This window comes from Sparus aurata, chromosome 1, assembly GCF_900880675.1.
Source record: "Sparus aurata chromosome 1, fSpaAur1.1, whole genome shotgun sequence".
In the NCBI taxonomy this organism is placed as follows: Eukaryota; Metazoa; Chordata; class Actinopteri; order Spariformes; family Sparidae; genus Sparus; species Sparus aurata.
Window position 1 is genome coordinate 22,199,377 of NC_044187.1, and position 121,896 is coordinate 22,321,272.

The following is a 121,896-nucleotide window of genomic DNA, read 5'->3' on the forward strand; positions in this document are numbered from 1 at the left end:
ACACAAGACCCACAGAACTTAGGAACATTGCATCATACAAACTAGTGGTTACTGAGGAATCAACCATGCTGTCTTAATCAAGATTACAGTGATTTTATCATCTTTTGTCTGTTTCCCTCTCTTGAATGTTGTAATGGTGACGTTTTATAAGGGTTCAAATTAGGCGTGATGATGACTAAATGCATAAATCAATGCAGGATGCATCAAGAAATCCTGTTTCTCACCATTAACAAATGATGATGTTACTTTCACTGTATTTGTTCACAGTTGATATAATATATCATCAGAAGGAATGTTAATTCATATTAGTTGATATGCGTCCAAGTTACATACAAGTTTATTTAGCTAGCTGTATTTTTGTATTTACAGCATGTCTAATGTGTAAATGTTTTTTTTTCTTTTCTGTCAACCGCTTTGAGAAAAAAATAAATAGCTCCATATTTTTATGAGAACAGATTTCAGAGAGGCTGAGCAAATACATGGGCCTGAAATAAAGTTTATGCAACTGTAACATATCGATTCACGTATAAAGAAACAGAACTCATGATGAACAAATCACATAAAGTCCAGGTGACTTGATCCGCTTTTAATGGTGAGCAGCAAAAATTCACCATACACTCATGCATTAAGTCAGTATGAATAATCATGAATTAGTTAATCGTCACTTAAGTATATGATTTGAACCATTAATAAGGGTTCCTCTTCTCTTTTTATGTTTTTGTATGCCATCAACCTCCCGGAGAATGCAGATGTAAATGAGCCTGTGTGGCTAAATCTGGCACATTAACATGATGCACAGTAGTCTTCGTGTTTATTACCACGCACTGTACCTTTTTAGATTAAATAAATGTAAATAAATACACTTATATATAATCAGCGGTACACATGATAGTAATGAATATAAATGTCAGAGCCACAGCATGCTGATAAAAACCTGTGTGTGTTTTGTGTCAAAGTAAGACATGACAATAATATTTTGTGTTCCGTCTTGATTGTCGAATAACTCCTTGACCTTAACATTGTGTTCGCTCAAAGTGAAACTACAATTTTGTGGTCTGGCCTCAGCAGTCACTGCACACTTTGGCGCAATTGAGCCTCCACTAATGTGAAATGAATAGGAGCCGAGAGCGACTGCAGCGTGTCTTTAATTTTGGCCAAATCTTTTCCACACATAGAAACAAACTTCTGATTTGAATTAAGGCTGCTTAACCATAGCCTTTTCCTGAACTGTGTCACATATAACAGTTGGCCCTGTAATTTATTTTTCTTTTCAGTAATAGAATTGGCAGAAATGGTGCTTTGGTCATTTCTTTGTCTCTATTTAAGACGGTGGTATGTAAAACCAACCATCACATCATTTCTAAGTAGAAATTGTTGTTTTTAGAAAATAAAAAAACTTCGCCAAGACTCACTGAAGACAGACTAATTGTGCTCTACATGCTCTCATACACACTCCACGTCCGTTCAATCCTACGGACAGGGCTTCTAGTGGCCTCTAGTGGTTTGTACATGATGTTACTATGATGTTCATCAACAGATTCACTGGACCGCAGCTGTGTCCCAAATCCATTCCTGGACCAACGAGGCGAAAATGAGAAATGATAAGATTGTGGAATCATTTGCTTAATATATCAGAAAACAGGGGCATTAAGAAGGTTTTTCTTCGGGGTATACCACACATTTCTCCATGGGGCTTCAGAGCTTCGTGCTGTTTGAGGAAGCTAAATTACAATATTTAACTTGTGTAGTAACATTTTTTTTCACAAGTAGAAGAAAGTTACTCGCTAGATTTGCCAAAAGATTAAAGGTTAAATTCAAAGTGTTTAACATATATTTAAATAAATTATGACACTGAATCTTTTATTATAACACACTTGTCAAGGAGTCAAAGGTCTTTATTGGACAATTAAAGGTGCACTATGTAGTATTGGGAAGAAATTTTAATCAAAAGAGAAAGATCTCTATTGACTGATTTTTCATGTCTGAATAAACAAACTGACTTTAAGGGATAGCACAGTTTCATTATGTTTTACTTTGTGTATATTTGGGGGACCCTGCCACCTTTCTAGCTTCATACAGTGTCCTGGGGAACTTATCTTCCTCTGAGAGCAGTTAGGGAAAAATATTATTTCTGAGTTTGTATTATCACCTTGTTAATATCGTAAATATTAAAATTCTGAGTTTGAATTTCTTCTCTAAAATCATATAGTTCCCCTTTAAGATAAAAAATACTTAATCTGGTTTAAATCATCCAGGGGAATGAATCACTACTCTATGTTGTCCTTATTATGATGAACTAAGATTATCTACATTAAATGAAATGTCTGTTCAAAATCCAGGCATGTTTTGGCGCACTGACGATGGCAGAATGGGATTATTGTTTAGTCTTAATGCCAATAAATTGGATGCTTTTGTTCCTAAAGCTTGTGAAAAATTATCAGGAAGTTCATTTGTTTAGTAGTATTTGTAATTGATGTTCTTACTCTGGTTTCTCTTCTGTTTTCTTAATAAACAACAGGGTCTTGAGTGCCTGTTTGTGCTGGGAATAATATTTGTGTGTGACACAATAATAAAACTACAGAATTCCGCACAGTACATACTAATGGTCATGCACATCGTTCTGAACCATTTTATACTCACAGGAAATAATACGTGTGGTGGTGGATGTGAATCAATCGCAACTTTGGAAAGAACCAACCAATTAAATGTCACAAAGAGACATCAAAATGTTTTCCAAGATCTTTCTGGAGCTGCTTCACAACCGTGCTCCCCCATTTTCCTTTGTGCATTGTATTATTGATGAATGGTGCCCATCAGCAGCACACTCCAGCACACTTTAGTTTGCACGCTCTGGTTCGAGTATACTTTATTTTGCCAATTTTTCAGAGTAACGCGCCACATAGTAAGAAAGTGTATGAAGAATTGATAGGGTGATTGTTTTATAATAAAAGTTTTGCAGGACAACACATTTTTCAAATATGCCCTGAGACGCTCACCAGTCAAATAGTTTGTTATTTACTGTGTAATTAATGTGCACACAAGTACATGCACTTAGATACCAAACATCTACTAATACAATCTGCCCCAAAAAACAGTTAACTTCATAAAACACAAGTTAAACAACATGATATAATGAGCAAAAACATGTGAAAATTGAGTTTTGACACCTAAATCAAGTCAGAAACAAAGTTTTTTCTCTTTAAAGCAACTACAAGGAACTTTGTTGATTTAAGAGCCCCTATGGACAAATGTGGTGGTGAGTTCACTGTCATAACCACAAAATACAATGTCAAAATCAAAACGATCTAAAGAAAAACCTGGAGGAGCAGGAGGACTTTTTTTTGGTTCTTTTTTATACTAGCTAACTTACAACTTACTGTAACTTTGCCCGGGATAATGTCAACACAGGATCCTCCAGTCCAGTCTGCTGAGAAAAACTAAATAGAAATAGGTAATCTTCTCCCTGATGGTCTTGTTTGCTTATGTGGAGGCATCAGTATTAAATTGAGACTGTTTATAACATGTTAAAAACTATCTGAAGCAACTTTAATGATGACTCTAAATCTGCTTGTCACTGTGTATAGCTAATGGAAAGGTACCTGGACGTGGACCATAACAGAGATCTTCAGAGAGAGCTTCACATACTGAGTGCTCTGTTTGTCTTTAATGAGCCTGTTCGCTTGTAGTTCAGGTGATTTAGGTTTATAAAAAAACATCAACAGATTTAGATCCCCCAAAAATGGTACTCAAAGCAAAAACTGGAACTGTCGTAACAGACTTTTAGAAAACTATTACTTCAGGCAGGATCATGCAGGAGTTTCTGTAACATTAAGGAAAAAAATGAAATGCACCTTCATTAGAATTTAAGTAAACAGTTGTATAATTTGGAGGATTCCCCCCCGAGTTGTCCGTTCTCGCTCTGTCAAAGCGTTGTGTGACCTTTTCCGAGCTAGGAGGAATGTGGATCATCTTGGTCTTTGCCAAAGTTTGCCTCGGTCCACAAAAAGCTAAGAAAACACAGCATTATTAAAATAAATGAGGCCAAAATGAACTTATGGATGATGATTATCCTGAAAAAAAAAAAATGTAGGTTAAATGTCAGCGTTTCCTAAAATGAGACAAATTCTGCTTTGTGGTTGAAATATAATCAGGCCAATAAGAGGAAAGGATTGTGAAGGCTTTGGAAAATAAGCCTCTGACAAGTTCTGCAATTGCAGTGGATATGCGCAGTGCTAATCTCTGTGCAGCTTTGCTTCACCCAGCACTGTAAAACACCCCACAGAGCTCAGGTCATATAATTCTCCCCCCTGCAAAAAAAAAAAAAAAAAAAAAAAAAATCCCTCCCTGGGACCCAGAACATGAGTTTAATAGTTATTCTTATTAGCTCGTACAACTGCTGGGAGCCTGCGAAATAAAATAGCTGTTTTTCTGTTGATCTGTTTACGCTCGCCTGAGGAACTTTACAACCGAAAGAGCCAAGACTCCAGAGCAAAAAAAAAAAAAAAAACCCTTTCTCTCTCTCCCTCACAGCCAAAGTGGACTTATTATGTTACTGATGGCAGAATTCCCAGTGTGGAATTAGGACTTTGAGCTCCGATAACGTTCCTGAATCCCAGCACGGAGCTGCTTTTACTGGTGGTGGTCACACACTGCTTTCTGTCTTGCCCTGAGCCAAACCAGCCGAGGAATTAGTCATTAATAGGGGGACAACTTCAGGCTGCTACTGTTTCCCAGACTGATGAAGAAAGAATATAATTGTAGAATGACCTTTGTGATGGTGTGTGTGTGTGTGGGAGGGGGTTCAGAAATGTTCCCCTCTGTTATTGAGTGTATGTGACTATTTCTTTTTTAATTATTCACCATATCTTTGCTCCATTTGAGCGTTTCGGCTCCTGTCTGTCTGCTCACCTGTCTCACACGGTCTCTATACCAGCTTTAGCCGTCAGTATCCTCTCGCCCGTCTATTTAAAGCCTCTTCGTACCTCTTGTTCCTCGCCATTAGCGGCGTAGCCTCTGTGCCCCAGTGTTGCCATGGTAAAACAATAGAGTGCAAATCTTCCAATCTCCTTAATGTTCACTAATCTAATGAGTGCGGCGGGGATATAAAGCAGATTGCTGAGCATTACGTTTTACCATTAGAGACACAGCCACCAGCTATTTCAGCACTTCTGGGCTGTTTTTCCTCGAAAGCCCCCCCCTCCCCGTCCAAAAAAAAATCTGATTTTACCATTATTTCTCCAGTATGATCCTATCGGCCTGCTGCGTCTTGGGTAGATTATGATTTGGCATGACGAAGAGTGTGGTTACTGCTGAGTGTGGGAGAAAGTGAGTGGGAGTATGTGTGACCATACGTGTGTGTGTGTGTGTGTGTGTGTGTGTGTGTGTGTGCGTGTGTGTGCGTGTGTGTGTTAGACAGAAATGGCATAATAAGAAGCCAAGTTAATAAAGGGAAACAATTAGGACATAAAAGATTGACATGGCCCACAGATTTTAATGCTCATGTCTTCACACACACTCATATAGACACACTCATTATCACGGTCTCATTGCTTCCCTCAGGCTCTCCTGACAGGTGTGGCTCCCACACACAGATAAACATTCGCAAACACACACACACTCTCAGGCGCACACACCAGACCAGGCCCTACAGGGCATTTTCCCTATCCTGGGACTGCACAATGGGCACTTTGTACACCCCCCCCAAACTCCCCACCCCAGCCCTTACCATCAACCCCCCACCGGTTTCCAGCACATCCCTTTTTAAATGGGAGATTATGCAAATGAGCTCACACCACCGCGGCACCCCACATATAAGTGATGTGCATTCAGTGAAATCTATAGTCTGTCTACAGGAGCATGTATGGGAGTCAGCACATGAATGTTCCAACGCACTGAGAGACGGATGTGGCCTAAATAAACAGTCGACGGTGTCCCAGGTGTTTGAGCCGCACTAGAATATTCTCTGTCAGTCACACGCTGCAGAGCTTTATTGCTGCTTTTCATGTTCTGCTTTTTTTTTTTCTTTTTTTTTTAACTCAAATATGTTTTTGCAAATTTCTGCTTACACCACTAAATATATTCCTTCAGCTCGCAGGCGGATCTCTAGACTCACGGCTGAGAAAATAAAAGACGTTTCTCTGATCTGCAGCAGCTGTGAATGGACCGGCTTACAATATGGTGCCTGGAACACATTAATTGAACAAGTTGTCAGAAATGTGTGTCGTATCAAAAGGATGATTAATTCAAGTGGCAGAAAAAGTATTCAGATCTGTTGCTGAAGTGAAGGTAGAAATATATAAAAAGAAAATAAAGTATAAAAAGTTAAAGTTGATTATGATCGACATATTAGTACTTCTGTTTGAGTTAGACCTTTACTACTTCCCTACTACTAGTGATGAATCATATTCTGTAAACTGATTATGTTTGGTGTGTAATATATGAATATAAAAAGTTAGAACTGTAGCTATCAGTAGAAAGTACATTATTTCTCTATGAATCACAGTAGAGTAGAAGTATAAAGTAACATAAAATAGAGCAACTTAAGTACTTCAGTAAATGCATATTTTTCACCACTTTTGTTTCAGATCCACCACTTAGACAATACCACAGAGTAACATAACTATAGTGTACGTAAATATCCTGTATTTAAGATTAACTAGTTCATTAGTTATTTAGTTGGTTAAGTAAACATAAAAAGTAGGAACTATGGCTGTCAAAGAAATGTACTGGAGTAGAAGGTTATTACATTTTGTAGAAGTTTAAAGACAAATAAAAGGGAAAACCTCAAAACTGTACCTAAGTAGAGTGCTTTAGTAAATGTACAGATTTTAAACCACTGTAAAGTATTCATATCCTTTACTTGAGCAATACTATAATAAAAAAGGAGGAGGTATATGTAAAAGTCCTATATATTTGTACACACACAGCAAATATATTACAGAATGTAATGTACTTAAAGTGTAAAAAGTCAAAGTACTACTGTATGCATAACAACGGCTCCTGTCAGTGTTATATGTCTACATAGTACATGAGTGGATTATAATAAGTGATGCAATAATGCGTTACCCACATTTCATTTTGAAGCCTATTGAGGTAAAACTAATCAACCGCAATGAATCATATCTTATAAACTGATCACATGTTTTATATGGAATATTTTGATATAAAACATATCAACCATAGCTGTCAGACAAATGTGATGGAGTAGAATGTAAACTCTTTAATTGCAGTGGAGTGTAAGTATAAACACTCTTTACTTGACCCTTTACATAAGCAATACTACCCAGTAAGTACATAAACGTCCTGTTTTTCTGTAGTTAAGTACAATCAAAAAACATATTTTAACAGTAAAATGTCCTTAAAGTCTAAAGAGTGTAAGTGTTAGTCTTGGAAAAATAGCTACTGTGAGTGTTTTATTACTATACTATTGAATAAGTATCATTAATCTGTTAATATTTAAATGCTACAGAGTGTTTTATTTGGTAATAGTACACTAAATGTATACGTAAACTTGTTTGAACTGTACACAACAGGCTCTGGGTTGATTTTGAAACCAGTGTGTAAGTGGTTATGTGTTCTTCAACCAAATACAAATACTTTTTGAACCTTTTGGAACCAGTGTCTAAAAAACCTTTAGATAGAGAAAACTTTAACAAATCAGATAAGATCTACGGATGTAACTGAGGTACCAGGGACATAAAGTGAGATAATACCATTGAATATTAATATTAGCATCAAGAAATCAAGTTGGAGGTACAGCTGAAAATGAGGTACCCTGAACATAATGAAATTACTTTAAAAATGACACAACACATTGGTTTTACGGTAACTGGCAAAAATGTTGGATCAACGTGCTTATTTTTAAAACAGTGTAATGTGAAGTTAATGTTTGGTTGGACGAACAATAATCAAGTAAGACAAAGAGGGAAACTGGCAGTTGGCCTCTTTCTGATAATGTCGGAATTCAATGGACTTTTTCTCTCAGTTGTGTGAGACCGAACCAGTTTACTACTTCGTATAGTCGTTTAATTTAGTAATGCATGTGTCATAAGCTGATGATTTTATGTGCATTTTAATCTACAAAGTAGGAACTACAGCTGTCAGACCAATGTGGAGTGGAAAGTACATTTTATGAAACAGTGGAGTTAAAGTATAAAGTAGCTTAAAATGGAAAAACTCTTAATTACACTCAAGTACAGTACAGTATTGTAGTAAATGTATTGACACTTTCCGTCTCTAAAGTTAGAAAGAATTAAGAGCCATTACCTAGGTAAATAACACAAAACTATAGTATAAGTAAAAGTTCTGTATTCAAGATTTGATTTATTTAGTCAGTTAAGTAATAAAAACGTAACTACTGGCAGGAATGTGTCCTTAAAGGATACACAGTAAAAAGCACTATACGGAAAAATGGCTCCTATCAGTGTTTTATGTCACTATATTATATGATTGGGTAATAATTAGTGGTGCATTAATGTGTTAGCAGCATTTTATTTTAAAGCTGATTCAGGTATAATTGATTTTTGTTTGTATTCTATTGAGTAGATTAATAATATAAATAAATAATAAAGTATTTCATTATATAAAACCTTCTAAGTAACTACAGCTGTCATATAAAGGTTTGGAGTTGAAGTGTGAAGAAGTAGCTTAAAACACTATGTTAGATACCTCGACAAAGAACTTGGGGAAATGCACATAGTTACATTTCCCTCATGATTTATTCACACCTGTCAATAACACCTTCTATTGGTCACTGTTTCTGCAGGAATTAAAAAAGTTCAGAAAACTGTGCAAACTTGAGAGAAAGAAGTAGTCTAGGGAAGCCAAGCGATCAATTTGGACACGGAGAGGCGAGAAGCCACCCTCTCTCCAAATATCTCTCTCAGGTGAAGCACGGGAGAGACGAGCTGGAAGTTTGTGATTTGAACCCTGAGAGAGAGAGAGAGAGAGAGAGAGAGAGAGAGAGAGAGCGCGCGCGCTGATACTCACTTCCATAGGGTGCCAGTTAAACGAGTGTGCAGACAGAGACACACCAGAGATGAACATGCGCGCGTACACACAAACACACATGGCAGGCTTGTTACATACAGCAGTTAGGTTCGGGGTCAGGCCGGGACACAGGTTACCACAGGGTTAAAGCCTCGTGCACATGAGAAAAACAGCAGAAACAGATTTAAGAGAGAGGTGGATGCCAAGAGTGCCATCTGCTTTAGTTACCCCCCCTCTCCGGTTTCCTCTCTCTCTCTCCTCTCTCCCATCCCTCTCCATCTTTGTTTCCGTGCACATTCCCTCGTTCCCATCTCCCGCTAAAGCCACATACATATTTTGTCAACAGCTAAATATTACCATTCATTATTTGTTTTCCACACTGCTCAGGCACCGATAATAAACTAAGATGGTATAGATACAAGGACGGGTGTGGGGGTGGGGGAGAAGAGGGGTAGGGGGGGGGGGGGGGGGGGGGTAAGATAAGTCCAAATCTGGCAACCGTCTCAAGTGTAATGACACCTCCATCTCTATGGAAAACCATCCCCTTTTGTCTTCACTTGCATGGGAGCTCTTTCTTTTTACTGTTTTGTTCCCAGAAAACCCATGGAACATTTGCCAACATTTTTAAGAGCTGCGAAAAGCAGGATTTTTTTTTTTTTCTGCCGGTTTTTTAAGTCTTCCACCTCGCAGGTGTTTCTTTTTAAGGCGTGCTCGACAATGCCAAGCTCGTCTTGGCTCGTCTTGAATGCCGCGGGCCTCGGGGAGGAGGGGGGGAGAGAGAGAGAGAGAGAGAGAGAGAGAGAGAGAGAGAGAGAGGAAAAAAAACAAGGTTGGTGAAATCTTATTGATTAGCAGTTGTCGCTTCCCTTTCTTTATCTCACTGTGGCTCTCCTTTTCTGCCTCGCTCACTCCACCACTCGCACACTTTTAAAGTTGTGATAGGGGAATAGGGAACCTTTGAAGGACAGGCCAGGAAAAAAAAGAGAGCAAAAGGAATCTTAACTATAACTCAAAACCCTGCGGTCTCTCACAGGAAGTGACTGGACTTGAAGTGTCGCAGAACAAAGCTGCCTCTTTAAGTGAGACTTTTTAAATATTGTATAAAGAGCGTTAATGCATTTGATTGTGCTAGCGTACGAAGCTAATGCGCTCCAACTTGCTCGAGGCCTGAGTGTGGGGCTTTTATTAAACGGTGTCTAATTTCCCTCCTCAGACCTTCAGGCTAAACATTAGCTTCATAGATGCCGTCAGAACTGATTTACGATGCACGCCTACATGTAATACAGAAAATGAAAAAGGAATAATCAATCTTATCCCGTTCTGATGTGCTCATGTTGGTCTGATTAGTATTCTGTGGGTAATTGACACAATTGCAGCCAAAGCTCGGTTCATTAATGGCAAGACAGATTGCTGCTCGTTAGAGCCACCATGTGGTGCAAACACAAACAGCAGCCATCTTGCCGAAAGAAAGTGGAGTTGATAAGTGTGTGTTTAGTCTTAACAAAATGTCATGTAAAAGTAATAACTACAATAAGTAATAATAAAACCGTCTTATTGCCCTTGAGAGGGAAGAAGATGGAGTCAGGTTTATAAATTAGAGGAGGGGGACAGAATAAACAGGTGGACTGCCAGTTAGGATCAGTGATACGCCGGCTGGATGGAAAGAGACACAGGACAAGAGGGAGGGAGGGAAGGAGGGAGGGAGGGAGGACGGGGGGGCTCAGAGAGAGGGATGAAAAGAGGGAGCCGGGAAAGAAGTACCATCTGTTTTTTCGGCACAAGGAAGATAAAAATGTGAGTATAGCGCTCAGAGGCAGAATGTGAGTATAGACTCCGGGTGTGAGAGGACTCTGCGTACAGGGGGGAGGAAACTACAAGGGGCACGGAGAGGTGAGGAAGAGAGGGCACATAAGAGTGAGGCAGACAGATGGAAGACAGGAAGATGAGAGAGGGAGGAAGAGTGAGAGAGAGCGAGGAGGACAGGGGAGCAGAGATTGGGTCTGGCAGCGGTGTGAGCGCACTGGGCACGCTCACATCAGGAGGGGACATGACTCGACATGCCGGCTCAGCCCAGCTGGGTCAACGCTCTGCACTGCCATGTTGTTTTGGCTTCCCTTCTCCAGCGCACACACACGCACACGAACCGACAAACAAATCCAGTTACCCCTCAGCTCGCTCCCTCATTCTCCCTCTCTCCGTCTCATATCTAGACACACACTCACTCACAGGCAAACACACACAAGCTCACACCCAAAATGCCATGGTTTTGGCTAGAGCCGGCTGGGCGGGCGAGGGCCCTGGACTAATGGAAACGCCAAACTCGTTACTCTAACGCTGGGTGACAAGGGCACCTTGGGCTGCAGATGTTCCTGCTGATGACAGATGGAGCCTGGCTCTGCCAGGGGACAGTGGGCCAGGCCTGCGCCAGCTCCATGCCACCTGCACCCCTCCTCTGTACCCCTCCACACAAACTCAAACATGCACACACTCCCTCTCTTTCTCACTTGGCCTATCTCTCTTGAACACTGGCTCACTGCTCCCCCCACCCCCACCCCCACCTCCTATGTGTCTGTCTGTCTGTCTGTCTCTCAATCACTCTACCTTTTCTCCCTCACACACACTGGCATGCTACTCTTCCTCCCCTGCCCGCTGTGAGGATGACTGTTTGTGGACAGATATCTATGACACTGGCAGAATGTGTTGGATAAATTGTGTCTGTATTGGTATTGATCCTGCTAACAGACACAGCGGAAATCCGTTGTTTCATGACTATAATTATAATAAATATAACTGTTTCGGTGTCAAAGTCCGCTGACGAGCGCCATCACAAAATGAGTTTGCAATGTTTGTCGCGCATTCTGTCACTGCTATCTGATGACTGAGTGTAATCCATAGCCGCTTCCACTTTTGAGCAGAAAGTGGATTCCAGATCAGTTAATGCATGATGGAGACTGTGTAATGATACCATTTATCTTCATGGAAGTGGTGACAGGCTTCTGGAGGTGATTTCTCCGTCCTGGCTCAAAGACGCGGTCCACCAGGATAATTTGCTTGATGCTGTTGGTCGCCAGATTACCAAAGTGTGCTCAGCTGTAATTTTGATGATGGCAGTTTTCACAAGGCTTCTGCTTATAACTCATAGTGAAAAACTGAATGTCACCAGTGATGCTTCTCGCTGTGTCGCTATGTGAAGGACAGATGCAGCTTATCCCGCAGAAAAAGGTTTTATTGTTGGTTTTAAGCACATTTAATGTTCTAAAACGGGCCACAAATGGACTTCTCACATTAGCTCCTGGTCAAACGTTGCAGACAAATAAAAAGGAAATGGACACATGAGGAAAACAGAGGGAGGTGAATGCTCGGTTCACATCAGAGTCTCTTTCCTCACAGAGAATGTAATGAGATTCTGGAGAGAAACGTCTGCACGGCCACGCCAACTACAAATCCAGGAACATCGACTGTCAGTCTGGGAATCCAAGTGCTGAAAGAACACCAAGACTCCAGAGATTCATATGTTTGCCGTTTCATAAATTTTGATAAATCTGACCAGGCTCGGGAGCCAAAGTTGTGTCTCCAGCTTGGCCCTGAGTGGTCTTTCCCACTGTTGGAATTTGTGGACTGCGATATTGAAGAACTCTGTGATTAAACAATTTTGACATTGAAATCTTCTGAAGGTATTCTGTGAGTGGAAGACAATAACGTGCATAATCAAATGCATTCATGGGAGCTTGTGAATCTGTCAGCGTAAAAAAAAAAAAACACTTTCACTCGCAGATTCCAGTGTACTGGCAGCTCAGTCGCCAGAATGAAATATTGCAGGTAAAGTTTCTGCAAACAGATTTGTACGTGTCGTATGTACCATATTCACATTCCTACAACCCGTCTCTCATGCATTCACGTCACGCGAAAGACAGCAAGACAACATTTCAACATTCAAAAGCGTGAAACCACTGGACACTTTTGACCAGACGTGGGCCAAATTCAACCAAGTCACCAGAATAAATGAACAGGATGTTTCTAAATGCAGCACTCAACAGCTGTTTATGTTGAAGTATGATTTCTCTCTTGTCACAACGCTGAATTTCCGCTCTGTTAAGGTTTAGGCACATAGAGCACTTGGTTTGGCTTTTAATACATCGCTTGGTTGCCACGATTACAGATGGAGATTGTCCGACTTCTGGTGAAAAATAGGCAGGTTTTTCGCCACATAGAAACCGATGGAAATATCCCCAGATGTCCTTCGAAATATCCAGAGGTGTGACGCAAACTGAGGTCCGCCATTTGGCAGCCTCGTTGGCTGTGACAGCGGCACCCCCCCCCCCCATTCGCTCCACCTCCTGATGTAAAGGGAAGCATCTGATGTGAACGTGATATACTACACTTGTAGCAGACGTCAACCTTGGCTTGGTTTGGCATGTGGTTTGGAGCAACGTTCCGGCCGTGCTTGTGATGAGAGAAGCCCAAACATGATCTTATCCCTACCCTAAGCCGAAAAGGGTCTTTGCACTTCAACCTATCCTGACCATAAGCACGGTGTTATGACATAATATTTAAAACTGAACACGAAGACACGTAAAGTTGCAACATATCCAACTTGCAGAAACTCAAGTTAAACATTTATCCAGCCGATTGGATTTGTTTCGCAGTTGTGGCTGCAGCTTTTTGGAGTCCTTTTCTGTGCTACGTATGATCGCCTTTACTGCGCTGCAACCCCCTCCTCCACATTTTCACCACTCTTGCATCAAGCCTGCGCCCCCACCCCTTCCCTCCCTTCACCCACTTCATCCAAAAACCATGTGTGGCGTGTCATTTCAACTCCCTCCACGCAGAAGAAGGGCCCCTAACAAAACAAAACAATTATCTCTCCCCTCGTTAGGACCTGGCTCGCATCCGCTCTCCCTATTTAACTCCCCTCTTTCTCCTGCCGGACCCGTCCTTCGCTCTCCTCCCTTCCGTGGCTGTCTCTGTGACAATAAGTTGAGCTGAGGGTCTCTTAAGTGCTTCTGGAGTGGAGCATTTAGTTGATTTTAGGCTTCATGTTTCTTTTAAAGGCCTCGGCAGGAGCAGAGGCCGGTTGTGGCATGATAAAGAGGGTGAGGTTCCGCGAGAGAGGAAGATTGAGGGAAGGCAGGAGAGCGAAGTAGCCCAATGGATGGTGGCATGTTGTGGTGCGAGGTGGGCGCTGATGTGTGCTGGTGAAGAGGAAGGGGAATGGATGGGCTGGCAGCAAGTGGGTGAGCAGGTTTCACCGTGCCAGCTCTTAATTACTTTAATTGGAGTCATTAGCTAAGTGAGCATGAGAGACATCACCTGCATGGCATGCAGGACCGCACCTGCCACAGCGACATTGCTATCATCATCATCACACTCCAGCAGAGGGTTTACTGACAGCTCAACACTAATGCTGCCACGGCGAAGCTACAATAAGTACGAGTACAAACACAAACACATACGTTTCATCACGCATGCTTTTGTTGTCTGCAGGTGAGTGGTCGGAGGTGCTTTCTTCAACTACAGAGGAAGTTAGTCAACCGGTTAAAAAAAAACAAAAAAACTTTTAAATATCAAAAGAATCACTGCAGTGAAAACGTGGTGCGTGTATGTGCGTTTAGCTGGTTTGTACGTTGACATAATAAAGAATGCGACATATCAGACTTAGAGAGGATAAATTAAAGAAGCAGACATTGAATCAACATGTGATTGTATTTATTTCTAAGAAAAGCTGCAGTGTTACCTTCAAAGACAAAGACGAAAACTGCTGCTCTTTGCTAGCTATTCTTGGCTATAGCTAGTCGCCGTTAGCTTAGTTCATGGCTAGTTAGCCGTAGAGCCAGCCTCAAGGACTGTAAAGGTTACGTTACGGAGGTGATACAGCAGCTCTGACTAGCATGACTCCAGAGATGACAAGACACTGCAGGTAAGGACGGGAGAGGTGTGCAGCAGTGGGAGTGAAGCTACAGAGACATCCACGGTGGTTAAAAAAATAAATAAAACCCTTAAAAATAAAAAGAACTACTGCAGTGAAAACGTGGTGACTGTATGTGCGTTTAGCTGGACCGTTTTGGTGAATTTAATTCGAATTGTCAGACATTAGCTATGTGACTACCAGTCTGTTGTCTCTTGCCAGTACAAAGTGGTACTTTGAGACAGGAAGTTAGCATGCTAACAAGATATGATATGTACAAATTCTGTTTTAAATTGTATAAAAATTACCAGGTAATTTTCTTGTATATATTTTGTTGAGTTGTGTACTTTATCTCAAATGTTTCCAACTCCACACGCTCACTCAAGGTAATGCTGCGTATCATTTGTTGCTAGTTTGACAGCAAGAACTTTTGTGTTTATCTGCGTTACTCCTGTAGCGTTCATCTGCCCCAGGCAGTCAGTTTATTTTACTGTACACTAGCCGTGAGCTAACGTAAGCGAGCAATGGCACCCTCCTTAGGTGTGTACGTGTCTGTGTGGTTAAATTCAAACTCAAATCTCTCTGTAATTGCAGGTACTCACCGGAGCTTCTGCTTCTTTTCCCTACTCACCTCTGTAATGTTTCTCATGAAGTAAACACCCGAAAACAGATGTCAGCTCAGTGGATCGCTGCTGTGGTCAGGTTGATAAACTGGAGTGAAGATAAATCCACTTTTTAAAACCCAAAGTTTGGGATGGCATAGATTTATTGGTCCAGGTGTGTTTGACAGGATTTTGAGGGATGTCTGTTTGTGGTGCAGCCTGAGTGAGCCAGGTGAGTCCACAACCCTATTTAAGACAGCCTCTCCAATCGTCTTGTAAGATAACCTGACCAAGGTCTACGTACCGTAACGTCGGCTTTTGGTCTTCTGCTACATACCTGTTCATCTTGAGGTGTGCAAAAGCTGCATTCTGTATATCCCAAAGTTTCAAATTAATCTCTGATCTTTCCTCCCATCGGTAAACAGTTCCGGAACAAAGCAGAATCCGAAGTGAATCCAGTTGTTTATTCTTCAGAGGGCCTGGATCTAAGTAGCTGAGATGCAGCAGTCTGCAAAATATTTTGTTTTGTTTTGATCTAGAGCCCCCTAGTGGCAGAAGTTACCCAATGTATGTTTAAATTGAAAGCGTATTAAGCAGATATCATTAAATGGCAAGTATGAACTAGAAGACTGATTAGATTAAGTTGATATACACTAAATTAATAGGTCGTTATCAGGTTTTAGCAAAGCTTGATGATGAGCTGAATGGAATCAGGTGATTTGGAGCAGGGAAAGAAATGCAGAGCAGGGGCCCCTCAGGAAGAGAATTGAAAAATCACTGCTCTAACACATTATAAAAGTGAACGTATGTCAGATCTCCTGATGTTCAACCTCTGGCTCCCTCTTTACCTGACTTACCTCACCTCATTTGTCCTTTAGGAGGATAGCCTGAGGCAGAAAGAGAGAGGAGGATTGCTGTACACATATGGATCTACAGAACTTACATCTGTTGTCAGCAAACATCAAGCAGACACAAAGACAAAGAAGGTGCCCTCACACACACACACACACACACATACCCACATTTACGTATTTCATTCTACACATTAGTTGCGGTACTTTTAGCAGCAGCGGTAGTGGTAATGATAGTAACAGCCACTAAAACCACTGTGGGATTTTATCCAATGACAAACTTTGATGTTCACATCCGCAGGCTACACCTTTCTCTGTCCTCCTCAGCACCCAACAGACAGCCTGGCAGGCGAGCTGGCAGCCGGGCAGAATGGCAGTAGGCTGGCAGGCTTTAGCCTGGGGCACCATCTCCTGCAGAGCCAACTCTGACCAGCTGGTCCAGACTAACACCACAGAGCGAGCATGTACCACCGTATCAGCGGGGAGCTAGATGTTAGCTGTGGTCCAGACACCCTCACACCCAGAGCCTGACACCTACAGCAGTACACCTGCACCGGTGGGATTTAGGTGAGAAGACTCTGTCTGGTCTATGACTTAACAGGTCGTCACATCACATTTCTCCCGGCGTAGCCTGTCACCATCCCGATTTATTTCCAGAGAGCGAATGATGGACCCCTGTCCGCTCTCACTTGCTAATGCCAGATCTAGGAGCCTGATCCTCTGTCCAGTTTGGTCCAGTCTACCATGACGGTTTAGGCTCCAGCAGAGTCCCGAGCGGCTGAGGAAAATCTGGTGGAGCGTCCTCTTCCAGCACTATTCAGCTAGTCAGTTAGCTTCGCACCGTTTTGACTGCTCAGCCATAGCTATAGACACATCGGGACACATTGGAAGTCAGGGATAAGAGCTTCAAAATGATCTAATTTGGGAATATTTGTTTTCAAGCCAATTACCACCACACACGTATACAGTTAATTAACAGTATTTACTGGTCTAGAAAAACATTTTCAAAGTAAAACTTCTAAGCAGATGTGCCAAAACAGGCCCCAAATGCTCCATCAATAATTAATTTCCCCCTTGATACACCTTGATTGACCTGATATTGCTCGAGTCCTCCCCCTCCACCTCCATCACGCACACCTCCCAACCATCTCCACGTCTGACAGTTAAAAGGCCTCCACGCACAGAGAAAGAGCAGGCAGCTCATTGTGTGTTTTAAAGCGCTAACTAGGCCACTTAGCACCCTGTGACGCTGATCTGATCCCTGAGGCGCTGAACTTGGCAGCGGGCCCTCCTCCTTTCGCTCCTTCCTTTCCCTTCGCCATGGGAACCAGGCCATCCTTAATGACGCAGGAGTGCTCCGCCGGATCCCACAATGCAAAGGGGGCTGACATCTGTCTTGCTAAGTGGTGCACTCTCTTGTGCACCTTGTTTGTTCAATCAACAACCCCCCCCCCCCCCCCCCCCCCACCATCACCACCTCCTCCTCCACCACCTCCTCCTCTTCTCCCTCCTCTCCCTTCTCTATGCCCGTTTTCTTTTTTATCTCCCTTTTTATCCGGAATAAAAAAAGACAAAAGATTGCGAGGAAGAAGAGAGGTGCAGAGTTTGGAGGGGCGATAGTGAGATCATGACGCCGCCTTCGCCACCGCCGTCACAGGCACAACAGCACAGTGGGTGGATTATTACCGATAGCAAGTGCAGCATTGTGTAAAGACAGAGATGGATGACGAAACACATGTGCACATTTATTTATGATTCACTCCGTTTTATAGACAGCCTTCTTCGCTGTGAGGGAGTTTCAAAAGCACAATTTGATCACTGTCAGCCTCCCCAGCCTCTCCACTTTCTGCATATCAAGTAAAAAAGCAAGTGCCTGATTAAAAGTGGCCCCTAATTCCTCATAGTTAAGACCTGGGCAAATATTTGTCCCATCAATCTTGGAAAATATAGCCATCAACTCAAGATGTTAATCACATGCTAATGGAATCCGAGGGACTCAATGCACCCCCGTAGCGCAATGAACGCTTTCACTTTTTCAGAAAGCCCACGTGAATGCAAATGGCCATCTAAACAGTCGTTTTGACAGCATGCCAAGGCAACGTAAAGAGCCCCCTTCTTTATGCTCCTCTGGGAATGTATGTTGGGATGTGTGGGATGAGTTCACTTTACCAGGCCCAGGTGCCAGGATATAAATGAATAATAGGTTTTATGGGCCCTAACTGAAAAAAAGAGCACATGCACACATAATCACACATGCCCGCTCACTCAAGTGCATCTGTGGTGAAGGATGTTCAAATTCCCACAACTGCACTGAAAAGAGATTGGGCATGAGAATAGGTGGTTCCTATACATAATTCAGGGGTCCATGCTGAAACAATTATGTTTGCCTACCGCTAAGTACCCACGCTCAATAGCTCGTTTGCTCTCTAGTTGGGTGCTTTCAGATGTAAGTGCTACGTGCTAAAAGTCGGCGGGACATGGCTTTTTAATAAAATATAGTAGCTGACACTTGAATGCGAGAGTGGGTGGTAGAAAAACAACAAATGCTCTTCATGTTTTTACTTGAGCTTTGCATGCAAACTAAATTGCACTTGTAAATCTAACAGTGTTGGCAGAGAAAAACGAAGTAGCGAATGCCAGGCAAAAGGAATGTGGACCAATAAGACGTTTTAATGACAATATTACACGTCACAATATTTCAGTTTAGATTCATCTAAACAGGTTTTTCTTTTTTTTAATGTGAACTCGAGTCCAGTGTGGACATCTCCATCAGAAAATTGCATGACCAAAATATAGGTCATCTTGTCATCAATCAGCGGTGGAAGAAACCACCAGAGTATTGTACTCTGAATAACAAATTCAGACTCATAAGGAAAAAACAGATACACACGGACAACAACATATGTAAATCAAATTACAAGTGTCTAAATAATTATCACACAAATTATGAAACATATTCCATATCCTGGCAGGGATTTGACAGAGAATAAAGGTGTCAATCCAAATGAAATCTTAACCTGCAGCTCTATTTCCTTAAGAGGAGACAATAAAAAACTGTATTGTGCTTTTTTTTGTTAGAACAGCTGTAACACAGTCACAGGTGTGTGGAAGCAGCAGCCTCTGCGCTCTTCTCCTCACGGCTCGTCTCACACTTGCACTCCTCCACCACCATCACTCGCCTGTCCCGGACCTCGGCCCCGCAGCGCAGGGGCACAGTCACTGTGTGAGCTTTTGATGGGGCGCAGCGTGAGCAGGGGGACCGGTGGACCCCCGCAAACTCCCCTTCGGATGGGACGAACAGGGAGCTGCACTGGCCGAAACACAGCTTGTTGTGCACTGTTACCGTGTCGCATCCGTCTGCTGTCACACGCTGTTAGGATGAAAGAGAGGGAGAACAGGCCTCAGCAATATTGTCTTAATTCTACCTCTGAGGGTGTAAAAGAATCATCACTCTGTGTTTATTTAATTCCACACCACCACAGAGCAGGAACGAGCCTTGTGAGTGAACACACGTTGCTCTTATTGCCACTGAAACTGTTCCTTGCTTTGCTTTATTCTTTTTTCAACTGTGTTAACAATTACTCATTTGACAGCCCCGTCTCCAGGATATAATGTTAGCGGTTAACTTTTCTGCAAACAATGGATACGTTCAAGGTCGACATGTGTAGCAACAGGGCATATCACGTTCACATTAAATGTCTATTCTTTCATGACGGGAGGTGGAGGAGAAGGACGTGGAGGTTATTACAGCCACCAAGGCTGCCAAATGGCTGACTGCAGTCACACCAGTCAGTGAAAGTCAGACCATCTTGATCCGTGATCATGCCATCCGAAACAGGTCCTTTAGCCAAACCGTGATGTGATTTGGTTTCTTTTCAAAGTGACAGTTGAACCAAAATATACAATAGGTATTTTTGTTGTTGTTATTGTTGTCTGCCTTCTCTTGAATATAACAGAACTAATTGGCACCTGGCTTGTGGTACTCAAAATGCAAATACAGGCGAAAAAGAGATACGCTTAAGATGTATACTCATCTGCGGTCCATAGGTTATCTTGAGTAAATGGGTCCTGAGTGAGTTTTTCATGTTAATTTTTCTGGCACATGTAGTCAAAATCATTTCCTCTTACCTGAGTGAAAGGTACGGCAGCGCATGTCTGTTTTGTGTCCTTCAGGTTGACCGGCAGGGACATCTTCTCTCCTTTACTCATGGCTCTTTGCCACATCTGCAGGCCTTGCATCTTCTTTAGCTCCATGTCATTGGGGCTTTTGGGGCTCAGGTGGTGCAGCGGACTCATTGGGGTCTTTGGGGCCACAGCCGGACCTGGACGCCCCTGAGACAGGAAAGCAGGGAAGGGCAATCTGGGGCTCAGGGACGAGCCTCTTCTCGGGGTCAGTCCCCTTCTAAAGAACCCAGAGTGGGCCAGGGCACGAGTGTCCAGCTGCACGACCTTAACTATTCCTCGGACGGGTTCATCTGGTCCACCGCCGGATGATTCAAATTCGACCTGTGACCCTTTCACAACGTTGTCAAAAATATTGTGAGGGAATGTAAAAGCGATGGCTGTCCAGGTAGACAAAAGAATAAGGCTGATAGAGAAAGCCATTGTTTCACGTCAAAAGCAATAGGGCTCAAAGCAGAAATGGAAATTATGCAATTAATTTGAAAAAACTGAATAAACAACTAAAAAAAGTTACAGACGAAATTCAATAAACAAATCTTTGTCTTGTCAAATGGTCCAAGGTTCCAAATGGCAACCTTGCTGTCAGTGCTTTGTCAGTGTGATGGAGGGAGTCTTTTATATAGGCTGCTGCCAGTTCTCACCTGTGTTTTAATGCAAAGAAGGTGTCGCAATTCCCACACCAGACCAGACATCACACCAAGCTTAAAACTCCAGGTCGTGGATGGTCGCCAGACTGAGAGGATTTCAGCTTCAAGGTGAGCGTTAAAAAACACGGTCATAAAAAATCTGGGGCTGACTGCAAGGATTATTAGTGGCAAGGAAGTTTAGTTACTGGATCACTTTTATTCAAAGGCAAATGTTCATTTCATGTTGGTAAGGCACAAATTGAAGACTTAATTTTCCTTATAATTAAAGAAAGAAAGGGCATGTTTTCATTCTTCCTCTACTTCTTAAATATTGAGAGGGACCTGTCCTCTTCTAATGTTCATTATTATTATTATTATGAATATTATTATTATTATTATTATTATTGTTTTAAATCTTGAATTAAGTGAAAAGTTAAACAAATGATAAATATATAAATTAAATAAATAAATAAATTAAGAGCTGCCAGAACAGCTTCAATGCTCCTTTGTAGATTCTTCATGTCCCTGCACCGCATGAGGTATGAACAGCATTCTTCCAGAAGGAATTTTTTTTCATTTCAAGTTTTAATTGTTATTCTATTATTACATTTATTTAAACTTGAAGATCAATGAGGACAGGCCCTCATCTACATCAATGCTAGTTTTAAATTACAAATATGTGTGTATAAATACAGTTTATAGAAGAGACATGATACAAAAACAATTCATTAGAACGAGTAGAAACAGAGGCTGAGTAGTTGATGGATTTCATGGATTTATATTCACCAAATGGCAAAATGTTCATTTTTAGGCTGATTGTAATGTGTTCCCAGTTGTTGGGGCATAGAAACTAAAAGCAGATCTTTCAAGTTAAGTGCAAACCTGAGAGACTTTCAGTGACAGCCTGCCACCAGACCAAGTTGGATTAGGTCCAGAGGACAGTGGTGGATGTTACTAATTACAGCTACTCAAATCACTGTGAATTACACCATGTATTTTACTCAGTAACTTGAGAACTGGGTATAATTTGAATTAATATCTAAACCTTTTAGCCAATATGGTTATCTGATCCATATTGGGCTGATGAAAACCCTGACATATGGACAAAAACCACAAAACTCTGCAGCAGGCCCAGGTTTGTGACCACAACCACTGAGCAGAGCAGAGCAGTTGTGAGAAATTTAGACTCAACATTTTTGGAAACGGACGCCTATTTGATTGAACACCTGCTATAACGCATTAAACATCAACAGCTGAAAACTAAATAATACTCTGAGTAGTGTTTGAGAAGAATACGTTACTTTATGTAAGTATTATTTTAATACCAGTGGGTTTTACTTGTAATTGAGTTATATTTCAGTGATGTAACTGAACTAATACTTGAGTTATTATCTAACTAATATAAATTGTCCCACAGACATTCAAATAAATGTAGTTGAGTAAAAATACGTTTTCCTACAAAATGTAGTGGCGTGTGAGTCTGAAGTGGCAGAAAATAAGGCCTCAAGTTAAGTACATGCACTTCAAAATGTGCTATGGTAAGCTAATTAAGTCAATGTACTGCACTTAGTTACATTCAATTAAAAAATAAAGTGGTTGAGATCCTGTGACTGACCAATTCAATACAAATGAATTACGTCCCTTCAAAGCAACCATAAACAAGCAAGTTTAGATTTCTTTCACATCCTGTATACTAGTAATTACAGATAAAATTACATATATTTAAACAGGTGAAATTTGTTTTCAGCACCACAATAAAAAAAAAAGAGTATGCTCAAAATGTACATCAAGTTGCATATGAGTGTCTTAAACTAATAAACATTAAAGCTGATGTAGCAGATAAACGTTCAACTAAACCTAAACTGTTTTGCGTCCCGGTCCACAGCGCCAGGGAGACTCATAGACAGCAGTAAAAGCCTTCTTTATTCAGCAGGTGTTTTTATTACCTTTGGCTGTAAAGCAATGATGAGTTTATGCCCTCTTTGTAAACAAGCCGTCTCCTGTCCATTTATTCCCACAGGCGTCTTCTCAGCCTCTCCCTGGACGCACCATCATTACACCATTAGACCTGAGTGTGCTCTGTCACCCGTGACCTGATCACACACTCACTGTTGAAGGCCGACCTGCTGACAACATTATAATAGAGAGAGTGTTTGACTTTCTCATAGGGGCCTCGGTGTTAAGAGGCACTTTTCAACACGTCTGTTTCCCATCCACCACTTAGCATTATGGTCAGGATAGATGGATGCAAATGACCTGCTGTCTGTGATCTGAACACTTTCTCGTCTGCGTTGACCCGATCTGAACACTGGCGGGTGAGATCTATAGTTCCTAAGCAACTGCAGTATCATCAGTAATGCAGGATGTGTGTGGATGTGTTCAGTGTGAATATTGGATATTATTTCCCTCCAGCTGCAGAATAGATGTTTTCCACAAGAGGGCAGAGTTTACAAAGTATTATCACTCCTGCTGGTTCCATTTTTCTGTCCCTGTTTGAAAGACGCCCTGTTCTCCGTGAACTTTGGATGACATTTGAAAGACTAATAAAACCGTTTTGTTTGAGCCTCTCACGGGCGTTTAACACAGTTTAATGTGGCAGTTTGAAGATGGCCTTCAACGTCGTAATGAGTCCTCTTTTTAGAAAAAGGTTTATTCAGCCATGTCTTTTGTGACAAAACAGACACAGAGGTCCCAAACCATCTTTCCCTCAGTATTATTGACTTTGTTATATATTGACAACCTGCTCCTGCCGCTGATGTAACCAAGAGAATTAAGGTCAATAAGAGGAGATAAAAAGCTTTGTGCCAAGTCTAGAGTGTAAATACAAAACTGTGCCAGAAACTGTTGAACTTGTGAGCAGTGAGAGGTTGAGAAATCTGAAGGAGAAAGGCTCACAAAGGTGGCCAGCTTTAGAAGAAATTAAGAAGACTTATTTGTTTGATTAGATTTGACTTTGTCACTGAATCTGAAGAAACAAATGACATTTTTTTTCATACTTTTTAAACAAAAGATTAGATAAAAGACTTATAAAGACTGGATACTGCAGGTGAAACAGAAGTTTATGCGGTGGGGAAAAAGAGTGACATGACCTGGGGTAACAGCAACAGTGATGCTGAAACAGTGGAAACATATAGGCTACTGGATATAAAGGTTGGCTTTGCAGGATGTTCTCATCCTGGGACACTGCAAACACCCGTGAGATCTCTAAAGCACCTTTGATGATAAAAAACTGATGCCAACTTACAGGTGGAAAAAGGAAGTAATGTTTGTATTTCTCCCCAAGTTTTACACTGAGAAGTCTAGAGTGTATGGCACGATGGCCACAGAGCTCACGCTGATAACAAAAACAGAAACTTCCGCCTCTACTCTGCAGATTGTGCCGCCACTGACGAGGGTCATCAGGTGTCTATGACACAGCATGTGACGGGAGAACCTGCCGCTTCAGCTGCCAGCAGTGAGCACACATTACACTTCACTAACAAGACACACACTCACGCTGATACACTGTAATCTGTATCTTGTTATGTATCAGCGATTAAAGCACTCTGGACCATAAGGCCGGACCATATGGCACACATTCACCTGTCCATTTCGTACATAAGGCAATTTGATGGCTGTTTTTTTTCCCATTACTTATTACTGAGGTCAGCAGGAGGTATCCCACAACACGCAGGATGTTGAAAAAGACAAAAATGTGTCTGTGATTGTGATTGGAAGGCTTTGTGTGAAAAACTGATGGACTTAAAACCACAAATGTTTCAATCAGGACTATAAAAATCATGTGTTCCTTTTCGAAGAGTAACAAAACTAAGAGTCTAGTACCAAGAAGGACTGGCCTCGATCTCATGATAGTGAAAATCTGTACACAGGACTTTATTCTTGACAAGAGTTTCTCCTTTAAATTCCCAGTCACTTTTTTACACCCTTAAACCTGCATTAGCAGATGCAGATTTTGGTCACTGAGGGGTTGTGGATACATGTGGACACATAAAGCTGATGATGCAAACCTGCAAGCAAACAGTTGCTTATTTACCCATGTAAGAGTAAAAGTACAGGGTCACATTAGCTTTCACTCATGTTTCTGGCCACCTCAAGGTGGTGGGTCCTAAATTCAGTCTCTGTCTCTTTAAGGGTGTTTCAAGCCTTTTCCTTGCAAACAGCTGCCTGCTGTGACTAAAACAGCTATGAGAATGATACAATTGCAGCTCAATAAAAAAGTAACTCAATAAAGGCCTGAAAACCATATCAATGAGCTCAAAACACATTAAGGAGCGCCACAGAGCTGAGGGGGATTGCAGATAATTATTTGTGGGCTGTGACCCATTTAATAAACAAGTAGTCATGTGATCCTTGGGATCTAAATACAATGAAGCTTTAATGAATAGTTCATCAGTTTCTTAAAGGTTGACACGTCTATTTCGTCTGGAATACTTGCCAATGTTCTCTCTGCTCAGTATTTTTTAGAAGGTACAACTTCTTTCAGTCAGTCATGCCTAGCCACATGTGGTTTGGAGTTAATTTTGGTTAAAATAATATGCTAGATGGAGTAAAAGTAATTCTAGTCTTGTTGATGCTTGATGTTTCCCATTGGTGCGATAGATATGAGATTGTGGGATCAGATAAAACCAACAACCCTGGTGGAAAATTCGTAACTTCATTGAAATCAACTTTCTCCTGAGGGACCATCTACTCAAAGCCAGACGTTTTAAATATCTTTTTTTTTTTTGGTAATGTTTTGTTTGGCCTAGAATCCATTGTATGTAGATGACATATTTTCCATTATCATATGACATAATTTTGCCTTCAGTCTTTTCTGACACATTAACCAGAATCAACATGTACAAGAGGGAATAAGTCAAGATTGTGATCTTTATTATTTCAATATGATCAAATATACAAAAATAAATTTGTCATATAACTAAAGTGAATGTGAGGGACACAAACATGCAGCTTCTTTCTGCCCGGTGCATCATTACACATGATATGTATCAGCACATACAGAGTCGGCTGATGACAGCCCTTCTTCTTAAAACATAAATAAATCACAGTATAAATCTGTACAAATGCAGTTTTGATGAACACATCAGCTCCGTTGATGACCTCTTCATCTTTGAGGTCATAACAATGCTCTACATGCCATTACACACGAAGAGCACCAAAAGTGTGTGTGCCTGTTCTGAATCAAATAAAAAAAAAACTTTTTACATATGAAAAGTACAATTTCTCCACAAATTACAGTGTTGTCATCTCATCCCAGATGGGGAGTGTTATGCCTTGTTGCCAATGTTCTTGTAGAGAACCATCGAAACGACCATGGCAGCAATCTGTAAAGACGAGAGTTGGTCAGCACGTCATCAGAACACAGTGTAACACAGGCATGTGCAGAGGGGGAGTAAGAGTGCTGCACCTACTCCTTTGCCCCTGATGTCCAAAGTGCCTTTTTGTTGAGGCAGATTTTATTGTGTGTGAGTTTGGCTGAATTGCAGGAAATATTTCTCCAGTTGTTTCGCTAGTTTGGCGAACAGGATAAGAATAAGAATAAGAATTCTAATTTAAAGCCACTTAAGCTAGGTTATAGTCATTATACTTGTATTGTTTTAATGGTTTATCATATTTTCTTGTGTTCTTGTTTTCTTGTAGGACAGGAGATTGATGAAACGAATAATCACATATCAAATAGTTCATTCTTCGTTGGTTCTTTAATTTTTCATGGCAGCTCTAGATCCATGTGCCCCTTTTTAAAGATCATATTGATACCTCGTCTGTGTAGACAAATCATTTAAAGAATTACAATACATCCACAGAGCGCGTAGAAAGGTCCATCTCTTTTCCTAGGAAACCTTATTATGATTGAAACTTGGTAATTGTACAAACTTTTTTGAGGTCCAAAATATTTGTGTCGTTTATGTCTGCGTAAGAACTCTAGCCAAGTGGCCCACTCAAAATGTTTTTTTGCTACAGATTTTGAAAATCATGGAAACTCTCTCCCTTGACTTTTTAAGGTACCAGTTCACCAAAATCTGCAATCCTAAGTGGCCAAACTCATATCACAAGCAATGAAAACAAAAATTGTTTTCAATTTCTACTCCAAGACCTCTCTATGACATATAATATATCAAGTAAGCAGCACTCTTCTTGACTGGTGGCTGCCCAGATAGCAAAATTGTTGTGGCCCTGACCCAGCCGACACCAAATATATTCATCAAGCAGCGTGGAATGATCGCACTTGGTGGCTCCATTCCTGCTCGTGGCAACATGGCCAGTAGTCAGCCTAGAGCGAACCAATTAAACCAGAACTGGCCAAAAAGTGGTTTATTCAGTGCCATCATTCCAGGCGGTATGTGGGCTGGATGAGGGTACCTGGTGCACTTTGCTGTCTGGGCGAGAAAAATGTAAAGCACCTGGGCTGTTTGAAGTGGTTTTCCATACCTCAAGAGCAGTGATTCCAAGAGCCACAGCAGCAACAATCACAGCGTTGTCCTCTATCAGCTGCACTATCCTGTCGATGCAGCCTTCAACCATGAAGGCCTGGAAGAGAAACAGGTTTTAGTTAAGATAAGGAACTGCTCATCAAAATTAAAGATTTATCTTACAAACATGCATGAAGTTCAATTAAAAGTAGCATGGTCTCGTACCGAAGCTCTGTTTTCATTGCAATCACCATCGGCGATTGACTCATTGCAGCACGTATTTGGATAAAATCGGTTGTCCGTGAAAAATTTGGAGTCATCAAAATCTGTGTAGTTCTTGCCGCCACAGCACTTTAACTAGAGGAAAACGAAGAAAAAGAAGTGTTACTCCCAAATCTTAACGAAAACTATGATGAGAGGTTGAACTGTCAATTATGAAAATGAAATCTGTTAAAAGAATACAATCTGGTTATAATTTCTTTCATTATGAACTGACTCTGCAACTCAAAGTGTGCTCAAAGAGCCACTGCTTTCATTGGTTCAAATGATTATGTGTAACTATAGATATCTCTGTAAAATATCATTTAAAAGAGACTACCTTCTCCATGGTGGTGTTCCAGAGAGAGGTCACACCCTCATCCTTCCCGTAGTTGTCTGTGAGGTCCTTTCTAATTCCATCCTCCAGATCCTGAAGAAGCTGATCAGCCTGAGAAGGTGGACAATCATAGGCACTTAATTGTTAATTCTGACCACTGCTGCTGAGTTAATCTAATTTAGTTTTTTAGTTTTTTTCAAGACACCTACCAAACCCTTGAAGACGAGCAGCACCACAGCTCCAGCAACCTCGATGATGAAGATAATCAGGACAATACTGAAGAACTGAATGGGGAGAAAATGATAAATGACACCGTAAAATTCTCGTAAAATCAAGTCTCGCCAACAGTGACGAACAGGTCTGCGCAAATAACATTTAGGCAATCAAACATAACCATGAAATATTTCAGCATCTGCTGCTACCAGAATTCAGATTTCCTATCCATGTAGCCTCAGATATGAAGGTAGTTTTCTTTGCTTTCGAGGTATAATTTTTGAATTGCTTTTATTGATAAATAGGCAGCTTTAAACAGTGTGTAACTTAGAACAGACTTCATACAACAACTACTTTAAAGGTGCAATATATTTTAAAGTTTTAAGCATTCAAAATTAAAAACTGATCAACAGAATATGGGGGGATAACAGTTTAGACATTGGTTGCATATTGGGAATGGCTATGGCAAATATGTCTTGCTGCAGAGAAATCTATTGAAGTTATCATGCTGAACAGCTAGCCCCTAGCCATTTTATACCTACCAATCTGGGCAGTCAGCTAATATGACCGCTAGCTGCATGGTTAACTAAGCATAGCATAGCCAATTCTTACATATTTAATTCCCAAATTAAATGATTAATTTGATTTAATTTCATTTGGGTCAAATACAATCTGAAAGTTTTCAATCTCCAGCTACGAAATACTTGGCATTATTTTAAACATAGGAAAGTCCACATATCTTCCTGTCTTCAGAAAATAAGTAATAATAACATTTTTGTTCCACAAAATTTTCCAGAACTGACATGAAATTGTCTCCTATTAATGAACTCTTTCAGTCGGTTGACCTGAAGCTGACCTATCAAACATGGCTCACCGTCAGCAGCATACACCGACTCTCCCTCATGGCTCCACAGCAGCCAAGGAAGCCGATGACCACCAGCACAGCACCCACTGCGATCAGCAGGTAGCTGATGCTGGCCAGCTGGGATAACTCAGACGGAGCCCCTTCCACGTTATCCAGTATACCCAGCAGAGAGCCACTGTCCACCTTCACCCATATTCCCGTACCCAGGATGGCTGCACCTGCCAACTACATGATGGGTGAGGACAGAGCAGAGAGAGTGAGAATGGACTTAGCATTAAGACTGAATGAAATACTGGTAAAGTCATGAAAAGATACAGTGCAGACAGGTGACATGATGAATAGAGTTACATTTATCATAATCAAGCAATAAAGAGAGAAGTCAGACTGAGCTGTGCCATAAAAGACGCACAATGACGCACTACTGAAGAAATGAGAGCTGCAGATATGAGACGTGAGTTCAGCCTGATAACTACGACCTGATTCCAAAGGGTAAAACATCAATAAAACAGAATGTGCTGCTGTGTTAAAACAGTACACAGAAAGACAATAAAGTTTAATGTTTCATCTCATCAGCTCCCGTGCTTTTCGTTAACACATTCGTATTCTGAATTTGATACCAGCAACATGATTCAAACCATTGGGGACCGGGGTGACGAAAGCCCGGGGAACAGGGAAACACCTGTTGGGAACATTCCCCAGGTAAACAGGTTTATTGGGTTAGGGTGCATTATTGTGCCACATGTTTATTGTGCATGAGGGGGGCAGCCTCACCGGGTTCACCGCCTTCTGAAATGCATGATCAAATACACTCAGCTTTCTTGGCAAGCATGTGACGAAAAGACTGATACCACCCTCATGTCTTTATGGTAGGCCAGCTGCTGGGTATCTTAGCTTAGCCTGCAGGTTATGGTAGGTTGTGTGTCAGACTATTTCTTGGCTGGGAGCTGTGACTTCCTGGAGTTTTATCGGAAACACCATTAATGAGTGATTAGTTTTAAAAACCCTTAAATCTAAAGCCTATGTTCCAAATGTTTTTCCTTTCCAGGTTTAGCTGAGATGAGATAAATAAGAGTTATTCAAAGTCAGTAAATGGCTTGCCCTCTTTGACACATGCTGTTTAGTGTGTTTTCCTGTAGGACCTGGACTATGAGTATGAGCTTGACAGCAGAGACTGAAAATGAGTGGTCATCTTTATTCCAACTTACAAAGATACCGCCATTGAAGATGAACATCATTATTTTGAGGAAGCCGGAGCAACACATCTTGGCTGATTGTTTGTTGTCTGTTACAGAAAAAACAGAAAAACACATTGTTAGTTCATCTGCTAACTAAACGACAGAATAACAACTCACATTTCCCTAATTATCACAGATGCGATTTTGGTTATGTGGACAACTTTGCATTTTACCTCTCATAGGAAAATCAATGACATGAGGATGGCTTACAACACAAACAAGCACCAACACAGGTCGAATGGCATTTGCTTTGGTTATACATTAACCACAGTCACCGGCAGGAAACAGAAGGGGTCTGAATCTCCTCTAAGTAAAAAACAAGTGCTTCAAGCTGACGTAATCCAAGGTTTCGGTTGAAGTGTGGGAAGTTGTTTAATCATAACCACACTTTATTTTTACATTGTGCCTGGCCTGCGAGTTATTTCAAGCATTATCAAGCACACATCTGAATACAAAGGAAGAATATATTCACTTCCCCCTGCTTTGAACTTGTATTCTCTCCATTGTAAAACTGTACAAGATGTTTTATAGTATCATCAATTAAACCTTAAAATTATAACCCCAATCAATATTAGCAGAGTCCAAAGCCATCTTTATCACTGTTAAACGTTAACAACTTAAATTTCCAGTGCCATAAAATGAATGGCAAACAGGATAAAGAAGGACCTATCATCATAATCTGGCTTCAATTAACCAAATGTCACGAGTTCATGATTAATGGGGTCAAGGTGTCTTCTTATCAAACTCCTGGTTATCAAACTGAAAGGGGCCAAGAAGAACCATAAAACACACACACCTTGTCCCAAACATGGCACCACATTGTTTTTCCATCTATGATCTGCGTCAGAGAAGTGAGCTCACTTTTATGGTTATTGAACCGTGTATTTCTTCCTTATTGCAACTTTGACTGGAACTGTCTGTCAGCAGCTGTTCCCTTGTGTTTTAAGAGGCAATAAAACATTTCCATGAAACTGGAAAACACTATGTATATGGTTTGGTGCAAATCATCGGCAGATATTGGCCTGTTACAGTATATCCGTATCATATACATGTGGTTCAATATGTGCGGGTATGAAAAGTATTATTTAGAGAGATGACATTGCAGAGCAGGATGGAGGGATTGTTGCCATACAAGTATTTATACTGTCCGAAGTGTCCATTTAGACACTTTCTACAAGTGTTATAAAAGTACCCAAAAGTCGTACTTGAGTAAAAGTAAAGCTATTGTAAAGAAATACACTCATAATATATGATCACCTGATTAATATTATAAATATTACCTTCTGAATTTCTGAATTTATTTTCAGAAACCACATAGAGCACCTTTAGGTCACAAAAGTAATTTTCTGGCAACAAATGTACTCAAGTATCAAAAGTAGAAGTAAAAGTAAATGATACATATATTTATGTTTTTATGTGCGATATAATGTGTTTGTTTATTTTATCTAATGGCTGATAAAATAAATTCATTGTAAAGTGTGCTACTTCGGCTCTAATGTGACTTATAATCTGCAAAGTGACTAAAGTTATCAAATAAATGTGGAGTAAAAAGTAAAGGTATAAAGGAGCAGAAAAGAGAAATACTTAAGTAAACAAAAACTAGTATGTCAAAACTGCACTTGAGTACAATACTTAGTTACATTCATCACAGCTCTTTTATCAGCATCGGCTCCAAAAGTTGAGTATCGGTCTACATGACCTCAAAGTCACATGCTGTTTTTTTTAAATACATCTAATGGAAGACTTTAGGCTTCAAAACGGGACAAAATGCAAAGTCAGAGAAAAACAGTTTAAGTTCCTACATCAGCTCTGTTCTTGCCAAAGGTTCATGTTTAGCTGGCAGAGTTTTTATTAATCTGAACTGTTAGAGGACTGGGCTAGGCAAGCGTTGGCTCATGAAGTCTGTAGTTGGTTATTATTGTGTTGTCACCCATTAAACAGGACAACAAAATGTCACTTGGAGGTTACAGGGGAATGGACATCAGTTAGCCACCAACAACCTTAATTATCAAATAAAAAGTATGTTTCACTTGTCATCCCTTTGTTAACTTTTCACTTTGGCAAAAGCAAAACAGGTCAAGTCATATGCTCATTCACTACGCTGTGTTTTCAGGTGGTTTTAGAAATGAAAGATTTTTAACTGTTAATCATACAGTTGATTAAAAGTATGAAAGTATGAAGCTCCTACCTGTACTGCAGAGAAGTCTGTCCGTCCGCTGAGGTCTGATCGATCAAGAGTGTCTGCTCGACAAGGCTTGCACATGCCCCTTTATCCTCTCATGGGTTTCACACACACACACACACACACACACATGCACACACAAGTAGTTCATGACATCACACACGTCACCGACCTGCAAGCAACATTTCCTGGTGACCAAAGTCCCATTTTAAAAATAGAGCAGAAACTTTCACAACCACCAACTTTATAACCAAGTCATGGTCCAAATAATATCAATCTTCATCAATGATTCTTTACATTTAACACACAGCTCAATGACTATTTCATAGAAAGCAGCCAATTCAAGGAATTAAATAATTTAATATTGGGAATAAACACACAGTTTATGAAAATTTCGTTTTTTAATGAATGGGAAAACACTGATTACTGATTACTAAAAAGTGTCAACACTGTGTAGAATAATTTCTTATAATTCAAAAGTTGGTTGATACAGAAAAGTAGCATTCATTGATATTCACAAAAACCAACAGACATAATGTATTTATCCACATCTTTTAATCTCAACTTTTAGAGGGACACAATAAACTTGGAAAATGAAATATTGAACAAGCATTAACGATCAAAACAAGAAAAATAAAAAACACACAGGAAGCTATAAATTAAAAGCAAATGAGAATATCCCTCTAAAACAGGACGACGCACACGGATGGATCTGGAATGACACAGCACCATCAAGGTATGTTTGACCTCAACCTTCAGGTATGTTTGACTTTGGACCGAACAGTGAGTGAGTTTTTTCTTCCTCAGCAGGATCACATGGGGGCAGGTTCACAGGATACACAGTGTGCGGTGAGGAGTCACAGTGATGTATTTTCATGCAACACCCACAGGGGGGCAGCATGATGAAAGTAAATCACAGTGATTTCCATTCCATGCCGACCTGATTCAACGCCGTTCATTCACGTCCTCGCCTGCAACAGGTGCTGTGTTCACCCACTAGACTAGACAGAGTAAAGCAGAGGTGTCGGGCAGAAGGCACAGCAGCTCTTTGGCATCTCAGCGTAACAGTCGCATTCAAATTACAATGAGGAGTCGCCACCAAGTCGGGAAAAGATCAAATGAAAAACAAGGGAAGCCAAGCATCCATGATAGTATTGCAGTAACATATGATAAAGTACATTCACAATGAGAGCTTGTTGACTGTGAGTATGAAACCCGCTTTCTATGAATTTCCAGCTATCAGCATGCGCATCCGCCCTGGCTGCTGCGGGGCGTCTCCTTCAGGTCGGTTCCCTTGTTGTTGGCCGATGGACTGGCCTCACCGTTGGGGCTCTCGTTCATCTTCTCACAGATGGCGTCCACCAGCTTGTCAAAAACCTGCTTCACGTTGATGTTGTCTTTGGCACTGGCCTCGAAGAACTGGAAGCCTGGAGAGAGCGGGGAGAGAAAGAAGAGTGAGAGATGATTAATAACTGATGTTTGGTTTGTGTGTTTCTGCTGACTGTGTGATAAAAGTGTGTGTGTGTGTGTGTGTGTGTGTGTGTGTGTGTGTGTGTGCTGACCGAGCTCTGTAGACAGTCGTTGGGCATCTTCAGTGGGGACCTGCCTGTCATCTTCCAGGTCCAGTTTATTGCCAACCAGCGCTACTTGTGCGTTCCCCCACGAGTACGTCTTGATCTGGGTTGCCCTGGGAAACGCCAACACAACATTAATTGTCCTTTTCACTCCATTATATTTATCTCAAAGGTAATGTCGACTCCACCTCAACCGGCTGTGGCAATAAAAATGAGCCATCAATGATAATATTGTTATATAATAAAGTGTTGGAATGGAACTAACAACATTTACATACAGAAGTGCAATCTTGAGGTACTTTTACTTTACTTGTGTATTAGCATTTTCTGATTCTTTCTGTTTCTACTCACACTACATCTCAGAGGAAAATACTTTTGGGTTCTTTCATTTACATGTTAGCAAATGGTCACATGATCAGTATGGTCAGGTTTGTAGTCACATCATTACTTGTAGTACTTTTAAGGGTATTTGATCCTAAACATATCGTACTACTGCACACGTATATTCTTCTTTTAAAGAAAGAGTTTGGATGCAGGACTTTTACTGAGTGGTATTGATACTTTTATTCAAGTAAAAGATACAAGTATTTCTTCCACCACTGTAATATTTAATATTATATATATCATTATATATATTTACTATGATGTATATAAATGCATAACACTGAAAAGGGCCATTATATATATAGCTTTTCATTTGCCGGTATTTATTTCAAATATTACTGCTGTCATTACTGCTGTTGTTCCGTAGGATTTTAATCAGTAGGTCTTTACACTTTGAACACAGGAAATATTTTACAATTAGTGGAGGTCAATTGTCAGATAAGTGTCTCTATATGAACAACTTTTTACTGTGTTTGTGGTTATTTGCAGTTTTTCCTTGCTGTATGCTATTGCTGCAGAAATGGAACAAATTCTGCCAAGTTTAGTTTTGTGTATTTACACAAAGCAAAAGAGCAGCAGGGTGTCTCCAGGTCATAAGACAACCAATAACAACAACATAAAAGGCCAACTCCAAACATGTGTCTTCACCTAATGGATAACAGACACACACGCAGGCTCACAAGGTGGCAGCTTGATGTTACATGTGGGGGTTTACTCACCAGTCCTGTACAGCACAGAATGACTCCTGGCTTGTGATATCATACATCAGCAGGAACCCCATGGCTCCTCTGTAGTACGCTGTGGTGATGGTCCGGTATCGCTCCTGCCCGGCTGTGTCCTGTAAAGAAACGACACACCTGAGAAATTCTGGGTCTTTTTGGGGGACTTTTATTGTCTAAAGCACATCTCAATCTCAAGAGAACAGCATAGTCACAGTTATATTACTTCCCTTCCCGCACATACTGTATAATCCTTATCATTAACTTTAACAACAAACGTATTCCTTTCATTGAAAGATTCCTGAGGGAAGAAAAGAAATGGTTAACCTGCTTCCCGAGGAGGAACGGTGAATCATTAACTCTGTTGTAACAGAAGTTAATCCCTCCCTGCATGTGTTGATTGTTGCCACACCCTGTAAATACACCAGGATGTGCTCCCTGCTCTGCAGCCATGCCTCAAGGGGCAAAATAAAGGTCTGAAGATGTTATTTTTCTTGTTAATGCTCTCTGATTGTGGGAAAACTATTACAGCATTAACAGATTACAGATCTGGTGAGGATAAAAAAAATGAGAGTTTAACTGATGAATCTAAGGTATAAATGTTCACTCTGAAGGTGAGGATTTACAGCTTGCAGAGTCCCACATTATATGTCTGAGCAGTCACACTGTGAGAGTCACAACATGAGGTGTCACCACCGTCTTAAACTTTGGTGCAGGGTTTTATAAAAATGAGCTCATCTCCTTTTAATGGCCCCATGACATCCATTCAGCAGCCATTTTCCCTTCCTTGTGAAAAAGTATGCAACTGTATCATTGTTAGGCAGAGCAGAGAAGCCATGCTATGCTGAATATATTGAGCTAAAAAAAAAAAGAAAAAAAAGAAGATGTATTACTTTCATCTAACAGCAGTGCTGTGGGTGAGTCCGTGCCTTCCACTAACATTCAGTAATAGATCTGTCCTGGGTGTCAGTCTGCGCAGTAAGCACATTCAGCTCCAGCAGCTCAAACACATGCATCTTTCATGAACCCTGCCGTCTGGGGACGATGTTAAACATCAACTGTCATTAACTCCACAGTGTGAGAAATTAGTTTACGCCACATCCATGACAGGCAGCAGCGTGTAAGAGGGCAAACTAGGGGACGGGGTGACGATAAACAGTGTGTGTTACGTAACAACACTTTCAAAAGCACTTTTCACTCGGCTGTGTTTTTAGAGGTAAATGCCGTTAATTACCTCGAGTAAATTACAGCTCTGACATTAAAGAGACTGCAGCGTTTTACACTCCGTTTTGCTGATATATTATGTGTCAACCTGTTTGCTCTCTACAGTGTAATTTTTATTTGTTGTAATGAAAAAGGCTCCCTGAGCTTTCTACTGGAAATTATGAGGAGGCTCTTTAGGCCTCAGTTATGTGAGTGTCACAGCTTTTTATAAACTGATATCTCTGCTGTAGGCTAACTAGACTATTAATCCTACAAAACAGGGCTGCCGAAAGTGGGGCCATGAGGTTCATATTGGCCCACCAGATGCTTCTAGAGAAAAAATATATATAATCAAAATCACAATATGCAAGAATTTTAGTTGGAACGATTAAAAATCTAACTACAAATTATCAACAAAATGTGAAGTATCATGTTGAAGAGGTATCTACTGAAGTTAGCATGCTAACCAGCAAGCCCTGGCCTGGTCTGTCCTGGTGCAAAGCTCCTTTGCTAGTGGTGTGAGCACCTACACGTCCCTGGTGCGCCCAGCTCACAGTCTGGACCTCTAGCTCCATTGCTACCTCAGTTAACTGGCCAATGGTAGCTACTGTTAGCAGCATTTAGCTGCCCCGTTGATCAGTTTGACAGGTGGCAAATTCTTACATACTGCACCTTTAAATAATTATGATAAAACTGTCTGATTATTGCTGTTTATTATCTAAGGAAAAATATGCTTTAGCTATGCAGACTACGGACTGCTAAACGAACTCAACTAGGCAAATGTTTTGTTCCTGTCTTCTTTTGGTCAAGAGGGGGCCAAAACCAAAATTTCTTGAACGGAATGATAAAACAACCCTTGGTGTGTTGAGACTTAAAGGTCAGTACAGCGTGATCCATATCTGGCTTTTCTAATATTGAGAGTCAATGGTGGCCCTTTTATCAGTGCAGGGTTATGTTTCTTTTTAAACACCAGGCACATGAAAAGGTCTGTAAAATGGGTGATGGATTTTGATTACTTTATACATTTGCATCCATCTAATTGATCAATAATAGTTCTTATTTTCTATGACTACATTTGACCATAACATGTCAAATAAAATCATAATTTGTAAGAATGTGAGACAGCAAATTCTGTGCTGACCCGACTAAAACAATTACATCTGGGTTTAAATTTAGAGTGTTTGTGTGTCATAATTATATTTTCATTCCACAAACAGAACAAAGGGGAATTACTTTGAAGCAAAAAATAAGAATAAAATGTGTGTTTTCATCCATATTCAGCTACCCAAATCCTTCCCAACAGTGTCTTTGTGCAGATATACGGGTTAATTCTGACACAACTTGCCCTGAGCTAACGGTTAAACATGCACAGAGGTAGATTAGTCTTGAGATAACAAAAAACTGAGGCTCAAACAAGGTCACTAATTAAATTTTCCTCCAGGCTCTCTGCCATTTGTTATGTCAATTCAAATACAAGGCAAGCGGCACTACATAAAAAGCACTACATAAAAAACTTGATCAAGTAAAACTGCAGACATGAGGTTTTTACACTCAGCACTCAAACTTTTGTGTGCTGAGTTGAATCAGTCAACTGTAACTCAGCCTCTGCACTGAGTAAACATCAGTTTGTATAGTTTCTTATCTGCCAGACTTCCACTCTTTCTTCCTGCTGCAGAGGAGAAACTAGACTGTGTGCATACAAACAGTTTGAAAGCAGGAAGGTGAAGGAAGGTAAAGGATATTTCATGAACTTTTCTTTGTGAGTCATTGTAAGGACACTTTGCACAGTTTCAGTTCCACAGCACAACAGTCCAAGTCGGTAAAATGACAAACACAAAAGTTCCCATAATACCATATAATAATAATAATAATAATAATAATAATAATAATAACATAATTTAAATATTGCTTTAAGATACAATATATTAAGATAGTCACATATTGATTATTTGATATTTGATAACATTCAGCGTGCGTATGAGTTCAGAACCTGTCGGCAATGGACAAGATTTGGTGTCAGAAGCATTCTGGTTTACGTTTGTAAAGTATTGACCATTATATTTGAGTGGGCTTTGGTTACATTCAGCTAAAGTGGGCCAAAGAGCTATCGCAGAACCCAGCAACAAGTGTCTGATGATGCTTTTTTTTTTTTTAGAGATTAGCAGATATATGTTTATAGATATTTGCCAAAATGTTGTCTGGACATCTCAAGTAGCTAATTGGACTGTAAAATATGACTGACGCATAGAAGAGAAACTCTTGGCACGGATATCCATTATCCATACATCCATTGGCTACACTGGCTAGCGAAGTCATGACCTGACCTACTGAGTCTCTGATTGTCTATTACTCGTTGCCTACGTTGGTTGGGTTGGTCAAGTGAAGGCTTTAAGAGTGATAAACCTTCACCATCCTGGGAAGCGAGATATCGTACACCCAAAGCCCGAAATATAGGCTGTTGCTGTTAAATCAGACGATAGCCGATGGGCTCTGAGATCTCACTACTAGTGCTCACTAATTGGTCCTTGGACAGAAAATTGAACACTGTGAATTAAATACATTTCAAAACTAGAGACATCTCTTACCAGCATGTAGAGATTAATACTGTTTATATATCATATTTTCAAATCAGTGTCTCAGTATATTTTCCATACCCAGATCTGAAGTTTGACCCTCTTGTCGTTCCTGTAGATGGTCTTGACTTTGAAGTCGATGCCCACTGTGCTGACGAAGGCTGAAGTGAAGGAGTCGTCTGCGTAGCGGAACAGGAAGGAGGTCTTTCCCACGCTGCTGTTGCCGATGATCAGCAGCTTAAACATGTAGTCAAAGTTTTGGTCGGCGGCATCCTTCTGCTCCTGGCCCGTCCCTGGATCTCTGGCTGATGCCATCTGTCAAGGAGAAGGATGGATGAAATTCGTGACCATACAAGGACTATGCAGACAACTTGTGCTGAAACGATTAATTTATCAATTCAACGCCAAACATTTTTTGTTCCAGATCTGCTGCTTCTCTCTGATATAATTGTAATTTTCTTTTGGTTTTAGACTGTTGGTCGGACACAACTAGAGATTTAAAGATATCAGCTTCGGCTCGGGGAAACTTATCCAAAACCCTTCACTCCAATGTTTTCCATCATTTTATAGACTAAAAGCTTAATCCATCAAACAGCAACACACCAGAATACATATCAACGTCAGAATATTATACATGTATGACATACAGCGCAGTAAACTAACATTCCAGGGAACGATAGTTGAGTCTCATTCCCAGGATGTCAAACACTGGAATATTGGATCACTTGGAAGAGACTGATCTGATCTCACCCAATCTGAATGAATCAGATCGATTCCATGAAATGGATCAGTTCTCTTTGGTTGGAATACATGTGTTCTTGCTGCATTATTCCTCATTAGAGACCAACATTAGGGGACATTTTTGGGAGGGAGAAAAACATGGTGGTAGAAAAACAGAACCACTACAACATTTTTGTTTGTGATCTTAAAAGATTTAAGGATTGTTGAGCGAGTTGTTCAAACAAGTGTTTGAGACGTCGAACAAAGCCAGAATCCAATCGGTCTTGGAATATATTTAACGAACAGAGTGGATGAATTGAATTTCCTCAGTAAAGGTTCTTCTTCCTCTTCTTTTTCTGCTGGTGTAGTTACAGTAGATTCGACACTTCACAGCGGGTAGAACCACTTTGCTGCTGCGGCTCAGTAGGTAGAATGGACATCCTCCAAATGGAGAGTTGGGGGTTCAATCAACCCCAAATTCCATCCGTGTTCTCTGTCGTTCTCCTCTCTTTAAATGTCTTCCCTACATAGTGCACCTTTAAGTTGGAATCTCTAATCAGAATGATTCCAGTCGGATAGAAGACTACCCCTGTAACCCCAGCTACTGGGTTGCAACACGCAACAAGTATGTCAAGTATTTCTTCAGCTGATAAACAGTCTATTTTGGGGAGAACATGCAGCTAAAGACCTGATCTGGAGAGTTGGCATTTGACATGAGCGATGGTTATGATTTGACTCCATCAGGCTTATTTACACACTGTGTGGGCGTTGGATGTAGGAGAGGAGAGCACTGATGTGCTCGACTGTCAAAGTGAGGAATCTCCGCTATTCGAGAATTCAGGTTTGCCCTCACATGCCTGAAAATACATCCAGCTGTTGGAAAATGGAAGTGTTGTTTTAAAAATTGTCCGTCTCCCTCCTTCATCCCTCTCAAGCGCTCTCATCCCCGTGCTGTGAATCACGGCCGAGGCGTGCTCCTTCCGCGGTTTCTCCCTCCATCCCTCACCCACTGCCCTCCCTGGACATCCGTCACGTGGACACGAACTTATGGGATCAGTAGACGCTGAGCGGTGGGCAAGGGGTAATAGATCCTCTGCCCCTCCTTCTGTTTCATTCATCACACATCTGACCATTCGTCGACACACTGACACTCCCATTTAAACACACACACGCGCGCACACACACACACACACACACACACACACACACACACACACACACACCCATTTATCTTCCTCTACTCTCCCTCATATTCATCCATCTATGCATCCCTCCTGTCATCATCCATCCATATCTAACCCTCTCCACACTCTCTCCTTCCTCCATCTCTCTGCATCATGAGGAGGCCGAGCCATCCATTCAAACACACATCCACCCCACCCACCCTCCTCCCCCCCCTTGTCATAGAGCCTGCACTACACTCCTCCCTGATTGCTGTGATCTCTCTGGAGACCGGCTCAGCATTTACCACTTTCAACACCATAAAGTAGGTACTGGCCGGCGGGGTTACTGCTGTTGTATAGCGATATCCACGCATGCGCCTGGACATGAGCGTGGAAAAGAAGTGCAAACTGGTGTGTGGAGGTTTGTAATGCTGGGTGAAAGACAACAGGCCGCCGTGCTACAGGACCGACGGATGTTGACATCTGGTCTGAAGTGTGGCTGAAGTTGATGGAAATGGGGTGTGCACACTCTGGATCATGACACTTGTTGACACTCACAATCAATCATATTATTTGTACATGAACCATCCTGATACTCCGTCAACATTAGAGGGTGTGAGGCGTAAGCTGACACTGTAGTTACAGTTAGGCTAATTTGCCTACCATACGGCGGCTCAACCGCAAACCTGGTGACATTTAAACAAACGCTGCGCCGTGACAGAAAAGAATGCTCCGTGAGTGTCTCTCACCTCGGATGTTGTTTACGAGTCTGTCTCCTCCCTGTTTGTTTGTCTGTCGCTCCTTCCTGCCGTCTTCCACCTCCACCTCAGAGCCGATGGGTGTGCGCTGCTGTCGGGCGCTCCTCTTCAGGCGCTCAGCTCCCGGATCTCCAGACGGTGCATGTGCCTGTCACCGGGACACGCACAGTGTGAGCACGAGACAAGCCAGCCGGAGTGTATACACGGCGCTTCCTGGGAACCCTTTCAGAATAAAAGCAGCCGTTCGAAAAGTAAATGTGAATGCAAATATGTGACATATGGCTTCAGTCCCTATTCTCATCTGTATAGCCTGTGTATATTATAAATGCTGGCAGTACATATATTTACACCGTGCACCTGCCCTGCGCAATACCTGTTAGTATCATATGCAATTTAACGTCCCCTTGCAATTGTGTCTGTATGCACAATTGTATAATATGTATACTATACATATATGTTTTTTATACCTGGTAGATTAAGTTCTATGATTCTCTGTGTATATATCCTTCTACATGTGTCATATCTGCATGTTAAAGGTGAATAGAATGTGTATGTTCTTTATTATTAATAAAGCATAATTCCTTAATTCTGTAACTCTTTCTATTTCCCATGTCTTTGTTGTATTGATTTTCATCTTCTAATAATCTAATTAGGGCTTTATTGTTTGATGAACGTACACGTACCAATTAGAAGTACTGCCAAAACAAATGCACTTCAATAGCCCAAATGGTTAATCAACAATTGGTTTAAGCAAAAGTGATATGATGCTACAAAAACACATTTCGCTCGCGCAATTGACCCACAACACCTTTAATCTGAAAGTTACATCCCCATATTTCCGGTTATATCTGATCCCTCACTGTCCACTTGACGCAGTTTCAACAGTAAACTTCAGACGGCCCTGCTGCTGTGTGTTGAATGGTGCAGGCGTTACGCACCAGTAACGCATCCAAACTCATGACCTCCAAGTTACATTGATCATTTGTACCGTGGATAAAATATAGCAGCTGATTCGTGAAGTCTAACATTTCCATTTAGTACGCTAAACTTCCAAGGAGTAAGCTGCTGAATTATTACAAGTCTTCAGTCTGACAAACCAGTTCTGGCCTTTATCTACAAGCATCAGCCTGACTGTTGAGCAATGCAGGGGAGTCATGCACCCAGGCACACTGAATCATGCCCAGACCAGAATCAAGACTACTTGTGTTCGCATATCTAAAAGGATGGTATTGTGGAGTAAGGAGAATGCTGGTGTGTATTTGTTCTGTAAAGCCTTTTTTGTGATTTTGAGACAGAGTAAATCATGTTGGAGCAAGAGGAAAACTACAGCTGCGGGGCAGTGATGCAACAGACCTGCCAAAACTGCAGTGTGGAAGAGCGGTTTTATTGGTGCTTGGCACAACATCTTCCCTGAGACAGCAGGAGCACACCCTGAACTATACAGTGTTTTTTCCCCTCCCCCAGACAGTGTAAATTAGAATTATACACATGTAAACTGTGGATTGTATATCAAACAAAGACATGAAACTCAGATTCCTCCGTAATCTCTATAATTCTGAAAGTGTATCATGAGTTCATTATCATATGGTATTTTATATAAATTGGTAATAATATAGCATTATTTATATAGATTATATGATGACTATGAGGACAGAGTTTTACATTGATAACTTCACTGGAGAACTGTTATACTGCCTAATGTCAACCTGTGATGTAAACTTAAAAACATTAAAAGATAAGTTTACCCAAAAACGACAATCCTATTCACCCACATGCTAATGGAAAGTCAGGCAAAGTTTCATTGTCCACAAAAACATTTCTGGAGCTTCAAAGCAAAACATTGTGCAGCGTTCTTTTAAACGACTGAGGTAGACAGGGACTTGTTTTAAAATGTAAATAAAAAATAACAATAACAGAAAAAGAGAAAATCTCCCTACAGCTTGTCGAGCTTAATCCAAGTCCACAGATGCTTTGAGATCCCAAATTGATGTGAAAAGCTGTAATTTCACACCCTTGAGGTGCAGTTGAGCTAATGCTTTTAGCCTAGCGACTAAAGTAAAGAAAGGGTGGGAATAGCGCCTTTTCAAATTAATTTGGGATCCCGTCACTTCTGTAGACTCAGGATGAACACTGGAGCCGTTTAATTTACTTATTACTTACAGAAATGTTTTATGGACTAGAAAACGTTACCTGACCTCACATCAGCATGAGAGTGGGTAGATATTGACGGAATTTAAACATTATTTAAGAACGTATTCTTATCTTAAGAACTTAACAGAGGTAGTCCCTTTAGAACTGGAACAAATCTATGTTGTGGATATTTCCCTCATTGCAAGGTTTTGAAGCTCAACTATCTTCTTCTGCCTGTGCAGAATAGTTCAACTAGTTCTACTATTTCTAGTCATTGTTCTTTATAAAACATATGAAAAAAACAAACCAAAAAGGAACTCTCAACTGCAGAATGAGCCTGATACAGTTTCACACAAAACCGTTATTCAATAGGAGACAGGTTTTCTTCCGAGATATATCTGAAATTAAGTGGCATCATCTTGAGCGGTAACTTCCCTATAACGTAAACAAGTCGCTCAAAACTAGAGGTAACATCACAAAAAATAAAAGAAGATAAAATTCCGTAGACACTTTGTGGCCAACCTTACAATCTTAAGCTCTAGCTGTAAAGTGAGCAGGGTTTTGGTCACTTGAGCTGTGGTGTCGTGCCGGATCATTGTGCGCCCACAAGTTGTGGAACTCCTTGATGAAGGGTTTCACCAGGTCTGGCTCCTCAGTTACGAGGATGTTCTCCATGTTCCCCTGCACTGCTGACAGTGTCCAGTTGAGGGAGCCGGTGATAAGAAGGCGTCTGTCCACCACCGCAAACTTGTGATGCATGAACACAGAGCCCACGCTGCGGCGCACACAGATCCCTGCGAAGAGGATAGAAAGGGGAAAGGATGGAGGGTAATTCTTTAATGCCTTGGATATGTGTAGAGATGAACAAATATCAATGAATATTCCTGCTCTTTAGAAGTCTTCTAGAACTTTCGTAATAGACAGTGCTGACATGACCTGAGGAGTTGTACAGGGTAAACAAATTTAAATGCATTTAAACTGCTGCTTTGGCCTCATAGACTATTCAAGCCCACGGCAACAGCGCCTCATCAAAAGCTTACAGCAGTCAGCAAATAACATTTTAAGTCACATGAATGTTCTCATCTTCAACATATCATCACGAGACACTTGTTTATTTCTTGTATCCAGTCTGAGCAAAGGAAATGCTTTGGATAGAAAATCTGCAACACAAAAGTGGAGAAGGAGAAGGTTCACACCCAGAGAAATATACGCAAGGGAATGTCTCATTTGGTCATCTGTAGCTACTCAGGTTCCTACTGTTATTTTCCGCCCCCCCCTTTCTGTAATGTCTTCATGAAGTAAAGTATATCTCACCCTCCAGCTAAAATCGGCTCTCAACATTACAGTGGCTACATAAAACACTCGACAATGGAGGTCAACGCGCAGATCACTGCTGCAGTCAGGTTAACAAACAGGAGTGAAGATAAAACCACTTTTTCATCCCAACATTTAAAAAGTAATCTCTGAGCTCTCCCCCCCATCGATAAATGGGTCCAGATCCGAGCAGACTCCGATGAGGTGTTAATTTTTCTTAGCTGGCCTGCTCTGAGCAGCTCATCAGCAGCTATGCCCCCCCACTCCACCCGGCCCCATGCACACAGCCCTTGGCAAATGTCCTTTGTTTGGTTCCCCCTAGCGGAAGAAGTCACATTATGTATGTTTAACTTAGTACATCCATTATAAATAAAATAATACAAACAAATACAATTTGTGATAGAGAGTTTGATAGAAATACTTGTTCAATCCTTTGCACAGTTTCACCTCAGCTGTGCAGAATGAAACAGATCTAAGACGGAAGCATTACTCTCGGAGATTTGTTATGTAGACTACTAATTAGATCCTGGTATGCAGGTTGTCTCTTTAAAGGTTAAGTGCATTTCACTTTAACAAGTGAAAAACAATTACCAGAAATTAGTTTTTAAGAGTCAATTTTCTGGAGCATTTCTCTTAAAAGTGCCATGTCCCTTTGACCCCCCCCATAATCGCTCCATGACTTTTTGTCTTTTAAAAATATATTCAGCTCAACATGAAGAGGGCACAAACACAATGGATGAGAGTAAATGCAACTGGATGATAAAGATTTGCATCTCAGAGACAAGCAGTCCAGAGGATGCCCCTTCAATAACCTTTCAGGTCCCATATACATCAGTGAATATCCCTCTTATGAGGGAAAACTACCCCATCCAGTGACAGCAGATAAAACCAGAGCACTGTGCTTAGTGCCAGTCATATTCAGCTGTTTGGGTATGAAAGGTTTCTGCAGACAATGACCAAACGTACCAGAGATGGTATGGAAAGAGGGGTTGATTGCCCCTCGCACCAAAGTCATTTCCATGAGGTTTGCAGTCAACATACACACACACTTGGAAACACTTAACCTAATGAAATTCACTGTCTGGTTGCCAATTTCTTACTTACTTAATTCTTACTTAACCATATGCAGCGGCAGTAATTGATTAAATGCGGAGGGCTGAGGGGGAAAGCGAGACAGTGTGAGTCTGACACGTGACACAAAATCTTTGAGAGCTTTGGGAGCCTGATTACTGTGACTGAACCTCCATTCACCCCGACAGTTCCTATCATCTCTCTATTCACCACGCAGGAACCCCTGTGAGACTTACTGACAATGACACTGATAGTCCGGGAACTCAGGGTGAGCACCGTTAGTTGAGTAGTCCCTTCCCGTATTTCAAGTGAAAATTGTCTTTAATAATGATCCCACAGAAGCTGGTGTGACTTTTTTAACAAATAATATCTCTGTAAGTGCTAAATATGTCCCCCTCAGTCTGCATTTGTGTATTTCTGGGGGGCAAAAGGATGCTTTGTCATAGTGACAATTTCAGTCACAGAGTATGAAGACATTTTTTTTCCCTCACCGGCCTTGCGGAGGACCCCTATCTGGGAACCAGTGATGGCGACGTAGTCCTTGTCAACAATGACTCGAACGGTGACGCCCCTTCTGTGCAGCATGCATACAGCCCTGCTCAGGTCCATGTGGGAAAAGGCAAATATACACAGGTCCAGAGAGGAGGAAGCAGACAGGATGTGTCGCAGAAGGCGGGTAAAAGAGGACTCCACACCATGAGCCAACAAGCAGAGGCAGGTACTGGAAAAGCAGAAAACAAGAAAAGAAGAGAAAAGGCTGACTTGTTTAATCATCTGCTGACCTTCTGTAGCGTATACTTAACATTTTTACAATTCATATATTCAGTCTTTCACCCAGGTTGTCCAGAAAGTGAGGACACCCGCTGTCAGATTACAATAGCTCTATTCAGCAACATGCATTTAAGTTAGTTTTACACAGTTTTAAAGCTGGCAGAAATGCAAATATCCCAAGTGCTCTTGTTCATACTTATGTGAAAATGTGTTTTCTGGGTGTAATTTAATTTATTTTTTATTATTATTCAGTAGATAAAAGAATTGTCCTGTGAAGTGAAAAAGGATTTGGATGAGGAATAGTAATCACACTGACTAAATCCACTTAGTGAAAGCATCTTGGGGCTGCGAATATTTGTATTAGTGGCTATTATCACAACACAGTTAACACTGATGCAGAGATAAAATGTACAGTACATTGGTTCATTTAACTCAATACAGAGATTATGTCTCACTTACTCAGATGAACGGGAAGTGAAGATGTGCTCCACACAGGCCGTCTCCGTGGGAAAGAAGAGGACCTCATTGAGGGTTCTTCGAGGCCTGAGGCGACGGACGAGCAAGACAATCAGCTCCACACTTAAAGAGACGGCCACCACGCCCAGACCGACCTCCTTCACCGTCCACATCACTGAAAGTTACTACATAACAAATCAAACATGCAGAATAATACAAACGTATGAATAGATATTGTGAGTTTTTGGTTTTTACTTGATAATGAACATTTTCACACAGGTCTCATACAAAATAAATCTTGATTATACTATGTGTCTTTGAGTGGCTTTATTTCATAGTGTTATGTAATTGTAAATTCACTAGCTTGATGCTGTCACACATATCCAATATTTACCTGTATTAGCATTTTCTAACATTTTACAAAACAACAAACAAAAATTATCAGCAGATGTGTCAGTGAATAAAATACCATTATTTGAAGATCTAATGTCACGTAAAAACAGAACATTTATACACTGCATGAAACCTCAATTAATGTTTTTATAATCATGTCCGACAAGAAGGTTTATAAATTTAGCAGACATAATGTTTTGTCCTTCTCGGAACAATATACATTCACTCAATTTGAATGCCTTTATTGTACTTTTACTCAGTAGGTGCTTTGTTAATTAAGAATATCTCTCATCACGTCTCCATTAAAGATTTTGTTAAAGGTCTCTGAGTCTGGGGTGTATTTTCCGCAGCACTGACTGAGTGATAATTAAACAATTATAGGCATTTTACAGGAGGAAGCAATGTGTCTGTGAGCGTCTCCTTGACAATAAGTTGCTTCTTGTCACTTTGATCATGTAGAAGATGACAAGAGTATAGAGTATACAGACTAGAATATAGTATGGAGTTGAGTATTTATAGTGTATAGTTTCAAGAACATTATAGATCTGAGACGGAACTGACAGGAATGCCATGGACTTATCAAAATACAGCACAGTTAGGTTAATGATATTTTGGAGCCATGGTTCGGACCACAGCTTCTCACTCATTTAGAAGAGAGATCAATAAGTCAGGCAGATTAAGCTAACATATTCAACTCAGAAACCCCTCTGTCCCTGAACTGTCTGTGCTGTTCAGGGGATGGAGAGTTGGGATGCCATGTTAACAAGGAGGATGCGTTTTGGTCATACTGTTAAAAGGAAGGGAGCATTTAGGTAACTTTTCTAACTAAGAGGGATGCATTTTGATCATTTTGTGAACAAGGAAGATGTAATTTGGTCATTTTGTTGACCAGGCAGATGCATTTTCGTCATTTTCTAACCAGGAAGATGCATTTTGGTCATGCATGGCATCTTCTCTGCTTCATCCTCAAATTGCGGACTTAAATTACGTAACGTTAGTAAGTAAAATTTTGAAAAAAGACTTTTTTCTTCCATATTTCTCTTGATTATTGTTGTGCACGACTAACAGACCTTACATTGTGAAAACCTTACACTGATATAGACAGTACACCTAAATCTGATTCCTTTCTTTGGTGGAATTCAGTGTATTCATTGTGTAAGGTTAGCTGCTTTTACTTGTTGACGAGCTATGAAGAATGGTACAAACTAAACTAACGTTAGCTTCGGTGACAATGTTTTGATGGTCAGTTGTAACGTCATCATATCGCATCAACACCTACCACTGATGAAATGTGACAACACCAAACTAACTACCGAGATGTCTAGAGAGTTAACTCTACATTTCCAGCATGTTGGAGGCCATGTAAACACATCAAACATGGAGTATTTTAGGGAACACACCCAACCTGAGCTAGCTTCTGTCGCCACCACGCGGGCTGGTGTCAGACGTTGGTACGTCACTGCCAATCAACTGACACATCAGTGAGCCAATGACTGACCGTCGAGCGCACAAGCTCTCCTCCAATCATTTAACGCGAACAGTTGCCGGTGGCGGGTCTTCAGAAAGCCTTTTCCTCATAACCACAACGTGAATTTTCTACTTCCAAAGGTAAACAAGACTGAACTTTTATAGAATAACTTTATCTAGACATATTTGGTAGACCAGGGACCAGTCGAGGCACAGTGAAAGACGTCTTCTCACCAGCTTTCTATTTAACTCGTCTTTTTATTGTGAAGCGATTTATGTTTTCCTGGGGATCAACAACAAACATGCTAACGGTAGTTAGCCCGCTAACTTTGCCAACAATATGGTGCCACAGCTTCTGACCCCAGTTGTTTTCCAGACCGGTGTTTTCACATGCTTTGTGTTTTGTTCTCCACGTTGAAGCCGCCGTGTTTTTGTCTTCCTCACACAGAGACCTGCTTCGGTTTGTGCACAATGGGTCGCCGCAAGTCCAAAAGAAAGCCCCCTCCGAAGAAGAAGATGACGGGAGATCTGGATTCTCAGTTCACCTGTCCGTTCTGCAACCACGAGAAGTCATGTGACGTTAAAATGTATGTAAAGTTTTTCCAAACGCTCATTCCAAGACGACTTGAAACCAAGTTTGATTTGTTGTTCGTTGAGGTGATTGTTGCCATCTTTTGAATTTGTCAACAGGGAGAGGAGCAGAAATACTGGGATAATATCATGCACCGTCTGCTTGGAGGAGTTCCAGACCCCCATCACTTGTATCCTCACTCAAAATAATAATTACGCAACTGTGCTGTTTGGAAACCCAATTTTATCAACTTTTGGCACGAAAGTTTTTGTCTCGGCCCTGCTCATAGTAGTTGAACAAATCAATCTCAAACGTCCGCTTACTTGGTTTTTCAGGGCCCTTCGACTGGATCCTATTAGGGCCCAATATACTCTGTCAGAAGTGCCTGTCAGTTGGTTGAAAGGTTTCAGAGACTCCCTTCCCCCACAGCTTTCTGATATTGGGTTAATCTGGGATGTGTCTGACCATTTCTTACCAGAAACCGACATTCTCATCACTTCACATTGTGATTGATCAGTTTTGTTGAGGTGAAGAAGGAGTCTGAAATTCTCTAGCTGCATTTCACCCACCAAGCAATGCAGTTAAGTTTGTTACACATTAGGTCACCAGTTTCCATGTGGCTGGTTTTAAATGCCATCAAACAAAATGTGGTGAGACTCAACTCTGACGGAGTATGCCCCGGCCTGCCGTCTTCATCAGCAAAGGGAGTTTGCTCACTTGTAGGGCCCTATGATTTCCGCGATCACGGAATTGCGGACGGAATCGCGGAATTGGCCGATTAAAACGGAATCTACTTTTTAACACGGAATATCGCGGAATTTGACATAATTTCACTGAAATGTTGTTCTCGTGTGGAAGAGGAACTTTTGTCTGGGGAAAACTGCACGGGAGGAACCAAATCTGGGTGGCACAACAAGTCGCCGCCGCTCCCCCTCCCCACAGACTGAGCTCTCCTGTCAAAACAATGCAAGCATGCCGAAGTGGCTGCCCACGGCTCCGTCTTCGTCGGCGAAAAAGCTGAGAAACTTGACATTTACCCCTCAGTACAGAGCCGAGCAGTTCCCGAACGACTTGTGTGTCAGGTGAACTGTTGTTTTGCAAAGAAGCAGACCTGAGAAATCATAATTAAAGGTGTAATGCGTCAGAGTTAGCCACTGTCCGATTCATATTATTTGCATATAATACCAGAGTGACTGTTAACTGCTGGCAACAGTAGCTGCTGTTAGCTAGCTAGCCCCGTTAGCCACAGCCTTCTTAGCTGACTCTGCCTGGGCTAGGAGGCTTTTCTGGATCTGCCTGAGAGCTGACCATGTTTTTATTCAATGAAACCCATAAAAACACAAAATATACTACTGTATGAAGACATGATGAAGTCAAAATATTTTTGATGCACTTTACTGTACTGTACGGTACAGTATTGAGGAAATATGTTTGTCCCCTCAATTAATTTAAGGTAATTTCTATTTAATTTGTGTACATTTGAGTTATTTACATTGAAAACACACTGTTTTTAGTAGTTTAATAAGAGTAAATCAGGATTCACAAAAATTAAAACGGAAAAAACGGAATTCCCAAAAATTAAAACGGAAAAAACGGAATTTGGGAAAAAATAAAACGGAATTTGGGAAAAAATAAAACGGATTTCATAGGGCCCTACACTTGGCAGTAACTCAGTCTGCATCTACACTAACTTATTTTTTTATAAGGTTTTCATGTGAAACAGCCTGCATCTAAACTATTGTCACCAGGACATTTAAAGATCTCTTCCTACAGTGAAACAGCTAAATCTTTTCTCATCATTTTTGCAGTTGGCGAACAACAAAACTGCACATCACACCCAACATCTGGTACAGAATAGCATGGATAAAGTCTGGATGATAGAATTGTTATTTTATGATTGTGACGTCATCAGAAAAAAAATCTTCGTAAATGCAGGCAGTTAACAACAGGGAACGTGGGGTATGTTTGGCTATCTACATTTAAAATGACAGATTTCAGAAAAGGTTAGAGGTGAGAGAACGTTTCTTAACTTTCCTTTCACGCAGCAAAAGCTCAACAGCTCAGCTTTCCCTGTACATACTGAAATAACAGGCTATGTTTATATGTGCAATCTCTGGAGACTGTTCTAAGAAACGTCTTTTTTTAAATTTTTTTGTTCAAATAATTGGCTGTCAGAAAAATAGCAGATATTTCTTGATCTTACTCTGTTAAATGGTGCAGAGATTCATAATGTGATTATGGCTGGAGGATTGTTCTCCCTACAACCATTCTTTCCTGGCAGTCGTTCACATTTTGTTTTCCCTTCTGTATTGATTTCCAATGTTAATATCCCCATGGTCTGCAGGGATATAAACTCTTATTTTAAGGATTTTTTGGGCCTTTCATAGCTTTATTGATGGAACAGTATAGAGAGAGGACAGAAAACATGATGAGTGACGGGGGGGTGACACGCAGCAAAAGGCCTCTGTACATGAGATGTGTGTTCTACCAATTGAGCTACTGGGGCGCCCAACTGATATAAACTCAACAACATTCTTTTTATCCTTAATACATTGCTCTTCAGATCTGTCAGAGCCAGTTGACGTGTACAGCGATTGGATAGATGCCTGTGAAGCAGCCAATCAGTAGCCCTCATGGAGTTGGATGTCTTTCAGGAACAGGATGAGGATGTGTCTGGTGGTGGTCGTGGGCCCAAAATGATCAAGCTGGTCGAGGGACATTTATGAATCTCTTTTGCGCAAAATGGCTCTGAAGTGTTCCTGTTGTCTTCTCCAGTTTCTGTTTAAGCCACGACACTATTTCTGACTGCTGGGATTTATGACATCATTTGTTCTATTTGTTGTAACCTGATTTATCTTAAAACATTGAGTTGTTTTCAATATTTGTTTCCTTTTAAAAAAAAAAAAAAAAAAAAAAAAATCTTTTGGATTGTTCTCAGAGATCCCTAAGATGCAGCTCAGACAAGCTTTTAAACTGTAGCTGTTGAAGATTATGAAATTGCGTTCCTTGATTTTTATTTTGTGTTAAACGGTGAGATATTGTGAGCTGCACACATTTAATTTAAACAGAAGAGGCATCCCGTTTTGGCTTTTTTAATGTGAAATCAATAGAACATAACACTTTTTTAAGTAAACATGAGAGAGTGGTGTGAATGTGTGGCTCTTTATAGAAACAGGTTGAAAGCAGTCATTCTCTCTTACAAACTGAGACTAGCAGCAGGACCTCAATTTCCAGGTTGGCTTTCACAGTCCAGGCATAATGTTACGGGTCTCGTTCACAGTAATTATTACCCACAGCTCTCCTCATCCTCATAAAGAGTTGTGTCACAACATTAGGTCATTCCATAGGAGAGAGGAATGACTGTGTGTAAGCTTAGCTGCTACATTCAAAAGTTTTGAATTGTTCTTAAATCATTCATTTTTTTTCAGTTGATTGTGCATTTATAGCTTACATGTTCCAAGAAATAAACATTTTCAAGAAGTACAAATGATGTTTGTTGTTAAGCACGTCTGTACAGAGAAATGTCATCTAATCCAGAAATCAAGTTATAATATTGGGGGCTATTTTTCTATGCAACAGCCATCAGTGTTAATAGCAACATTATGAATTTGATAAGTGTGATCTTGGAAATAAAGGAGCAATAAGACTTGAAACCAGCAAGTGTTGGTTGGTTTTTCTTTTATTTATTGTGTAATAAATTAAATGTATTTTGATTGCATAAGAATAATAATTCCAGTCAAAGCATTGCACAGTGAGTCAAATATTCACAGACCTGAAAAACCCTCTTTCTTTTAGTGATCAAAATGTGTTTATGCAACCTTGATTTGGTTTAATCAATACAGCAGTCTTGCTTTTATGCATTCGTTTATTGATTAAGGGAGCAGGAAACCAGACAAAATTATCAGATCTGATGTGGCCATATCCTGTACAGCACTGAGCACCATCAGCTGGTGAAAAAAGGAGGGGCAACTTCAGAAGTACCAATTAAGCTTTAGATGAATCGTCAAAGAACCTGAGATTGTGTAAAGATGATTAATAAAGTCAATAAAATCAACTATGCTTTTATAGGTGCCAGTACTGGGATAAAAAACATAAATGACAGCCTTGTGTTGAATATATAACAGATGAAATAGTCAAATTTGAATGAGGTGAAAGAACAGACTCAACTTCCAAATGTGTGGTTTTTATTTGAGTTTGTACTGTTCCACGGTTCCAGTTTTGATTCAGCGTTACACACAGTTGGGTGAGCCATTAAAAACAGGCTTTTTGATTGGACAATGGGACACCCTCAGCTCGTGAATGGAAGGAGAATCCAACCAAAACACATTTTACTTTAATTACAGCACTTAAATCCAAAGGCATCAAAGACGCTGGCGGTTTCAAAGTGAAATATCTGAGTAAAGTAAAAGCTTCTGATCTACTCTCCTGCGGCATCTGTGACCGTGGCACATTTTTAGGAGTCCAGCATCCATTCATCCCCGCAGAGCACGGGATGTAGCAGATCACAAATGAAAGAAGACACAGTGTAGCAAGGCTGTGCACCAGGCAGCGCTGAGTGATAATAGATGAGATGTGGAGTGCCTGCCTGGGCTCTCTCCACCCAGGAAGAGTGTGTCCGTGCATGCGCGCACTGCTCTGCATTGTGTTTGATGATGGACCCCAGCTGGAGAGGTATTGCCGACGCCTTATGAAACATGCTGGAGGATGATTACAATGGAGAGTGATTATCACTTAGTCTCTCATCTGTCTCTGCACGTCCCCTCCCACTCCCTCCCCCTCTCTTCTATTTCTCCTCTCCCATTCAGCACGCGAGGTCAAGTGTCACCCCGTCTCCGTTGTCAAGGCTGCCAATCACCCACACAGTGAGTGCGCGGCAACTGTTGCCAAGGAAACAGAGCGATTCGGGTTGCTAGGCACCTGGAGCTGTGCTCACAATAGTCATTTTGTTGCTTAGAAGCACACACACACACAAATACACACAAAACCACAGAAAGAGCTTTGCCCAATCAACAAGTTTACACAACGTGAAGATTTGAATAACTATAATTACATACTGCGCTAATAAATAAGAGATTTGCTTACGCAGGAGTAAGAAATCATAAAATAGTAAATGATAGGGGTGTAATTCGTCATGGGCACATTTGCGAAACAGATGCTAATATATTGCTGAATTTGCAATGCAATGTTGATTTTCTAATTTATAATACTTAGCAATAATGCTAATGTACCAAAATGTAATTCAGAATGTTTTATTCCAACACCTATGCTACCTGATCAATCAGCTTGCCCCGGCGTCCAAGATTTCTTCAGACCTACAACTCAACTTGATCAATAAAAGACATAAACATCCATCATTGTGACTAAAAATAGTTACCCATAAAATCAATCAATCCCCTTATTTCCCCACTGGCACATGGACCCGGTGAACCTAGCTGCGATGCGTGTGCATCCATATATGTAAGGGGATGTATCCGTGTGCTTGTTTTTATTAGATTCATCAATCCCCGATTTCCCTACTGGCATGTAGATCATGTGAACCCTCATGCAGTTTATGTATGTGTGTGTGTGTCTGTGTGTGAGTCTGTGTGTGCACGCGCCTGAGTATCCGACATGACAGCCAGTCAGCTGAGCCGAATGCTGAAATGTCAGCAACGGGTGCAAGCCTTGACATGTCCTCATGTGTTACTGTCTCCTGTTGCTGCTACAGGCATCAAACTCTCACACATTTTTAGCTTGAGCCGGGGAGTCAAAAATAGGAGTGCAAGAGTAGTCGGTTATGCAGTGGGATGATGGTTATTCACGGTTAAAATGTACCATCCCATGGCATCGCGATTGCACAGGAAGCCCGAACATTTCAGCGCAGGTTTTTCTTTACAAACTTTGTGAGGGAACATGTTTGGCGCAGAGTGTGAAGGGCTGTGAAAGACACTCATCAACTGATAAGATTATGGGCTCACCTGTGTGCACGACTGACTGACAAGGGTATGTAATCAAGAAGGTTTGGAATTAACGTCTGAGTCTGGAGACTTTTGTGTTAAGCTCCCTGAACTAATGCCCGGGGGGTTTAGCTTAGTGGCACGCTGCGAGTCTTCCCCACCAGCACCTCCGCAGGAGAGCCCGAATCTAGCCAGCGAAACAAACTCATTTCCTCCACAGGTGTAAGGAGTGACATGGTTGATAAACCTACGATGATAAAACCTTTTCAGCGGCTGGATTTGATTTTTGGCTGGCCCTGATTGCGTTCTATTTAAAAACCTTTCTGATTGAACAAAATAAGCCCCCTTTTTCCATAAAAAAAAGTCACCTCTGGGTGCTTCATTAAAAAAAAAAAACACCCCCACTTCTTTCTGTCACCTCCTCAGCTTGGCTATACATTGATAAGTGTCTGCCATTGTGCTCGACTGAATAGAGTCTGCCTTTGGTCCCATGTAGATGATAAAGCTTCCACTCGACTACGCGTATTCTCAAGCAATAACATCCACATCTGTATTATCAACCCAAGAATACCCGTGGTCGAGACCGGAGCAAAGAGGCCCACCTCCTCCTTCCCCTCCATCCCTTCCTCTCTCTCCTCTCGGCTCTGGAGCTCTTCCTCCTCGTCCGCTTGCATCCCTTTTTCGGCTACCACACTCTTGAATGAGATTGCAGTGTGGAGGGGAAGGAGGAGAGGTCCGTGTGGAGGCAATTTCTTTAAGAGCTGCACCTACGATGAGAGAGACAATAGAGATCACAATTATCCTTGAATAACAATGCAGCAGCAGGTTACAATACACATTTCACAGTCACATCTTGAGCTCATTGTTAGGCTAATAAGCCGATTGTAAGTTTTACGCACCAGCCGCACACACACAGACGCACATACGGGCAGCCTGCGATGCATCTTTACCTGGGCTGCACCGAGTAAACAGATTGCACTGCCAACAGCTAGTCCCTTTGCTCTCCCAGGTATCAAGCAACCGTTTAGCCGAGCGCTGAGGGAGAGGGCAGGCTCACCAATTATCAAATAGGTGTCAGTGTGTGTTACACCACACTGAGGGGGGAGACTGATTACCAAACAGATGTTCAGCCCTCACCTCCATCCCCTCCTCCTCACCTCATGCCTTCCTTCGTTCCATTTTCCATTCCTTCTATCCCCCCCCCCGAACCATCTATCTCTGTCTGCCCATCTTTGTCTCCTCTCCCCTCTCCTTTAGACTCTCCCCCATCTCCTCCCCCGGTTTGTCCCACAGAGAATAAGGCCGACTCTTCCCTATCCACACTTTCCAATTAGAGAGTCGCTAGTTGTCAATCAATGGTTGAGGAGGAGAGAGAACAAGAGAGAGAGGGGAGTCGTTGGGAAAAGAGGAGGTTGGGGGAAGTGTGTGTGTGTGTGTGTGTGGGGGGCGGGGGGTTTGCATCAGCACCACAGACAGCTCCCACTGGAAAACTCTGGCTAGTTCACAAACATGACTTGACTGTCTTTCTCTTTTCCCACTTCCTCTTAACCTCTCCTCTCTAATTGCCCTGATCCCTCTGTCGTCATTCACATTCTTCCCTGCGTTTACCCTTTCACCCCTCTCCTTCCTGCTTCCCCATCCTCCTTCCTCAGATCAGCATGTTCCTCCATAAAGCATCCTTTCGCCCATCAAAAAGAAAAAGAAAAAGGAAAAAGAAATTGACACTCCCGGAGAGTTCCCATTTGCCACCGACAATCCTCTCACCTCACTCACACCTGTGATAGTCTACATCCAAACCCGCTGTCATTTGCAAAGGGGGGCTGCCAACGAAACGCGCCCGAGCCATCACGTCGAGAAGATCTTGACACTCATCTCCCTCATTACCTATCCTCCTCTAGTCCTCTCTCCTCATCTCATCTCATCTCATCTCCCTCTGTTTCCCTCTCTCTCCTCGTCTCTTCCTCCATCCCAACTGTCCATGTCTGGGGCCGCTGATGATGACAACTCAAGTGGACGTGTCTTCTGTTCTCACCAAGAGCTGTGAAGAGATGTACGTAGGTGTCAGAGATCTGGTGTAAAAATACACCCTGCTGCTGCCCTCTTCACTACACAGGACCGGTCTGTGTCTGCTCGGTGTCACTGGAATGTCTCCGTCTAATTTGAAGACATGCTTTAGTGTAGTTTTTTGCTGTGTGTGTGTTTGTCTGTAAGTGTGTGTGTGTGTGTGTGTGTGTGTGTGTCTGTGTGAGCTATGAGAGAGTCACTCTCACATACAATGGGTGTGCCTCCAGAAAGCACTATTAAAATGTGTTTTCTGTCACCTGTCTGTTTTACATTTGACAGCTTGTTCCCAATAAAAGCCGCGTGCGCTGGATAAAGAACTTTGTGTCATGGCGAAAGACATCTGGTTTGCATTTAAAAGAAAATCCATTTCCTGAATTGACTTGATTGAAAGTGGACTGGCTCCAGCTGGAGGGCCTAATGAAAGCCAATCGGTCTGCGCCTCATATTTACGTCTGACGCACGCAGACCTATCAATCCTTTAATGTACCTGGTGCTTTCAGATAGGATGCAGAGTCACAAGTGGCTGTGCCAGAGGAGCAGGAAGACAAGACAGGCCTGAGATGGAGATGGAGGCTGAGACTGAGTGGACGCCGGGGCTGCTGCTCGCACATTACCGCTTAATTGCTTGGAACTAAAGGCGCTGTTATGAGGATGTTTATGCCTATGCTTGCAACAGCAAATCTTTCCAGTCATTTTTTGGCTACAGCGTGCAGCCCAATAGTCACCACCCAGACAAAAACAATAAATAAATAAACGACCAAGTGATGGCTATTGCAAAAAATTCAGCTTAGAGTGCAGAATGAGTCAAACTTTCAGCAGAGGCACTTTGGTTTTTCTTAATCTTTGCTGGGCCCGAGTACTCACAGGCTCCAGTTGGCCTACTAGCCCAGATAACCAGACAACCAACACACCACTGTAAAATTGCAGATAGCCAGCAGCAGCAGCAGCAGCAGCACCTGTCTTCTACGTGACAGGCTTGGATATTAAGCTTTCTTTGTTTGTAAATACATCCGCTTGCACTCACAAGGAGAACCCAGTTCAGAGGGGCAAGCCTGGATTCAATCTTTAACCCTTCGCAGGGGGAGCGTGAAAGAGAATTTTCCATCTTATTTTATTTTTCTAACCATCTTTTGTCTTTTATCTAACAGGGGGATGACTGACTGACTGACTGACACGCTGCCGCTGCTGCTGCTGCTGGTTAAATATTAAGCTGCGTGCAGGTGCAATTCTCCATCAAGTCGTTTGATAGGAACTTGGGGAGTGATGCTGATGGGACCAACCTGTTCAGTCATCAAATCACAAAGCGTGCCAGCGAGGAATTGAATCGATCGTCGGGCGTTCATCCCCGTGCCGTGCCGTGCCGTGCCGTGCTACAATCCCGAAGCTTTAAATCTACAAGTCTTGTTTTTGTCCACTTCAGAATATGTGCACAGACATCTCCAAATATCAAGACGCACTAAAGTGGTGGAGCAAAAAAAAAAAAAAAAAAAAAAGACAACAAAAAAAACAACAACAAAAAAAAAGAAAGACACCACCGCGCTGTGAACTGTGTGTCCAGCAACAAAAGGAAAAAGAGAAAACGCTTTTCATGGAGGAGACATGAGCGCAGAATATTGAACTTACCGCTGCGTCCATCTGTGTGTCAGCTCCCCTGAAGAAGCAGCTCCATATGCCATACATTGTATCCATGCTGAAGTGTGAGAATAGGCTATACTGTGCAGGGAAACGCCCCCCCCCCTCCTCCTCCTCCTCCTCTTCCTCCACCTCCTCCTCCCCGCTATCCCTTTCTCTCCCGTGCGCTTCTCCTCCGGCTTGTGGGGGAATCACATAACCACTCCTTGTTTTTTCCATTCTCTCCGAGGGAGGGATGGAGGAGCGATGGAGCCTATGCAGCACAACCACCAGCAGCACAACCACCACCACCAGCAGCAGCAGCAGCAGCATCCCATGCAACTCAGCTGCAACCTCTCACCTCTACTCCTCCTCCTCCTCCCCTTCTCCTGCTGCTCACGCTCCCTCTCTCGTCCGTGCCTCCCTCCAGCCCTGGCGCCGAGGAGCGTGCCCCATAGTGCAGCGCGGTTCTCAAGCTGTGGCCAGGGGACCACAGAGGGTCCATGAAATGGCAAAATGAAGTTTGGGGTGGGTGTTGTGAATGCACTTGAAATCAACACATCAACACATGGGGACAGATAGTACATCTGTCTGTACTGAGAAGTTCCATTGGTGGAGATTTTCGAGGGCTGCAGGAGATGCAGCCCCCTTGATATTTAGAATACCTGTATGAATTCCACTCAGTAGAAACTGGAATGTACAGCCTTACTGCATTATATTTCATTATATTTACAGCTGTCATCATGGTGCCTGGATTTTGTGATTTATCTTTTGAGGTTAATTGATGCAGAAAAGACACAAAACATCAGTAAATTAAGCAATAACACAAACCCAGAAATATATATATATATTTGCAAAAACTGATAAAACAAGCTGCTCTCAAAAGAAAATAAGGCCCCCAGACAATGTTGAAACTAGAAAGGTGGCAGGGTCTGCCACATATAAACAAAGTGAAACAGTATGGAATTGTGCTGTCCTTGAAAGCTGCAGTCTGGAGTTCTGAGAAAAAAGTGGACTTAGTCAGAATATTTGAATGAGCACAGCTCCCAGGTCCCTCCTTCTTCCTCTGCTGTGCTGCAGCCCTGCCTTCAAAGCCCCTCCCCACAGAGAAGCCTACCAGCAGGCTTGTAACCACGGAAACAGAGGACGCCAGATAACCAAGACTGCGCATTCAAAATAACAACAGCAAACTACGCCCCGATTGTTCTATTTCTGATCAATACAACTAAATTACAATGTGCCTCATGCAGATCACCGTAGATATCCTGAGTAACAACCACTATTCTTAACATCGTGGTAGACGGAGTGGCCAGCCACCATAGCCTTGTGGTTAAAACATATAATGAAACATAAATCAAGCAGGGGTCCTTACTTGTCCAGCAGAAAAGTCCTTACAAATCCTGCAGCTCCCTCCACCTCTGAAATGACACTTCGATACTTATCCTTGTTTTCTCTCTGGCTCGGTCCAATTCTTTCTTTTCACACTGCTTTTCTTCATCAGTCTTCTTATTTCTTCTCTTTGACATGGGCAATGGTCGGGCATTTCGGTTTGGCTCTGTTGTTGTTGTCTGTTCTCCACCACTATTTACAGTTTGGGCTTGAAAGTATCTGATCAGGTAAGAGCAGGCACTGCGCCTGCTCGGGGGAGGGGCACTGCCCAGTACAGGCTGTGTGAGGGAGGGGGCTGCCATGCATGCACTAGAGTGATTGACACTTCTCAGACACTCCTCTTGGCTCTGATTGGTTGTATTGAGCTGGGAGCGGTGGATTCTTGCAAATCAAATTAGGGCCACTGGGTGGAGCCACAGACGGTGGATTTTTACACAGCTGACCTGTATCTTATTCTATTGTCAGATCATAATGACAATTTTAGCAAATATAACAAAAACATGGTTACAGAATACAGCTTAAAGGCCAGTTTGGAAAATGAAGAGAGTTTGTTTATTTGATGTGTTTAGGCGTAAAACGTCAATCGATGAAGATCTTAAAATCTCCTCCCCAAAACTACATAGTGCACCTTTAATGCTGCTGCAGAGGGTTTCTTTGTGAAGGACTCAGGTTTGCATTTTTTAAACAGCAGTCTAAACTAAAGGATGTGTCTTTATGCATGTTCTCAAGTGCCATTCCTCAGTACCTCTCTCCGCTCCGCTAACAGAGAGCAAAAGTAGCTAATAGTAGTTTAGAAATGGAGTCCACCAACATAAACTAATGACCGGCTTCCAGCACAACACAGAAGTTCCACTGTCAAGCCCTGTCAAACTGAAGCTTACAGGAAAAAGAGCCCCACGACAAAATCTGAGGTGCTGTAGTTTCCTTACATTGTCTGCTTTCGGAGTGTTATGACTTTAGGTATGTTTGTATTCCTCACTCGAGAGTTTATTGCACCCATTCCATGATGTTTTTTATTAGCCTTTTATGACACCAAAACATAAGCTAAGATGTGAAACGTTGTGGTTTATGTTGCATTCATAGCGCCTCCATGCTGTGTTGCGACTCCTGTAATATTCTTAATAACGGGGGTGGAGAAACCTGTAAAATACAACGCAATCCTGTGCAATAGCCATGCAATAAATAACCTAAGCCAGCTGCCCTTTTGAGGCTTATTATAATGGTGTAGAATATTGCTTCAACTCATGCATTTTTAAACTATGCTGTTTACACCATAAAGGTATGTTAGAATCGGACTAAAAAAGCAAACTGCGCTCAATGTTAAGCAAAGCAATATGACAAAACATTATATTGTGGCAACACTGGACACAACAAGAAAAGAATATATATAATATCATACACTCATAAAAGAGGTTCTAAATTAATGCTGCACAAAACAACACACACTACAGAAAGAAAAAAAACAGCTGACTGACTCGATTTTAAGGATTTATTGCTGGGCTGTTGCATTGCGATGCATTTTGCATTTCATACATTTTGATTCAATTAATTAATTAATTAATTAAAATCTCTCTCTGATTTCTATTTTTGTGAATACATTCCGCTATGTTTTTTAAATGCCCCTATTTTCTTGTGTCTTTCTTTTTAAGTGACTTATTTTGACAACATATTTTTGACGTAATTGCTCTTTAAATAAATGTAAAATACAAAGTTAAATATCGTCACCTCCACAAAGGAGGTTACATTCTTGGTGGATCTTGATGTTTAAAAAATATGGCATATTTGGGGATATGAGCGAGAACAATAAGATGCCAATACTTAAAATCCAAAAATATATATATAATGGTTCTATTGGATTCACATGTGTTTTATATAACACTGAGTTTGGCTTAATTGAATTAAAGGGGACTGTTGAGCCTTGGTGAAGGTATTCATACTTCCATTGTAGTCATTCTTTTACAGTTAATTATGTTGTTGTCTTCACTCTTGGATATACTTTCCTGCTTTGTATGTTTTTATTACTATACATAATCCATCAGATGCAGAAATAGAGGAACATGTCAGACAAAGCTGCCACTCTGTCATTAGTTCTGAAACCGTAATAGACTGAAGTGAGTCTCAGCTCGTGTGTCTTGAGTCCTGCTCCCAGCAGGGTCTTAACAGAGGTTTCCACATGGCTTGTGGTGAGTGCTTGTGCGTGTGAGTGTGTGTGTTCCTACTCCTAATCCAGTCTCTGGGGACCTCTGTATCCGGTTGATGGTCTTCCTTAGCAGACGTGCTGGATGGGATTGATGGTAAGGCCCTTTCTAATCCTCTCCTCATCTGGTGGCCTGTAAAGGAGCTGCCCCTTGAAACCCAAAACGTGTGTGTGTGTGTGTGTGTGTATGCATGCATGCCGAATGCTCAGTAATGACCCAAACAAGCTCCACGCAAGAGCTAAATTGACTTTTGTTTTTGCCATAACTTATCTTTAATTCTCATCCATTTCTTCTCTTCCCTCCTCTATTCGCTCTCTTCAATTCGTTCGAGGCATCAGAGACCGAGCCGCAGACAGGCAGCAAACATGTAAATTTGATGTTTGAGAGCCCACAAGGCTGATGCTGTAAGGCACTGGAGCCTTCAAGGCCATAAAAAACCGATAGCATATTTCCTCAAATAAGCAGAGTCTTTCTCTCTCGCTCTCAAACACACGCACACGTGCACGCACACACACGCTCACACAGTGTTAATGGCTTCATAATTGTCAGAGGCAGACCATTGAGCATAATCAGGAGACTGCAGCAAGGCGAAGACCAATATTTGTAATTTACTATGACAGATAGTACATTTTTATTACCCAGGGGCTGCTGGTTTGTTTTTGGATGCGATAAACCACACTCATCCACAGACTTTTTATCTCTCTCTCTCTCTCTCTCTCTCTCTCTCTCTCTCTCTCTCTCTCAGCATACTCACATACTCACCAACACTCACTTTTTTCCTCTGCATTTCTTCTCGTTCTTCTCCCCCCCCCCTCACACACACACACACACACACACACACACACACACACACACACACACACACACACACACACACAGACACAGACACACAGCCCCCAGACAGTGTGTGACCTCGGGGTCAGGAGCATTACGCCAAACAGACAGACACTGAGTCAGGGAGCAAAGTTCAGCCCATCACAGGAAATCACAGGTACACACACTCGAGCAAACCTAGGCATACACACACGGTCGCTCATATATCAATCTCTTATGTATAAATGAAACGTCTCAGAACAGTTTGGTTTTTGGTTTGATTTCGCTTTCTCTCAGGAAACATAAATGCTTTAAAGAGCACACTAACAGTTTAGGACTGTATGACTCACAACAGATGTTGTTTTTTAAAAGATGATCAGAATCGATGCAGCAGAACCAAATATATCATCTTATTCATTGCACACATTCTCCCTCCTGTCAAAACCTGTTGACAGTACATATGATACAACTCGCTCATCAGCGATCTGGTAGAGCTATCATCCTCTAACAGAAATGGGTAGGTCTGGTGGTAATTTATACATAATTTTGCTTTAAGGTCCTTATAATGAGCATCAGTTAGGTTCAGGTTCAGGTTGCCTTAGATGTGTCTGTAGATAGATCTGGATTGCAGTAGATGGATTCAAAGAATTCAAAGTTTATCAGTGCAATGATATTCTCAGTTCACTTCATCTGTATTTAGTGCCGTAATTAATTTACTGACAAATGTAGAAGTATGTACCAGAAACATATAAACAGGAGCAGATGATAATAAAATTGTAAAATCTCTTTCATACACACTCACTTGGATACACTCATACATAAAAACAAGGCTTTCATCTTGACACACATTTTACACCAACACCGACAAACATAATAAAAACCAGTTAAAAGCACTCATGACTCCACTAATCAGGACGTAGCAAAGAATTAACAATAAAAAAATAATGATGAAATAAAAACCCTCTAGAATAAATTCCAAATTCCATTAAAAAAATGAAATAAATAAACGAATAGACATTGCTTCTGAAGCATCTGAATCGTTAGACCTCATGAGCTGCTAGTTAATATTATGTGTTAATAAGACTATATGAGTTGATATCAGAGAACTGCATGCAAGAGTCAATAACAGCATCATAAACACTTCTAGCTATTGTAAGATTGATTATAAGACATTTGTAGGCACTTTGATGAAACATGTTAACAGTTTATCGACACTTAAGAACGTTAATAAAAGCTTCATGAGTTTCTAGTAATTCTTTATAATAGCACAAACAATCTAAATATTAGAATTATTAGAATTAGTGATGGACTGCAGTGGTAGGTTGAAACAAAATTTGCCATATTTGTGCTAATATGACACCAGATTTTCTGTCCAGATAACAAAACCTCATGTTTAAAACCTTGGTTTGAGAAATAAACACATTTAAAAAAATAAATTAAGAAAAAAATGACAATATTAGTTTAAAACATAAAAAACTATTTAAAACTAAAATCTATTATAACAGAGATGTTCATGTACTGGAGAGATACTAAGTGAGGTTTGCATGCTAACTAGCTAGCTCCAGCATCTCCAGTCTGTTAATTGGCTTCCACTATCTACCCTCGGAGGCAATAATCAGATAGTGAATGATACTAACCCTCCCTCAGTGCTCCCCAGGCCTGGCAGAGTCAGCTAACAGGATGGCTAGCTGCACTGCTTACTTAGCAAACTAGCTTACGGCAGCTACAGGTAGCAGCAATTAGCAGTAACTCTGCTGCCCCCTATTTGTTTGGAGTTTGAATTTTGCAGGTAGTCAATTCTTATATATTGCACTCAGATATTCCCATTGCTAACCTTTACCAAGCTTTTTTGTTGCTTTATTAAACTTAATGAGTACTTTGTTATACATTTATTTGAAGTTAACTATAAACCTATAAACAGTTAATTATGCTTTTTTTTAGCCACTGGATCTAAAAGGAGAGCAACACATTATCAAGTAACTTAGTAACAGTTCACTATTTGCAGCTCTCCATTTGGTTTAAGCACTGCACACACATTCAAATGTTCTTCTACATAAAATGAGTATGTACCGTGTGCGTGTGTATGTCATGAACATTATACTGCATCGTGTCACTCCCATTCACTAAAAGTAAGTGATGCTAACGTGGAGGCGACCAAAGCAAAAAACAAATCACTTGTGTCTCACAGGAATGGCTCTGAGTGTTTAAGATATCACATAACTGAGACAAAAACCTTTAGGCACTACAAGTGGGAAGAACGTTTATAATTAAAATCTAATTTCTACACTTTGCTCGAATTCAGGAAAATGCTGAATGAATCACCAAAATGAGTTTCTAACCCGTCTGTGATGGCGTAAATCTACCCTGCCCACTTCAGTGACACGACACATTAGGAAATGTCTTGTTTTCCCAGTGTGGCTTTGAGAGAGAATCATTCACGTCCAAAACATTGATTTAACACTCACCCGCCATTAGAATAACACACGTGAATTATCAAATTGAGTGGTTTTTTCACCCTGGTGCAGAACTTTAAAATGTCAGTGATTCATACTCTAATTGGAGTGGAAGGATGCTTGTGCTGCTCAGTAGTCAGTTTGTAGGATTGGGAATGGGGGAAGCTGGCAATCAGGATGGAGAAACTCTTTGTGTGTGCGTGTGTGTGTGTCAGTGTTAACAAGAGAGACAAACAGGACACACAAATAGGAAGAGAGAGAGAGAGGGAGAGAGAGAGGGAGAGGGAGGGAGAGAAGCAGGTGCATCACTAATGGCTTTTTAAAAAGGTTACAGCGTAGAGCTCTTCTTTTCTAATGGGGCTCCGGCTGTGCTTGAGAAGCAATTTCCGGAAAAGATAATGTTGTCGAGAGAGTGCATAGAGTTCTCTGTTTGTGCGTGCGTGTGTGTGTGTGCTCTTGTCGTTAACAAGACTGACAAAAGCATACTCAAAGAGACACAAGCAGGGGGGCGGGGCGGGATCGGGCCAATTGAGGGAAAAAGCAAAAAGGAAGAGAAAAAGATAAATTGCCCATGTATCTACATTTCAAAGTTATTGTGCCATTACATTACATGTATTAGCTTGATGACTAATGCCTAATGTGGGCCAGCGGAGGTCTCAAGTGAAAAACATTTTAGAAATGCTCTTTTCTATTTTAGCATATTTTTACATTCTTAATGTGCTGCGTTTCATTTCATAAATATTAAACTGGTGAATTTCTAAAGGCTCCTCTCTTGGTTGCCTCTGTCTTTATGATAGCGTGGTTAACACTGCCACCCTGTGTCTGCAGCACACAACCACAGCCTTCTGAACTGAGCTGGTCCCACATTTCACTCTGCTGGTTTTTACAATCTCCCGCCATGTTGAAAGTATTCGTCACGGAATTTACTGCACATGTGCATCCTTCATGATGGACTGAGTCAAAGTGAATTATACATGCTGATATTTTATGTTCACAGTTTGCCACCTTCTTATCTCTCCTGGGTAATGGCCGCTAAGGGGCAGTACTTTCCCATTAGAGTTTCTCAATTCCTGATTCTATTGCACAGTGCTGTAGGACTTTCTGGCATATCACAGTACGAAAGGCACAGGTATAAATATTCACTGAAACTGAATGATGTCTGAATAGTATTTAACAGTTTCAGTTTTAGAGTCCTGGTATCGCTCAAGCCGGATCACTGTCACACTGTCAAGGCTTACTTGGACACTCAAATGTTATTCGTAACGCCTGTGTTTTGTCTAAAAAGTCTGCAGTGGGACAGATTTATTGCCCAAAGTTTGACTGACCAATTGATTTAAGACAGGTGAATAAAATACAAAAAGTCTCTTTGTACTGTAATGTTTGTACAGTAATGTCTCAAATGAACAGCAGTGAACAACAGCAATGATATAATCCTGAAGTGTGCGATGAGTAGTAACGTATCAAGTGAAAAATGTAATTCAGGCAGCGATGTGTGGTAATCGCAATTTATTTTGGTATATAAATACAAAACAGAGACATTTTAACATGAAAATAACATTATTTGGACAGTTATGGTGTTATCTATCTCTTCTGCTTTCTTTTTCTATTTTTACTTAATTTTTCTTTTTTCCTTTTTTTTTACAAAAAATTCAGACTGAAAAGTTTTACTGTAGGTAATCTCAGAGCTATAATGAGCACCTTCTGCTATAACAGGCATTGTTAGGACGCCTTGGCAGGGGTCCTTTGAAGGCCTGCAGTTCCACACAAGCACAAGTGTGTAATTATAGCAGCTACTTTTGACAGTTTAACTTAAGAAAACAGATTGCCAAATTAACAGTTATGCTGCCATACAGTGTGCTCATTATAAACATACACACAAATCCTAGAAGCACACACACACACACACACACACACACACACACACACACACACACACACACACGCTTAATAAACCGTAGCATTGTCTTCTTTATATAACCCATTGTGAACTCTCCCACTTGTATCACCTGCCTGAAGTGTCCTATTGAACTGAGCAGAACCAAAGCAGGTTGTGAGCCAAACACAGCGGCCGTACACTGTTAGATTTCACACATTTCTCCACTGCGCTACATTCCTGCTTCAGACCAGGCGACTGCTCATGTTCTCACAAGACAGCTTCAGATAGATTCACATCGGTCACACAGTTTAAACACAATGATAATGTAGTATACTATACTGTGTAAAGAAACCTATATACTGTACAAAACTATACACAATGCAGAGGTTTTACCTCCGTGTTACACACTGGTCTGTGCCGTTGGTTTTCCAAAGTCAGTGTGTGGAAATGATGGCGATGAAGCATGAAAATCTGGACGTAACTGAACAGGACAGATGGATAAACAGTGGCATCAACAACTGATGCCATACTACACTTATAAAACATTCATTTTGGAAAGCAACGGGCGAGAATAATTTAACATTTAGATACAGTTAAGGAAACAAAAGTGGAATAAATGTGCTGAAGTGGATTAGGGAGAGAGAAAGTCAGACTTTTGTGCAAACCAACACGAACAAAGAACAGGGTAATAGGCTGTAAGTAAAATGATAAAAACTTTCCAAATATTTCACAGCGTGGACGTAACACTTATAAACACACACACACCTGAATAGTAAATACATAAAATCTATTTGGAAAGTTAATGGAAATCTAGTTCAGTTCACCTCAGGGATAAATTCAGTGATGCCCCCAAACAAATGTGGAATCACAAGCACAACTCTAGCATGTATAAATCTCTCTTCTGTCACTTCACACAATGTACAGCAAAAGATCAGACCCACAGTCTCCAACACAAATAAGTTACAACACAGCTGACAGAACACTTCATCTGTGCTATAATTTACAAAAGTGCTTTCCTCTTTGACAGCATCTCTTCAGTTAGTTATGCGGACAGAAAAAAAATATCTGTACCATAATACTTGACGGTACCTGCATTTTGATTACATAAAGGTCTTTGATTTTAATCTTGTCCCTTTTTTCCATTATATTGTCCTGAGTGTTACAAAATGGTCTTCTGAGGACGATACACCAGTGATTAGGATTTTCTTTCGTCATTAAAAAACCCTCAGCTCCGCTGAGTTTTTTTCAAGTCATCACCAGCCAACAGTCTTTAGAGTCACTGAAGGGTGTTTGTGGAAAACAGGACGAGCAAATAGGACACAGTATTGCTTCAACAGCTCTGGCTTTGGCGAGTCTTTCATTGGTTCTTTTACACCTGAAAGAAAAAGGAGGCCATCTTGGAGGACAAACAGGTCAGAGGATGACGGAAGGACGTATATCCATCTCCTTTTGGTCCTTAGCGGATGACAGGTTACAGCCATGCTCGCCATGTGCACATGTTGCTGTTCTGCCTCCTGTGATTGGTGGACCTTCAAACCTGGGTGGACTTGACTCGTCGGAGAGGATGCCGTCCCTCAGGATGGGCGCGGCAGGGCGGGGGGATTTCAGTGGGCAGGTCTAGACTGCGCTGGTGAGGCAACGCCGTGAGGGAAGAAGCACATCGGGAGGGGTGGGGGACGGGATTGGCTGATGGTCATGTGATCTCAGAATACGGTAGCCCTGGAGCCTAACAGGCAGGAAAAGTACAAAAAGATTAGGAGAGGTAGAGAGGAAGTGAAGCAAAGAATGTATAACATTTCCAACATTTAGGACATGAAACATGAAGGGAGTAGAGCAGATAAACTTTACTTGACTGAGACAGTGAGAGAAAAGAATGCAAAATGATGATGTCTAGACTCTAGACAACATATAGTGTGTTCACAGCAGAGAAAAATGACAGCAAGAAGCATCCATTACATCAAGACACAAAGCGACAACAAAAGTGACAACAAAAAGAGGAGTAACAGATACACATTTAAGACCACTAAGAGCCTACAGCCATGCTAGCATGTCTCTGAGGCTGTACGAGGTATGTATGTTGCTAACAACACAGTACCTGACATCACAATGAGGAAGGAAATCGTGTATGTGGTGTTATGTACGTTCCATAGTTAACATTTGGAAACACAGATCGTACGCAGAAAAAGCTACTTGGTTAAGTTGAAGCTAGGTAAGTTACGTACGTAAGTATGTTAACGCTAAACAGAACTACCTACCTACTTGGTCAAAGTACTAGAGCTATGGCTCATGGGAAATGTATTCATTTTGGCTATTTGGGCATAAACCACATTGATATTTTGACTAGATGACAGTGCTTAGGATCGCCAAAGTAACTACTATTCCTCCTGAGGGGGTATGAATGTCTGCATCAAATATCAGGACAATCTACTAAATAGTTGTGACATGTGATAGTAATAACCACACATCAACATCATGGTGGCGCTAGAGGAGAAATGTGGGGATCAGTGGTGAATCAGATCCATCTGCATTGGAGCATGAATTGTCTGATAGTTGGTGAGATATTTAATTTGGACCAAAGTGGTGGACGCATGGCCAATATGTAGGCCTATTTGTCTCACTAAAAGACACCTTTCAGTCAAAAACAAATACGACATGGACACTATCAATGATCTCAGCTATCTATTTATGTTCTTACAGAATGATTTCCCCCTTCCCTTACCTGGAGGCCACTTAACTTTTCGAGTGGACTCTCCACGCGGGGCAGGGTGAGAAGAGGCATCCCCATAGGGGGTTCTTGGCGCTGTGGAGGCGGAGGAGGCGGCGCAGCAATCTGGGTTGGCCGGAAATTGTTGATCACACATGATACCTAATGGAGATCACAGCAAAAAGGTTAAAAGAAGAAAGGAGTAAGAGGGATTTGTTCCAGCACAGGCATGGATGGCTTTCTGGTTCTCAAAATGCTCCGAGTGCCATGGGAACAGATACTGAAGAGGACACTTGTGTGAAGGAGAGAGTTAGAGAGATAAGAGAAAGAGAGAGGAAGAAAGAAATATGGGAGGAGGTCTAACAAGATAGGGGGCACTTTGATCTTAAAGTTAACCCTAACCCTAGAAGTTTCTCCAGAAAATTGATTCAGTCCAAGAGATACCAAGGCTTGAATGTGCCATTGTAAAGATTCAGATCAGCCCATTCACATTCATGAGTGTAAAAATGTCCTCTATCACACAGGCTCTTTTGCCTCAAGCTCACCTTAATCATCAGGCCATCCTCCCACCATCTCTCCTGCACCCACATCACACCAACACTGCTCTCTCTCTTTGAATTCTTCACCGATTCAATCTTTCCCTTTTCCCTTTATCATACCATCCTATCCTACAAAGGCAAAACACGACTAACCCACGTATTTGGTCAAAGTTGAGATAGTTTTGGTGTCTGTTGTGCTATTTAAAAATGATTACATCACCAAAACTACCGCTCTATGGTTTGGACCTCTGTGTAAACTACTCTCAGCATATCAAGCTAAATCCAAAGAGTGAGATAGCCGGGACTGAACTATTTCATGACAGATTTTTCCCTGTGACTGAAAAACAATACATCTAAATAACCAGAATCATCAGTTAGCATTTCTACATGACACAATACAGCAGCTAAATTAAACAGGATGGAGCGAAAAACTAAGCTAAGCTTCTGCTAAAGCTGACTAAAGAGAAGCTGTGAATTATGTTGACTCCAGTGAAATTAATCTGATTCGATTTAAATGTATAAAATTCTAAATGAATGTATTATCAAAGCAGATATTTAATTACTAATAACTATGGATTGTTGATAATCAAAATAAATCTTACTTTCTTAACATACTCGTAAAAACTGACCAGAAAGGTGACAGATCACGTTTTGTGTGTTGATATTCACTTTCCCTGAAGATGATGAAAGGGCAGAGTGCAGTATCCTCTAGACTTTCACGCTTGTCTTTCGACCATTTCCATCTATCCATCCATTCTCCTTCACCCTTTTGTGATCCCTGAATCCATCTCTTCTTCCACCCTCCTCTCCCTCCCCCTATCTCCCTTTCCTCTGTCCTCTCATTCTCACCAGGAAGGCAGCGATGGCCCCTCCGGTGATAAACCCAGCCACGACATCATTCCAGTGGTTTCTGTGTTCGGTAACCCTTATCACCCCCACCAGCACGGCCAGAGACAGCAGCACCAGGCACAGGGTGGGCTTGGTCAGACGAGTCCCTTTGGTCCGGAACACCAGGGTCACGTACATCTGGATGACAGAGAAGTGTCTGACATAAATAAAATAGCATATTATCTGTTCACGGCGAGCTGAACCAGGTGTTGACTCCACAGGTCTACAGTCAGCCAGTTGAGATCATTCAAACGGTGCTACAGCTCGAATGGCTTAATGGGCTGAACAGCTTGAAAAAGCCACAAGAGGCCGCACTCTGCAGCGATTTTAGAGCATCTGGAGGATTTGATGGGGTACAAATAAAAAGCAGCATGAAAGGACTGCCTTGACTGGTTTAATGCTTCCAAAAAAAATAACAGGAACATGGCACTGTAATTAAAAAGAGAACAAACGCTCCAAGATTGTTTTTTTTCCCCTGCAGACTGACTGCTGTGACGCCTCATGTCTCCTATGTTCAGGTCAAAAAGTTGTACTGAACACAGCGCACAGACGACAGCCAACGGTTAACAATCTCGACTCACAGGAAATACCTCTGTGCCGATATACAAACCGCAGCAATGTTTTTAAACCACTCTTACTAATATAGCCACTTCCAATCGAGAATGTGTCTGATGAAAAGTAGCACCTGGCACCAGCGAAGAGGCAGAGGAGAAAAATAGGTAGAAACTGTGTGAATGGGTGAAATCATGGATACAACAGCGACAAGCACAAGGGTTTTTTGACTTTTTTTCTGATGCTTTTCTTCTCATGCACTGATCCGCATACCTGAATCGCCAATCACAGTGATTTCTCTCACCACCAAGCCGCCAAGCATTCTACATACTCAACTAACGAAAAAGCTGCCGACAAGAACGAATGACACAAACATAAACTGATGCCCCGGCGATGCCTTCAGGCTGACTGTTTGCCTGTTGCGTCCGGGCCTTCAGGCTACATAAACTGACCAATCAGAAATTAGCCAGTTGAGACGCGAGAAGTGTTGAGTCAGTAAAAATCACCCAACATGTTTCTTCATTTTGAAATAATGTCCAATAATATTATTATACATTATTCCACTAAAGATCCAGAGAAGATTGTAACATGTTGACAGAAACTTTAGCACTACTTTCTAGTCAGGCAACTTTTGTAAAGGTCTGATAAGTCTGAAGAACTTACAGTAGACTTAGACTGCAAGGTTGTGTGTTGTGCTTTGATCAACACACAACCTGTTTTACCAGCACACCGTCATTACGTCCCACAACTACCCGTGTGTCTCTTTCACAAGGTTCCTTAATAAAGTTCCCTACCACTGTGTAGATGGCTGAATAAAAGCTGAGCGCTGCGTCCTTGGAGGGGAAGGATTTTCGGGCAGACACCACCAGGTATGGGTTTCCTGTGCAGGCTCTGCGCTCTGCGATGTACTGCAGCGGAGACTGGCAGCCCAGAGCTGTGTAGTTTGGCCGGCAGGCGGACAGGAAGTGAGGCGTCTGGTTTCCTGTCACAACTTGACCTGCGTTGGCAAAGATGGTGGTGGTGAAGAGGCCGAAGGAGTAGACACCTGAGGAACAAAAAAAGAGGGACAAACTGAGAGACAGAAAGGGTGTGTGTACGGAAGCTCAGAGTAAGTGAATCAGTGAGACTGGTAGGAGTCAAAAAACAAGCACTTAGATGGGAAGTAAATGGTTGGGCTGACTGGTGCCTGTGTGGGAGGGAAAGGCCAGAGAGACGTAGCCTTTGCTTTTATGCTTCATATCTAAAGTCCATCATTCTAAAAGACTCATAACTTTGATAAACAGAGATGATGAAAAACATCAAAGAACATCAACAGAGCAGGACATGAAGAGAAGGGCAGGCAAAATTAGTCCACAGGAGACCTAAACTAAGGAAGAGGGCTCTTTCCGGCCTTATGACAGAGGAGCACCAGTGTAAGTCTTAATGAGCCTTGGTCCCAGAGTACAATGTCTCTATTTAGTCCATAGACTTTAAAGGAAGTAGCCTCAGGGTCTGAAAAGTCAACGTGAAGTGCCTTAAACCTGTATTCTTTCTAATGTCCAGCAAGGGGCGCCTCTCCAGGTTCCAAGGTAAAGCCCGATTGAATAGAAGGATATAAGCAAACCTGTACTTCTCACTTGATTAATCACCTCAGCAAACAGTTTACTAATAAGTTTATGATCTCTATGGTTTATTCAAAGTCTTGTCAACACTGCCTGATTGGCTGGGGCTACCGCGTGATTCACAAATTGCTAATGAGCTGAGCTTAGTTTTGGGTGTTGCCCCTATTTTTTGAGTTTATGAAAATTCATTGTGACATTGTGATCACCCTATAATGTCTTATTCAGTGTTTGGTCGCACTAAAAGACTCTTAAAAGGGAGTCAGACTAGGGTTGGGCGATTTCATGTCCACAGTAAAAAATCATGATTGACGATGGGTAATTAGTGTTTCTGAATTTGTGGTAGTGTGTCCTCTCAGTGTTGCCGTAAGACAGGAGCTGCTCTTCAACACACCCCTGTAGTCAAAATAATAAACAAGATATAAAAACGTAATGTTGTTGTTGATGACTCTCAGCCACACTAGTCCACAAACCAATGGGTGATGTCATGTCACGGTGACTGCATCCACCTGTTTGATACAGCATGTGATTTAGTGAGAGCCAAAGAAATTGTGATCTTGAGGACTATTACTGACCCAGAAAACGTACGATCCTTCGGAGGAGAGGGTTGAAATAACAGCAGTCAGCGGTCACTATGGTCTTCTCCTGAGCCCCCTCGCTCTTCACAAAGAAACTGGTCACTTCCCCGATCAGAATCTAGGACAGAAAGAGAGACAGATTTTGTTGTTAAGGATTGATCTTCTTCACTGAATATTGTGTCAATAAATATGGTGCACAGAAAAATTATTCATGAGTGTTCCTCCCTCAGCCATGTGACGATTACAGTTCTCCTTGGCCAGCCTGCTTTTTTCTTACTTCCCTCACCATTTGGCTGATTTTATGCTGCTTTACTAAATCCCAACATTAACACATCCCATCCGCTCACTCATTCTCATCAGTGGGAGTTTGTCGACCTCAGTGTCTCATAGATCTTCTTTTTCGCTGCTTCTCTTTTTTTTTTCCTGCGCCTCCATAAAACCATGACTGTACTTTGATTAATAATGTCATGTGGGCTTATAACCTCAAAAGGGAGGATTGGCTTTGGCAGATGACATGAATCAAACACATCTTATACTACTTTTCACGGAATGTTTTGAATATATTAGCAAATATTTTACCCCACCTTTATCACACCTCAATAAAACCTCCATTATCGTTATAGCCTTAATGCATTTTGAACACCCGTTTAAAGAGCACACACCCCGAGCCTCTGGCAGACGTTTGAGAAGCCGTTTTAAGAGTTTAAGTCAAATCAGCAGGACATTGATCTCTTTTGACAGGCGGAATAAATTGACATAACACCAAGTAACACGTCCCTGGACACCATTACACCCTGCATACTGAAGCTGTCTGATCAGGGGACCCCCGCTGACAGAAGCATGGATAGATGTAGGTTACACGCTCATACAATATGCATGGCCCAGAGCCAGCAGTGTGGGACGACACTAATGCTCCAAAGCTCAGTGCGCTCGGTGTGACGGGGGGAAGGCTGAGGTTTACCCTGACGTTATGGACCGAGAGCCACTGATGGAGGGTTTGGTGAGAGTTGAGGAGCTTGTATGTCAACAGAAATTATTTCTTCTTTGGAGTATGACATGACCTGCCAAACTAACCAGCCCTGAAGTAATGTGTGCTGGGCTGACAAGGTTCTCAGGTATTTAGGACGACATATCACGATTTGAAGGCTGTGTGGTTGTTTTTGCTGTTCCCTCGCTCAAGTTCTACAAGGTCCTTTTATAGGCTTATTGGATCATTAACTATGAAAGAACCAAACAAACCGTGTATGAGTGATTTTTTGGGGTTCTTTCCTGAGGATGGATGACATATAGCCTTAAAAGCAAGGAAAGACAGACGAGTCACATGAAGAGGACAGCTTTAAGTTAGGAGGATCGTGTCTAATAAAAATGAAAGAGTATCCACTGCAATAGCTCAGCAAACCTGCCGGAGAGCAATAAAACTCAACTAAAGACAGAAAAATGTGTACAATTTAATGCTACTGCACGTGAGCACAATCATACATTGGCCTCAAATTCTTCAAAAACCACGTGAATACAAGACTCAGCTTCTCTTATATTGGGCCTGCTTGAAGATTCTCCCCACCAGGCACACACACAGGTTTGACTACGCTTCCGTCATTCCTGCAGGGACGTTAGTGTGAAGGGTCAACCATAAATCATTATCCCCAGAGCTGGTGGAGGTTCGCTACCCAGCTGCAGGCACCGTTGCAGAGCTGGTGGGCGCCGAAGATTAGACAGCTGGATTATGTGTAGCACATTTTTACCTCCAGGCTGCTCCGAAATCACATCAACCACTGCCTGTGATGAAAATGACTCCGTGCTCCCACCAATGCTACAAATGAAAGCCTTAGAAATAACCACATGAATCAGGTACTAGGTTGGATATACAGTATGTTAACATTAGGTGGTGTTTATTATGTCAACATCACTTTCTTCAGCCTTTTCTTGGAGGAGAATTCCTAAAAACTAGATATTTCATCCGGGGTGGCACCTTACATCCTGTGTGTGTTGTGTACCTTATATTCGTTGTCATTGGCTCTCATTTGGTGTCAATCCAAACCACAATCTCTCCTTAAACCTACCCAGACAGCATTGTTGCCAAAACCTAACCAAACTTGTCTGATTACTAATAAAAGATTCTTTTAAACATCTCAAAACAATAAATTCACCTCATGTCAACACAACACGCTGTGTACAATGTCTTTGCCCATCTGACTTCCTAGAGGCATCACAGCGGAACATTTCTCATATAACTGTCCAAGGCAGACTATAATTTTCCATGCACATAGGTGTGAGGTCAAAAACACAAATTATTAAAAAGCAATGTGCACTCAGCCTGGAGCTTGCAGTGCTACATCCTGCAAAGCCAATCCCAAAGTTTTTATTAAGACCATGTGCTTGGGTCAGTCTTCTACTGGGCAGGGACTCATACAATTTCACACCTTCACCCTGCCATTGCTTCAGAGCGAGATTTGAGTTTGAGATGTTAATGCAGTATGTGTTGGCCTTGCATGCACTTTACAGTGGGATAATGCTGCGAGAACACTGCCTGCACACAGAAAGTGTATGTACATTTCAGTGCTCTGCTCATGGTCACAATCCATTCAACTGTGAGAGAACTACAAAGGTAGGTTATGAAACTAATGGTTTCATAATGGACTGAACCTGCCAAAGTAAAAAATAAATATATAAATAAATAGCTCAATAAATACATGAATATGCCAAAATTAACATTGAAAATAAATGTATGCATCACTTTTTAAAATTTCTGTATTTACATAATGCCGCAGAAATGGATTAAGAAAAGGAAAAAAAGAAATACAGAAATACAATAAATAGCAATAACTCACAGACGGAAATTAAAGCTAATATCTATTTATGTCACATTTTATTAATCAATTAAAGGCCTACATTTATTTTCAATTCCATTTTTAGTGCATTAAATGGCCTGTACTGAGGCGGTCATTTACTCAGGGAACAAGACCATGACAACATTCAAACATGACGAAATGTTTCTACAACAGAAAACTATGTAGATTCACTTTAACGTAAAGTTGACGTGCGCTCTCTCATCCTGACTCATGTCAAACTCAAGAGTCTTGACTAAACTGTTACTGTCCTCATGTTTTTCTGGGAGACGCTCTGGTGAAGTGAGTGTGGGGGAGAAGAGGAGGAGTGAGTGGAGGAGACGGCAGCCACTGATGACAGTCAGCTCGCAGCCAAAGGGGGCAGAAGGCATAAGACACTTGTAAATGGTGTTGTTGGCGAATAATCACTGTGAAACTGAGATAACAACAGTAAAGAAAAGAGGTTGATTGTAACATAATCAAAACTATCAAAGGATCATTTTGAGCGCCAAACTGGCTTCAACAGCTGTCTTTGCAATGTGGCCAAAACAAGTTTCTTCCTTTTTTTCTTTTTTTAGCAACCCCAAGGCAGTTTCCCACTTTAAATGTGTAGGACTGAGGGAGATGCAGAAATATAATATAATGATATGATATCCAAATCATGTTAGTGTATAATAACCTACATTTAATAAACCATGGTGGTTTTTGTTTCCTAAAAACCTGTGATTTTTACACCTTCAGGAGGTCTGACCTGCTTTTACAGTAGCCCAGAATGGACAAATCAAATGCTGCCTTAAGATAGAGACTTTCTCGTTTATGTTTTTTCTGTTTTTAGCGGCTGTGCAGGTTCTCCTACATGTTTCGAAAGGGAGGACGAGGTGAGGGGTATCCAGTTGACGGCAATCTGCAATCTCACCAAATAATGCAGCTAATTTCTAAAGACTGGACCTTTAAGTGAGTTGCCTTAAAGCAGGAGACGCATGTATTAAAGGAGACATATTATGCTATTTGTATTTTTTCCTTCAGTGTTTTATATTTGTCATTCTGCATGTAAAAGATCTAGAATGCTTAAAAGGTCAAAGTCAGAAACCAACAGAAGCGCCTCTCTGAAAACACTGCCCCTGAAACGACTCGTCAGTAGTCCTGCCTTTAATTCTGTGACTTGGTGACATCATACATCTGCCTAATTTATGCCTGGCAGCTAGTTTGGCACGTAATAACTGATTAAGCAAATCTTCTTTATTCCTGCTTACTCAGGAGAATAGCTGCATCACTGGATGATATAAGAAAACTGATTTTTGAGCATTAAAGCATACAAACCTGTTCTAGCTGTAACGCATAATTAAATTATAACCCTGAAAATGAGCATTATATGTCCCCTTTAAGACAGTTTAAGAGTTGTCACAAGCATTACCTCAAAGTAGAAGACCTCTTTGCACTACAATGTGTGCTAAATGGCTGCAGCACATGCATACGTATGTACATTCACAATGAACAAAACAAAAAGGTAGCGATAGTGAAAAGCAGAATTAAAATGTAATTCTGCGGTCAAATCAATTTGTCCTCATGGCACTGAAGACTGAAGCCATTCTCACAATTAATTAAATGTAACTGCGGAAAGAACTGTAATTTGAGTAAACTGGAATTAAGAGCTTTTTGCCATCTATAATATTATACCAATTATTCTGATATGTTTAAAAATGATCACTAACTAATTAAGGCACATAGAAAGGTATGTTTAGAAGTAAAATCTAGGCATCTTACAACATCAGCTCGTTGAGCTAATCCATCTCCAGCTTATACTTTCCTTTACAGGTTTAGTAACGCTGACTTTCATACTTTTCATGCCATATTTTTGACAGCATGGAGCCCGACTTCCTTCATTATTCCTTAAAGGGGACTTCAAACAAAATCGTAGAGACTGAGGGGAGTGTAGAAACAGAGAGGGAGAGATGTTTGTGATGTGCACATCTGCACATGCTTGTTAATAATATAGAAGCTCCTGGTGTTGGCCCAAACTTGTTGAAACATCCATTTTAGGTTTTGCATTTGAGGTAATGAATTATTCATTTTGATATGACAACAGTGCTGTTTGTAGCTGTACAGCCAGTGTTGTGTCGTGTAAAGCAGCAGCTCCAGATAACACCATTGGACACTGAACGGTCTTGTTTCTTCTTCTCTTGCACGTTCTCTCCCTGTTTCTTTGTAAGATGGAGAATGAAGTCTACGTCCCCATTAAGGAAGCAGTTGCCATGTAATTTCTTTCATCATTCGCTCAATTACTTTAATTTTTTTTACCACTCCCAAGCTAACGTGTTCACTCTGACGTTCGATGGGGAAGGGCTCCCACTGTGTTGCCACAATTCTCCCACAGCCATGTATTCAGGAGCATCTAGAGTCAGTACTAATCCCTTTTCATACTGATCTCACTGAAAGGTTGCTTCCTGCTGCTCCACTGAACATCCACTTTGGTCTCAATAAAAGGTCTGCGATAGAAAGAACTAACAAATGCATTGATAGCAACAGGCTTTGATGTAACCATGGCACTATCCAGCAGCTTCTAACCGAGAAGTCTCTGTACAGTAATCAATGTCCATGCTACGAATACACAAAAGCTACAATCTTGGCCTTTCACTAATGCTAGCACAAAGCTTGGGGAAATTTAACAGATGTTTTCATGGTGGATCTGTGTTTACTTTTCTGTGTTTGGAAATTTAACAGAGAGAATGAAGGCTGGACTGCAAACTTTTATCTTCTGAGCTGTTAAAGTGCCTTTTGTACACCCCTCATAAAAAATTATTTCAAAAACATTTCAAATCTTCTGATGAGAATGTGTCAGTTCTTTACATTTGTTATTGATTCATGACATTGACAATTTCAAACAGTCCCTGAGCCAAAGAACGAGTGAGTGGCAGCAGCAGAGACAGACTGTTGTTCGGCTGCTAACAAAGTAGCACAAAGCACACTGCCCCTGAGCCAAATAACAGACCAAATGGTAGCAACAGACTCACTCAGACGCTAAAGTTAGCACAAAGCACACAACCATTGAGCCAAGTATAGGGTGGTCTTTTCAGACTGAGGTATGTTTGTGACGGCTATTTTGCTTGTGTTTATATGATTGTGGCATTTAACAGAGTTGTTAATTCATGTATTCATGAGACTATACAAAGCGAATTAACTGCAAACACATCTCCCAGCTGGAGAGCAGTTGGTGTCTGTTCATCTTTTTGCTTGGATATTTTCCATCATTAATCATCCTTTATAAATCATCAGTGTGGCTCTCTCTCTACAGCCTGATTTCGGCAGAATTTCTGTCAAACAGCAGCAAGACGTCAAAGCAACTACAGTAACTCCCATCTGACATTCACAATACAGCAACCGCTGATGTCTTTTTCTCGTCATTGTTTTAAAAGTATCAAGAAACACACAAGCACAATACTTGTAAAACAAAAGGAGTGAAAGTACACAAATTGAAAACACATCAGATTTTTCAACTGCACTAGTCTGCCTGTAAAGTGAGGGAGACTTTTCAAGGTTCGGTGGATATTTTTTGAGACGCCAGCATGTAGCTCACAGCAAAATGACACTCCTATCAATGCTGAGGTGTCTGCTGCTACCTCTTTGTGTGTCATCAAGCCCAATCATTCAGGCCTGCCCTTTTTCAGCAGGTCGATCTGAAAGGGCATTTTGAAGCAGCAGTGGCAAAACAGAATGAAGCACTGAATAATTGTAATGCAAGTTTTCTCTGCACTTCTTTGATATCACCGTGAAGGCGTAAACAGCACGGCTCAGAGTGTGGCACCCTCCATTTTTTCTTTCAACTCATCTAAACTCAAGTAATTGATTGAATGTGTCAGCCATTATGGTGGAAACTGGAATTAAATCTTCATCTAACAATAGTGCAGCAGCCTTCAAGTCTGTCAGTCCAAACAAAGGTCTGGCTGCACACATTATCATTTTGCTGTAGGGGAAAAAGAATCTTCTGGTTCATGCGTATTTCTTTTAACCAATCGCAGTTGTCTTGGGTGGTGACAGCTGCATTATCATTTAAAGGGTAACTCCGCCAATTTTACACATTAAAGTGTGTTAACATGTCTTGGAGAGAACTACTGAATATGTGAAAAAGTAGTATAAAGCCTTTTGTGTTCCAGAGGAAGCTGCATGTAAGTGATTGCATGCATTGGCTATGTTGCATTTTGGGTAACGTATGAACCAATTTTTGAAAAGGAAAAAGAATCTGTGGAAAAAAGTCGACATCGCTCGTGCCATTACGAGTTCGACAGTGTTAACAGAGAACAATGCAGACCAGAGGACTGCCTGTCAAAAACCTGGTGCCTACAATACCCAAAATGCAAACTGAGTGACATCATTGGTGGCAGTTAATCAGATTACATGCAGCTTCCTCTGGACCCACAGAAGCCTCTATACTACTTTTTTCACATAAGCAGAAGTACTCCTCAAGAACTATCAACACACTATAATGTCTAAAACTGGTGGAGGTACCGTTTAAATTCATACCATTAGGGCCCAGACACATCAAACCTACAGCAAAGAACTAGTGGTGATGAAGGCTGACTTTTGCGTTACTTCTCTTTACAATCCCTTTAAAGCAGATGGTTCTTCCTAGTTAGGAATATTAAAAAATGCATCCAGTTACAGGATGTTTCAGTTTTTTAACAGAGGCTGAGAATATGTGCGACAAGGTGCTCACAAACAGAGAAATGTGTTTTTACAAACAACTGCTTACAACCTGCAAATCGGATTCAGTGTTAACTTTCAAACTGTAATTTCTTAACCGAGTCTTAGTGGAAGAGAAAGTTTTATACTCCACTGGAAAGATACTGGAGCAAAGCGAAAATCACTTGGCAGCCAATTAGTTTTTGAGCAGATGTTGACTGCGTTCTGGAGGCAATCGCTCTGTTTTTTGAGGCCGCGTTTATTTCATCCTTGAACAGTCAGAGAAATCTCAACTAGTCAGAGGAGGTGGTATGATTAAGATACAGGCAGACCTTTGTTGCGTAAACACCGGCAGAGACAGAGAGATGACGGAGAACAGAAAAAAAGGTAGGAGAAAGTAAGAGAAGATGGCGGAGCAGATGAAAAGATGAAGAATGACTGACACAAACTGTCAGTCATTCTTCTTCTGTCTTCTCCTGCCTCAGAGAGCAGAGATCACGTAACCTTTGTTGAGTGCGTGGCTGTACTGTAGTTTCATCAAGAGGGTTGCAGCTCTGGAGTTTTTCACCTCTGACAACTATATGCGATAAGTTGAAAGGATGCCGGTGGGAACAGAGGTGGCACAGAGACGTAGAGGTGTTTGTGAGAGAGTGATGGGGGAAGCTCTTGAGGTTGAGTGGGTCTTAATTGGTTTTCTATGGTTTTTCTACCTATTGTGACACCATGACAGCCGATTGTAGGGCGCTCTTTATCTTTGTGGGCATGACTCCGAACAATGCTTTTGTGAGTTTGTGGAGTCGTGCTTGACGAAAGCTGACGATCGGGATCCAAAGGAGGGAAAATGTGAAGAAAGAAGTTGATCACATCACATTAGGGCGCTTCAGAAAAAAACATGTATGAGCTCTGACTATACTGACAGGAACGGTGATGGAAGATGTATCTGGAGGCTGATTCCACCACCACAAGAAAATATACATCAAACCACAGTTGACCACAGGAATGTATACAGAGATCCATACTGTCTTAGAAGAGTATAATATACTCACAGCATGTTCTATGATTAATGCCAACAGCAATCAGAACGGGGACAAGTGACGCAGCAGCAAATTCCTGATTGGCGTCACAACATATAAAAAGCAACCTAAGCTCAAGGCGGAGTGTGGAGATCTACGCTACACGCGTATGCATGTATTCATTGCAGATGTGTTCGGGATTCTTCGCTCATCATTAACAGCTCCGAGGTATTGTGAGAAAAAACACTAAATTTAGATACGCGCTTACGCGCAAAGTGTTTCTCAGTGAATCATCTCTGTCGCAGTGTTGAATCCGTTCACGGATGTATGATGTGTGCTTCGGCGGAAGTGCTTTACTCGTACACACCTTCTGAAAATGATGCAACGCAGGCTGAAAGCGGCTCTTCGGTTGTTATTGTGAAAAGGAACACTGAAAACCTTCTTGAGTCTACATAAAGCTTCTGCAAATATCACATGACATTTGTTGACATTGCGAGCCCAGTGCTCTACTTTAAACACACACACACTCGTGTTCGCAGGCAGCCTTCTCACACACCAGCGATGGTAACCATGACAATTTAGCTGCTTCAGCTTCATCATCACCCACACTCTCTCCATCCATCTCTTCTCTCTGTCTCACCCTGCTTTCATTCGCTAATGGCTGGGCAGCTTTCCCAGGTCTTTGTGGAGGAGAAACTAGGCTACCAGAAACATCTTCCTTTTTTTTTTTCCTTTCCTGATTCAAATATAAATCATCCTTTCTGGCCTCCTTCTAACTCTCCCTTTCTCACACAATTCAAATCCTGTTTGTACTCGGCGAGGTTTGAGGTATGACCCCATTCGCCTTCTCCCTGCTTTCCTACTTGCTTTTCATAGCATTTCCCCTCCCCCCACCTGTCCCTGCACTCTTCTTCACTCCACCTCCTCATATTCTCCTTTTCTTCCAATAAATTCTTCGATCCACCAGCCCGTCCTCCCCGCTCAGGAGAAACAGAGGGATCCTGGATCAGTGTGGGAAGGGACCTTGCAGCTAATCTGCCAGCGTTAGAGTGCAGCTGGATTAGGGTTCTCATCTACGGGATAGAGCGTGTCTTACAGGCTATCACAATGGGAGTGTATAGCTGGTCAGGCGCAGGGACATGGGGCTACATGGCCTGCTGTCTTCGTCTCTCAATCCTCTACCCAGTGTGATTGGCAGGGACAGGATAAAGCCATGATTATCCCTTATTATCCCTGCCCTTTTGTCACTGCTGTGTCTCATGGGCACGACTGCTGCAGCGCTGATCTGCCCGTCTGCCTTTCTCTCCGTCTCTCGTTTGCACAGAGGAAGAGCAACACATGGACGGACGGACAGACGGAGACGGACAGTTGGTGACAGTCAATCGCAAAACTAATTATACCATCAAACTTGGCCCTTTTGTTAGGATGGTTAGGATTAGATGAGTATAATAACAGTAAGACACTGATGCAGGCATTCACGAGAGTCCCATTTCCTCACATTTCTCTTACAGTGACTGAGAACAAGGTGCATTTAAAGGGGCAGTTCACCCCAAAATCAAAAGCACATCATTTTCATATTACCTGTCGCGCTCATTATCTTTCTATATTGTTTCAGTGTGAGTTGAGGAGATATCAGTCGTAGAGATGTCTTCCTTCTCTAGAATATAATGGACCTAGATGGTACTCAGTCACTCAAGATAATCCACAGACCTTGTTGTGAGCAGTTTCATGTTCTACTGTTATCACTACTCATGGATAGGAGGCTAGCTAGTCTGGCTCACCGGATGTACACTGTTGGTATAAAGCCGTCACCGGGCACCATTTCAGGCGGCGTTCCCCTCTTCCTTCCACTATCTGGCATTACTGTTTTCAAAATCCCCGTCCCTATGTGACACAAAAAAACCCTCCAACACTAATCGAGTCGTTTAAATCCTTTAACTGTGCCAATGTGACGGCCATGCTGGTGTTAGTGATGTATAGTGAGCGAGACAATGTAGTTCATTGAGCAGTCATGCACAAAATGAAATGGTATTTTGTCATTATGTCGTTATGTTACTGTTGAATGTTACTGGATGTTACTGGATGAAATGCATGAGATACCCTCTGGTTTGTGGTCCATCATGCCCAAACATGTAAACTCTGCAGCAGAGTAAGCATAAATGTGCTAAACTGCAGTGTCAATAACAGTATTTGTACTGACTAACTTTTCACAGCACCGCTAAAATAACTTTTGCCTTTTCTGACGGGGAAATCATCTGATGGATCAAACAATGGATTGTGAATCCACCGCTTGGAACAGAGAACGAAAGGAGAGTTTCTCCCGCTCGGTGGCTCGCCCCAATCCTCTTCTGTCTGTCATCATGACTGCATTATTCATAAAAGATCGTCCAGAGGCTTAACAGTATGCAAACGCCCGAACAATTTGCATATGAGCATTGGGGCTGATGTTTGTGTAAGAAGTCTGTGCATATGTGTGGGTGCTCTTTCCTGGCATGTGTGATAAAATACAAGAACGATGACAATTGCAATCGACTCGAAAATGCCAGGAGAAAAGGATGACTGCGCGAATGATCAAAACGATGATCTATGAACACACTTACTTCAGCTTAATTTAAAGTGCACTATGTGTGAGTGTATGTGTGTCTACGTGCGTTGGTGTGCGATGTCGCCTGTCAAAGATGACAACTCTGATTACAATGACAATAGGAGGTAAATATAGAATAGAGAAAGGCGTAGAATGAGAACAGGAAAGCCCGGATTTTCTGAACATAATTTGCTGAATATTAGCATAACAATGGAGCAGTCAGGGAACATGATGGGAGCCATCTAATACAGGGGAGCTATGCTAACAACAGGGCTTACCTACAGCCTCCCAGCATGTACGCGAGGATACACATAAGCAAGGAGTAAAGAAGGAAACTAATTGCCACATCCAAGTGATTATGACTGAGAGGGGGAGTGTTGCTGGCTGCAGTTAGATTGACAATTCCATTTTAATCCTGAGGTGTAATCAAGAAATAAGACCTTTTTTTCTAATTCTGCTGGTTGTTCCTACAGCTGGAAGTGTAGCCTTGTGGTTAGAGAGAAAGTATGCCTGAAAAGCAAAATCTACGAAAGCTCACCGACAACACATTTTGGAAAATTCATAACAATGACAATAGCCCAATCAGCAGGGGGGGAAATGAACGGGAGCGAGTTTAACTTTGGTGAACTTGATACAGGAATTCAATCTAGAGCAACGATTCTTGACCCCCAACCCCCCCAAGACTTCGAAATGATGCCCAGGTTCTGCTTAGGTCACATCACAGATGTAAAATAATATGCATTTTTAAAAATGTCTATTTTTTAAACTGTATTCTGTACTTCACGTCTGTAATCAGGGATAATAGGCAAGTTGTAACCATAGTAACAACTGCGTGACAGAGTAACACAAACTCAGTGCTTCAGCCAACATTAACTGCTTCGGGCTCAAGTCGGATTCAGACATGAAAAACAAACACGCTCCCTGACGCGGTAGGGCACTCAAATTCAAAAACACCTTTGTTTACATTGCCATGCACTGAAAAATAGTCTTTTTTGTGCTTATTCTGACAAAGAGAAGAATCCTTCTAAGCCGTTTACATGTCTAATGAAAATGATTACTCCACTGATATCTCTCTTCAAATGCTACAGCTGCCTTTTTCACTTGCTCAACCGCCTTCAGGGAAAGGCAAGCGCTGCAACACCTGTACATATCCATAAACCAAGTCTTTCGTAATCTTTAAAAGTACATGTGTTTCTTTTCTTTTGTGCATACATCTCTACGTCCCTTGCAAACTGTGGGCAAGAAGCCGGAAAAACCCTATTTGAGATGCAAATTCTGAATGCACACAATAGGTGTCAAAAGAATGCGCCTAAAAACAGAATAATATTAGCATATTTTAATGGGAAAAAAGCTACATTCAGAATAAATGAATGGAATGTGTTGTTTACATGACGCCTTTTAAAACAGTGGAATGTATGATTAGTGATCTTTGAACAGAGAGAACAAGAGTCTGATATGAACTGATGCAACTACCTGGACTAACCGATTCACACCGTAACAATCAACTAAGGACTGCTACAGAAGTCTGTGCAGTATCCTCAGGTATCAATGCATGTGTTAAGAAAAGTGAAGTACATATTGTTGCATCTCTAATAACGCCTGCTTTTAACTCCATTAGCTTCTAGCAATATGTCAGACTCACCTCAGGGAATCTGTTTGTCTAGTTATCTGAAGGAAAAAGACGAACCATCAAACAATGAATAAACATTTCTTGAAACAGAGCCCTGTTTAGTCTCAAATTTTTTCGTAACCTCAACCTGACCTTTGACCTCTGGAAGGCAAAAATATCAAAAATAGCCGTTTTAGCATTCTGCAGTTATTCAAATCTGATCTGCTTTTCTTCTGTCACTTGCCCTCTTCAACTCAGACTATTGTGCCTCCTCATCTCCTCTCACTGAGGCCGGAGCGGATTTAGACTGTGAAATGTCCCAACACAATGTGCCTTTGACCACATCCGGCATCTGCTTTTGAAGATTTGACAGCAACGACAGCACAATGCCTTTTTTTTTTTTTTTTTTTTTCACATATTGAGAGCTCTCACTTAATAAACTCTGGCATGACTGGATGATGTGGTCATGCCTCCGTGGATCACCCAAATCCCCATCTCTCTGTCACACGGAGTTGTATTATGCATGAAAACTCTTCCTGAGCTTTAAACCGACAGCTGCAAACAAACTTGGCATTGGACGGACTCCCTTGTTCCCACTTTCCTCGCCTTCTCTCTTAGTCCTTTCGCTCCTCTCCTCTCTTTGTATAACTTCTGTTTTTGCTTTGGTCCCTCATCTGTTTCACACAACCTTTGTTCCTCAACCTGTGTTCCTCCCTCCTCCTCCTCCCCCTCCTCCTCCTTCCCCTCTTGTTTGGTGTTTGAACTTTTCACTGTCTCTCCTCTCAAAGAGTGCCCTCGCTTCGCCTTCCCATTCTGTTCGAGAGGCTTATATTTAGCAGCATTAGAACGGAGCTCTCCGGGGCAAAAGTATTTAGCATTATGCTTCTGACCCACATAAAAAATAGGTGGAAAAATAAACCTCTACATTCAAAAGTTCATTAATTCCCTGCCTTGTTTCTTCTTGTTTGAGCCTACAAATGTGTGTGCTTGTGGGGTGCAGTGTGAGTCTCCACGTGCTGTTAAGGCTCAGTCTTAAGCCTATAATTACTATTTGATCCTGTGACTGGTCGCAGCTTAACTGTATCGACTGACTGGTGGGCTGCGGTTTGCAATCAGCACACGCACGTGGTCTCCGTTACACAATACACACCCTCACAAAGACTTAGCTAATGCTTCAAATGGCAATTTCCGCTACCATGGCATGATAATTGGCATGAGTGTTGAAATGTTACCTGTGCTGCGTCTGCTGAGTATATTGAATATAGGCTAAGCACAGTGTGTGTGTGTGTGTGTGTGGTTGGAAAGGGAAGGGAATTAGCTACGGTTGTGGAGAGCCATAGAGATCGCCTGTAGCCTCTCTGACTAGTTCTCAGATCTAGTCAGACTCACGCACGCAGAATCCGTTTTCAGTGGCAGTGGAGGAGAAGATGTACGCCGTCATCCACCCACGCACTCACCTCCACTGATGCACCGAAAAACTTTGCAGCATATTTGCCGAGTACCACACAAGTGCCTCTATTTCACCCTCTCACTTCCTCCCTCTTGCTTTGTCTGCCTCTCTCTCACACAGGCACACACACACAACACACACACACACACACACACACACACAAACACACACACACACACATACACACACACACATACACACCGTATTGTGCTCTGATTCTAATCTAGTAAGCACATCAGTATTGATCAACCCAGGTGCGTGTTGCTTAAATCTTACAGATTCAACTGGACACAAAAGCCAGCAGAGACGACAGGCTGCTTTTCAACGTCGTCAGTTTCCAGACAGGCTTTTGATCCGGCCCGAGAGACGCGGTGGATGCTGTTTTAACCTGCAGCCAGGGCAGCCCAAAACCAACTATGAAAAAAATGCATTTTCATCATGGCCTGTGAGAGTCCTTAGAGTATTTTCATATGGTGAAAAATAAACAGTATCTTATCACTGCTTGTGATGTATGTGTGCCAAAAATGTATGAAAGCTTTGATCTACCAAAACAAGAAACCCCAAGAAATTTATGTGGTAAATATTCTAAATGCAGTCCTAAGTCCTCTTACTTTGCTATTCCCCAAGCTTTTGGCTGTCTCTCATCCTTCTTCAGAGGAGAGAAATGGCTCAGATGTTGGCAAATGACCTGATTACTGGACTTTGATCAGGTGATGAAGAGGTGTTCATGTAACCCAAACATGATTTAGAAAATCTACCAGAGTGATGTAGTTGAGAAGAACACTCCACAAACACACCAATAGAAAAGTTTAAAGGATAAGTTCTCTCCAAAAAAGAAAATTCAGTCATTATCTACTTACCTTCATGCTGGTGGAAAGTCGGTTGAAGTTTTGTGGTTCACAAAACATTTCTGAAGCTTCACAGTGAAACAGTGCCTTCTAAACAACTGAAATAAATGTTGACTTGTTTTCAAATGTACAACAATCTCCATACAGCTCGTCCAGTGTAATGGAATGCCTGAGATCCCAAATTGATTTGAAAAGACGTTATGAACACTATTGAAACATGGTCAGACTTGTGTAACCACTTGAGACTGGGTGCACACTGATGCCGCCTACAGACTAAACGCAACGCAATTTGCAGACACCTAGAGCTGCACGATAACACGTCTACTTTCACTGAGAAAAGGACAAATAAGGAGCTGCCTTGGAGGGAAGTGAGTGAGAATATCAGGCTACTTGGTAAGTTTTTTGGAAATACATCTCAGCACAGCACAGCATAGATCTTATCGATCGGAACTCCATTCAGGGAACAAGCATGTTTGCTGGTCATCTGGCCAACAGACCTGACAAAGGCTTTTTACAAGACCGTATTATGATGTTTTTAATTTTGACTTTCTTCTTATTCATTCATTGCAGTGAGATCACAGAGAAATCCCTTCATTTGGGTTTATACTGATGTTGTTGGTTATTCTTATTCACATTACTTGCACGAGTAGACACGATTCAAAATGTTTAACCCCCGATAAAACTTGCGCGAGTAGCACAGCGCAAATAGTTTTGGCTTATACACACCTTTTCTAATCAATCTGGGATCTCAGAGCCTCTGGAGACTTGGATTACATGGGATGAGCTGCATGGAGCCTTTTTTTTCAGTGTTGGTTTGTTTTTTCAAGTAATTTTTTTTACATTTTAAAACAAGTCTCCATGTACTTCAGCTGTTCAGGAGAATGCTGCAATGCTGTTTTGCTGTGAAGCTCCAGAAATGTTTTGTGAACGACAACATTTCACGGGCCTTTCCTTTAACATGAGGGTGAGGCGATAATAACTGAATTTACATTTTTGGGTGAACTTATCCTTTAAATACATGCATACAGGCAAACAACGAGATAAAATAAGTAGAAAACTTGAAATAGAATTAAAGAAAGTCAATTAATCTAAATCAGTCGGAAAGGATTCTTGAAGGTGCCCTGTGGAGTTTTCATTTTAACAAACAGAACTGGCGTACATCTAACGTAACTCGTCGAAACAGTGCGCATCCTTGGGCTCTAACAAGTGTGACAGTGCAGTTTCTTTTGCATAAAACACATCCAGCCCTGATTTTCATTTGCTGCTTATCTTGGCACATTACTGCCTCTCATCAGTGGAATACTGTCAAACCATTGGCAGTGTATATGGAATTGCAAATGCATGAGACAAATGGGAACCCTCCATGGTGCTACTTGAGGTTCAAAACGCCACAGGGAAGCTGTGCTGTTGATGAAAGGTAATTTAAAAGATGTTTGAACCTGCAACAAAGATGACAGGGCATCCAGAGTCATGCCTCTCCTCACTTTGAGTGCAAATAGTTGTCTAGCTTGTCTGGTACGATAGAAATAACTTATTACTTCTTCATGAAATTGCACTAAAAAAAGTAGCAGGATGTAGACTTTGTGATATGAAAGTAATAGACCATATTCATATGGTGACCATATTTCCTTTCACATCAGGCTCAGTGTGGGAAGCTCAAATTACATCTGACAAATCATTATTTCGACGCTTAAAGATTGATGACAATTGAAAAGATACGGGCTCGTTAACGTCTGGAGGGACATCAGGTCCTATTTCAAGGAGAAACAACATATTTGGTAGCTCATTAGCTTCCTTCAGACAACAGCTAATGTTAGCATTCAACCACTTATGAGATAACACCACTGTTTGATAGTGTTATATGATATGATATGATATGATATGATATGATATGATATGAGGAAAGGTGAAAATGAATTCTAAAATATCAAGTCACATATGGACAACATAATTTTAGATGGGATTCAAAATGCACTGGATGTAATCAAGCTTCACCTTTCAGTCGCTGATCAATGGAGAAGCGATAACAATCTGTCAGATTTCCTGTGATTATACGAGTTGCAAGCGGGAAGACAGCGGTGTGAGACATGAGCTTCCAACCCTGAGCATAGGACAATGTCAGCTGTGTGAATACGGTTACAGATGAATTTACACTTATGTCACCTTGGGGTCTAAAGGTCTCATGTGAGCAGACTTGGAATCAAAGCTCTACCTTTACAGTGTAACCTGCTCTATTGTATATATGGTAACCAGGGGGCGAAACATGAATGGCACTTGCCAAAGTCTCTCAGTGGAGTGAACTCAAAGATTTCTTCACAAAAATTCAATGGATTCACTTGAAAGGTGAAGACATTTCTTTATCATTTTAAGGGTCAGGGAGAGCTATTTCACCTGGGAACACTGTTGCATAATGTCGTTCCATATCAGGTCCCAGAAAATAACAATATAGGGACCTAGTCCTGGTCCACATGTATGCAGGTATTTATGGAAACCAGCTTTTTAAACCTGTCTGTGAATCAACATTTGGGTCCTCACCTTTTTTTGCCTAACCACAACAATGTTCCTCAGAGAATCATCGTGGCCAATGCTGTTTATATTTATTTAAATATATGCCCTTTTCACACAAAGACTCTTTCCCCGCTGACTGCTTATAATCATATGGATGCTGCAGTAATGCGTTGTGATTGGGATCCTGACCCACCATGCAGCCTGGGAAGTGACAAAGTTAAGTTTCTCACTCCAAATTACATAATTACATAATTGCCATCAGTAAACAGCGACCTCTCTTACTCGCAGGGATGGAGGCTGATGGAGGCTTCTGGGGGAAAGTTCACTGAAGTGTCAGTCGGGAGGGCTGACTGTTGCCCAACAAACACTTGGTGTTTGGTCCTGTAACATTGCGTTGCGAGTCAAATTTCTTTATTTTGTTGAGTTAAGGATGTGTTTAGCTGTCAGACTGTGAACACCATCAGATCGTACACTAGTAAGGCCCAATTAGGTGTCAGACACATATACAGGCTGCATCATTTTTCCAAAAATCTTCTTAAGCTTTTGAGTTGCATCATGGGAAGTGTGGGATCCAGAATGTCCCAGTCTCTGCTGCAACAATCTGGGAATTGTTTTTCTAACATGTTTATCTCTGTATGGAAGCACTAACCCTGTCTCTTGAGTACGGCGCTGCAAATGTTTCAACTTGAACAAGGAACAGCAGAAATCCTGACTTGTATGCCTCATTATACAAAGAGACAGCAGCAGAGAGAGAGCGGGTATGTAGGAACAATAAGGGAAAACTTGTAGCGTTTCTGCTAAGTTTATAGATCAGTTGGAGCTGTCACACACACACACACACACACACACACACACTAAGTCAGTATATGTTGTTAGAGAAAACGTCTGTTCTGTCAGTTGAGGAGCTTGTACATTTTCCATTCGTGTGAGTCAAAAATTGAGAGAACAACTGAGATGAATAATATCTGTTTTTTTCTTTCATTGTATCTGAACAGAGGCTCGTGGGATGGAGCAGTATCTTGGAGCGAGAGAGAACACAGATGCTCCGACTTTCAAAAAAGACGCTTCACACTCCAGGCAAAATCACGCCACCCCGCTCCCACTCTGCATAGCTCACGCATACCCTGGTGCCTGGCGCAGCCCCCATCCATTTCAGTGCATGTTGGGCTCCGTACACACACACACACACACACACACACACGTGCACAGAAACACATACAAAGTGCACCTATGCATCCGTAATATGTATGAATACATGCCTGTGTGTGCAATTGCATTGCAGAAAAAAACAGAGTCAAATTCCTTGTATGTGTTCACATACTTGGCCAATAAAGCTGATTCTTATTCTGATTCTGACTGCATCTGATAAAGTCGTCAAAAGACAGAAAATAACATTGTCAGAATAACATCTTAAAAGAAATATACAACCATGTCATTATGATAGACTGAAGGTTCGAAAATGGGGAGCAGAAGAGGGGATTGGTCTGGTGTCATCTATAATGAAGCTAATGACCCAGGACTGCCTGGATCTATGCGATTCTGTGCATAATGCTTGTGTTTATGCTTGTACTTGTGTGTGTATGTGTGTGTGTGTGTGTGTGTGTGTGTGTGTGTGTGTGTGTGTCTGTGTGTGAGATGCCCTAATATGTGGCTCAAAGGCAGCCGTGTCATAACGCCACTTAACTGCAGGACATCAAAGAGACAAGCCCTGGGGGACAAGACAGACAGCCATGGAGACACAGAGCTTTGATGAGGATCTGAAGCTGTGTTTCATCATTAATAATGTCCCACTGTTCTGAAATAGAAAGTATGGCCGCTGTGATGGAATTCAGTACATTGTAGATGAATAAATAATAGCTACTGTGCCTTACCAGATTCACGTTAAACCGCTCTAGTGTCAGTGGAAATGAGTGAGTTACCGCAGAAAATGGCCAAAAAATAAAGCGGCCTGTTTTTTGATTCGTTGCTGCCAAGAATGTCATGACCTGCAAATGGCAGTTCTGTATAGATGCTTAATTATTAAAAGGTGCCTCAATATGTGTTTTCAAGTGTCGAATGAATCTGGGGAAAATAACGTAACTCCGCGTCCTCGTGTGTGTGCGGAGGAGGGGAAGCCATGTTTTATTCCCTTTTAGTAGCGTGCCGTCTTGAAATAAGGACTCTCTGTTCGCTGGAGCTATCTCCGACTGCTCTGTGGAGGACAAATATAGTGCCCGTTGCCATGGTTATGACAAAGAACGCATCCACACAAACAGAGCGGTGAGACCACGAGGACACACACCCACACACCTCTCTCCTCTTTCAATCCACAAACGCCACGTGCAGATGAGGAGGAACTATCCATGTTTTCTGTGTGTCTCACATGTAGGTGAGGTGTGTGTGTGTGTGTGTGTGACCACCTGTGGAAGTACGTTTTTTCTCTTTTCTTTCTTTACAAGTTGAACACAGACTCACCGTGACAGTGGGGATGGCAGTGACGAGGGAGTAGACGAGGACGGGCGGCGCCTTGCTGTTGTCCTCCGGTCCAGGGTAGGGCTTGGAGTAGGCTTTGTCGAAGCAGAAGAAGCCCTGGATGTGCACGGGGAACGTGTCCGTGTACTCAAAGTAGTACGCCAACAGAACGGTCCCTGCCATGATGACCAGCTGGAAATAAAACATATTGGTTCCAGCTTTAGGATCGGATCCACGGAAAAAAGAGAGTGTAGGAGTTGGGAAAGAAAAAGACAGAAGAGGAGAGTGCAAAATGTTGTCACGGATGAAAAATGTATAAAAAAAAAAAAAAAAAGAAAAAAAGGAGAGATTTTTTTTTCCTTCTCAGAGCAAAATGATGGATGCTTCCGTAATGTGTAAAATGAATCAAGTGTGCGTGGAGAGATAGTGAGGGATGAGGATGAGAGGGAGAGGGAGGACGGGAGGGAGGTAGAGATAGAGACAGAGGGAGACAAATAAGGAAAAAGACAGATAGAGAGGAAGGGGGGGGCAGTGACAGAGATAGAGAGGGAGAGAGCGAGGGAGAGTGAGAGAGAGAGAGAGAGAGAGATCCTTTCAGTTGTGTCAGTATGCAGAGTGGGAGGGTAAAGAAACAAATGGAGAGCGATCAAAGAAAATAGCGCCGTATGGAGGAAGAGGAGAACTGAGGAAGGATGAGAGAGGGGAGAGGGGAGAGGGGAGTGTTGGGGGATGGGGGGCGAGACACAGATGGGGTGAAAAAGAGCAGAGCGGTGGAGAAGACAGGAAGAGAGGAAAGAAGACAGAGAGAGGGTAGGATGACGAGAATTATATGTGTGTGTGACTCTGCATAACTTATGTTGTTATGGTACCACACTGCTATTCTGCCACCTAAAATACCAGCTGTATGCAAAGCACAAAGCCACGGAGCATGAAATATGACCTTCATAACTATTTAAAGAGGAATTTGATAATCAAAATATATTAGCAATTCATAACAGATTGTATGCATGAGGGAGAGATAGAAAGCAAGAGAGGCGGTGGTAAACATAGAAATGGTAAAAAAAGAGAAAAGAAAAGCACAGATGAGACAGATGCACGAGTACTAATTATTCATTTATACTCCAGTAAACAGCACGCTAACTCCTTTTCCTCAGTTCTCTCAAGGAAAAAAAAAAAGAAAGAAAGAAGAAGAAACATTAACAACCGCAGAGCGAGCGTCTCTAAATCTGTGAGCTGGAGGTCTGTGCAGTATTTGTTTGCCCTGCGGGGGAAAAAAGGCCCGAAAACGAACACTGCGAGTTAAAAAAAGGAGCGCGGGTTTAAATATAGCGAGCTGCTGATTAGACTCGTCGTAATCTGCAGCCCAAATGTTTTCGCCTGATTGACTCCTTTTGTGTGTGAAGGACAAATTTATCAGCAGCAAAACACGAGGAGCCTCTGCTGGCAGGCCGAGCTGCTTTACAGCTTGGGGCGACGTCGAGGCGGGGAAGAAACAGCAGTTTTGTGGGTGTTGGTAATGATTTGTTCTTAGCCCTTCTTAAAGGGCTTACCAAATGTATAGTATTTAAAACATTAGCACTGTAAATTACCATTTTAATAATAGAAATGATTAACCAAACAGAAAAAGGGAGGATTGGGTGATAATTAATATGTCAAAGCCAGATCTTAAACAAGGACGTTCGGCTGTTTAGATCTTTTCACAGCAGACAGTTTTGACCTGTCAAACACAGGCGGAACTCATGTTTTTATTAATTAATGCATTGCATAGCAATAATTGCCGGAAAGGACATGTCATTCCTCTAATTAGTTCTACCTCCGCTTTTCATGCTTTGACAGGTCAAAGTGTCCACTGTGACTCTGAGATATTTGGAGAACATAAAGGAACAAGAGGGCTCTGGTTGCAGGTCTGCCATCATGATCTAGGTTAGCAACACTCGATCAGAAGGCAAAAAACATGTTACGTCAAAGATGCACTGTGTTTTGACAAAGAGTTAACGGGGGGGGGGGGTCATTGGCACACAAACGTTGGCAAAATGCAAAATATAAAGGTGTCCATCTTGCTATCAAGTTCAATGTAAGTCTCCTGGGGGATCCTTTTGTCATTTTGTGCAAAGACTGGCAGACTGGAAAAGTTGGACTTAAAAACAGGTCTCATGTACACAATAACAGCTAGTGAGTTACTCGCTGTGTCCCAGTTCAGAAATCACCCCCTTCGAAGGCTGCATTTGAAGACCGCATGCGTTGCAGCGGTGCAAACAAGGCCGTCCCATCTCAAATGCTCCTTCAAACGTGGCAGAAGAATGCAACCTGTCTTTTCCTCGAGCAACCAACTATCCGGAGATGGTGCGGGTGATGGTTGGATTTTTTTTTTTCAAAGGACAGCTATGGTGGAGACAGCAGCTGAATATGCTTTTGAATGTAAGTATGGGGTTTCAAATGACTCAAACAGCCAACAATACAAATGTTGACAAAGCAAAGGACCCCGATTTTGTCATGGTTGCTAGACAACAGGAGTGACGTTTCATGCCTCAAAGGTAAGGTCGAGGAGAGCTGGTGATGTAGATTCCCTACAGACTGGACCATCTCATCTGACAACGCTCAGTTCAGCCTTCTCAGTATATGAAGGCCACGCATTCATAGACTGCATCCCTCGAAGGATATGGCAAATTAATACACAGCTACTGTTACTGGTTTATCATCATCAACAAAGCAATTGAGTTTTAGGAGGCAGAGGGCACGCAACAATTATGACTAAACAACTACCCTGAGAGCAGCGTTGAAATAGCAGGTAGGAATCACGAGTGTTTGTCTGGGCGGTAGAAAGTGGATGGTGGACATTCGCCATTCTCTGTCCAAAAGGTGAACAATATAGACCTGTGAGCACATCTATAGATCACACGCAAAAAGATGATGTTTGTTTAATCTGTACACAAACGGTAAGGTAAAAAAATAGAATAAAAAAAGACATGTTGCACTGGTTGCCTGGCAACCACACAGCGACGACACCACTCCAGGAAGTCACTGTGCTGGGTGAGCCTCACATCTTATGCCGAACAGGAAGCAAATTATTCTATTTAATTTCAATCTTTTATTATGACTAAAAGAACAAAATACATTTGTTTAAATTACAAAATGTAAAAAAAAAAAAAAAAGCGCTAGACAGGAAATGTTTCAAGGCGGCAGATGGCAGAGCAAATGACGAACCACTGAGAGAACCTCCTCCAACATGTTTATCCTCTTCAGCAAAGTGACAGAAGACCCACTTGGACTAATGCTACAAGGAGAGGAAGGGGAGGACTTGTTACGCTAACGCGCTTCAGCTTTAATACCCACTGAAGAGCGACAATCAATGCGGGAGGAGAGATGGTGACCTAATTCAAGCCCTCTGCTCCACCGTCTCATCTGCTGCTCTGCATGTTTCCTTGTCCTGTTTCCTTTTACCGTCGTTGAAAATCTGCAGATTCCCTATATTGCATTTCAAAAATCAAATAACTGATCTGTTCCTTTCTGTGGCAATGTTCATACTTCACCTACTTCAGTCTGTTTGCCGGAGACTTTTTTACACAGAGGGTCCCGAGCGAGGAGAGCCTCGCACCAGGGGGATGATGAATTCAGTGACAGCTTTACATGCCCTGAGGCTGTTAAAGCGAAATCACAAGGGACACAAAAGCACACACACATACATGCACACACAAAGCCACGCTCACTGACAAACTACACAGACACCTCCAGCCTGTAGTTTTATATATAGACTATCAAGCAGCTCCATGTTGTTCCATGTTTGTTTCCCTCTCCACGCGTGTTTGTGCGTTCGAGCGAGTGGGCGTGTGAGTATCTGTTTCCATGAGCGGGGGGGTGTTTGAAAAATGGCTGCAGGCGTGTGGGTGCATTTCCCATGTCTGAGGAGGAACTCTGACACAGGCACGCTGTGTTGAACATTTCTCTCTATCACCCGCTCCTCTCCTCCTCGCCGAGTTACAGAAGGCTCGAGGGAGGGAGCGAGGGAGGGAGGTGTAGAGAGGTGGGAGGAAGAGAGCGAGGGACCCATCAAAGTTTAAACAAACATTTGAAGACAACTGCAGCAAACCTCCTCGGGAGATTATGCACGTCATTTTGCATCCACTTTTGCACAACATAGGCATTAACATTGGGTATGCGTATCGAGTGTGGCGTCGGTCTGAGAGATGCAACTGGCATGCGTGTGCAATAAAACACGAGAAGACACTTTATATTCACTCTAGGACAAGATCACACTGAGAAGAACGCTACAAGTTTCTCAGCACGACTTCAAATTCTAGTTAATGTAGTCGACCAACGTCTCATTAGCCTTCCTACTGAATCCAGACTCTGAAGTCTGATATGACAGTTCACTCCCACGTGGCAAAATAACCACCTTCCTGTACTCTCTGCAGCCACAGATAGTTTGTCTGAATATTAATAAAGGTCAAAGTAACTCCAAGTTGATGGCTTCCAATTAGCACAGAGACACGTCCTGCACGAGTCACCTTGGAAAATTCATTTGCATAAAAACTCATTTCCGAAGCATCACATTGCACGTACGGCGTGAAGCTACAGCAGAGGGGGTCAACACAGGCCGACATCCCTCTGTCACGAGTCATCCCCATGCAGGCTGTTTACTCAGGGTCAGTGGAAGAAAGCAAACAGAGACTCTCTTCTCACGTACAATGCAAGTTAATTCAGCTGTATTGTCCACAAAAGCTCCTGATCTTGCGCCTTTTGATTGAAAAAAAGATTACAGAGAAAATCCAGACATAGGAAGCTGTCAGTCCCTTTCGATCTCCTTCCTTGTTATCATTCAGACCTCAGACTGACCCTTTCAAATCTGTAAGAAAAACAAAGCTTTAGAGAGATCTCATAGCTTTGTTTTACCTGTGTGAGAATGCTAACACGGCAGCTCGTTCTAAGGTTCTGATTAAATTTCACTTGCACTGGCATTCGGGTTCTTGTCTCTTCCAGATTTACTCTCTCCGCTCCAAATCTTTAGTGATTGTTTGGGAAGCCTGGCCTGCAGTCAGAATTTAAGACCAAGGAGCTATGGTAAAAAAAAAATCACCACATCTTATAGAGAAACGGCAATTAACAAAACCAGCAGAGTCTTCCAAATCAAACAACAAAACGCAGAATTTGTCGACAGTGACACATGGAAGCGTTAACCGACCGTTGAGGTCCCCTTCTGCGAGACGACAACATTTGTCTGTTCCAAATCGGTTGACCACTGTCAGCATACTGTTTTCATACTCGAGTTTATATTAATGAGAAGCTCTGTCGCTCAATTGGAAACCGCAGACAGCTGCTCCCGCCACACAATTTTACATCTGCCCGGGCTTGACCTGACTGGTTATCATGTGATCGTAGTAGGTCTCTGTTTCTCTCGCTGTACATGCAGTACATGTGTAACAGCGGAGACGTGCTGGCTTGCTCTCACCACGGCCGATGCCCCCTAACACTTAAAATCTACTGCTTCCCAACACAGAAAGATGGAGAGTCGAGGTAAATAAATGCCCAACTGGTTTGTTGCACACATCTGAATTACAGCAGTGGACCGGTGACCTTTTTTTTTTATTAAAAAAGAACATAAATGATTCACACAGTGGGACCTTGTTTGTTTGTTTGTATATACCAATTATAAAAGGATCAATTGTTCTTTGGCTGACAGATATTCCAGTTCTGTATGAGGGGGTAAATTAGGCTATCAGTAACAGATCAGCCAGTGAGCTCTTCAGGGGAAGACAACTATCAGCTGAAGAGAGGCTGAAGTTCCACAGAAAGGAGGATAATTCAGGATAACCCATAAATGTGAAGCTTAAATCTGCTGTAAGTGATATTTTTATTAAAATAAGTGTGAACCACTTCTGTATTCCAACATTAATCAGGCGGTCCTGTCTACTGGAGGGATCCTCCCGTTTGCTACTATGTCTGGTGATTACCGCCGCGCATTCTTGTGACGTAGAAAGGAAGGAAGGGGATTATTAACTGCAAAATGGAGAGGAGGCCAGCTAAAACACCTTCAGTGCTTCCAGCAGATGCATTTTACATGCAGGCCTCGTGTCAGTCCTTGGTAATTCAGATTGCAAGTCACTTCATACGAAAAAAAAGCTTTTTAAAGAAAGATTAGTTACAGGACTGTGATAAATATTCGTAACTTTTGCTCATTAACACGCACCTCACCTTCTGTAATTTTGCAAACATGGCCTCCAAGCAAGTTGAGTATTCCTGCGAGCTAGAGACCCAGATTATGAATACAAGAGGTAAAACACGATCAATTTGAATACTATATTTAAACAATAAAACTGGTTCATCAGTTCCTGTGAAACTGCAGATAAGGTCATTTTTCAAAGCAACAAAATTGAACTTCCTTTTTAAAAACAGTCGAGTGTTCAGTCTCGCTCTCATGTCGTCAAAAACGAGAACAACCTCAGGATGAGACTCAACAATCGACCGTCTTTCTCCAGGAAGTTACATTCTGTTGCTTCAACAACATACTAGACTCTTGCCCCACAGCTCTTTCTCACACTGTTTCGTATCTCATGAGATTTTAGCCAAACACAGACTCTTAGCTTTTCCTTTTGAAAGACAATGGCCTTCGTCTACACACATGTTTGAAGAAACAAAAGAAATCTTAAGATACTGTATGCACCTTTCACTGATGAGGAAAATGTAGCTGTCGTGCCTTCAGACACGCACGGCAGCTTAATTTTAACATACAATGAGGGTTTAAAGAATTGTAGATCACAAACTCCCACTCAGACACAAATAGCATTGTAAAGATTTCACAGCAGTGTGAAAATAAGACCAATTTTAGAGCGTCTTTTTCTGTTTTTCTTTGACTAGGAGTAGAAAATGTTGGCCAAATACTCGAACGCACACATCCTGTACGGGTTTGATGTTCCGTGCAGCTATCCGCACTTTGATACCAGCTTCTGCTTATATTACAGCAAACGTAAACATGTTAATTCTCTATGATTCATACAGATTTGGTTTCGCCAACTCATAAATTAAAAAATCTGGGCTGGTTTCATGATGACAAATGAGGGATTACGCTGTTATGCAATGAAACCCAATTTGATTTAGCTTCTCAAATCTGTCAGCGTAAATTTAGCCGCGGGATGAGTTTATAAAATAAGGCAGATTTAAGTTGATGACCCCTTTCTGGCTGACCCAGTAAACTTAAAAGACTTATCAGGCCATGTAATTAAGGCTTAATGCTCGTACCTATGCACTTCAAAGGGAGTAAAAGCAAGGAAATCAAAGAGACTAATATGGCACTGATATGACAGAAACAGAGGGAAATCTCTTCCCATAAAAGCCCTTGAACCAGAATGGGAGGAAAATAGAATGTGACAATAATAACGTGGTATGGCGAGGGGGGAAGAGGTGGTGAAAATAGATGTCGGCATCGCTAATGTCTCCTGGGATCAAACTGTGAGCTTGAACATAAGTGGTGCGTGTCTCCCCTCAGCCTGCGCGGAGCGGCCAGATGGCAGAAAAGTCAACTGATAAAGTCAAACATGTTTACGGACGGTGAGAATGTGCGGATGGAGGCTGGTGTTGAGATGACAGCGCCCTGCTGGGAGAAAACGAATGTCACACTGCTCAGGATCAACTGGAGACACGCTGCTTCGTCACACTCTCAAAATGTTTGATATGTGGTTGAAAGAGCGCAAACTATAGTATGAAGGAGTCCTGCTGAGCATGATGGGGCTCGTCCAGTTTTACACTTACATGAGAGTCATGTCACTGCAAAACATAGACACATTGGAAAAAGAGACACCTTCGCTTTGATGGATTTTCTTGGTTATTTACAGATTATATTTCAAACCTGACATTCGAGGAGTCCCAAATGAGATGTCCCAAAGACAAGGTGTATGAAACGTCAAACAAATATATCACGCATCTTTTTATGCAAGACCAAATGAGGAAAAACCTCAGCTAAAACATGATACGGTCTTTCAAACAACATATTTATGTGAAACTTGTCGCATAAATTGGTCACCGAATGGCAGGAAAAGGAGAAGAAATGCTAATCAAGGATGATGTTTATCCTGATTGAGGGCTTTTTCTCTCATGCCTCTCTTTCTCATCTCAAGGCTTCCTCTGAGTCTAATTTAAATGTTTCACAGCCGACAAAGTCTTTGTGCATCATTCATATTGACAAAATCCGTGTCTGTTTTGATCACAGGAAACAAAGTGCAGTTCCCAGTAAACGGGGACAATGAGATATCAAACTGAACTAATGTTGGACATATCTGCTTTTCTTTTTCAAGCAGAGGATAAAACGGGAGTTTATCCAATAATTGAGTCTAGAGTCTTTTAGGAGGAGGAGATTATGTTAATTTCCAGGTTCATTTTAAGTTACTACAAGAATATGTTTGCACACTTCAATGCTCACATTGCAAAACGTTCTGTTTTAGCTCCTGTCTCTTCAAGAACCCCTTCCTAAATACTCAGTCTGCTCTGATTGGTCAGCTTACACATGCCTGAGCCAGCACTGCTCACTGTGTCTCCCATTGGCTCTCATACGTAAATATTCAGCTTCCAGTTAGCATCACTTCTACCTTGAATATAGACATGGTGACGCGGTGTGATGTCACAGAATTAAAGGCGGGAAAACAACGAGGCATTTTGTCCCTTTCCTTCAGTGTGTTATGGAGGTCTTTAAGTTAAAAAGTCTGAAGTCCCCGCTAAAGGGGGCTCCTCTTTCCCACAGAAAACACTGCCCCTGAAATGCCTCGTCAGTTGTCCCGCCTTTAGTTCTGTCATTTTTTGACATAACACTACATCCTGATGTCACATATTTGCATAATTTCTGCCTATATTCACAGCATAGGTAAGGCTAACCAGAAGCTGAAAACACCGACCAGTGGACTGGACACACAGTGAGCAGTGCAGGATCAGGCGTGTGTGAGCTGACCAATCAGAGCACACTGGGTATTCAGAAGGAAGGGTCTTAAAGAGACAGGAGCTAAAACAGAACGTTTCAGACAGAGAACATGGATTTCTTTGTGTTTTGGACAAAACAGGAAACACTCCGACATTTTATAGACCAAACAACTAATAGCTCAACCAAGAAATTCATCAAACAAATAATAAACAATGAAAATAATTGCTAGTTGAAGCCCTATTCCGTGCCATATTTTATAATGATAACAATATCTTCTTTTTCAAAGTCTTGTCATTAATTGGCCTCAAATTAATTGACAAATTACAAACATGTCCTCAAAGCATCTGATTAAATTAAGCGCTTCCGACCAAAAAACCTGGCATCATCAAGAGCAACACTTTTTTTTTCCATTCGTGTCAGGTTGGTTTCACATCACAGACTAACAATCCTCACAGCGTGCAGCACAATAAGCTCATTGTCACCAGACAAGGCTACAACACCTCTCCTCACTCTCCTTGTGATCTGGTCTCCTGATGAGCTCACGTAATCACTCAGTCACGTGATCACAGAGGGCATTCATTTCACAGGCTTCGTCTCTCGGATTTTCATCTTTATCATGATTTTTGAAAAAATAAAAAATAAAAAAAGGTCTGATTTTGGACCACAGACACAGACACAGACACACACACACACACAGGAGGACACGACACACACATCACCCTCCTCTCACACACACTCATTTGCATTAATAACATGTAAATGACGGAGCAAAAAGCCAAAAAACAAAAAGAAGGACGGATCATAGAATCAATGGGGATAACAAGCGAATGAATGGGCTTGACTGCCGCCTGCTGTCGCTGGATTGTATTACAACACATTGAGAGAGACAAGATAGATGAGTCCACTGATTGAAAACAGTGGACAGGCCAGAGGGCTAGAGCCTTAAAGAGACGACTGGGAGACGCAGCGGAGGGAAAGTGGAAGAAGATAAACAGACGGATAAAGCAGTTAATGAGACATTAGTATATCGCAGACTGCGGCGGGGCAAAGCCGAGGGTACCGCTGGGAAATAAAACTGAGGAAGGCAGCAGAAAAACAACTGGGGAGAGGAGGTGAGAGAGAGTAACGGAGGATATATGAGAGAGGGTGAAGTAGAGGGAAAGGTAAAACACAAAGAGGGAACAAGGGAGAGGAAGAGGATCAAAGTAGGCATTCATCTTTCGGGGCAGCCACGTGCACGCCCTCCCCCTTTCTTTCCTCTCCCCTTCTCCACCTCTCTTGTCTTTTTTGATTACTGGGTGCATTTTAAAGCCATGCCTTGTTTATCTTAAACTCACCTGTTTTTCCTTTTTTTTTTTCTCTTCCCTCATCTGTCAAAAAAACATCATTTTCCGCTGCATTTCCTTTCACGTCTCTCTCAAAATTAGCATCCTCCCTGACAAAAACTCTGTACAACTGTTGTCTGTCTGCGTCTACAGTATGTGCCTCCCTTCACCCATTCTTCTTCTGTTTCACTCCTCGCTCTCTTCAGAGCAGCAACAATCACATAATTCGAGAAAATCCCCCGTCCTCAAGCAAACATCTTACAAAGGAGAGAATAGGAGCAGATGCAGGCTCACACATACAAACATGTCTCCTGAACAAAGCCCTACAGTGCAATTAAAGGTCTCATTCCTCATTTCCATATATAAACAAGTATTAACATGGGTTCATTGTTGAAATAAACTACTCTTTGTCATGCATTCCAAATTTTTTCAAATAATGAATTCCAATTTTCATCTCTTTTTAATTTTTAACTATTTTTTTTCACAGCACAGTCAAGAGAATCATTTCACCAACTAATTTGACTTCGATGCAATCTGTCCTTGAAGCAGAAAATGTGCCAAATTCATGAATTGTGAATATCTTGATTTTAGAATTAGAAACCTCTGTTACAATTTATTTAGAAGACCTCATTCAGAGCAACAGGCAGCACGGGTAGCGGCAGCAGCGAGGATCAGTCTGCAGTTCTGAATCCTATAATTGCATGAAGCTCAGACAGTAGCAAGAGCGAGGGACAAGATTATATCTTGCATAAGCAATTTTATTGTAGAGGCTCACTCCAGTAAGGATCTTATATCCCTTTTTATGACGAGATAATTTGGCCATGGCGCTGCAGCCTGGATAGGTGACTGCTCTATTCAACGTTTGCAGACGATATCTGTGATATGCAGGCTCTCTCATGCCTTCCCTCCTCCCTAAAGTGATAACAGGTGGGAAGCAGCCAGCTAACAAGTGTTTCAAACATGCACCCAGGGTGCTGCGAAATCCCAGAGCAGTGGAGAGGCGGGCAGGTGCTATTCATGGAGTCTGGGAGATAATGAGGGGGAAACTAAGGAGAGAATAATGGGAGAATGAGTCTCTGTGTGTGTGCTGAAGAGGGAAGGGACACATTAAAAAAATGTCTGTGAGCATTTTTTATAAAATGAGCACGAAAACCAGAGAATTAATCAATGAGATATTCTCATGTAAGATGCCGTGTTCAGGGCAGTGATGAAAACTGAATTAGCATGTTTTGCTCTCTCTCTTTAAGGCGGCAGTTGGAGAGGTACATTTCATATAAATTGCCCGTAAAAGAGGTTACAGAGAAGTTAAAGATAATCATTAGTTGTATATTAGGAAATGCCTTTCAGAGCTTTCAAACAAATCTGGAGTGAGTGCGAATCAGAGCTCTTATGGTCTTATTTGATGCTTAGATATGGAGAAACTGTGAGTGGAGTTTGGTTTGGCTGTGTGGAACAAAATATCTTTAGAAAAGTGTAAACACACACAACAAATGTGTTGCTGGGAGGTAGAAGATGTGCTGAGGCTGTGTCGTACCCAGCAGGAGATGTGGATGAAGTAAGCACATGCAGAGATGAAGACGTTTTGTTGTAGAGAGCTGACGGCTTGATGGATTGAGGATGTTATTCATTACTGGAGCTGCGAATGCTGTGCTGCCTTCACACCTTAGCTGAAAAAAAAAAAAAAGCGATGCCAGAGGCTGTCCGTGTTCAGACACAGAAACACATATGCTGTCAATAAGCAAGGTGTTTCCTCGAGTTGATGCACTTCAAAATCCATTCTATGATCAGCAACAGCAGTAACCAGGAGCAACCCTGTCTCCAAGAGACCATTTTTAAAGGCTTTAACAAATGGAGGACAACCCAGAGGATGTTTGTCTACCACACACATCAGGGTTCAGGCTATGTGGGAGCAGGTGCTGAGCTCTCAAACGAATGTAGCAAAATCATACATACCAAGAACAATTATTTTAATCATTAAAACTTTTTTAATGTCAGGTGGATAGGAGGATGGGATTTTTGATACTAAAGACGGAATTTACTTCCTGACGCGTGGTTAGGTTCAGAAAATAAAAGTAATTTGGGGGGTACGATAAGTTACCTGGGCCCAAAACATTTTAAAACAGAGAATAATAATTACGGCGCTCCTGAAATCTGAGGAAGGGATTTTGATACTTGAGAAGGAATTTACTTCCTGAGCACCACACGCAAAAATTCTGGGGGTAACATAGATTTGGTTACATCAGGGACTTGGGAAGTCAGTCACAGTTGAAGGGTCAGTATACATAATGTAATTGAATGTAAATTGAATGGCCAGGATAACTTATATCTTACAGTTATTAACAACAACTCATAACAATTTGAATGTTTTGCACAACAGCAGATGGCAAACATGAGCACCAACATAAGTGGGAATTCACAAATTCTTAATTACTTGGACCCTCTTGTAATTTCAGCACATGTTAGTCCTCAAGGGTTAAGGGACATCCCACTGTCAGATCCTTCAGTGCATGAGGGCTCCCTTGCAGACATTTTGAGCCCTTTGTGACCACTTTCCATAAGCCTGCATTTTTGCAGACTTTGCTCCAAGGATTTCATAGTTCATAGCACAGTTATGTTAAATTACTGGGTTATCATGAGCTACCCGGGGAAGCCCAAAAACCCTTTAAAAAAGAGAATGGTGATGACGGCTCTCTTGAAATCTGATTATTTTCAGTATACTTGGCAACGTTTTTTATTCACAAACAGAATTTTTATTTGACTGTACCTGAGATCTCAGCTCTTCTCCTTGAACAGATTTTCCTCTTACATCACTAAGTTTATCAAACAACAGAAAAGTAAGAAGCTTTTGAAACATTATGGAACTTTATCCCCAAAACCTCTGACTTAATGGGTTTCTATTTGTGTATGTGTACTTTATCTTTATTATTATTGTAAATTATTATTAGTAAACATTCATCTAGTGCATCAAGTTATATCAGACATTTTCAATATTTAACCAAAACCACAGTTTATTCCCTGACATTCATAGAGTACCTCTGATTCAGCATTTCACTTCTATGGTGGGATCCACCATGGGAAGCTTCTTAAAAAAGGATCAAAATTGATGCAGCAGAACCAGAGACATTCTGTTTATAAAAACTTGGAAAAAATTCAGGAGACTTGGGTGTCAATAGTAGCAGAAGCAGCTGACGCAGCCTCAACCACAGGCTATGAGGAGCAGGCTACAGATGTTTGGCAGGCCAACTTGTTTCTTACTCAAACTAGATATTAGTCATCTTTCAAAATTGCAGTCTTCACACTCAATTCTGGCTGAAGTGACATCAATTGCAGGGATTTATCAGATCTCATGCTACTCCCCCTGGAGCCACAGAAAGCTTTTTGCAATTTTTAATATGCATTAGTAACCTCAAAGACCTATAAACAGACTTTGATGTGTAAAATTGGTGGATTTCCCCTTTAACCAAGTTTCTTAACATCACCAAAATATGTGTAATCCTTCTTTGGTTGCTCCAAAAAGACATTATATTGCACAAACAGATTTTTTTTTTGAAGGAAAATGAATGTCTGAGAGAATGTTTCGCAGCCACATTCACAAACAACAATTTGGGACTTGCCAGATATGTCGAACAACATCTCCTATATCTTGATTCTAGCAAATTATCAGCACATACACTAAGACAGGAACCCATGCATCACATTTTTATATGGAGCAAAAAAAAAAAAAAGTAAATTACTGACTGTGCAGAAATTACTGAACAGGCACAAATGAGGGCATCCGCAGCGAAGCTAGGAGCTGAGAGATGCAAGCAGACGTGAAGCCACTATAGTAGTAGTATCACGAGAGACAGCGCAGGCCGTAGACCTGAAACATTACGTGGTCCGATGCTTGGCAGTCTGTTTATTTTACAGAGCTCGCTATGCCACGGGAGGATGCAGCCAACGAGGCATGAGGATGGAACGAGGAGGAGGAAGCAGCGCTGCTCCGAGCTGGCAGTCGAGGCTGAACCGCATATCTGGGAAGCCAGAATGCACGCTGCAAAGGCTGGGTGCCACTGAGTAGCAGCTACAGTCGTGCATCCGCTTACAGTTAACAGTAGTGATTATCACATCTGACTATGGTTACAGCTGAAATAGCTGCAGCTCCTGGCTGCAAGTTGAGATCTAATCAAAGAGTTCACTTGTGGTCACTTTGTAGCTCAGCTCCAGTGCAGATTTTCACAGTAGGTCTGCCTGGCTCAGATCACACCAGCACACGAGCCACCAGTGTGTGAAGAAAGTCAGGAATCAGTTGTTTCAGAATGACTCTTTAAAGAGGGTCCTTTGAAGCAGTGCCTCTGTTAGACCCCTGACCAGTCTCTTGTGTTGCTTCACAGCATGGCGGCAGTGACAGCAGCAGCATGGAGCGAAAACAAGAGAGACGAGCGACACACGCACAAACAGAGAGATGGAGAGAGAAGTTCAGTCCCAGGCAGTTAAAAGTAAGTATTGTTTGAAATCTTCCTTGATGAGGCCGGTTCACATATTTTAATCCAGAAGAAGATGGCAAGGAGAGACAGAGGAAAGACAATGGAAGAAAGGAAAACATGGACAGTGGGAACCGAAAGGTGTGGTGATCAAAGTTAGAGATGGCAGATGCAAGGAGCAATGAACTGGGAGTGGCACCGCCGGCAGAGACAGGGGACAACATCGTACAGATGAAGTGATGCGGGGAAAGGAAATGGAAAGAGGACGGAGACAGAGAGTTTGGATTCTGAGAAAAAAAGAGGGGAAAGACGGAGGGGATCAGCAACAAGATCATAAGAGACGAAGAGGAATGAGACCAGGCGTTCGAATTGAAAAGAAATGGGTAATGAGATGCTAATGTAACAACAAAGGAGCGAGTGCCCTCCGGGGGGAGCTATGCTACAGCACGCTGCTTCAGTATGAACACAGCAGAGGGGGGGGGGGATTTAATTTAGAAATGCCTTTTATTAAACTACTGCAATGTACACAGATTCATTCAGGTGCATATGCAGTTATTAAAGTCAGATCCGATTCACATCAGCCCACCTCTGGCCGTGTTTGAACAAGATAACAAAACAGGAGATGCACCCCTGGAGAAAGAAGCAATTGAGGTGACAAAATGGCACAAAACACAAAAAGAAGAGACAGTACTAGATTCACATAACACCTTCTCCACAGAGGAATTTCACCTTCCAGTCTGTGATGTGAGGGGAGCATAAGGACATGGTCTACTCCCCCCTAAGAAGGAGGAAGGGTGAACAGAAACAGTAGGGGGAAATGAAAGGAACAGATAAGACACGATGGAGACCCCAGAGGAAATGTGAAGCTGGAGAGAAGCGTCGGGGAAAACTGGGAGAGTTGAGGTCTCTGCAATAGTGGACAGGGTGGTGAGTGGGGGGAGGGGATGATGTTCTGCGAGTAAAGGGGGAATAATGGAGAGATCCGTGGTGCAAAAGATATAATTCCTCAAGGGAATAAGTGCTGGAGGAGTGATGTGGAGGATCTGTACTAAAAGAGTGACTGGGCAGTACTCAAGAGACCGTCAAAGAGAATACCGGAGGATGGGAGGAGCTCCACTGACAGATATAGGCCTAGAAATATTACAGACGCACTATGAAAAAATTAGAAAGCCGGAAAATCATTATAACAAGTCCTCAAGTGGATGTCGAGATTGAGCCAATACCATAGCACAATGAAAATAAAATAAAGGCAAGATTAAGATGGTGCGTAAAACCTCGGGGATTGTGGGATATTTATGCTATAAAGAGATGCAGCGGTAACAGTGGTGTGTCGGAGAGCATTGTTATGTGGAAAGAGATGGATGGATCCGTGTGTTGGAAGAGCAGATGAGAAAAGCTATAGTGTGATCTCAAGAGGATGTGAGTGAACGAGTGAATGAGTACAAAGGAAGAAGGTTGACAAGAATCCTTCAGGAGACTCGGAGCGAAAAGGGAGGAGGTGCAGCTGCAGGTGCGCATGAAAAAGATTTTTACACGGGAATCTTTTTTTTTTTAAATTTAATAAGACCAACTCTTAACAAGATCTTTGTTTACTTAAGTTTGGCTGTTGGGAACAAAAGAACGTCCATATCTATCCATACTCCTGTTTGCCCGGAGGCTTTATCTATTATTGCAAAACCCAAACTTCTGACTTATCCAGTCAACTCTCGGTGGCCCCATTTGACTCAACAATTTTCACCATCCTCAAAAGAAGAATGCAACATCATATTTTCAGGGTGAATTCAAAAGCAAAGACACAGTTTTAATGCTTAAAAAAATCACAAAAAAAACCCCAACAGCTGATTCAGCGCCTTCGGTGTTCGTTGCTCGGAGGACCTGCAGACTTGGAGCGTGTTAGCGGTGGCATGGGCTAATTGGGTTTCTGCTCTTAATTAGGCCAATTAATTAGGAAATGCGACTGAGGCCATGGGCGTCTCCACCGGGTCATTTAGGGATTACAGGCAGAGAAGAAGAGTTGTGGGACGAGGAGAGGAGCGGAGGAAAGGAATCGAGGAGCTTATGAGCCAAAAGGTCACTGGAGAGGGCCTTTGTTGCGAGAAGATACCTCCCGCTGAATGTTATCGCTGACGGATTCATGGGTTGAGGGTAATCACCCGTTTGTTACAATTTAATCAAATCAATCACTTCTTTTGGGAGTCAGCGAATTGAAAACAGAGCCTGCTAATTCACGCAATTTCCCAAGTGACGCTCATTGTTGCTAATCTGCCCTGAGAAACGTGTGAAATGACGGAGGAAAGAAATAGAGGAGAAGAGGAAGAAGACATTCACAGGCAGAAGACTGTAAAATGTGCTTTCATGATGCCTTCGTCAGTGACTCCCGAGTTCCCAGTGGTTTCCAAAATCTCCAACGCCTGCAGAGTTTAAAGCTAACTCTTCATCTCTCCCCGCTTTCACAGACAACTAGGCACACAACTGGTACCAACATCAGCGCATGAAGATTGAGGTCACATCAGGATAAATATGACAAATGCTGCCTTTGGTTGGTAGAGTTCAACATTCAGATCAGATCTGGGTGAAATTCTCAGATGTCAGTCAGTCACGTCTGATGAGCGCACCACGCCATCATTGCTGCTGTACATTGTTCCCTTTTGAGCAGAAAACTCACCTCCACAAAGAGGAAGCATGGCACGATGTAGGTGCTGGTCTTCTGCAGGCCTCTGTCATCAGGAAAGCTCTGCACCACCCTCCTCGGTGCTGACAGCTGACCGCCGATCATCTGCAGGGTCAAAGATCATAACAAAGCTTTAGATTACTACGTCAGTTTGTGTCAAAAGGATATGGTGGGTGGAGTGGGAGGAAACACTACTCCATGCATTGCAGAATGTTGACGATCACACAAGCACAGGTAAACATGCAAAGTTCATTAATATGAGGATCATATAATAAGTAATAGATGCAGGATTGGCTGACACTGTGAGAGCAGCCTGGGTGATTTTGAGTCTTCTTCAAGCTCATCCCTGTGGGCAATAATTTGCTTGCCTTGTTGGTAAGGAAACAGACTTGACTAGCACCTGTTTAGAGGTCAACTTTGTAAGTCACTGAACAAGCTCCTGAGTTCCAGGCGATATGAGAGTGGAAATAGTAATCTATTTATATTCAGTGCCCTGCTTAAAGTAAATCTGAGGGTGAAGGTTTCACATTCTGATTAGTAACAGCAAACAGTTTCAAGTTTAGATAATTTCTGAGCATTTGTCTCAAATTATACCATGAGCTATAAAAAAAAAGAGAGTTTTTTTAAACTTCATGTGCATCACGTTGGCGCTGCTCCCATCTCTCAGGTTACGCAGGGCAACACATCTCTATGTAGGAATGCATTTATTCACATTCATATTGGATGAGTCACCTGCATGTGATTACTTTCACTTGCCAACGCTCAAGGTGAGAGGTGCATTCAATTTAACGCAAGGCTCAAATAATTAACTTTACAAGCAAGCAGTGGTGAAATGTATCATTTACTTTACTCAGGTACTGGACTTTAGTACAGTTTAGAGGTATTTAGAGTATTTCCATGTTATGCCACTTTGTACTTCGACTCCACTACATTTCAGAGGAGTACTTTTTAGCCCTTTATTCCTCCCTAAATCCTACACGTCAGGATTTCACCAGGAATTTTACTTGTTAAAGAGTATTTGTTTACTGTGGTATTGAAGAAAAATAAAAACTTCTTCTACCACTTAATAGAGCTTTCGTGACCTTAAAGGGGAAGTTCACCAATTTTACACATTAACATGTGTTTAACGGTCTTGAGGGGTAATACTGTGGCACCAAAAGGTAGCTGCATGTCATCTGATAAATTGCCTCCAGTAATGTCACTCAGTGGCTAAGTTGGCACCAAGTTTTGATTAGGAAGAAGAATACATGGAATAAAAATGTAGGCGAAATCTCTGGTTTTACTGTATCCATTCTGGTCATGTGTTTTTAAACAGTCCGCAATGAATCCAAAAGTGGCCAGTGGACTGCACTACCTACGTTACACACAACACAGCTGAACCACTGTGTGACATCACAAGAGGCATTTAAACAGATTACATGCAGCATCCTCTGGAGCCACAGACGGCTTTATGGAACTTCTTTCAAACACACTGCAGAACTCCCCAAGACCTGTAAGCATGCTTTAATGTGTAAAAGTGGTGGAGTTACCCCTCATCTAACCTTCACGGATGTGGTATCAAACCTTCAATGTGAACAACATAAGCACCATGTGTCCTGCATCTTCAATCCTACACCTGGAGTTCATAATGTGTCATCCATCCATAGATAAACCATCAACGCTGCTGATAGCTGTTAAGTGCTTCATGTTGTCAGATTCACAGATAATCTGTCCAAGCACATAAAGGAAACCTTTTACCATCTGTCATCAGAGTAAAAACACCTATTTTGATGTGCACACTACGCTTATGCACATACACAGCACACACAACCTCACTCACCCATAAGCAGAGATGCCTGCAAAGACAGATTTTGCACGATACATCAAAAATGCCCGCGCGCGCACACACGCACACATATACACACACAGGTACACACACACACACAGGTACACACACATACCCACAAACCAGTACGGATAGGCAATCAAAAGTGTCGGGGGGGAGAAAATGAGGTTGAAAGGAGGAGAAGTAGACTGGAAACAGAGGAGCGATGATCAAAAACAAAAGCCTGACAGAAAGAGATAAGAGAGAGACAAAGTCATGATGCAGACATTCGGAGACTCTTCAGAAGTAAGGTGGGGGGGGAAGCCAGCAGACTCAGCAATGGGAAATAATAGCGATAGGGGGGATTACAGGTAGAAGTTGAACAAAAACAGCTTCAGTCCCCAAAGTGAGAACAAGAGGGAACAGGGGGAGAGATGGCAAGGAAAGTTAGAGGAGGGAGGCCAGCTTATGTGAGGCTCAGGGCTGTCTGACATGCAAATGACTGCACTGGTGATAAATAATGTCAGCGTCTCCGCTTTTAAATTTAGAGATGCCTCAAAAGGCATTCAAAGGCATTTGAATCAAACGGCAAATGCTTTTTTTTTTTCTCTAAGAACCGCAGACTTTGAAATCATGATTTTATCAATCATAAAGCAAATGCCCTCAGCAAGTCTTCAGTATAATTTCATTGAGTCAAACACCAATTGGTTCTCCTCTCAGATATCGAGCCTGCTCGCTCATCTCCTTGACAACAATTATCTCGCTGTCTTTATGGCTCAGAGCGAATCTCTGCTGCCATGTCAGCCCTTTCCCCCGATCAATGGTTGTTTTTGGTGAGAGGGGAGGGAGCCACTTCATGATTTTGGAATGCGTCCATGTCTTCATTGAGCTCCTGAACACCTATTAGTGATATAAGAAAATTTGATAGGTCCAGTGTGCAGGATTTAAGAGGATCAGTTGGCAGAAATGGAATACAACACCCATAATCATGTTTTCATGAGTGTATAATCACCAAGAACTAGGAGTCATTGTGTTTTTGTTTTGTTAGAATTAGCCTTTTGTATCTTCAGAGGGAGCAGGTCCTCTTCCACTCAGTCCCCCATATTGATTCACCAGGTTTCCTCGAGAGTGGACAAAACCAAACACTGGCTCTAGAAAGGGCCTTTATACTTTATATGTTAGACAGCTTGCAAGCTAACAATGTGAGCTGAATATGCTGTGGGACTTTTAACCTAGATAAAATATATAAACAGAGCTGTATTACAGTCATCACTCAGTTTGCTAATTTGTTTATGCTGATGTGGTCTATACAAAATCTGCAACAAAAGTTTGAATTTTGAAAAGGTATTACAAGCAATTCTCAGACTGACAGTGAGATGAGGGTTCACTATTGGGCGAAAAACTGAGCTGAAGTAATCTGATAACACTGCCAAAGATCCTTGATTCATTTACTTGAGAAGATGGTTTACTCTGACAGGATGGTAACAAACTGCATTTTTTTGTTGAACTCCGGAATCTTTATTTTTGGTGAATATTATTTAAACTTGTCTGAACCTAGCCTGCAAATAGCACAGGGAAGTCAAGCTGTTGTTGTAGAATAGAAGAAGAATTTGAAAATGTAAATGACAGTCGTAGCGGCATTAAATTCTAAGTCTTACAATAGCATAGATGGCAGTGCTGAAACATTGAAAATCATATTGAATCATGACCTTAAGATCAAAAGTCAAATCTTATTGCGCATTTGGAGAAATTGATTACTAAAGCATGAAAGGTGTGATAATTAATACTGAATGATTAGATGATCTCTTATCCATAACACTTTGTCCTAACAGAAAATGCTGTCTTGAAACAGAATTCTGAGCTTCAAAGAATTGTGCTCAATGTAGATATCCTTCCAAAGCATTTGATTTGTAAAGCAAACCTACACACCAGGAATGCACCAGAGCCTCTGAATAATGGTCCCTTCAATTTAAAAATGCAGGATTTGGGGGGATTAGAAATCACTATTTCTGCGAAATCACCTCAGGTGCTCTCACAAACCTGAACTTCAATTATCTGGCAATGAAGTCCCTCTTGGCATCGCCTGTTCCACATCATAGATACATAATTTCTCTATTTATAGCTTCAAATAAGACTTGTTTATGGGCTCAGAATTCAAAAACATGTACACACATACAGTGGACACACATTTTTTTTCTTTGCAGTGTACAATATTTAGCTGAGTGTCATGTGCACACACACACACACTCACACACACGCACACACAGCTGCACAGGCGCCGCTCACTGTGGTTAAGAGTGTTAATTATTCATGCTGTGGTTCATATACTCGTTTTCACTCCTCTTCCTCCACTATCGCCTGTCTGCCTCCTGGGAATCACTATCCTACTATTATCACACTATTTAAATATAAGTACAAGCCTCTGCTGAAGTCCAGCGTCAGCTACACAAAGGGCTTTGATTGGTGAAACGGTGTTCATTGATGCTAAGTAAAGAGAGAGAACATGTTGTACAAGTTGTGGTAGAAGATAAGGGGATTGTAAACACACACACATGCACACACAGATTGTCCGCTGTAAATACAGTATTTGGGTCTTCTTTTATGTTCCCATTTTCCAAAGCAGTGAGAGGCAATCTGGCGTAAGGCTGGCATGACTGATTGTCTCTTATGTTGCTGTCCAATGTCGTTCACTCTGATGTGCACGCTTAAGCTTCACACTGGTGCCACGGCAACAAAAGACCCACTCACTTTCTCGCAGGCACACAAACACCCTCACAGGTGACCGTCACCCAAATATTCATTTCATGTTCACTTGGATGTCAGTCCAACAAGTGGTGCTGCACAGCTGATGCCTGTGTGTGTGTGTGTGTGTGTGTGTGTGTGTGTTTGTGGCAGACAGACACAGAGAGAGAGGGACAGAGAGATCATCCTGCAAAAAATCCATCCTGTGCTGCACCTCAGGTTCACAATGTGGGTCACAGAGATGCACAATCACGCTCAAACACTTATCTGTCACACATACAGACACACACACTCATGTTCAAGAAAAATCCCAAAGAAGGAGCAGAACAAAAACCAGAGCAGTAACTGGTTCAGAAAACTCTCACCTTTAAATCTCTGTATGCTGGAAGCTGCTGCACAGTGATCGCTGCCTCCTGCGACTCTCCGTCTCTAGGAGGATTTGCTCCTGCACCGGGCTCCCATTCTGTGGTCGACTTGTGGTCTCGGCTTCGCTCCTTTTTTTTTTCCTTTTACCCCCCTTTCTCGTCTCTTTCAAAGCAAAAACCGCCCCTCACTTCCTCCGCTCTGCCACTGAGAAGCCCTCGGCACTGAGTGTGAATAGAGAGCGATAGAGAGCTCGCAACAGTGCCAGGCACCCAGCCTCCAGCCAGCCCAGTCTATATCTGTCTGCACTCTGCCGCTGGGTCGCTAAGCTAAATATGATGATCTTCAACAGCACTTCAAGGCTAATTAGTCAAGTGAAGGGATCCACAGGCTGGTGAGGGAGGCTCCTCAGCGCAGATGCCGGTGGATATGAGGAGAGGAAGACAGAGGAAAGGAGGGAGACAGAGTGTGTGTGTGTGTGTGTGTGTGTGTGTGTGTGTGTGTGTGTGTGTGTGTGCATCTGTATGCGGAGAAAAAGAGAAGGAGAGGCAATGAGGAGGAGGAGAAAAAACAGAGAGTGGGAAGAGGGAATAAGAGAATGAGACAGCTGGAGTGGAGAGTGAGAGCAGGAGACAGCCAGCGTGTGTGTGTGTGTGTGTGTGAGAGAGAGAGAGAGAGAGAGGGAGAGAGACTATGTGTGTCAGAGGCTGAGGCAACACAGTGGCTAAAACTGTAGACACTGTACACTTTAGTACCCCAGGAAACCACTTTGTTACAGGCAGACACGATGGGCTCAGTTAGAGTGAGTGCACAGGTGTGTGTTTCTCTTGCACTGTGTGTGTGTGTGTGGTGAGAGAGTGAGAGAGAGAGAGAGAGAAGGAAAGCAATTATGTCAGTCAAAGCCGGAGATAAAAAGCCATGAGTAATCTGAGGTTATACTGTCAGTGTTTTTGTGTTTTTCCCACTCTCACGTCTCTGTGCTACACAGGAACGACAATAATGACAATGTGAGCGCAGGTGAGCGGTGACAACAATCCAGCTCAGCCGCTTTGGATGGTAGACAGCGGGTTAATGATGCATCGCCAAGTGGTAAAGTGGGACGCATCCTGCACATGGCCCTATGTGGGTCAGAGGCTCCCAGGTGCACGCTCACCAGCAGCTTTTGGCTGTTTGTGTGCGAGTGTGTGTGTGTGTGTGTGTAGGTGTGCATTGTTAAACATGCACAACGGTATGGGTTTGTGCTCGACACATTCCCTGCATCCCTGAGGACTAGTGCAAAGACAGTGTGCATTCCTGTATGTGTGCATACGTACACAATGTGTGGGTACTGCACCGGTGGACTGACTGCTGGATTCTGGGATGTTTCCTGCTGACATTGCCACACATCTGTACTTGGTGTGGACCATGTCCCAATTATAAAGTAAAGCCCAACCCATTTTTGCCAGTGAGCCCTCATGTGGTTATCAAACACTTTAACATTGTTAAAGATATGTAACAAAGACAGGACATTTTCCAGTTTAACAATAAATCCTATTGTCTAAGATGACACTGGTGCACTGAAACAGTAAATTTAACTGAGAATGTATATATCCCCATACATTGGTCTCTGCATCTGATAATATTGGTGAATATGCGCTACGATTACATAAAATAGAGTACTGTACAAACATGCAGCCTCACTTCATTGTCCATTCCACGAATTGCGTAGTTCAGTCTCACACAGGTTCCACTCTCTAATGGACACTATGGTAATACCTCTCCTCCGATCACATACTGGTATTACCCCTCTCAAAATGTGCATTACCAGCCGATCAGGAATTGGCTACCGAGTGTCTCATCGTTTATAAGGTTGTTGTCACACAAACACGACTGCAGCCAGGGGAAAATTGCCTGCCAGCGCTGAATAATGGCAGTGTATTACGTGAGGCACACAGAATTCAGTATGCTGGTTTTATAGTCTGTTTGAGGAGTCAACCAGACAAGCGTCTTTGCTATTGGTTCTGGCCACAACTTCACCAGTCAAAGTTCATAAAAGTTGAACTTCATGTGAAACCAAGGTACGGATTTGCCTTACCACCAGATACAAATGTTTTTTGAGCCTCTCTGCTCACTTAGAGTGGGAGGGGAATGTTGATTTTGTATATGTGTGACCATGATCACAGGCACAGTAAGGGTGATGAGAAGTGAGTTTGTGTGACACAGGTTACGACATGGTTACCAAAGTTCTATAAGCACAGATGGAGACCTCTACCAATGGACCCTGTCACTCCTATACTACTTACATAAGGGCTACTACCTTAAGAGTCTGATAGAGCGATTCACCTGTGCTTACCACCTGGGTGGTTACCTTATCATAGCCTTTCTTTTGAGCCCTTCATATTTAACACGTTCTCATCTCACTTCATCAAATATCAGCACTGCCTTCTCTTGCTCGTCCACATCATCTATCTATAAATACACGGAACCTCTGTCTGTCTGTCTGTGTGTGTGTGTGTGTGTGTGTGTGTATGTGTGTGTTCCTCAAATATCTCTGCGGATCAGGATCAGACTGACCTGAGAGTTTCAACATGGCTGCTGCGTGGTTCAATGGTGTGATATTTCGCATTTGTTTGGACTGCAATGATACCGTTAATAAATTATTTCATAAATGCTTTACAAATTCCACGAGCATTGTCCACCGGAGCCACTACAGTCACGTGCGCACCAGAGCCAATCACTGCAGAGCCCACCGCGACCCCCCACCTTAAGAAACAAGCAGATTTATACCTGCAGCGGCGCGAGCTGGACCGGGATTTTGCCGGCGGTTCGGTCCCGTTCTGTTCTGTTCTGTGCATCTAAACTGACTGTTGTGGATTAATGAGATTAAACGAGTCCGGACCGAGTCTGTTCGGGTCTGAGGAGATCCGGAGACGCGCGGACAACAAAGTGGAATCGGAATCTGTGGATGTTCGTGTGTAGCTAGCCGCTAGCTAGCAGCTAGCTGCTAGCCGCTAGCTACACGGCCCACCTCCCGAGGCGACGGACCGGAAGCATCGGCACATCCAAAACCGGACCTAGGGTAAATAATGTCCGCCACGCTTTTTCGCGAACATCGCCGTCACGTTTGCTTAGTTTCTGGTGCAGGAAGAAATGGTAAAAACGGGCTTTTGTCACGAAAGTGACAAGATGATTGACATGCAACGACGGTCGGTGTGTGTGAGAGTTGAGAGATTTGTGACATTTAGCGTGTTTGGAGTGTATAGTTAGTGTGTTATGTAGTGTTTGGTGTAGTGTGTTTAGTGTGTAGTGGAGTCATTTTTTTGTTTAATGAGGAGAAGCTGAATGTGGAGCAGGCAGTGCAGCTCTTCATTCAGCTGGAAGGAGCTCAGGCAGACCTCAGCATTGCCTGCATTTAAATGTAAATAGTTACATATAACTTTGTAAATGTTTTAAATGTATGTACACATTTAGATAAACAACAATTTATATTTGCATTATAAGTAAAAAAAAAAAAAAAAAAAAAGGATTGTTAAACATATTTGTGGTTAAAAAAATCTAACTTTTTCTACTCGGATTTCATGTTTTTTTGTGATTTTAGGTCCATTGTGTTAATACAGTATGTCAAAATAAAAAAATAACTGTACAGTCACACATGTGAGGTTGTGCTGAAAATAATGACACCAATTAAATAGCTTTTAAGATGAAATATAATGGCAAAATCAAAAATAGTCAAAAACAGCCAATTATACCCTGGAATATCAGATTTCACAACAAACCTAAATATCCCTGACGCCCCACCTTCAAACACAGCCTCATTTGGCCATCCATGTCCAATACACTTTTCTACGGGCACTGCACTAGTCATATAGACTCACATGGAATTTTGGTTATGTTTGGGCACCAAAACTAAGAGACCACTGACATTTGATGGGACATAAATTATGATCTCCTGGGTGGAGGTCCTGTGTGACCGTCCACTCCACCCCTAACCGCCACCCCAGGTACTCTGATCATTTCACATTTCACTCTGCAACAAATGCTTACAATGGAGTTAGTGTAATGTCTGTGCATCTTTATACAGACCCTAAAGGGCACCTTCTGCATCTGTATGAGACGCCAAACAACGTGACAAAATGGCGGTATTTGACACCCTTGGCTGTTTCATTGCACTTTGGGAAATGTATTCATAGCTAAAGAAACAGTTTGAACTTTTGGCAAATACACTGATTTGCTTTCTTTGTCGCATCAGTAAATAGAGATTCTGGTGGTTGTTGATTTTGTTTAAGGTGACCACATTTCTGAAAGGAAAACCTGGGACATTTCCAGTTCTGTGCTCATAGTTAAGTCCATTAAATTAAAATTAGGGTTAATAGTAAAGGACAAGGTAAAAGTACAGTAGAGCAGCCCTCATGCCAATCCAAATTACATTTCTTAACGACAATACGACTTTTAAGTCAAACGTGTGAGGAAGCAGCAGTATGAAAGCTGCCCACCCACTTGCTGCATTCAAAGAAAAAAAAAATCCCTCACGGCTTGAGGGGGACTATGGACCACTCACAGTA

At 41.9% G+C, this 121,896-nt stretch overlaps 6 protein-coding genes and 2 long non-coding RNA genes across 17 annotated transcripts; 3 read left to right on the forward strand and 5 right to left on the reverse strand.

Moving 5' to 3' along the window:
- The first annotated feature begins 15,601 nt into the window (after nt 1-15,601).
- Nucleotides 15,602-17,179, forward strand: LOC115580313 (uncharacterized). The gene is made up of 3 exons (XR_003983844.1): nt 15,602-15,727; nt 16,374-16,481; nt 16,648-17,179. It is a non-coding gene; the product is annotated as an uncharacterized LOC115580313 (long non-coding RNA).
- A 2,261-nt stretch (nt 17,180-19,440) lies between these two features.
- On the reverse strand, nt 19,441-20,970 carry dand5 (DAN domain family, member 5). Its single transcript, XM_030414438.1, has 2 exons — nt 20,475-20,970; nt 19,441-19,716 (listed from the first exon to the last, which is right to left on the reverse strand). Exons 1-2 carry the CDS (start codon nt 20,949-20,951, stop codon nt 19,441-19,443), a joined length of 753 nt encoding a protein of 250 aa, XP_030270298.1. The 5' UTR covers nt 20,952-20,970.
- A 5,034-nt stretch (nt 20,971-26,004) lies between these two features.
- Nucleotides 26,005-32,785, reverse strand: tspan34a (tetraspanin 34a). The gene is made up of 8 exons (XM_030414453.1): nt 32,661-32,785; nt 30,443-30,519; nt 29,247-29,462; nt 28,369-28,443; nt 28,163-28,270; nt 27,790-27,921; nt 27,584-27,682; nt 26,005-26,478 (listed from the first exon to the last, which is right to left on the reverse strand). The coding sequence occupies exons 2-8, from the start codon at nt 30,497-30,499 to the stop codon at nt 26,422-26,424; spliced, it is 744 nt and encodes a 247-aa protein (XP_030270313.1). The 5' UTR covers nt 30,500-30,519; nt 32,661-32,785; the 3' UTR covers nt 26,005-26,421.
- Nucleotides 32,786-33,190: 405 nt separating this feature from the next.
- On the reverse strand, nt 33,191-41,920 carry LOC115580274 (ras-related protein Rab-3D-like). Its single transcript, XM_030414462.1, has 5 exons — nt 41,740-41,920; nt 39,189-39,422; nt 35,332-35,450; nt 34,217-34,341; nt 33,191-34,081 (listed from the first exon to the last, which is right to left on the reverse strand). The coding sequence occupies exons 2-5, from the start codon at nt 39,420-39,422 to the stop codon at nt 33,894-33,896; spliced, it is 666 nt and encodes a 221-aa protein (XP_030270322.1). The 5' UTR covers nt 41,740-41,920; the 3' UTR covers nt 33,191-33,893.
- Nucleotides 41,773-50,269, reverse strand: pld6 (phospholipase D family, member 6). Of its 6 annotated transcripts, none has more exons than XM_030414521.1 (5): nt 49,163-49,298; nt 47,494-47,675; nt 46,755-46,984; nt 44,406-44,672; nt 41,773-41,896 (listed from the first exon to the last, which is right to left on the reverse strand). In XM_030414521.1, exons 2-4 carry the CDS (start codon nt 47,661-47,663, stop codon nt 44,410-44,412), a joined length of 663 nt encoding a protein of 220 aa, XP_030270381.1. In that variant the 5' UTR covers nt 47,664-47,675; nt 49,163-49,298; the 3' UTR covers nt 41,773-41,896; nt 44,406-44,409. The 6 variants fall into 6 exon arrangements, with proteins under 6 accessions (XP_030270381.1, XP_030270352.1, XP_030270372.1 ...); XM_030414492.1 differs by having other exon boundaries at nt 41,852-41,970; XM_030414512.1 differs by lacking the exons at nt 41,773-41,896; nt 49,163-49,298 and adding an exon at nt 50,245-50,269 and having other exon boundaries at nt 43,112-44,672.
- Nucleotides 49,339-53,577, forward strand: LOC115580303 (transcription elongation factor 1 homolog). Of its 2 annotated transcripts, none has more exons than XM_030414531.1 (4): nt 49,339-49,491; nt 49,799-49,937; nt 50,041-50,111; nt 52,485-53,577. In XM_030414531.1, exons 2-4 carry the CDS (start codon nt 49,822-49,824, stop codon nt 52,547-52,549), a joined length of 252 nt encoding a protein of 83 aa, XP_030270391.1. In that variant the 5' UTR covers nt 49,339-49,491; nt 49,799-49,821; the 3' UTR covers nt 52,550-53,577. The 2 variants fall into 2 exon arrangements, with proteins under 2 accessions (XP_030270391.1, XP_030270401.1); XM_030414541.1 differs by lacking the exon at nt 49,339-49,491 and adding an exon at nt 49,511-49,661.
- Nucleotides 53,578-67,869: 14,292 nt separating this feature from the next.
- On the reverse strand, nt 67,870-117,860 carry plppr2b (phospholipid phosphatase related 2b). 4 transcript variants are annotated; one of them, XM_030431657.1, is made up of 8 exons: nt 117,358-117,860; nt 112,441-112,551; nt 95,089-95,277; nt 75,118-75,238; nt 73,739-73,989; nt 72,354-72,530; nt 70,997-71,127; nt 67,870-69,987 (listed from the first exon to the last, which is right to left on the reverse strand). In XM_030431657.1, exons 2-8 carry the CDS (start codon nt 112,549-112,551, stop codon nt 69,879-69,881), a joined length of 1,089 nt encoding a protein of 362 aa, XP_030287517.1. In that variant the 5' UTR covers nt 117,358-117,860; the 3' UTR covers nt 67,870-69,878. The 4 variants fall into 4 exon arrangements, with proteins under 4 accessions (XP_030287517.1, XP_030287531.1, XP_030287538.1 ...); XM_030431671.1 differs by having other exon boundaries at nt 70,981-71,127; XM_030431664.1 differs by lacking the exon at nt 67,870-69,987 and having other exon boundaries at nt 69,994-71,127.
- LOC115590338 (uncharacterized) lies at nt 87,083-89,776 on the forward strand. The gene is made up of 2 exons (XR_003985745.1): nt 87,083-87,148; nt 89,557-89,776. It is a non-coding gene; the product is annotated as an uncharacterized LOC115590338 (long non-coding RNA).
- Nucleotides 117,861-121,896: the final 4,036 nt, after the last annotated feature.

Bases quoted from the DNA above. Each gene is read 5' to 3' on its own strand.
- dand5 (XM_030414438.1), bottom strand. From the start codon at position 20,951: ATGGCTTTCTCTATCAGCCTTATTCTTTTGTCTACCTGGACAGCCATC. The intron at 19,717-20,474 runs GTAAGAGGAAAT...TCATCCTAACAG, and splicing joins CTGCCGTACCTTTCACTCAG to CGTGTGACAGCAGACGGATG.
- tspan34a (XM_030414453.1), bottom strand. From the start codon at position 30,499: ATGTGTTGCTCCGGCTTCCTCAAAATAATGATGTTCATCTTCAATGGC. The intron at 28,271-28,368 runs GTAGGTGTCTTG...CCACCTTCTCAG, and splicing joins TGCTCGTCTTCAAGGGTTTG to GCTGATCAGCTTCTTCAGGA. The intron at 27,922-28,162 runs GTAGTCTCTTTT...GTTTTCCTCTAG, and splicing joins GGAACACCACCATGGAGAAG to TTAAAGTGCTGTGGCGGCAA.
- LOC115580274 (XM_030414462.1), bottom strand. From the start codon at position 39,422: ATGGCATCAGCCAGAGATCCAGGGACGGGCCAGGAGCAGAAGGATGCC. The intron at 35,451-39,188 runs GTATGGAAAATA...GTTTCTTTACAG, and splicing joins GGGTCAAACTTCAGATCTGG to GACACAGCCGGGCAGGAGCG. The intron at 34,082-34,216 runs GTCAGCACACAC...CGCTCTCTCCAG, and splicing joins ACGACTGTCTACAGAGCTCG to GCTTCCAGTTCTTCGAGGCC.
- pld6 (XM_030414521.1), bottom strand. From the start codon at position 47,663: ATGTGGACGGTGAAGGAGGTCGGTCTGGGCGTGGTGGCCGTCTCTTTA. The intron at 46,985-47,493 runs GTAAGTGAGACA...CTGCTTTTCCAG, and splicing joins TTCACTTCCCGTTCATCTGA to TACCTGCCTCTGCTTGTTGG. The intron at 44,673-46,754 runs GTGAGGGAAAAA...TCCTCTTCGCAG, and splicing joins AGGGGTCCTCCGCAAGGCCG to GGATCTGTGTGCGCCGCAGC.
- LOC115580303 (XM_030414531.1), top strand. From the start codon at position 49,822: ATGGGTCGCCGCAAGTCCAAAAGAAAGCCCCCTCCGAAGAAGAAGATG. The intron at 49,938-50,040 runs GTATGTAAAGTT...ATTTGTCAACAG, and splicing joins AAGTCATGTGACGTTAAAAT to GGAGAGGAGCAGAAATACTG. The intron at 50,112-52,484 runs GTATCCTCACTC...ATTGCTCTTCAG, and splicing joins GTTCCAGACCCCCATCACTT to ATCTGTCAGAGCCAGTTGAC.
- plppr2b (XM_030431657.1), bottom strand. From the start codon at position 112,551: ATGATCGGCGGTCAGCTGTCAGCACCGAGGAGGGTGGTGCAGAGCTTT. The intron at 72,531-73,738 runs GTAGGGAACTTT...TCTGTCATCCAG, and splicing joins ATTCAGCCATCTACACAGTG to ATGTACGTGACCCTGGTGTT. The intron at 69,988-70,996 runs GTTAAGTGGCCT...CCTGCCTGTTAG, and splicing joins GTGGAGAGTCCACTCGAAAA to GCTCCAGGGCTACCGTATTC.